Source organism: Capricornis sumatraensis, chromosome 1 (genome assembly GCF_032405125.1).
Source record: "Capricornis sumatraensis isolate serow.1 chromosome 1, serow.2, whole genome shotgun sequence".
Lineage (NCBI taxonomy): Eukaryota > Metazoa > Chordata > Mammalia > Artiodactyla > Bovidae > Capricornis > Capricornis sumatraensis.
Window position 1 is genome coordinate 68,304,008 of NC_091069.1, and position 124,023 is coordinate 68,428,030.

Below are 124,023 nucleotides of genomic sequence, written 5' to 3' on the forward strand. Positions count from 1 at the left end.
ATAGCATCTCTGAATAGGTAACTTTTGAGCAGAGACCTAAATGAAGTGGAGGAAGATATACAGCAATTTTGGAAAGAAGATTCCGAATAAAGGGACTAAAACTTTATTAGTATGGTATGTGTAGAATATACAGCAGCCTTTCTATTCTAGGAACCAATTTCACATAGTCCTTTTACTCCTTAGTAGTGTGCCTGTTGTTCACCAAAATTAGAAAACAGATTTTATAAAAGAATATAAAATAAGAGGAGATATAATCAATGCAAGGTGATAATTTTCAAAGCATTTAATCTGGAAAGAATAATGTTTGCTTACTTGTAAGAAGAGGAAAGATATGAAGGTCGTGTAAGTTTAAGTGGCTTTTATAAAATTCCAGGCTCATGACAGACTAGGGTGGTAGGCAGCGAAAATGGAAAAGAGAATGTATCTTGGTATCAAGGGTCAGAAACGAATCTAAATTAAGTTAAAGCTAAGAGGGAATTTTATCATAGGACCCTGAATTTATTTTACAGAAAATTAGTCACAATCCCTATGGTGGAATGGAACTAGGACTGTCAGGTACTTATTAGGAACTAAGACAGTTCTCCCTGCCTATGGAGTCTCATGACCTCTCATTTGAGCTTCTTTCCATATAACAGCTTTTTTCTTCTAAGTCAATATATTTTCATAGCATGGGGCAAAAGATGGCTGTCCACAGGAAGTTACTTGTCTCTGAGTTCAACTTCTTGAGGAGAAAAGGACAGGCTTAACTTGAGAAAGGTGTCAAACCTGATCAGGATTGCCAGATAAAATAACAGAATGCCAAGTGAAATTGAAATTACAGGTAAACAAATGTTCAGTATAGTATGGCCTCTATAATATTTGGGATATACTTATATTTTTAAAAAGTTATTCCTCATTTATTTGAAATTCACATTTAACTGGGTTTCATGTATTTTTGTTTGCTAAATCTGATAACCCTAAACCTGGTGCAAGGAGGAATTCTTAAGGGCTCATTCCTGGGCGAGGAGAATGTACAGAAAAAATGGACTGAGCCTATACCCAAGATACTGCAGAACAAACATAAAAAGAAAATGGATAGACTTAGATTAACTCAGATAGTAGAGGATGCAGGTGAGAGAAGAAAAGGCAGATTTCAGCCTGAGGGTTGTGAAGACAGGCAGATCTATGACATGAATAGTAAACCTGGAGGGGTAAATAGTTTTAAAGAAAAAAGTGTTTGATTTATTAAATATGAGCATGAAATCACCAACCAACATATTGGTTGGATATTCACCTGAATATCTGAAAAAGCAACTGAGGCATAAATGACTTTTGCAGAGATAATATTTTACAACAATCTTAGTTTTACCATCTCAAGCATATCTCAAATCACTGCAACAGGTTTCAAAGTAACTCTGAAATTTACAAAATTAAAAGTAATTAAAACTACCTATTATGAGCACAGTACTAAGTTATGGAATAGTTTGTTTCCTTCTGAGATTTACATAGAGAGTAGTTTATGAAAAGCTGATTGATAAGCAGTCTAGTAAAGGTTTTTAAAAGTCATAAAAAGATAGGGGAAAGAATAGGTTAATTCTAATTGGAAGAAAAAATGAAAGTTTCTAAGAAGTGGAATTTGAATAGGACATCATTAGGGAAAGGTGATATTTGAGTTGGGCTTTTAAGAATGATTACAAAGGGAAAGGCTGCCTGTGGAATGGAACAGTTTTAGCAGTGGATGAAGAAGGCAGTAAGTAGAGGCCAGATTGTAGAGGGGTTTAGGATACTAGACTTAGGACTCTGAACTTTATTCTGCATATACTGAGAAACACTAAAAAATACCCATTGTTTCATGAAAACCAAAATTGCATAGCCGGCTATAGTTTTGATATTGTGGCCATAAAATTTAATGCAGTTGCCAAGGACTCCGAAGAGATGATATTTTTTAAAACACTAAAATGTGTAGGCCATTATCATTTGTGAAAACAGATAAATTATTTTAATAAAATATTGGCAATAGCTATTAGGACCAAATAGTCTACAGGAATGCAAGGATGGGTAGGCATATAATCTCTATAATGAATTATAGAGAAAAACCATATGATAACCAGATGCAAGAGAGGCTATTTATAGGATTCAATGTACATTTCCTAGAGAATTTTGAATATTAGTATTTGTCCTCAACTTGGTAAGTGGCATCTATCAGCAATGAAGAACATGTATATAATACTGAAGATGTTGCCATTAAAGTCAGGAACAAAACCAGAATCACCACTATTTCATTCATCAGTGTTGAATGATGAACATAATACACCATCAGTGTTCTGAGGTCCTAACCAGTGTGATGAGATTTAAAAACAGGTGGAAAAGAAAAAACATTTGCAGATGATTATCTAAAACACACTTTAAATTGTTTTAAAACAGGCCACGTGTATCTACCAAAATAAATAGCAGTCAGCTGCTGTTATGGTATAAGCTCATTTCCACTTATCTCACTTTTTCCAGGTTTCAAAGAGCTACACCAGCAGTGAGTTTGCCCCATCCTCTAGGGTACTGATAAGAATTAAATCTTCTGTCCCAAAGTCAATGAAATCTTAATTATCCAGTCTTAGCCTCCAGTCCTCTTGATCAAGAACCCTCAAAATTCAAGCCCAAGTGTACTCTGGTTCCTGCTAGTACATGCTAGTTTATTTTTTCAGTTCCTTGGGTGTGTAATCTCCTCCCTTATCAGGCAAAGCAGTCCCCAGACATATTACAACTAGATTTAACCCTAGTTACCATGGCCTCTCAGCCAGAAGAAATGGAAGCATATGGAAGAGAACTTTCTACAAGGGGGCAAGTGTTATCTCTTTCTAGGAGTTATAAGCCACTTCTGCAATCCCCAAGGATCCAGGGATGTTTACAAAGCCAAAATCCTCAGGGGCACCCACCCCATGTTTCAAAGCTTTAGGCTTTCTCAAGCAGGGCCCTAGCTGTATAGTAAACCTCCCTAGGCTGAAGATCCAAGTATCTTCAGAGCTCTTGTAACTGTCTAATCCCATGTCAGTTTTTTCACTGTAGGAAATAAGGGCCTCTTTATGAAGCCCAAAGAGCCCCCTCTGGCTCACACTTAAGTTTTTGTTTTTCCAAACTTAGTTTTTAACTGTGCATTAAGCATTAAGTGCCCTCAACTCACTGTCCCTCTTCAAGGAAGTAGTATAACTTAATTGGCCAGCTCTGCTCTCATAAGCATTGTTTCCCCCCATATCTTTCAAATCCTGAATTGTTGTCTAGGTGACAGCATCCACCCCTTCTAGGATGTTTTACTAGGTCACTACTAGTGAAATCAATAGTCAGGTGGCCACGTTGTTCCAGGGACTGAGTAAACATTTCCCAAACCACATCTTACTGTCTGATCTCTGACACCACTCCCTGTATCACCTATTGTCAGTCCTGATCCTCAGAAAAGCAGATGCCAAGAAGGGCATCACATGCAAGATAGTGATCGGGAGAAATGTCTGTGAAGGATAAAACAGGTGGGCTCAGGATTGATAGAGAGAGCCTACAAACTATGGTGCCAAGTCTGACCCCTGTAAAAGGAGGAAGGGAAGAAAATACAGAGTGGAACTTCAGACTAGTCTAATTCCAAGAAAGTCTCATCCTGGCTAAGTTCCCCAAGCCAAAGCTGTCCATTAGAGGAGTTCTGTGGACAAGAAAGGACAAGTCACCCAAAGGGGTGACTTGCTGTCAAATAACTGTTCTCCAGAGTATAGTATCTTTAAGGAAATCAGAATGGTACATGTATATGGCCACCACACCAATCAAAAATCAAAACAACTAAAGCTACAGCAATTAACTGTCATACTAGAGTTGGCCAAATAAAACAATGGATAGAGTGAATTCAGACTCAAATCTAGATATATGTCTGTGAATTTAATAAAGAATATAAGTAGCATTTCAAATAATTTCATCTGTAAATGATGTTGACAGTTGACTCTCCCATTTGAAAGGAAAATTTTAAACTGACATCCTATTTCACATATACAAAAGGTTTCAAGTGAATTAGAAAACTAAGCATTAAAAAACCATAAAAACATGACAGAATACCTTGGTGAAACATGGAAAATGAATAACACAGTTATTTAATTTTTTTAAAAGTAGAGTCCAAAGGGCAAACGAAAGACAACAGCAGAGATGAGATTTTAACAAATGTTGGTTGCATGACAAGCAAATAGAAAAGCAGTGGTAAATTCAGCAGAACCGAGAAAGTCACAATCTATATGACCCACAGAGGTGATGAGGCAAAACAGCACAAATCATCTTCACCAAAAAAAGGATCAAGGCTGACAACTTGAGGGTGGGTTAGAAGTCTATACAGAGACTTACATGCCTGACTCCCTTCCCAATTTCACATAACCAAAGGACTACCATCACCCTACACACACACACACCCATACATGCATGCTCTTGTAGAACTGCCACGACCATCTCAGAAGAATGAGATCCTAGCTACCGGAGATGAAATGGTGAGAAAAACATAGCTCCTCAGACTCATGAAAATTTTTTATCTACATGTGGAGACAAATTATTAATCAAAACCCATACAAATAAAAGTAAGGATTTAGCCTGAGGATAGATGAGGCAGAGCAGAAAGTAGAATCGAGGAAGGAAATAAAATTCTCATTGATAATCAAATCAACACTGAGGTTCATCTTATCTTCAGACTTTGTGTTCACATGAGCCAATGAGTTCTCTTATCATTTAAACTAAAGTGAATTAGGTTTTTTGGTACATTCCAAGGGGATATGGAAGGAAGTCAAGGAAGGCTCCTCTACATAAATAATTGTAGTGACATCTGAAGGATAAAGCAGGAATCATCATGAGATGATTGGAAAGAAGGAAGTTCAGACAAAAACGTCAATTTTAACTTAGATCAAGTAAAACAGGTTGAAAGATGTTTGTGGGCATTATCTACATAGAGGTCTTTAGTTGAGTTTAACAAGAGCTTTTTGGTAAGGGCTGAGTGATGGAAACCAGAATATGCGTGTGTGTGTGTGCACGCGTGCATGCTCAGTTGTTTCAGTTGTGTCAGACTTTTTGTGACCCTATGGATGTAGCCCACCAGGCTCCTCTGTCCGTGGGATTTTTCAGGCAAAAATATTGGAGTAGGATACTGTGCCCTCCTCCAGGGAATCTTCCCAACCCAGGGATCAAATCCAAGTCTCCTGCATTGCAGGCAGATTCTCTACTGCTGAGCCACTGGTGAAGCCCAGAAATCAGAATAGATGGGTTCAATTAAGGAGTGAATGGTGAGGTGAGGAAATATGAAATGAGTATAAAACAACTTCAACCCTTGAAGAGTTTGGCTGAAAAGAGGCAAAGAAATAGGAATATCAGTTAAGATACAGGTTATCAGTTTTGATGACTTTTTAAATGGGGATGGCCTTAAAGATTAGTCACCTCAAGGAAAAACTAATTATACAGCAAAAAACCTCTCATAAAAGTGTTTTCATAAAAATATCCGGAGAAGGCAATGGCAACCCACTCGAGTACTCTTGCCTGGAAATCCCATGGACGGAGGAGCCTTGTAGGCTGCAGTCCATGGGGTCGCAAAGGGTCAGACACAACTGAAGCGACTTAGCAGCAGCATAGAAATATCAAATAATTAGGAAGGGTGAAAACAGAAAGCCTCACATTTCAAGGACATGACTTTCACTTTTCACTTTCATGCATTGGAGAAGGAAATGGCAACCCACTCCAGTGTTCTTGCCTGGAGAATCCCAGGGACGGCAGAGCCTGGTGAGCTGCCGTCTATGGGGTCGCAGAGAGTCGGACACGACTGAAGTGACTTAGCAGCAGCAGCAGCATAAAATTATCAAACAGGAAGGGTGAAAACAGAAAGCCTCACATTTCAAGGACATGAGGCAATAAGATTGAGAACCCAGTTTACTCTGTAGAGAGAACTATTTTTAATCCTTAAGAATTAAAAAGTGTAATGTACTCTCAAGAGACATTTGGCAAGGATGAGAGAGACTTCCGATGATCACAACAGGAGGATGAGGTACAATACTACTAGCATCTGGTGGGTAAAAGCAAAGAATGCTGCTAAACATCCTGTGATGCACAGGACAGCCTCTCACAACATAGAATCATCCAGCCCAAAATTTCAGTGGTGCCAAAGTTGTTAAGCCCTGCTCTAGGAATTTAACCCACACATGTACTGACACACATAAAACTACTTCTGTACAACCATTTATTGTTTGAAATTACAAAGTACTGGAAATGACATACGTATATATAGAAGGTTTAAACAAACCAAGGTACACTAGAACACCAGTACGTATGATGTTCCATTATTTGTGTTTTAAAAAGAGTGGCAGAAGTAAATGTTACATATATAGATACAGATACCTATCTATCTTAGCCTTTGGGGTTGAACCTTCCTGAAAAAACTTTTTGCTGGGAAAAACACAGTGTTGCAGTGCATTACTGCCCTCAGTGTATTTTAGAGAATCTTGCTCTGGCCCTCTATCTGTGCTTCTCTCCATGGGAAGAGAAGTCAGTGACACCAATGGAATGTGTCCAGCTGGAATCCACTCTTTCCCTTCCAGATCATGCTCTGGCCACCCTGGAATTCCTTGTCCCAAAGGCCAAGCCTGCTCCCAGGGTCTGCACAGTCCTCTTCCCAAATTCTGTCCTCTTGAGGAACACCCAAGGGTGACTACATTCAGGGAGTGCAAACATAGAATTTGGACAAAAGGTTAGAGTATCCTATTTGTGCACATGAGAGCTGTCAAAGTGCAGGACAGAGCTGAAGTGTGAGAGAGAAGGCCGGCTAAGGACTTCAAGGGCCAAAGGGAGAAGGTGGAACTCTGAAGAGTTCAAGAATTCTAGATTTGAATCTAGCTTCCAGACCATATGAATATATATTTCTCAAGGTATGCCAAAGGTAGGAAAAGAAAATATATTTTCATTTAATAGATTGATTTAAAAAATTAAAATCTTCAGACACACAGTATATGTTCTTCCATTTGTATGCCTGTCCTGGATCTTACCAACGTTAGAGGTCAGCCCGTTGCAGGAGAGAGAGAGAACCCCTGTGACCTAGAACAAGAAAGAAACAGAACCTGGGCCAGAGGATCCAGCAAGGGTCAGAGATGAGTCCCAAGGGTTTAACTCTGTTCCCTAATTTCAGATCTTGGGGAGTATAGCAGAAAAGGGATACTATAGGGAAGATGGAAGCGATGCTTTGAAACACTGCTGAGGTCATTTCATTCCTTAGTTCAAAACTCCCCAGTGAATTTGCAACTCATTCAAAGTAAATCCGAGGCCCCAAAACGGCCTCTCTCCCACTCCCAAATTTACTTCCCACCATCTTCCCCTTCTCACTCCACTCCAATCACACTGGTTTCCTTGCTAGCTCTCTCACTCAGCATGCTACAGCCTCAAGGCTTTGTACATGCAGTTGCTGTTTTCTGGCTCTCTATGCCCCCAGGGAAATGCATAGCACACTGCCTCCCCTCAGAAGCCTCCCTCAGTGAACATTATTACCCTTCCCAAACTCACTCTCTGTCTGCTAATCTATTTTTTTTTCCTTTGGTCATAACATTTACCAGTATCTAGCATACATTTGTTTATTGTCTTCCTACACTAGAATGTGGGCTTCCCTTGTAGCTCAGTGGTGAAGAATCCACCTGAAATGCAGGAGTCACAGGTTTGATCCCTGGTTCCGTAAGATCTCCTGGTGAAGGAAATGGCATCCTACTCCAGTATTCTTGCCTGGGAAGTCCCATGGTCAGAGGAACCTGGAGGGCTACAGTTGATGGAGTTGCAAAGAGTTGAACACAACTGACGTACTAAACAACACTAGAATGGAAGCGCCATGAAAAGAGGAATTTTTTCCTATTTATCCATTGAAGAGAACAGTGTCTAGCACTTAATATAGTCAATGAGTGTTGAATGACTGAATAAGTACAGGAAATGACTCCTGTGATTTCAATTAAGAGTGGGACACTTACTAAGCGACTTCACTTTCACTTTTCACTTTCATGTATTGGAGAAGGAAATGGCAACCCACTCCAGTGTTCTTGTCTGGAGAATCCCAGGGATGGCAGAGCCTGGTGGGATGCCGTCTGTGGGGTCGCACAGAGTCGGACACGACTGAAGCAACTTAGCAGCAGTAGCAGCATAGGATATTAAGCTTTTAACGTATGGTGTCAAAGTGACTTCTATATAATTTTCATTTTCAGTATTAATACATAACTTGCTCATAAATTCTTTTAGGCAGTAACACATTATGACTTTGTTCACCTGGTCCCCACAGCCTTAAACACCTTTCAAGCCAAACCTCCACTCAGGGATCCTCTAACATCAGGTCCCAAAGTTACCAGTGTGAAGCCTTCTCTGACCAGAGATAGAGATGTTATTTTCTCTGGGTTCAAAATGCATTTTGTGCACATTAGTCACAGCAATTAATGTGCTCTTTTGCTACATATATTGCACGCATCTGTGCTCAGTCACTAAGTCATTTCAGACTCTTCTGTGACCCCATGGACTGTAGCCGACCAGGCTTCTCTGTTCCTGGGGTTTTCCCGGGCAAGAATAGTAGAGTGGGTTGCCATTTCCTTCTCCACAGGATCTTCCCCACCCAGGAATCGAACCTGCTTCTCGTCTCCTGCAATTCTTTACCCCTGCAGTTCAGTTCAGTCGCTCAGTCGTGTCCGACTCTTTGCGACCTCCTGCACCACCTAGGAAATCCCCAACATATATAATTACTTAAATTCAAGTGTATTTTCTTAGGTTCTCTTTAGATTAAAAGAAAACCCTATGTAGCCAGATTTTGAAATGAGAATTTATTTTTCATCAGGAGCCTACTCTGTGTAAGCATGTCACGTGTCAGTTCGTGTGCTAGGTTTACGCACAAGATTTGGTCAAAAGAGAAGCACGCTTTGACAACACCATTGGTAAGGAATGACTACAACTCCCAAGATGCGCCGCAGGGTAAAACCTGTCGATCTCGCTTGATTTTCACCCTTCAGACTAAAGGGTTGTCAAGAGCTGGCGGCAGAACAAACTGAAACTGTCTTAAAAACGAACAAAAAGAATCTACCAAGAACGAACAGCGACTGACAAACAATACCGCGCAGTGTCTGAGAATTAATGTGATGTGTGACAACCGACGTGAACGTCCAGAGGACTGCTCCCTCGCTTATTCAGTGCGGAAGACCTCCCGAGAGAGAACGCTAGAAATGCCAGCAGGAGACACTCAAAGATATGGAAACAGTGCTCTTAGATGTGTTAGGAAGGTAGTTCCCCGCCACTTGCCTAAACTTATCTGAAGACTTACGTTCCGAGGTTACCAACGCAGGAAGGACACTGTTTTCAAGAAGCGGAAAGTATGCCAGCCACCAAAAGCCTGACAAGAAATAACGCCTGAACGAGAAATAAACTGCCAATGCACTTTTGTACGATGTTATAATCTCCTGGATATCCACAGAACATCCTGAGGAGATGCTTAACTGTAGCAGACTGCTTAGCGAGTTTTAGTGGGTTTCGAGTCGCAGTAAAGGGCTAACGTCTTCACAGAAAGAGGTTTAAACTATTTTTCTCTCACAGGCTGAAAGGGCGAGCTTCCATTATGGAGTGCGAGCACATTTCCTTCCCTTCTGCTCAGGGTGAGTCCCGTCCAAGGATGCGTACCTCCTAGACTTGCTTCGTTTTTTCCACAGAGCCGGAGTCCACGGCTCCTCACACGCCGGGCGCAGCCCCAACAAACCGCACGAAGCCGAAACCACAACTCCGCTCTCGCCGCCAGTGCAGAGAAGAGTCTCGCGGCACCAGCGAAGACCCGGAGCTCGCGAGAAGCGCCCACCTGGCGAGAGCCCACGCCTGCAGGCGGGGCCGAGAGAGGAGGAAGTCGCCCTTAGACCCACCCACCTCACTCCACTACCCCTCCTCGCGAGAATACTGAGCTCGGCCGACCTGGGTAGCGCGTGCAGAAACGGAGGCGTCACACGTTGGACTCGTCGGCCGCCGTAGCCCCTGCTAGGACAGCCCGTGCGAACCTGCTGGAGGAGGAAGAGAAAGGCAGAGAGAATCGGGTTACAAGATGGCGGGTCTTTAGTAGTTACCGCGGCGGCGGCGCGGCGGCGGCGGGAGAGCGAGCGAGCTCTGGGGGGTAAAGGGTGGGGAGGGTGGGTGCGTTCGGGGGTGAAGTGAGAGGTAACTGGGAATCTGGGCGGCAAGGTCTCAGTGGCTCCTGTTGCCCTTTCCCGCGGCTGAACCTGGGAGCCATGGTGAACTCGGGCCTCTCCGGAGCCGCCGCCGCCGCTGCCGCCACCGCCGCTACCGTCTCTCAAGAGTGAGGGGCGTAAAGGAGGTGAGCAAGGAGGCGGCGGCTGGAACAGTGGGGACAGCAGTCACCATGTCGGATACGCGGCGGCGAGTGAAGGTCTATACCCTGAACGAAGACCGGCAATGGGACGACCGAGGCACCGGGCACGTCTCCTCTACCTATGTGGAGGAGCTGAAGGGAATGTCGCTGCTGGTTCGGGCAGAGTCCGACGGTAAGGTTATTGGAACCGTAGCATAGGGGACAATGCCTCCGGTTTGGGCACAGCCTGGGGTTTAGGCCCTGAGCCGAGTACTGTTACTGCCAGCCACTTGGAACAGCGCATTGGTTTTGTGTCTTCACTTCAGTAAGGTAAAAACAAACTACTTTGTCGGGATTGACCCTCAATCGTACGCCGAGTCTCTGCTCCTCCTTTTGCTAGCCTTATTAAAACACTTGAGCCCTTTCTTTGCAGTCTGGCCTCTTAAAGAAGCGGGGAGAGTGTGGGAGGGAAGGGAGGAAGTAATGAAAAACAATTTAGTGCTCTCCTTCTGACCCTTCCCGTCCCCCTTTATTTTCTTACACATTATATCTCTGATACAAAAAATTTAGTGAAACGTTACTCTTTTTTTAAAAAATTGATTTTATTAACAAGCTCCAGTTGCCACAGTAGACAGGTGCTGGGAAAAACCAAAAGACGCCTTTTTCCTGGGGTTATTGCAGATTGTTGCCACGATACATGCACTCACAAGCACATACATCTTCAGACTGGGATCCCTCCAGGCTATCTTTGTAGAGGGTGCTGTGAATAAGTGAATACTTTACAACTTAAACAAGTTAGGACAGCAGACCAGACTGTAAACTTGTATTCCTTGATTGATTGTACGAGTCGAATGTGAAATATTTTTAAATGATAAAATGTATAGCCTTAATGAAGACACCTTCCTCACTGTAATCTGACCGCTGGATTTGAGCAGCTGATAACGTGCAGATAACAGAATAATAGTCTTCGGTTTATTTTCGACACATCTTGTACTCTTGCACCTTTTTTTTAAAGTAATCATAGACATTTATTTTTACATGAGGTGGCCTTTGTTCTTAGAAAAGGATAAATGCAGTTCTGTAATTTGTGTGCAAAGTATTTAGATCCCTGTTGTGGTACTTTGTAATTTGTTTTATTTGTTAAACTGGAAATGCAATAAAAATAACTTTGTTAAAAAGAATTTGGTTTCAGGTGGTCATTTAGACCTTAAAAAGTTTCCTTTCAATAAAACTATAAGTCATCTAGTCTCTGTATATTCTTGGTCTGAATGTTGGTCTTAGATGGATTTTTTTCCCTTAAGAGTATTATGGGGATAGAATGGTATGTTCTAATGCAAAGTCCAGATCTTGAGAGAAAAATGTAAACTGGAGTATATTTGATGACTTCAGATGTCTTGCCGGGGAAAGAAAAAAGTTGTTTTTTTAATGTGTATTCTGATGTTTTACTCAGGGTTTTGTAAGTTGAAACTTATAAATATTATTTTTTTAACTTTCAGGATCACTACTCTTGGAATCAAAGATAAATCCAAACACTGCATATCAAAAACAGCAGGCAAGTAGTTGTTTATCTTTAATTTGAAAGACTTCATCTGTGATCAAGGAAGTATTAATCAGACAAAGAATGGGAAAGCTTTCCTGACAAGAAAAAAAACATTTGGTAAACAAAGTTACATACTGTATGTATTTTCCTTGCAGATTAAAAGTTTTCATACTGAAAAGTGCAAGCTTTTGTACTGGCAGTAATTTATTATCTTTGAATTGAGCCACTGTTAGTTTTTAGTAGAATACAATGTATTCATTAGTCTTACTTAACTGCAGCTAGTCAGGTATCTTTTATACACTGTACACTAAGCCTTTTATTCTCAATCACAGTTAAAGGAAATGGCATAAAAGAAAATTCATAGGAGTACTCTTTAAAGCAAGGAAAGCCTGTTTGTGGTGTGAAAGTAGATTCTTTGACTCATACAGAGGTAAAACTTTGAAGTAGAAGCACTTAACATCCAGTTCTTTAATTGTATATTTTTAATATAATAACCAATTGATATTTTATGAAAGTGTACACTGCTTATTATGTAATGTTTTCTGTTAATATTTATTGTCTTATCTGGGAAAAGAAAATCTGTGTTGTGTATTAGTGTGCCTAATTATCTAATCTGGAAATGGCAGCAGTGATTCAACCTTTCCTTTATTCTGTGAATGTTTTCTTTTTTATTATGAAAAATTTCAAAATTGAAAAGTACAGAGAATAATATAATGAGCGTCTGTGTAACACCTCCAAATTTAACAATGTTAACATTTTACCGTATCTGTTTCAAATCTTTTTGTAGTGTTGAACATTGTGGATAGAATTAAAACTCTCTTTGTACCCATTTCATTCTATCCATTCTCCATCCTCCCTATAGGTAACCACTATTCTGAAATTGATGTGTATTATTTCTGTACATGCTTTTATACCTTTTCTGCATATGTATGTATCCATGAAGAATATGTAGTCTTTTGTTTGTTTTAAACTTTGCACAATTGATCTCGTACTCTTACATGTACTCTGCAGCTTTCATTTTTCACTCAGTACTATTTTGAAGATTTGTTCATGTTAACAATGCAGATCTAGTTGGGCTTTTTTTAAAAACACTGTATGATATATTATATACACCTGTTGTTAGAAATTTGGATTATTACTAATTTTTAGTGTGTTTGATGTGTAAAGTGAATATGGCAGAGATTTTTGGAGGAAAAGATAATTTTCCAGTGTATTTTGTGTGTGTGTGCAGTGTGTAAAGTGAATATGGTAGAGGTTTTTAAAGGAAAAAATAAATAATTTGAAGGAAAAGATCATTATATTTATATCATCAGTGCCTACTCTCGTCAAGATCAGTGAAAATTTTGATGCTTAGAAACAAATACTTAACAGTTGGAGAAATGAAATTATATGTCTATTGCACGGTGCATTGTTACAATTATTTTGTGTATACAATACATTCATAATCAGTAATTTGAAATATTTTTGAATTTTTAATATTCAAGTAATAGTGTTTTTTTCTGCTTATAAAATACTATGTGTTTTTTTGAGAGAGAATCAAACATTTATTCTGTGTTGAACCCTGAAGATATTTCTTTTAAGTCAGCTAGTCAGATGGTTATTCTCTGTCTTTATACTGACTTATACCAGATAGCCACTTTGAGTTTGTTTTTTTGTTTGTTTGCTTGCTTGCTTCGTGACTAATATTTTGTAATCATTTTGTTTTCCACCTGCATAAATATAAAATTCTCAGGAACTGTTTTCTTAAGTACGACTCCCTACAAATTAGTTATATTATGGAGTCTTTTCAAATTGTATATGAAATCCTTTAGTTGTTTTAACTGGAAAGATCCCCTTATGGTGGAGGTTTGTGTATAAAATAATCCATCATCATTAGTTCAGAATTACACAGTGGTTCTGTGAATATTTTTAGAAACTTTGGGACATAATTTTGTGTATCCTGTTACTCTGCTAGAAAATTTAAATAATATAGGAGAGAGATCTTTACTTAAAAAAAAATTTTTTAATGCCATTAGGGGAGTAGTTTTTGTAATTAATCACACTTAAATAATATACCATTAGGACTTTTAAAAAAATATTTCCCTCATTGAAAATTTAATAATTGTACTAAATAACATTAAAGTACTAATGATTTAGTACTTTTACTAATAAAGTTTAAGAGCTCTTCAGCAGTAAGAATACTCTGGAAAAGCTTTGTTTATAAGAATGAAAAACCTATGTAGATGGGGTCAGTTGTTTAATTATCTTTATATTTGTTTAAATTATACTTTTCTAATAGAAATCAAAGAACTATATAAGGGTTATGTTACGTTTGTTTGTTTCACCAGATCTTGTTTCATTTGCCTTTTTACCAAGTTACACAAATTGGGATTTCCAAGCACATTAATATTTTTCTATGTTCATTAGAATTATCTTTTTTTTTAAATGTTATCATTTGAGTATTCAATAAATTAGCCTAGAAAATTGTGTGCTTGCTTAGTTACTTCAGTCGTGTCTGACTCTTTGCAACCCTGTGGACTAGCCTGCCCGGCTTCTCTGTCCATTGGATTCTCCAGGCAAGAATACTGCAGTGGGTTGCTGTGCCCTCCTCCAAGGAATCTTCCTGACCCAAGGATCAAACCCATGTGTCTTAATATCTCCTGCATTGGCAGGCGGGTTCTTTACCTCTAGTGCCACGTGGGAAGCCCCTTATTTCCAAAATATATATGAAATATATTGATCATTAGTGGGAATTTTTTTTTTTTTTTTATGTTTTGGGCTATGCTTTGTAGCATGTGGGATCTTAGTTCTCTGACCAGGGATCAAACCCATGCTCCCTGTGTTAGAAGTGTAGAATTTTAACCACGAGACCACCAGGGAAGTCCTCCATTAGTGGATTTTTAATTAAAAAAGAAATACCTTCAGTGATTTAATGAGATATTCATAGTTACAGGATATTTTGCTACATTAAAGTACATTGATTAAATATAGAGAGGAATATTTACCATTCTTCTTTTAACATTACAGTTCTAAAATGAGCTAAGTACTGAATTATGGGCTCAAGAATGAGTTGAGTTTAATGTCAAATGACTCAATAAGAAATCACTGATTGATGTCACTTCCTTTGCTTACTATGGGCAGTATTGAAGTAGTTAATGGGAAGAAGATACACTTAACCTTAAGTAGCACATAAACTTGTAAAGTGTTTAAATAAACATTAGAAGGAAAAGACAATGATTATACGGCCTGACACAAAATACAGTGCCTGATACCTGTGTCAAAATTACAAGTTATTTAGAATCAGTTTCAGTTGATCTTGACTAAATCAGAAGCAGACTTATAGGGTGTATACTTTGTATATTGAACATAATTTTGTGTTAATCGGGTTTGGGAGAGAGGTATAAAGAAGTCTTCGTCCTGGTTGTTATTGGGAGACAAGACACAACAAGTGAAACAATTAAAGAATTATAATACAATAGCTAATAAAATACTTTAACCCAGTCCTTCTTGAGAGCCCATGAAAGCATTTCACAGAAAGTTTAAGTTTTTTAACTGAGGTTATACAGCAGGTATGCACCAACACAAAATACTGTGTAAAGTAACTTTATTCCAGAGACTTGAGCGGTAGAAAATAAGAGGAAAGACTGATTTGAGCCAGAATCATTGAGAAAATCTTCACTTCTTGGTGGTATCTGCTGAAGGATCTATGATAGGGAAGGAAATAGTACACCTGACACAAAAGGTATTTATTAAGCTTCTTTGCAGCGGAGGTTTCTTATTTGAGAGCTTGGTTTGCTAAACAAAAGGGAGCCAGTATAGTTTCTTGAGTAAGAGTCTAACGTGAAAGTAATACCCTGTTTAGGAACCCAGTGTGGCAATGTTATGAATATTAAATTGAGGGTAAGGAGGGAAACAGAAGAGCTTTAGGTAGCAAGACCTTTGCAGTAATTAAGATCAAGAAAATGAAAGTCTGTTCAAGTGTAGTAAGTGGAATTGGAAAAGAAGAAACAGAACTTCAGTATATTTTCCGAAAGTGCTGGAAAATTTGAGTAATGATTAAATATGAAAGAGAACTGACTGATTCACATTTTTGTACAGCAGAAATCAACACAACATTATAAAGTAATTAATTTAAAAACTTTTTACCACACAAAAAATTTTTAAGGGAATCAAAGGTTACTAGTAGTGTTGAGTTTTGGGGCCATGAAAATGATGGTTCTCTCCAGAAACTGCGGAGTTGAGAAGAAAGCAGGTTTACATTTATCATATGGTTATGTGCTGCTTTTTTTTAAATGTTTTTATTTTGAGTAGGTAATACATTCATGTTTTTTAAAACAAGAAAGTATCTTTGAAGTCTCTCGTACTCTGGATTCTGTCCATACAGTTTCCTTTACTAGAGGCCACCAGTGTTACCAGTTTCTTGTATACCCTGCTAGAGGTTTTATGCGTATGTAACAAATTTGCATGCAGTCAACTACATAATATTCTCCCTTTTATTGGCATAAGTGGTAGCAAACTGCATTTTGTTCTGTGCCTTATTTTCATTTCGTCTTTGACATGAGTAAAATGAATAGGTCTGAAAATTGAACATTCTGGGACTAGAATTAGAGTAAGAGTTTGGTTTAGGAGATTCTGATTTGAGAATCATTGAATGTTATTTTTAGCGACAAGAGGAGATTACCTTTGAGAGAGAAGGTATAGAGAAAAGAACAGAGCTTAAGGCTGAGTCTGGTTAAACTCTACATTTACTCATTCATCCAGTAATACTTGTTTGAGAGCTATTTGTGGTTTGGTTACTATCAGTAATTTGGATTTTTAAAGTGCAGTTGAAGGCCCTTGAAGAGTTTTCAGCATAGAAATGACATGATCCAAAATAGTAAATTAGTCTGTAGAATTGAAGACAAGCAATAAATGAGAGACTGGTTGAGAGAGTGCAGCAGAGTCTAGTAAGCTAGAGAGAATGTTGAATCCAGTCAGGGTAATGGCAGTAGAGATGGAAAGAGGAGGGGTGGTTAGATTTGAGATATATGTGAAGATAGAATTGATAGGGCATACTGCAGGATTAGATGTTTGGTAGTCAGGAATAAGGAAGATAGAGTGAAGAAGAAGGATAAGCAATTGGAAAGAATAGAGCATCAGGAAAATATGTTGTCTTCAAACCAAGGGAAAATATAATTGGTAAGGAAAGAAGGGCCAGTCAGGCAGCAAATGCTGTTTCATATCCTTTCAAGAGAAAGACTGAGAATATTCTACATTTTGGTTAGAAGAATGTCCACTGAAATGAAGGTAGAAATAAAAATAATCTTACTGTATCTATCTCTGAATTGGCAAAATAATCCAATAAAATTGAGGATGTTGAGGTTTAGCCTAAGAACCATTATGAGGAATGAACTAATGAGTATGTGAGAGGTAAAGAAGTTTATAAAATTTTGAATGTTGCATTAAAATAGCTGCATGAATTTGTAATGAGTAGAATCCAGTCTGCACTTTGAACTGTAAATCAAGTGCATAAGTAGAGGACATGAATGATTAAGTACAAAACATGAGGCAGAGTGATTGGGTAGTGGTCTGGAATGGAACCAAGAAGGAATCTGGATATCATATGGAGAGGTCTTTCTTATTTAGGGTCCTTTTTATTTATTTCCTTTCTTCACTAGTGGCTCAAAGAAACTGCTGGCAATGCCAGATATGCAGGTTCAGTCCCTGCTTTGGGAAGATCCTCTGGAGAAGGAAATGGCAACCCACTCCAGTATTCTTCCCTGGAGAGTTCGTGGACAGAGGAGCCTGGCAAGCCCGAGTCCCTGGGGTTGCAGAGAGTCAGACACAACTGAGCAACTAACACTTTCACTTCACTTGTTTCTTACAATGCAGCAGGAGAGATGCTTGGGAAGCAAGTGTATTTTGCCATCTTTTAGAATTTGTTCACATTTCTTATGGGGCATAGTGATAGAAACATGGGTTTTAGAGTTTCATGGATACTCTTTAACAGTTTTTAATTCCATTATTTCTATCTTTATGATTTTGAGCAAATTTTCTCTGAACCTCCCTTTTTAAATGGAGATACTACCTGACTCATGTAATAGTTTTGAATTAATATATGAAAATTGCTTTAGCACAGTACCTGACACATAAGCACAGTAAGATAACTGTATTCATGGTCATCTTACAATAATCCTTATGTAGGCAGCATTTTCCTCTTTTCCAGAAAGGAAAGACAATCAAAGAAGTAAAATATTCAGCTGAAAGTCATGGAAATAGTGGACAGTGAAACTGTGGGTGGTGCCACCAGGTCCTCGATCTAGTTCAGAGTTACTCCCATTGCACCAAATATATCAGATTTTGAGATGATAAGACACTACTACTGTAAGTGGTGTCATCATGTCTGTCTTGGACTATATGTTATACCATACTGTATGTAATACTATGCATAGATTTAAAAATCTATCTCAGAAAGCATTTAGGCCAACTGTTGTTATAAACTGCAGGGGCTTCCTGGATAACTCAGTGATAAAGAATCCACCAGCCATTGCAAGGATGCAGATTCAATCCCTGGGTCAGGAAGATCCCCTGGAGAAGGAAATGGCAACCCACTCCAGTATTTTTGCCTGGAAATCCTGCACAGAGGAGCCAGGCTACAGTCCACAGGGTCACAAAAGAGTCGGACAGGAATTAGCGACTAAACAACAGAGAGTTACATGCTGCATTTTCTGGTTAATCTCACTGATTTCAGGCATCACATTGATTTTGAACCTGTAAATTGAATACTGTAAATCTAATAATCTTTTCCTATTTTATAAAAAATTAGTATTCCTTTTGAAAAACTTTAGCTCTTCCTCTATCGATTTTGTCAAAAGTCATTGGGAGCAAAGATAGGGTTAGTCTGGCAAGCAGTAGGATCTCACGTATTTTATGAGTAGATTTTATTCATGTTAATAAAGTGGATCAGTACTAAGGAAGAGAACTGAAACATAATTCATTGGTTTGTTAGACCCTTTAAAAATGTGTCATGGATTTCTTCGCGAATATATAAAAATTGGAGCCCCTTTCCCCAAAAAAGATGGTATGAATCAGGTTTTAGATAAAATTTTAAGGCGTCTGTAGACTCTGGATTAAGAACGTCTGGTTTAAACAGTATTTGGCTCAAGGATGTGTTTTTAATATATAAAATTGAAAATAACTATTTCTCATAATAAAACTGCATTGTGAAAACCTGTTAGTGGAGGCTAAATTGTCAGGTTTCTCTAGCTCATGTCTTACTCCCATGCTGGGCTTGAACATAATCACCTTTATTTTTTCTTCTTCTTTCTTTTTACACAATCAGACCAAATAAAATTTTAAAGCTCATTTTAAATCTGACTTCCATAGGGATATAGTGGTGATTAACTGTTTTAGTTAATAGAGGAAAACTATGCTTTCCTTGGTTTAAACTGAGACATTAATAACATCCCAAAGATAGGTGTGCCACACACTGATTAGGAAAAAAATGAAAGATCACAACGTACAGTGATTGAAAACAATTTAGTATGAAAAATTGGGCTTGACTCAATTTAGACTTTTTGGTATGTAAGAAATTGTGCCATTTGACACTTCATTTCTGGTATAAATATTCTTATGCCAGCTCTCTATATATGTTCCCTTACCCAGCAATTTGACCCTTGGAATAAGCAGTTCTAAACAGTCCTTTTTAACGGGTACTTTTTTACCCAGACAGTAAGGTACGGAGGAGAGAGAAAAGGAAAGATGGATTTTGTCATCATTTGACTGAATAACAACAACATAGAGATGGAAGGTGTCTCTGACAGCATTTCCCTTTTCTCTGTTAACCAGCTGGTGGTGTACTTAGGTCATGTTCTCAAATTTGACTTATCCAAAGAATTACCTGAGATCCTTGTTAAAAATAAGGATTCTTAGACTTACTCCAGACCTGTATCCAGGGGAGAAGCATGGGAATCTATATTTTTTACCATCTCCTGAGGTCAGTCCCCTTTGCATTGAAAACAATTCTGAATATAAATCCTATTTAGTTTCTGGGATTTTGATTGGCTTATGGATAAAGAGTTTACTGTTAAGGATGGGAAAGAAAGAACAAAAGAAAATGGTTAAGAAGAAAGATACTGCATCATTTTAATTCAGACTTTGTTGCTTGGACTTTTCTCGGAAGATAGATTGGAACCAAAATAGAAGGGGCATTTAATACCTGGATAAAGAAAGGGTTTTGAATTTCATTCATTCTGCTATACTAGTGATCTCCAAAATGGAATGCACAGTATGAATCATTGGAGAAGAAACCTGTTCATCAAAAATTGAATTTTGCTAATATTTAATGAAGTCACATGGTGAAGAATCAAAAATAAGCATGGTATTCTAAGAGAAGGGGATTCCTTTTAAAGAATCTACCTGCAATGCAGGAGACCTCGGTTCAATTCCTGGGTCAGGAAGATCCACTGAAGAAGGGATGGGCTACCCACTCCAGTATTTTTGGGCTTCCCTGGTGGCTCAGCTGGTAGAGAATCTGCCTGCGATGCAGGAGACCTGGGTTTGATCCCTGGGCTGAGAAGATCTCCTGGAGAAGAGAAAGGCTACCCTCTCCAGGATTCTGGCCTGGAGAATGGGGTCGCAGAGTCAGACATGATTGAGCAATTTTCACTTTTCTGAGAGAAGAGTAACATTTCCATGAAGACTGTTCTCCACCTATTATGAGTTGTTATAGACTGTATATGCAGATAAATATTTACAGATATTTTCCAACTAAAATAACATAACCCTAACAAAAATGTGCATGTGCCTTAAAATGGGTTGAAGACAGTAACGAAAGTGCAAGTCAACAAGATAGTTGTCAAACTGATTTACACTTAGTGTAGTCTGTCTGTCGGCCAAGTGACAAAGCCAAAACGATTAAAATAGATAGTATAAAAAGTTGTCCCTCCCCCCCAAATTCAGAATTGCTAAAAGGATGGCATTAAATATGGATTTGTATCTCCCGTCAATTATGGATATACTATGCCCTAACTATATTGGGCCTTAAAATTCTTAGTAATAATAATATGGAGCCATTACAGTTTAAACATTTTAAAAATATGGCTTATCTTTTTAAGCTTTATATAAGCCTTTTAATTTGTTTTAGTATGAAATTAATGTTTTATAAAGTACATATGGCTCTACTAATAATATATTCCTTAAATAATACGTAAGTAATTTGAGGCACACAGTTTTTAGAAGTTTGGAGATCACTATTTCTGCAGCTGCTTTTCTGTTGAGCTCTAAGAAACTCGGGAACTAAGGAAAGAACATGGACCCTCTGCAGGTGCCCTAGTGCTTTAACCAGAATAGCTTTGTTTTTATCTTCTTTTTTTTAATGGAGATTCTTAGTAAAATTTTGATGATAAAAAGAGCTCTCTTGATTTTTAAAAAAGATTTCAAAACCTCTTCTGTACATGACGGGAGCAACTAAAGGTTTTTAAATCAAAGAGTGGCCTACTCAAATAAAGGGGCTTTCCAGGTGGTGCTAACAGTAAAGAACTCTTGTGCCAGTGCAGGAGACAAAAGAGAGGGGTTCAGTCTTGGATCAGGAAGATCCTTTGGAGGAGGCATGGCAACCCACTCCAGTGTTCTTGCCTGGAGAATCCCATGGACAGAGGAGCTTGGTGGGGCTATAGATCCCATAGACAGAGGAGCCTGGTGGGCAAAGAGTTGGACATGGCTGAAGCGACTTAGCACACAAGCACGATGGCAAACAATCCTTTCTAAGAAGCATGGCCAATAAGAAGCAAGAATACAGATTTTCAGTGTTCTTTTTACCTGGTTATACAACAAATAAGTGTTAATCTGAGTCCTAGATTAATTAAAAGATAATTTTTACTTTCTTGTTAGAGCTACCAAAGTACTGAAATGTTTTCATTTTGAAAATTTTGTCTTTATTGGGGTTCACTTTTAGTTTTCTATTTTTTAATAGGCTATAATATTTATAAATTACCAGTTAACTGAACAATTAATATGTTTTCATAAATTACAGTTTTGATAATTGAAATAACCTCAGATTGCGTTTTTTTGAAATTCAAAGTTTTAGCCATATTAAACTTCCATTATTATGTATCCTTCAAAAGTCCTTTTCATTTAGGTTCTCATAATGATTTTAGTGTTTATACTTGTGTTTTAATTTAAAACCAAACTTTAGTTTTTAATAAGGGAGTTGACAGTTTTTCCCCAAAAGCATAACCTTTGGGAGAGACATAATTAAAGACATCTGAATGTGTATACTCTACTTTAGCCAAGTGCTAGACTTTTGATTAGTTATCTCGGTAACATGAGCCTGCTAACATATCTTGATATTTTTTGTGTCAGAAGATTGCTTACTGACACAGTGTCAAAGCTATGATTTCTTTGCCAGTATGATACTAAAGTTACAAAGGATAACAAAATGCAATTACATGGTGTCAGTTGAGTGCACATTAATTGCACTTATCTGAGGGCATTGCTTTGCTGTTTCTTGTCCACTTGATTTTTATTTATACTTTGTAGTTATTTCTTCTGGTGTGATGATACAAATCTTTATTTTTAAACAGGATACATTAATTGTTTGGTCAGAAGCTGAAAACTATGATCTGGCACTAAGTTTCCAGGAAAAAGCTGGCTGTGATGAGATCTGGGAAAAAATTTGTCAGGTAAGGTTATTTTAATAATATTTAACTTGCATGCATTCTTGATTTTATTTTCCATTTTATCTAAAAGAGGTATGTTAACATGTGGAGAGAGAAAACAGAAAACAAACATATAGGAAGGCTGACTGCCAATGGGGCTGACTCTAGTTTCCAGCACTCCCAGATGTTGAGCTGATACTGTGTGGCCCAAGATCTCCACCATAAACCATACAGTTAGCCATACATGTATGTGCATGATATATCTGGCATAGCACAAGGCCCCCAGGTAAACAAAACCATTCCTAATAGACCGTATATTCAGAATGCTTAGGGATTACCTCTCACGAATTAGACAAGGTCCAAACCTTTCTTGAGGCAAGAGTAGTCCTTTACTGCAAAGATCACCATTTGGCCCCTTGGCTGAGACTGTTACACCAAAATGATCATATTTGCCTTAGCATGTACGTTTAGTGTAGCATATATTCGACAAAGCAGTAGTATCAGTATCAACATGCCTAACATTTGGAGGAGCCAATCTGGGCTAGGGATAGATTTAAAGAAAAAACTATTCTGTCCTATAAAGCCATGATTTACTTTTTTGCACTATTTTGACTGATCATTTCCCTCCTTAATACCTTACGGTCAACTCTTAAGAAAACTCTTTAGTATAGAAATTAGCTGATGGTTAATAGCTAGTAAGTCCATTTATTCTTCATGTCAGTCATTTTCTATTGACATTACATGCTAAGGAGCTTTACTTCAATTTTCCAGAACATTTGATCTTGAATATCAATATTATCATAAAGCTTATGTACGTAAGGTAGTTGGATCAACAGTAGTAATGTTATACCATGTGTGGTGGTAGATATAATCTGAAAAGTAAGAATCCAAGTGGATACTGGCACATTACTGTTGGGTTGGCCAAGTTGTTTGTGGCTTTTCCAGAAGATGTTACAAAGCTTCTTTGTAGAAAGGACAAGCTTCTTTGGCCAAACCAGTAGAATCCCACTCAGTCATTAATAATTAGTCCATGAGTTCATCATATTGTATGGCAGTGTCTCCCAGAGTGGTGTCAGTTCTGTCTGGTTGACCTATAGACTTCCATTCAACTTTTTTGAGTCCCAGGAGCAGTGGTAGACTTAGTAAATATATAGCTTCAGCCTCCAGGCATCTGTTATAATTGAGCTAAGAGAATACCATCTCTTACCCTGAGCTTTTTTAAGGCACCCATGTTAATACTTGATTTCTCTCATTACATTACCTACTTATTCATTACTTTGCCCTCTGTTATCATTTCTCCTCCCTATTTGTCATTGATTTTTACCCAGACTTTTCCACCTTTGAAAGGAATGTTATGTTTGGCCACTCTGCTGGTCTCCCAAGGTTAATTTTTTACTACACAACTCAGTACTACACTTTAAGATCTATCCGTGTTTCTGAGTATACATTTAGTTTATTGCTCCCAGCTACTGTGTGGTATTCTATAGAACCATACATTATGTTTTAGTTCTGGGAGGTCATTCCTGACTTTGAAAGAACAATTTCAATAAAAAACACATTTCTTGGTCATTTCTTAACTCCTTATAATGAGAAAATAGAATTCCTCTCTGAAAAAGATTGATAGCTCAAGGAGTACTAAGTATCTTAAGGGTAATGGTGAATGATAGAATCATTGGGAAGATAGAAATTACAGAAACCTGGAGCTCAGATAATTGATAATATATGGAGCTGTTAGAGAGCATAGTCAAAAATACATATGGAACTTTTAACCTTAGAAAATGGTAGGGACATTTTCTTTGAAACAGATGAAGCAAGTGAGTAAAGATATAAGTTGTGAGATGGAAAAGAAGAATATTGGAGGAAGTTGAATACTCGTGGCCTCTTGGAGAAAAAGATCTCTTTTGTGAGACTTAAAGGAGAAATAGTGTTTGACAGTTGAAAAGGAAAACAATTTAAAGCAGTAACTATAAGGCACTGATGACTGTGATTGGTGTGTGGGAAATACAAATTTTCATTGAGAATCCTATTGATAGTGGACTTGCCATGAACGTTTTCATCATAAAGTTGACTGACTAAGAATGTTAAGGACAGTTTATGTTGTAATAACAAAATCTTGAAATTTCAGTGGCTTATCACAACAAAAGCTTGGTTTTTTTCCCTTAATGCTGTTTGACCAATATTGGAGAGGAAGGAACTTTGCTTAGCAGAGTCACTCGGGGGCCCAAGTTGATAAGAGAATTCATTTTAATATTTCCAAGGTTATTGCAAAGTGGGAAAGAAAAGTGATGAATCAGGAGCACTGGTTTTTAAAATCTCTTTCCAGAAGTTACACATGGCACTTTTGTTCACATTTGATTGGCCAAAGCAAGTCACACAGCTCCGTGTAACTTCACTGAATCAATGAACTCACATGCCACAAGAGACAGAACCAGAAGTACCTGGTGGACAGCACTGTTGTGTGTTAGTCGCTCAGTCATGTCTGACTCTGCAACCCCATGGATTGTAGCCCACCAGGCTCTTCTGTGCATGGGATTCTCCAGGCAAGGATACTGGAGTGGGTTGCCATTTCCTTCTCCAGGGGATCTTCCTGACCCAGGGATCAAACCCAGGTCTCCTGCATTGCAAGCAGATGCTTTACCACCTGTGCTACTAGGGAAGCCCGGTGGACAACACTTTTGACATCCAAATAGATACTTGGGTTTGTGTGCAATTGACAGATCAGAGTTACATTTAGGAGAGAATTGAGGAAGCTTGTAAGGGTTAATACTAGATAACAAATAAAACATGCTATACCCAAATTAATGGTTCCAGAGCTGTGCTTTTATTCTTAAACTTATGCAAACCGTGTTCATTTGAAGGGTAAGTTAACTCCTCTGGTTTCCTCTTTTTTGTTCTTTGTAACCTCTGATTCTTCTTCCTTCCCTCAGGCTTCCATTCCTCTCTTCTCTGGTTTCTGTTGGAGTCTTCTGGGCTTAACTGCCACCCTAATACCAAATATCTATCTTCTGTCTTATCTTTCCAGAGTAATAGGCCCATGGGCTTCCCGTGTGGTTCAGTTATTAAGAATCCACTTGCCAAACAGGAGACACAGGTTCAGTCCCTGGGTCGGGAAGATCCCCTGAAGAAGGAAATAGCAACCCAGTCCAATATCGTTGCCTGGAAAATCCCATGGACAGAGGAGCCTAGCGGACTACAGTCCATAGGGTCACAAAAGAGACAGACGTGACTTAGTAACTAAACAACAGTAGCCCCAGAGGTTTAGTTGTCAGCTGGATATTCAGACACCTCAAACTCAACATCAGTTGGTTAAAGAAGCCATGATCTTCCTAATGACAAGTTTAAAGCTGTGGGGTCATTGCGATTCCTTTTCTCTTTTATAGCTATTCCTCATCTGCTCCAACATCACAATCCAAATTCAGTTGTTCATTTAGCCTTTGGAATAACAACCTATCTTACCTCTATTTTCAAATTTATCTCATGCAGCTGATGCTAGGTCAACTTTCTAAAGTGCTACACATTCACTTCCCTGAACAATCCAGATATTTTAGCTTGACTTTCCATGATCTGGTTTCATTCACTCTGCATTTCCAGTTTTGCTGTTTGCCATGTGTATGTCCTATACTTTCATTTCTCTGGCTCTGTGCTCTTTCCCCTTGGACTTTGAGTGCCTTTTTCTCCCTCTGAATCTTACCTTTTTTTCTCTCTTAAGATTTCTTAAAATCTCAAATGCCATGGCTTTTATGATCCCTTCCTTGTATTCTTTGCTCACTCCCACCCCAAGAGCTGGAAGGAATTTTCCTTCCTCTGAGTTTCCAAGATATTTTATCTGAAATGTTCTTATGACCTTGCTTATAGTGTACCTTAAATTTATGTGTCATCCTCCTTAGGCCCAGATATTCTGTTGAAAACTCAGAAGTAAAAAAAATACTGTCACTCCTCTAGAGAAAAAAAATACAGATGCATTAGTATATCCATCTACTTTTTTCTCTTAAGTTCTTAGATCTTTTTTCATGTGTTGCTTTGGTGAATTTGGAAATTTGTGAAACTTTGTCTATTTAGGATATTCAGGATGTTTTAAGGTGGAGAACAGAAGATTATTACACGATTGGATTAGGAATTAGAAAAATTTATGAAAAGTCAAATTCTAAACTTTTTCTTTTAGAATAATTCACTAGAAAATTTGTTAGCCTTGCTTTTCTTCAATCATAAAGCAGTCAACCTGAATCATACAGCAGTTCTTTATTCATTATGGTATAATTTTTATCTAGATGTTAGAACCTTTGGAGGCTTTATCACAGATGTTAAATCAATGCCAGTTTTTGAAATAATAGATTTTTTTTTATTAGTCTGTTTATCAGTTTCAGACTCAGAGCAAAAGCAAATATTTTTTCAAAAATATTTTGAGGAAATCTTATTTTCTTATTCTCGAATAGACAAGGAGTTGGGTTTTAATTTGGTTTGAACTTAATAGTGTCCTTGTTAAGCCAGTGTGGTGGTGCTTTGTTATACATAATAATTTTGAGGACTGAGAGAAGAGTTAATTTCTGCAAAGTTCACTCCACATTATCAAATATTGAAGTTATTAGGTATCAGAATTAACCTCAAGTTATAAGTTGGGAAATTTAGAAGTGAAATCATCTGCAGTCAGCAACTGAAGACTCAAATAACTGACTGTAAGCTAGTAGTATTTCCTCCTCTACACTTCACTTTTAATTAACAATGTATTAGGATTAATTCTTTAAAAGGTATGTTTACTTAAATTTAGTGGTGAGTGATTTGGTTTCCAAAATTTTGAATTCTTTTGTATTTTAAGGTAACCAGCTGTATATTTTTAGGTTCAAGGTAAGGATCCATCAGTGGAAGTCACACAGGACCTTATTGATGAATCAGAAGAAGAACGATTTGAAGAAATGCCTGAAACCAGTCATCTGATTGACCTACCCACGTGTGAACTCAATAAACTTGAAGAGATTGCTGACTTAGTTACCTCAGTTCTCTCCTCACCTATCCGTAGAGAAAAGCTGGCTCTGGCCTTGGAAAATGAAGGCTATATTAAAAAACTACTGCAGTTATTCCAAGCTTGTGAGAACCTGGAAAACACTGAAGGCTTACACCATTTGTATGAAATTATTAGAGGAATCTTATTCCTAAATAAGGCAACTCTGTTTGAGGTTATGTTTTCTGATGAGTGTATCATGGATGTCGTGGGATGTCTTGAATATGACCCTGCTTTGGCTCAGCCAAAAAGGCACCGAGAATTCTTGACCAAAACTGCAAAGTTTAAGGAAGTTATACCAATAACAGACTCTGAACTAAGGCAAAAAATACATCAGACTTACAGGGTACAGTACATTCAGGACATCATTTTGCCTACACCATCTGTTTTTGAAGAGAATTTTCTTTCTACTCTTACATCTTTTATTTTCTTCAACAAAGTTGAAATAGTCAGCATGTTGCAGGTAAGTAAACTGAGGTGTTCTTCACAATTCTGTTTTCAAATACGTAGTCACCCTAATAGTTAAGCTGGTGTTTGTTCCTTCTTTTTGAAATATTTATTTTGTTTACTTTAAATGTACTATCAAACACAGAAAACAGGGCTTTATCTCATAGTTTTCTGTAGAGTCATTAGTGTAATCTTTTATATTTCTAAATCTCCTGTCATGCAGCTGGAGTTTGTTTTTTTTTTTTTACTTTTTTTGCATTTAAAACATTGTGGTACAGTATATGTGACATAAAATTCAGAATTTTAATAATTTTTAAGTGTACAGTTCATAGTGTGTACATTGACAGTGCTATGCAGTCATCACTACTATCCATCTCCCGAACTTTTCCATCTTAAACAGAGCCAGCTGATTTTTAAAAATACCTTTTATGCCATTTTGTGAGACCTAATTATTATTGTGGGTATGTGTGACTGTGTGTGCTTAAAGATTCCCAGATAATTCAGATATGCAGCCAGGACTGAGACTAACTGATTTTATTCTGTTTCCTTGAACTGTATAAAGGAAGTTTTATACCTCTCATGGTGAATGAGTCCTGGGTTTGGCATTTTGGTTTTGTGCGTGTGCCCATTTTTACATTGTTGCAGAGAAAAAAGTTTTGATTTCAGACTTTATAGGAGCAGCTCCTCTTTTCCCCTGAAGGTTTTGTTACCTAAAGTAGTTCAGTTCAGTTTAGTCGCTCAGTCGTGTCCGACTGTTTGCGACCCCATGAATCGCAGCACGCCAGGCCTCCCTGTCCATCACCATCTCCCGGAGTTCACTCAGACTCAACTTCCATCGAGTCGGTGATGCCATCCAGCCATCTCATCCTCGGTTGTCCCCTTTTCCTCCTGCCCCCAATCCCTCCCAGCGTCAGAGTCTTTTCCAATGAGTCAGCTCTTCGCATGAGGTGGCCAAAGTATTGGAGTTTCTATTTTAGCATCATTCCTTCCAAAGAACACCCAGGGCTGATCTCCTTCAGAATGGACTGGTTGGATCTCCTTGCAGTCCAAGGGACTCTGAAGAGTCTTCTCCAACACATGCACAACTTGACTTAGAATAATTATGATTTATTAAAAGCTTTTAAAGTGAAATGGTAAAGAAAAACTGAAATGATCTAAGGAAACTAGTTTAATTATTAATACTTAGAGAAGCAGGGATTTAGGGGGAGATTTCCCAGCTGTATTTATGATAGGCTTTAAGCTGTCATTCAGTAGCTCCCTTAATACATATATCAGAACAGAGTGCTTTTGTAGAATATTATCAAGAATAATAGGGGCTTCCCTGGTGGTCCAGTGGGTAAAACTCTGTATTCCCAAATTAGGGGACCCAGATTCGATCCCTGGTTGGGGAGCTAGATCCCACAAGTCACAATTAAGAGTGCTCATGCCACAGCTAAGACCCAGCACAGCCAAATTAAAAAAGAAAAAAATTTTTTTAATAATAGAGATCAGGGAAAGAAAATACTAGGAATCAGAAAGCATTCTCCTAGCAGACTGTAGTACCTGAAATTGCTTCTCTAATCCTTTATGGAGTTTTAGCTGTCAGCACACAAATAATGAATCCTATAAGAAGAATTTAAATGGGAAATAGCATTTTAACTATTTTCCAATGAAAACATTCTGAAAATAGTTAAAAATCTTTAGGCAGGAAAGAAGGAGTTAATCTGGGAGCAATGCAGGAAAAGAATTTATAAAAGGTGTTAAGTTGAGATAAATGTGTACTTATTCACTAAAATCTAAAATATTGAGAAAGATAAATGATTTGAAGGATAAGTGATTTATACAGTTGCACTCTCTCAGAAGGTGAATGATTCAGACTTCCATACATAAAGTCCAAAGGGAATCAAATTAACGAAAGGAACACTTCTGAGTCAGTGAAAGGGGTTATTTGTCAGTGATGTGTCTTTGAGTAGCACCAAAGGATATTTATTGGGAGAGCATATTACATTTTCCATAGTCGTACCTAGTGCTTTTCATTCATTTTTTCGTATATGTTCTACCTTGTTTCAGAAAGGCTTTAAAGAATTGATAGCTCTTCATGGGGGATTCACAGTAAGAAAAGGGGCAGGTATATTAGCTAGCAGTAAAGAACCTGCCAGCAAGTGCAGGAGACATAAAAGACCCAGGTTCAATCCCTGAGTCTGAAGAGCCCCTGAAGGAGGGCATGCCACTTCAGTATTGTTGCGTGGAGAATTCGATGGACAGAGGAGTCTGGCAAGCCCCAGTTCATGCGGTCACAAAGAGTCAAACACAATTGAAGTGATTTGTACACAACATACTTACTAGCTATATCCTTACTATGTCATGGTTTGATTTTTATTATCAACCATGCGGTTACCATTATTATAAATATTGTTAGGTTATGTTCTTTTAATTAAATTATTTGAATTATATTTCATAAAAGTGAATTTTGAAGATTACTAAAGCTTAAAGCATCACTTTCAGCAGGTTTTGATGAAAATCTCTAAAGTGAACTTCAATATTCATGTCAGTTTTTTCCGTTGTAATTTAATTGTTCATACTTATTCTAGAAAATTGGAAAATACAGGTGAGCAAAGAAGAAAATCACTCAAATTCCATTACCAAAAGATAATCACTGTTAGCATTTATAATCTTACCACTATCAGATTTCAGTATTCTTTATTGCCGAATTTGTAACTCCCATTATTCTGATCCACTATGGACTAATAATGAAATCTTCAAATTTGTTTGAATTATGTTTAAATTAAGCATAAATAAATAGACCCTGAACAGGAACTAGAGAAGCACTCAGTTAAGGTAAATAAAGTTTTATGCATGCCCTTTAGAACATCAAATTTTTGTTTTTCAAATAGTTCTTTAGGGGTTTCTGATTAAATGTAAATGAGGTAATAATATATGTCTAGCTAATATTGAAAGGTATTGTCAAATTTTGAACCTTATAACATGAATATACTGGAATTTTAAGTTTGTAATGAAACTGCTACTAGGTTTTCATCTACTTTTATTACAATTTTTAAAATCAGATAAGTGAGTATAACTTTATACTTTTGTTAATATTTCATAGTAATATTTCTTCTCATGTAGGAAGATGAGAAATTTTTGTCTGAAGTTTTTGCACAATTAACAGATGAGGCCACGGATGATGATAAACGACGTGAATTGGTAAGTTACTGAAATTCACACTCTTAAAGAGCACTTACTCTTTTGGCATACATAGCTTTTAATATTGAGCTTGTTAATTTAAGAGGAAGATTTTTATAATTAGTATAAAAGGAACAGATGACCCTTGAGCAACATATGTTTGAACAATAGGAGTCCATCTAGACACAGATTTTTTTTTTTTCTTTTTCAGTAGTAAATACTACAGTACTGCATGGTCCAAGGTTGGATATGGAACAATAGATATGGAGGGCCTGCTATAAAGTTACATGCAGGTGTTTGACTTAGTGGAGGGTGGGTTCCCTAACCCCTTACTGTATTTAAATTATACTATAAAATGATTGTTCTCAATATTTCTAAAAATTATTATTTTTTATATCTTAAAAGTTTTTAGAGATATTTAATTTTCCCCCCAGTGAGGGAATATGTGCCTTATAAATTATAAAATCAGGCATGTGGATTATGTTAGGACAGAACTACGAACTCATATATTTTTGTGGTTGTGGAAACATTACTGAGATGCTGTTTTTTTTAAAACAGGTAAGGAGAATCCTGGCAGAAACCAACACAATATTGTAAAGCACTTATCCTTTAATTAAAAATAAATAAATTTTAATAAGGGAGAATCCTTCTTGAATAAATGATAAATAATTTGGCTCTTAGGGATGCTTTTATTTCGAATGTGTTGATAGTTAGGTTTTTGAGATATAAACCATCCATAGGGAAAAGAGAATGGTGACTACTGTTTACCAACAGTTTACGATTTTTTTTAACTTTATAGTCAGATGCTAAAGAAATACTGAAAAAGAATTAGAAGTTTCCTAGGAGAAGGCAGTGGCACCCCACTCCAGTACTCTTGCCTGGAAGATCCCATGGACGGAGGAGCCTGTTAGGCTGCAGTCCATGAGGTCGCTAAGAATCGGACACGACTGAGCGACTTCACTTTCACTTTTCACTTTCATGCATTGGAGAAGGAAGTGGCACCCCACTCCAGTGTTCTTGCCTGGAGAATCCCAAGGACGGGGGAGCCTGGTGGGCTTCCGTCTATGGGGTCTCGCAGAGTCGGACATGACTCAAGCATCTTAGCAGCAGCAGTGTAAAGGGGTAATTTTATAAATGAAAAAAGTAATATGCCATTAATAAATAACTGTACCAAAGATGAATTGGCTGATTTGAAGTCAGGGTATCCTGGCTCCTCATAACCTAAAGAACATAGAAACCATGCTATAATAAATGGTAGCTGGGTTTTCAGGTCCTTGAGGTTTAATTCCACACTGGTAGTTCACATTACAGTTTGCCCCAAGGTTTCTTTTAATGTGTGTAGGCTTCTCACTATACTTTCTAATATTACAGGTTAATTTTTTCAAGGAATTTTGTGCGTTTTCTCAGACATTACAACCTCAAAACAGAGACACATTTTTCAAAACTCTGGCAAAGTTGGGGATTCTTCCTGCTCTTGAAATCGTAATGGTAATTATATAGCTTCATTTCATGTTTTTGAAATTGAAAATTTGTAATAGTTTTATGTTGTGGATGGGAAATAATTTATTATAGTAATGCATGCTGAATGTTTTAAATTGTAATTCACTTGGTAGTGAGTCATCTTCAGATTTTTATTAACTTAAATTTATAATATTAATGTGTGATTCATATACTATGACTTCAAGTGAGTAAAAATTCCACATGTTTTTACAGGACTATTATCTCTCCTATAACAAAGTTAAGTCTGTTTCATAGAAACTAATAAAATTCCTTTCCTATTTAGACCAGTGAGTAGGGGGAGGGAAGATGACCAAGGGGGCCTGTGCTGCAATATGGGGTAGAGGGAGTGATTTTCACACTTCAGTTTATATGAACTATATACAATGGCATTTATTGTATGAAAAATAAACAGATTTTAAACTATTAACTCATTTATTAATAACACATAGTTAACATAAATAACTTTGATGAACAAATAATTTTTCCAAAACAAACAAAATTTGGTGAGACGTGGCATTGTTATCACTTTTTTTGCCAGTCTCTTTGATGTCTGGCTTAATAGAAGATAGCTAGATTCTCATAGCAGCTTCTGCATTTAATCTGTTATGATATCACATTTTATCGCCTCTGGAAAACCCCACTAGACTTCTGAGAGACTGGGAGTGAAAAAGGCCAGTAATGCGTTAATACTTATTTTCATAAGTACTATGAAAAATAGTTCTACTCTAGTGCACTTTTCAAAAAGGTGTTATAACCCCCTTTTGGAGTTGTTAGACCCCTCCCCAGGATTCCCTGGGCCACACTTTGAGAATTGCAAACTTAGGGAATGTTTTCAGAAAAACCTGGAGATTTTTAACTTACGAACCATATGTCCTTTCAGTTCAGTCACTCAGTCGTGTCTGACTCTTTGCGACCCCATGAGTTACAGCACACCAGGCCTCCCTGTCCATCACCAACTCCCGGAGTTCACTCAGACTCACGTCCGTCGAGTCAGTGATGCCATCCAACCATCTCATCCTCTGTTGTCCCCTTCTCCTCCTGCCCCCAATCCCTCCCAGTATCAAAGTCTTTTCCAGTGAGTCAGCTCTTCGCATGAGGTGGCCAAAGTACTGGAGTTTCAGCTTTTTAGCATCATTCCTTCCAAAGAAATCCCAGGGTTGATCTCCTTCAGAATGGACTGGTTGGATCTCCTTGCAGTCCAAGGGACTCTCAAGAGTCTTCTCCAACACCACAGTTCAAAAGCATCAATTCTTCGGCACTCAGCCTTCTTCACAGTCCAACTCTCACATCCATTCATGACTACTGGAAAAACCATAGCCTTGACTAGACGGACCTTAGTCAGCAAAGTAATGTCTCTGCTTTTGAATATGCTATCTAGGTTGGTCATAACTCTTCTTCCAAGGAGTAAGCGTCTTTTAATTTCATGGCTGCAGTGACCATCTGCAGTGATTTTGGAGCCCAAAAAAATAAAGTCTGACACTGTTTCCCCATCTATTTCCCATGAAGTGATGGGACCGGATGCCATGATCTTTGTTTTCTGAATGTTGAGCTTTAAGCGAGCTTTTTCACTCTCCTCTTTCACTTTCATCAAGAGGCTCTTTAGTTCCTCTTCACTTTCTGCCATAAGGGTGGTGTCATCTGCATTTCTGAGGTTATTGATATTTCTCCCAGCAATCTTGATTCCAGCTTGTGTTTCTTCCAGTCCAGCATTTCTCATGATGTACTCTGCATATAAGTTAAATAAGCAGGGTGACAATATACAGCCTTGACAGACTCCTTTTCCTATTTGGAACCAGTCAGTTGTTTCATGTCCAGTTCTTAACTGTTGCTTCCTGACCTGCATACAGATTTCTCAAGAGGCAGGTCAGGTGGTCTGGTATTCCCATCTCTTTCAGAATTTTCCACAGTTTATTATGATCCACACAGTCAAAGGCTTTGGCATAGTCAATCAAGCAGAAATAGATGTTTTTCTGAAACTTTCTTGCTTTTTCCATGATCCAGCGGATGTTGGCAGTTTGATCTCTGGTTCCTCTGCCTTTTCTAAAACCAGCTTGAACATCTGGAAGTTCACAGTTCACGTATTGCTGAAGCCTGGCTTGGAGAATTTTGAGCATTACTTTACTAGCTTGTGAGATGAGTGCAATTGTGCGGTAGTTTGAGCATTCTTTGGCATTGCCTTTCTTTGGGATTGGAATGAAAACTGACCTTTTCCAGTCCTGTGGCCACTGCTGAGTTTTCCACATTTGCTGGCATATTGAGTGCAGCACTTTCACAGCATCATCTTTCAGAATTTGAAATAGTTCAACTGGAATTCCATCACCTCCACTAGCTTTGTTTGTAGTGATGCTTTCTAAGGCCCACTTGACTTCACATTCCAGGATGTCTGGCTCTAGATGAGTGATCACACCATCGTGATTATCTGAGTTGTGCAGATCTTTTTTGTACCGTTCTTCTGTGTATTCTTGCCCCTTCTTAATATCTTCTGCTTCTGTTAGGTCCAGACCATTTCTGTCCTTTATCGAGCCCATCTTTGCATGAAATGTTCCCTTGGTATCTCTAATTTTCTTGAAGAGATCTCTAGTCTTTCCCATTCTGTTGTTTTCTCTATTTCTTTGCATTGATCGCTGAAAAAGGCGATCCTTTAGGTACTACTTAATGGGGAAAAATCATTCAGGATCACTACCTTAGAAAACTAAGTTATGGAAAGAAATGAAAATACCCAGACTGTTTTCAAAAGCATCCTCTATTAAAAGAGTAAAAGAGAGACTCAGTTATTCAGGTGTAAACTGGCAAATCCAGGGCTAAAGACAGATTCTAGAAAGTTTTGAAGCCTTATCTGAGAGACATCATTCACATTTTTGCGTTTGTTTAAATCAAGAATCTTCCTTCTTACCCCCCAAATTTTTTGCAGCATTTATAGAGCAGTGCTTTATAATCCTGTGCTCATTCTTTTATTTGAATTCTATGAATGTTTAGTTTTGTGGTGGTTAAAAAAAAAACACACCTGGCTGACACTAATCATTAAGCTGCCTAAAGTTTTTAGTATTTGTAAAAGAAAATGATGAGAGGTGTGTATTTTGATTCTAGTACCATGTCTAAATCCAAAATATGTTTGACATAGATCTGGGAGAAAAGAGGGGGTCAACATTCTCCAAGTAATCTGATTCTCCTTTTATCAGGGCATGGACGATTTGCAAGTCAGGTCAGCTGCAACAGATATATTTTCTTATCTAGTAGAGTTTAGTCCATCCATGGTCCGAGAATTTGTAATGCAAGAAGCCCAGCAGAGTGATGACGTAAGTGGTACTGTTTTGGTTCTGTGTGAATTACCTATAGAAAAATGTTTGCAGACTGTTGAGAGAAAAGGGATATAAACATAATTTTAATCTTTTATAAAGAATAATTGGATTTCTAATCAGTTGTGACTTTGGCAAGCCCAGAATATATAGCAGTTGATGTGTTTATTGTTTAAAAAAAAAAAAAATTCAAACTAGTATTGAGATAGATTTAGTGAATCTAATGAAATGTAACTCTAAACCCTTAGGTCAAGGACTTTTCTAGTATAACTTAGAAGTTGCTCTTGCTTGTTCAGATGTGTCTGTTATTTTAGTGAGGATGAACATTTAGTAATGAAACCAGTGTTATATTTTCCACTACAAAAATGCCAAACTTTCCCCTTAAACTGTTTCAAAGACAAAATGAACATATGTTCATAATGAAGTACCTTTATATTAAATATATGTTAGTGTTAAGTAGAAAATAACTAAAATTTAATAATGTTTCTTCTTAAGGTCTAGATTCCCAATGCTAATTTGATTCTTTTATGTTTTTGTTACTGTTAAATTAAACTATAGTTTTTTATGTGTTATTTTTAATTTCTTAATGTCTGTTTAGATTTTTGCATTCTATTTTTGTTAGATATTTCCAGTTTTTTTAAGGCAGTTTTTAGAATCAGGACTAATGCGGTTGTTCAGGTAGTAGGAAAGAAATAGAAGAAATATTTTGTATTAAGTATATTTTAAAGTTTAAACGATGCTAAAGCTGACTAAAGAAATAGTTAGTTTGTTAATCGATTTACCATGTCACTGTTGATACCATCTTAGTGTCATTTTTACAAAAGGTAACTTTGAAACAAACACATCTGTTACTTCATCCTCAGTGGTGCATGGGATTATGAGCATTCATCATAAAATCTCTAAAAACCTAGTAACTTAGAATTCTTAACTTAAATCTTTTATGTTTTCATTAGAGATATTTCCTTGTTTACATTTAACTGATGCATGAGGCATGGGGAAGCAGTTACTCATTTTTAACATTGAAAAATCCCTTTTTAATTTCTCTTTTTCTTGTAGTCACAGTCTTCAGTCTGATTTCCCTGAATTTTGTGAGGTCTAACAATTTTCCAATTTAAAATTTCTGTTTACATCAAAATAAGTTAGCCCACAAATGAAGCTAAATTATTTTTTCTTTAATTTCCAGAATTAAGGAATCTACATGGTGAATTCTATATTAAATTGGTGGTAACATTGAAGAAACAACTTACCTCTGTATTCAGTGTGCAGTTAATGTTTTAATGCTCTCTCAAAATAAACGTACAACATTCAAACTTTTCTTTCTAGTACTATAGAGAAGATTTGGTTTTAGCAACATGGATTACAGGATTAAAATGTGTTAAGATACAAGGAAATGTTAACGTTTTTACTATAGTCATTATACCTATACACAGATTCTGCACAGATTATAATATTTTCTTGATCTTATCAGAAAGTGTCAGTGCAAATCTGTCATATAAGTTTGTCATGGTTGCCACTTGACTAACAGTGACTGTATAAAGCTGTGGATGATAAAATATATCTTAGCATCTAGAAGTTAAAAAGTTTTTAAGAAACCTTGGAAGCAGTGGAATAAAGTATGTTCTTTGTTTCCCAATCAGAAAACAGGGAGGCCAGCCGATTATCTGGATAATACCTAATTCCATGTGTAGATACCCAGAACTTTCCTTCTGTTGCTAATTATTTTCCTCTGTGGCTAATTATTTAAGAATTGAAAAAATCTTAAACCCACTTAAATGTACTTTAAAAACAAAAGTATGTATTTCTAAGAATACTATGACGTTGGAATGTGATAAAACCAACAGAAATATTGTTTCTCTAAAACTTGATTTAGAAACTATTATACCAAGGCTTTGAAGCATCTCCCAGAAGCTGTAACTAATCTCACTCATGCTATTTAGATGAAGGGTGGCAGACTTTTCTTAAAGGGCCAAAAGGTAAATAAGACTTGGTGGGTCCTTTAGGCTCTGTCGCAGCTACTCAGCTCTTCCTTTTTAGTATGAACCATCTATAAATGGTTTGAAAATGAATAGGTGTGGCTGTGTTCCAGTAAATGTTTTATTGTAAAGCTATTTACAAAGTGAACAACCAGTCAGGTAGTTTGGTAGTTTAATGACCCCTGGCTTAGACTCCGGAATATTGCAAGTGAATAGTGGTGGCATTTGGAAGCTGGTTCTGAATTGAAGTTTCTAATGCAAAGCTTCTCTGATAATATAGAGAAGTAAAACTCAGAGACCATGGTAGTAAAGCAACATTAATGGGATAGGAGTTACTAGGCCTCTCCTAAGACTACAAATTTAAGAGAGTATTCTCAAGAGTAGATTTTGGTGACCTAGCACTGGAATAATGTCACTGTGGTTACTCTTTAATGGCCTATTTTCAGTTCAAGTCATAGTGTGACATCCAAAGAAGTGATTTTCCTGTTGTTTGTCTTAAATCTCCATTATTTTGCTATAAGTTGCTTGATCTTGAGTTTTCTAGTGTGATGAATGCCATTGTTGGAGAAGCAGATTAAGGAAAATTAGATTTGTTTTAACCAGAAAAGAACTTTACCATGCAGTTAGAAATGCTGGCTTGAATTTTGAGAGTGGTCTGACTTTAATGACTGCTGAATTTTAGTTCCATTGGAGAAAACAGCATGGAAGAGTTAAAATAAGGCCACTTACCTAGCTAGTTATTAGCTGTACTGCCGTTAGAGGCTTGGTCCTTTAATTTAGCTGTTCCTACTGTTCATCAAGTTTGCTAAGAAAATGAAGCCTGTTTTACAGACAGTGAAAGTGAAAAGTCACTCAGTTGTGTCCAACTCTTTGCAACCCCATGGACTGACTAACATAGTCCATGGAATTCTGTAGGCCAGAATACTGGAGTGGGTAGCCTTTCCCTTCTCCAAGATATCTTCCCAACCCAGGGATGGAACCCAGATCTTCCACATTGCAGGCAGATTCTTCACCCGCTGAGCCACAAGGGAAGCCCGTTTTACAGACAACTAACTTAAAACGCTGGTAATGCTTTTAGCTCATTGATGAATGTTAAATTGTTCATTATATTAGGAATTATTTGTTCATTGTCTCAGCACATTGTTACTTTGAAGTGGGTTTAGTCATGCATTATAGGTAGACTAATTTTAATTGTTTGCTGAGGTGAGTGTACTTCTGGGATAAGACCATTTTGCTATTCCATGCTACTCTCCACAACATAATCTCTAGCCACATGGTTAATGTCAGTTTTTTTAGAAGTTGATTTTTACTTAGTTTGCAGAATCCAGTAATTAATACAATAATAATACCTAACATATATCATAGGGCTCATCTCATTTGTTACCCATCTCTTAGTGTCTTTCATTGTCTGGTGTCTACTGTATTACCAGTTGTAGTTTCATATATTTTGTCAGTGTTTTTTTTGTTATCGAGATTGAGAATACATTAGCGAATAAGAATTGCTGGTAAATGATTTTGCTTTCTGTTGTCTATATTGATGATATCGTAAGCTATTGTGCGCTCTGATTTTTATTTGGTTTTGATGGGTTTCTTTTTACTCTAATATGTTTATAGAACTTTGAAGACAAGAGGATTAAAAAGTTTAAATAACTTCATCCATTCTTTTTTTTTTCCTTCCTATATGATTCTGATTTTGTCCTTTCAACTGGTGTGTTTGTCTTATATCTAAACCAGGTCTCATAGAACTCTGTTTTCGTTTCAGGATATCCTTCTTATTAATGTAGTAATTGAACAAATGATCTGTGACACTGATCCTGAGCTAGGAGGTGCTGTTCAGTTAATGGGACTTCTTCGTACTCTAATTGATCCAGAGAACATGCTGGCTACAACTAATGTAAGAAATTACTCTCATTTTGGTCTAGTCAGTTTTAGATGATTTTATATATACTATGTATAAATAGATAAATTATATGTAAATATTTAAATTTTGAAAATTTGTACCGTTTTGAAAAGCATTCAAGCATTTGTACACTCAGTATTCAAGTAGCGGTAATACTCCTCTAGCAGTTATTTTTGCTGCAAAATACAAGATTGTAATCTGCTAAAATCTTGGTAAAATGCTAGCACTTCTATTTTTGTTTCTTGGGCTCTGATGTTAGCATCTTAAAAATTAAAACAGCAATGTGAATATAATTAACACTACTGAACTATATATAAACTTAAAAATGGTTAAGATGGTAACTTCTATATGTTTTTTATCAAAATAAGAAACAGTATGTATCAGATTATGTTAATTGCATGGTGAAAGGAGTGATTACCAAAAAAGGACTTAAGGAAATATCACAAAATATTATTAGTGGTTATCTCAAAATGCTTGAATATTTCTCCTTTATAGAATTCCCTCAAATTTAGAGAAAAAGTATATTTTCAAATCATTACAAGTTTATAGAAACAATTATATAAAAAATAATGATCAAAAAACCAAAAGGCACTATTTTCCAAATTTCCAAGTAACAAATTCTTAAAACTATTTTTAAAATATCTAAAATCTATACCATTTCTAAATAAACTTGGTGTTTGTTCAAATTTGGATACGTTGTGAAATCAAATTTTAAGCAGTTAAGTTGTTCTTCCTGCCACTAAGTCGCTTCAGTCGTGTCCAACTCTGTGCGACACCATAGACGGCAGCCCACCAGGCTCTGCCATCCCTGGGATTCTCCAGGCAAGAACACTGGAGTGGGTTGCCATTTCCTTCTCCAGTGCATGAAACTGAAAAGTGAAAGTGAAGTCGCTCAGTCATGTCCGACTCTGTGACCCCATGGTCATGTCCGACTCTTTGTGACCCCGTGGACTGCAGCCTACCAGGCTTCTCTGTCCATGGGATTTTCCAGACAAGAGTACTGAAGTGGGTTGCCATTGCTTTCTCTGTTGATAGATTTTCGTTGCATTTCAAATCATACTCATGAAAAAAAATATTTTGAATAATTTTCCCTGGAGAAACCTTTTTTTCATTTAATAAGTAATATGAAATAGGTTTATCAGTTCTTCAGAAGTAAGATTAAGGTGAATATAATTTTGTTGAGTCTTTCACAGTATCCTAAAGTATCTCTTATTTGTATATGACTTGCACTGCTAATTCTTGAAGATGTTCTATTAATTATAAAGATAATAAAGTTTTTATTTTAATTCTGTATATTTCAGAAAACTGAAAAAAGTGAATTTCTAAATTTCTTCTACAACCATTGTATGCATGTCCTCACAGCACCACTTTTGACCAATACTTCAGAAGACAGATGTGAAAAGGGTAGGGCCTCTTACTTACCTGCTTATGATTTCTGTTTTAAAAGATCAAGATAAGAATTAAAGCTAACAGGCTCTTTACTTGATGCTTTTTATGACAGGGAAATTATTACTTAAAATTTTAAGCTGCAATACAAAATCATGGTTTCCCATGTTTTAGAGTGTCTGTGGTAGAGAAGTGTATACAAAATGTGGCAGAAAGTATTACACCTTGAGGAAGAGAAATGTAAACACTTAGCAAAAGAAGCTTGTTCCCAAAGTTCTTAAGAGTTAATATCAGAGTAAGTGTGGAGAGTATATTGCCTACATGAGAAAATCCAAGGGAACCATCATTTTAGAGTTGGCAATACAGTAAAAAATGCTTTAATTTCAGAACATAAGGATCAGAAGTTTAATTAAGTTGGTTAAAGCAGAGAATAATAATTTTTAAAAATAAACTAAACATTTACTTTACATGCTGACTCTTAGTGATAGTTCGAATAGGGTCAAGTCCTTTTTTGTTTTTGTTTTTTTCTTTCTGTGTGTGTGTGCATGTGCATGTATGTTAGTCATTCAGTCGTATCCAACTCTTTGCTACCCCACAGACTGTAGCCCACCAGGTTTCTCTGTCCATGGAATTCTCCAGGCAAGAATACTGGAGTGGATTGCCATTCCCTTCTCCAGAGGAACTTCCCAACCCAGGGATCAAACTCTGGGCTCCTATATTGCAGGCAGATTCTTTACCATTTGAGCTCCTGGGAAGTCTTTTTTTTTTGTACATGGGTTTTCTTTCATTGTGGTGGCTCAGACAGTAAAGAATCTGCCTGCAGTGCAGGAGAACTGGGTTCAGTCCCTAGGTTGGGAAGATACCCTGGAGAAAGGAGTGGCTACCTATTCCAGTATTCTTGCTTGGAGAATTCTGTGGACAGAGGAGACTGGCAGGCTACAGTCCAAGGGGTTGCAAAGAGTTGGACACAACTGAGTAACTAACATTGTCACTTTCACTTTCTTTTCTTCAATTGTATTTCCATATTGCATTCTTACATATAATTTATCAGCTCTGATTTCTGGTTTCAGTTTATTAAAGTGGAGTAAAAACTGAAACATTTTTTAAGCAATCTGATCGTAGAATTCTGCTGTGGTTTTAAGTACTTTCCCTTTAAGTGTTTTAAGTATTCATAATTTTGTGCATCTAAGTTGAGTTCTGCTGTATTTAACCTAGCCATAGATATTACAGTTCTGTGACATTTAATCAGTCTGCAGTGTTTAAATTATGTGATCATGTGCCAAATATAACTAGCTAAAGAACTGACTCTTTGAGAAGTATACAGCTCAACTGATGAAATGAGAAATGTTGGGGGGCGTAAGCTCAGAAAATAATGGTTTATCTGTTAAATCAGTTAAGAGGAAGTCAGTTAAAATGTTTGTTAAACTAATAAAAATTGTACACCCTAGATAATACTATCAGCTCCATTTTTGAATTTATATCTCAGGGGGCATTTATGCATATGCATGACAGATATAAGAATGTTGCATTGTTCACTGTAGGAAATGAAAATGTAGCATATTTGTATGGTGGAATACTAATTAGCAGTCAAAATAATTGAATTTTGATCTGTCAACTGATTAGTTCTCAAAAATATAAAATTGAATAGATAAAAAAAGCATATCACAATGTTTTCTTTCAGAAAGTTTCCATTTATATAAATTAAATGCATTTTTAGCTTTTATTTTAAAGTAAAACATTTCCAGCATACAGAAATATTTAGATAATAGCATCACAGATATATATTTCCCATTGGCTTTGTCAGTACTGACTTGTGCTTTTTCCATTTTAAAAAAATAAATTATACATAGTTTCTTATGCATTCTCATTTTACCCCATCCCCATCCCTCAAGAAATGCTGAATTTGGAGTTTTTCACCCCTGTTTTTTATATTACTGTGACATGTATAATGTGGTGTTATTTTTTCACAGTAACTTGTTTCTAGCTTTCTGCTGTTACAGACAATGCTCTGGTGTACATTATTATGTTTCCTTACATAAATATGCTCTAAGATGTGAGCCTAGGAATTGAAATTTTTAATATTCTTAATTTTTTTTAATTCAAAGCATAAGTGACTGTTAAAATTTGTGTTATCATATCAGAATATTTGATACCATCTTTTAATAATTGTTCATCCGCACCTAAGTCTCTAAAAAAATTGCAGATAGAGGTATAATATTTGACTGAAGCTCCTAATTCTTAATGGTTATTATGCTGGTAAAATGAGGTTATGATCAAAGATGTGCTTTGTATGTTGTAAAGTCCTAAGGAAGTGTGAGGTATTATTACTAAGGTCACTGATTTTAATTATTTTTATCAGATAATATAGTTGGATCTAACAAAAGCAGCACAATTTGTCCTGGTAAGTATACATTCTTATTTTATGAACTAATACAAATTATAAGTTTTTTCCTATTCAGAATATAATGTACTTACACAAAACTAGGAAAGGTTTATTTTCGCCCCAAAATCCAAAACTAGATTTTTTTAAAGAAAAAAATGCAACTCTAATATCAAAGATGGAAAATACATTTGAAACTTTGTTGTTTTTTTCTGTAAATTTAGACCTTATGTCCTGCTTTTTTTTTTTTAGAAGACCTCTAAAAGTTGAGGATTAGTTCCTTCCTATTTTTTAAATACAGTAAACTCAGGCAAATCAGTTAGGAAGTAGTCTTCATAACAGTCTTTGCATACATAGATGGCTCATGAATCTTGAGTATAAGCACTGTTATTTCTACTTGGAACATATGTATCAGGTATTGACCTGGTAATACGGAAAATATGCTGTGTGTACCTAAGCATCCTGTCTTTTCTACCAGGCTCATCAGAGTTCTAGGGAAGCCAGTTTCAAATAAGAAAGGAATTCAGGGATTGAATTATTAGATACATAGTGAGTGATTTCACATCCTAATTTGGGAAAGTGAAAACAAGACATTTAATTTTAACACTACAGATTGCTGTTGCAAAATCTTTTGTAAATAAAATTTGGGAATTGAGAAATTAAAGAGAATTGTTTTTAATGGTAATAATGTTTTCTTGCTTAAAATATTTACAGTAGGTATGGGTAATTACCTAATATTCAATCTTGATATTCATGAAGCAATTATAAATCATTCCATGAGTATGTAAACAAAAGCCTCTTGAGGAAGAAAAAGCTGGAATATTTTAGTAGGCTTTTCATCAATATCATGATTTGATGTTGAAGATTATTGTCTTAAAATCTTGATATAATATTTTTCACTTGATATTCAAACAGTCACAAATGTCCTTTTCTTAAAGATGTCTTTAAAGAAAGCATATTAATTTTTCTTGAGAAATTTGTGTTGCACCATTTTAGGCAAAAAGTTTAGGATATTTCCTCTTTACTATGGGGTAGATCCTTTTATAGACCCATTAATGTTAATAATGATAGCACATATTATAAAATCATTACTAAGAAAATCTCAGTGCAATGAGGGTCTTACTATCATGTTTGTAGACTTTTATTTAACATACTTAAATATTTTATATTAGAGCCTTAGAAAGTATTTAGTAGATAAAACTACTAATACTTCTGGAGAGTCTACCTAATGAAAAAATAAAAATCTGTAGCTTCTTTAATTGATACAAAAATTAGGAGAAAACAGTTTTACTTCTAAAATAAAGGATTTATACTTAGTATTCTCTTTGTCTAGATGTGTTGCAGTGTATATTTTCATACAATGATTTTCTTTGCAGATAATTATCAAACAGCACAGCTGCTTGCCTTAATTTTAGAACTACTCACATTTTGTGTGGAACATCACACATATCACATAAAAAACTATATTATGAACAAGGACTTGCTAAGAAGAGTCTTGGTCTTGATGAATTCAAAGCACACTTTCCTGGCCTTGTGTAAGTAACAGTTTTAATGAACATTCTTGTAAAATGTCTTATGGAACAACATTTTTAATTGTTTTAGTCTTTTATTTAAAGGACAAGAGGAACAGGTCATAGTGCTTCTCCCACCCACATATTGCTCACATTTAGATTCAGTTGTGATATAATACCATGTGCAGTGATATCACTAACAGAACCTCTCCTGCCATCTTTTACATCTGTTTCATCAAACTGTCATTTAGTAGTGACTCTTATTTTTGAGATATGGGCCTTGATATGTATTTCTGTAACTCAGGCTATTTAAACTTGTAAAATTAAGTTATGGTTAGCCCTTCAGTAGACTACTTGGACCAATAAAAATCAAACTTTAATGCTGATGTTTGCTCAAAAGTGGATTTTTGGCACACTCCTTTTCTTCCTCATAATTTCACCTGCAGATAGAGCAGCTCTCGAAATAAGAGCTTTGTGGATTTTTTTCTGAGCAATCTCCCTCAGTTCAGTTCAGTTTGGTCGCTCAGTCGTGTCCGACTCTTTGCGACCCCATGAATCGCAGCACGCCAGGCCTCCCTGTCCATCACCAACTCCCAGAGTTCACTCAGACTCACGTCCATCAAGTCCGTGATGCCATCCAGCCATCTCATCCTCTGTCATCCCCTTCTCCTCCTGCCCCCAATCCCTCCCAGCATCAGAGTCTTTTCCAATGAGTCAGCTCTTCGCATGAGGTGGCCAGAGTACTGGAGTTTCAGCTTTAGCATCATTCCCTCCAAAGAAATCCCAGGGTTGATCTCCTTCAGAATGGACTGGTTGGATCTCCTTGCAGTCCAAGGGACTCTCAAGAGTCTTCTCCAACACCACAGTTCAAAAGCATCAATTCTTCGGCGCACAGCCTTCTTCACAGTCCAACTCTCACATCCATACATGACCACAGGAAAAACCATAGCCTTGACTAGACGGACCTTAGTCAGCAAAGTAATGTCTCTGCTTTTGAATATGCTATCTAGGTTGGTCATAACTTTTCTTCCAAGGAGTAAGCGTCTTTTAATTTCATGGCTGCAGTCACTGTCTGCAGTGATCTTGGAGCCCCCCAAAACAAAGTCTGACACTGTTTCCATTGTTTCCCCATCTATTTCCCATGAACTGATGGGACTGGATGCCATGATCTTCGTTTTCTGAATGTTGAGCTTTAAGCCAACTTTTTCACTCTCCTCTTTCACTTTCATCAAGAGGCTTTTGAGTTCCTCTTTACTTTCTGCCATAAGGGTGGTGTCATCTGCATATCTGAGGTTATTGATATTTCTCCCGGCAATCTTGATTCCAGCATGTGTTTCTTCCAGTCCAGCGTTTCTCATGATGTACTCTGCATATAAGCTAAATAAGCAGGGTGACAATATACATTCTTGACGTACTCCTTTTCCTATTTGGAAACAGTCTGTTGTTCCATGTCCAGTTCTAACTGTTGCTTCCTGACCTGCATACACATTTCTCAAGAGGCAGGTCAGGTGGTCTGGTATTCCTGTCTCTTTCAGAATTTTCCACTGTTTATTGTAATCCACACAAAGGCTTTGGCATAGTCAATAAAGCAGAAATAGATGTTTTCCTGGAACTCTAGCTTTTTCCATGATCTCCCTACTACAACCTTAATTTTTAAGGCTTTAATAAAGCCAGTGTTAACTGCCTGCACTACTTCTTTTCCATTCCTTTTTCCATACCTGTGCAAATTTACATAAACATTCACACATGTATAGGTTTTCATGTTTTATTTTTATAGAAACATGATCATGCTAACACATATCTCAGCCCCTTCATGTTACTCTAGCTCATTGGATATGGCATGAACTAATACTTTTCCTAAACATAGCTGAGTAACACTTCATAAAGTGGCTCTTCCACAACTTATTCTACCATTCTCCACTATATGGATTACAAGATTGTTTGGGTGTTTTGCCATTCCAAATAATAATTGTAGTAATTAGCGTAGTACATAAATCTTTACTGGTTTATTTCCGTAAGGTAGATCCTCAGTATTGGTATTGCCGGGGCAAAATGTTACTATATTTTTAATATATCCTTTTTTCAATTTTAATTTAACATTATAGCCTCCAGACTACTATCTCTAAAGGCTGAGGCACCTGACATGAAAAATGCACTCATTGAACAGCACTCAGTGTGGCTGCTTTTTTAAATGTTATCCAGATGATGATGGAAAATGTATTCTGTTTGTGTTTTAATTTATATTTTCCTTGATACCATCTTTTCACATTTTAGTGCTTTTGTATTTTATCTGCTCTGAATTGCCTATTATCTTTTTCTTAGAGCTCTTATATATTAGAGATGTTGGCAATTTATCATATTTTGGGGAACAGAATATCCCGTCTCATTTGTCTTTACCTTGACTGTGGCATGTTTTCCATATAATTGCTATAAAATTCTTCATGGTGACAAATATGTCTTTATGGGTTTTTTTGTCTTGCTTAAAGTCTTCTATGTCCTAAGTTTATGCAAATATACTCCTTGATTTTCTTCTGATATGTTTTTTGTTGGGTGTTTTTTTTTTTTTTTTGGCCACGCCTTTTTAGTATGTGGGATCTTAGTTCCTTGGCCAGGGATAGTACCCTGCACTGGGAGTGTGGAGTTTTGTTTTGTTTTGTTTTTTAATAATTTGATTTTTTTTTTTTTTGGCTGTGCTGGGTCTTCATTGTTGCAGGGGCTTTTCTCTAATTGCAAGGAGTGGCAGCTACTCTCTAGTTGCCTTGTGCAGGCTTCTCATTGCAGTGGCTTCTCTTATTGGGAACATGGGCTCTAGGACCCGCAGACTTCAGTAGTTGTGACAGATGGCTCAGTAGCTTCAGTTCCAGGGCTCTGGAGCACAGGCTCCATAGTTGTGGCACACAGGCTTAGTTGCTCCAGGGCACATGGAATCTTCCCCATCAGGGATCAAATCAGAGTCTCCTGCTCACCTGCTCAGTTGTGTCCAACTCTTTGCAACCCCTGGATGGTAGTCCACCAGGCTTCTCTATTCATGGGATTTTCCAGGCAAAAATACTAGAAGGAGTTGCCATTTCCTTCTCCAGGAAATCTTTCCAACCCAGGGATTGAACCCATGTTTCCTGCCTTGCAGGCAGATCCTTTACCATCTGAGCCACCAGGGAAGTCCCCTAGCTTTTCTCTGGATGGATAACCAATTGTACTAATACCTTATTAAATAAATTATATTTTCCTTACTGAATTAAAATACTTTTGATACATAAGAAGTTACCGTATACATTTGTCTTATGTCTGAATCATCTGTCCTTTTATTTCACAAGATAAAATGAATGAGAATGTTTATTTTGTCATTATAGTATCTCTGGTATAAAGTTTAATATCTGCCTAGCACGTCTTGTGTTTTCTTTTTCATAATTTTCTTGGTTCTTAGACATTTGTTTTTCCACAGCAACGTAAAAATAACTTTATCCAGTTCATCCTGATTAGATTTAAATTAAACCTTTATATTTTGAAAGAATTGATGTTCTCATGCTAAATTTTCCTGTATGGCTTTCTATAAATAGTCCCTTCTGAAATGACTGCTTATTGGTCCTATTTAAATGGATAACCAGTCCATTCTAAAGATCACCCCTGGGTGTTCTTTGGAAGGAATGATGCTAAAGCTGAAACTCCAGTACTCTGGCCACCTCATGCGAAGAGTTGACTCATTGGAACAGACTCATGCTGGGAGAGATTGGGGGCAGGAGGAGAAGGGGACAACAGAGGATGAGATATCTGGATGGCATCACCGACTTGATGGACGTGAGTTTGAGTGAACTCCTGGAGTTGGTGATGGACAGGGAGGGTTGCAAAGAGTCGGACACGACTGAGCAACTGAGCTGAACTGAACTGATCATAACTGAATGAATATCCAGTATTGAAATGTTTATATTCCTTTAAGATTTCAATTATTATAAACATGCTGTTTTAACTATAGCTTTGTGTGCATGTTCATTCACCAGCAACATATGAAATTGCCTGTTTTCTTAGGTCTTTGCCAGTACTTCAGTCTTTTTAATCCTGAATAAACTAGTTCTTACCCTGCTATAAAAAAGAGGTGATGTTTTAAGTCTAACACTTTTGTCCACACCTGTTTTAAGTGTTACAGTGATCACACATTCATACCTTATATGTCCTATTTCTGTTTTATTTTCAGATAATATTTAGAACCTCTTTCGATAGACACAACTTCTTCTTTTAGTAACTTCCATCTGTGAACGAGGGTTTGTAATGAGACTAACTAAGAAAATCAGAAGCTTTGTGTTTTAAAGGATGTGGCTTAGTGGTATCTATAGAATAAATTAAGCTACCTAGGAGAGAGGTTATAAGTTAAAAGATAAACATTAAAAATAAGGGATTGAAATTAGTTTGTGTTTCATCGAAGTTTTAGTAATATTGCTAAATTTGTTTAGCTTTATTTAACCAGGGAAAAGACTAGTTAAAGGGAAATTTTCATTTCAGTATTCTAAAATGTGAAGAGCCAAATTATACTGCTTATTACTCTGTCACTCTTTTACAAATACAGTCTGATCTGCCATAGTACATGTTTACCAAAGGTTAAACAGCTTATTATAATCTGGAGGTAGTGTTGTTTCACAGATGATTTTCCCAAGGCAAAGAAAACTGGAATAGCCTTCACCAGAAAAGTAAAGCAACCCCTTAGCTCTCCTGTATACAGGTAACAGGAGCACTTTCGGCTGTATTTTCAGAAAATTTAAAAGAAGCACCTACTTCAAAAGCTTCCTCCACTCCCTTCTCCCCGCTGTCCCCCAAAGAGTTAAGGAAGTCTTGCCTCTTGGTAGGTTGCACCATTCTTGTCCCTTTCCTAATGACAGCCCCTGCTGATTCTAAGCTGTCTTCACTATATTGTCTCATGTCCACCAGTACTGCTCTAAGTAGTGCCAGCATTTGTATTGTGTGGGTTTTGTGTATTTTCTAATCTCTCTGCCTTGTAGCTCTCTGCCTACCAGTTGTTGGAATTTTGTTAGCTCCCTATGTAAGTTTTCCAAGTTCTGAGTGGTCTTTCCTTAATTCTGTTTTTCTCAAAACCCAGTTATTCTTAATGCAGTTTTGCTTTTTACTTTAGATGAACATATATGTTTCTTTATGTAGAAATTCCTGTACAATAATTAATAGTAGTAAGATTATCCACTTATTCCCTATATCTTTTTTTAATTAGGTGCTCTTCGTTTTATGAGGCGAATAATTGGCCTTAAAGATGAATTTTACAATCGTTACATCACCAAGGGAAATCTTTTTGAGCCAGTTGTAAATGCTCTTCTGGATAATGGAACTCGGTACAATCTGTTGAATTCAGCTGTTATTGAGTTATTTGAATTTATAAGAGTGGTAAGTTTATATTAAAAGATTCTTAGTAAAAATATATGTTTAGTGATGTTAATATTTTACATTGTGAAATTCATCATAGTATTTTAAATTATGTTTATATTCTCAGTTCCTTTTTTTTTTTGCTAAATGACTCGGGATGTTTAGCATATGTGGATGTTTCACTCTGACATGCCATTCATATGATCTCTGTGATCTGTTGTAAGGGTAGTGATAAAAATGAATAGAAAAGCTGAAAATAATTCCCTTGGTAGACATTGATACAAGATGCATAAAAGATAGGATGTTATGATGGAATTTAAAGTTGAAGAGACTGTTAGGTGAACTATTCCAACTGCCTTATTTTATTGATGAGGGCTTGAGACACCCAAAGTGATTAGCTGACCTATTCAAATGCATTCATTTGTTTAGGAACACAGTCAGGGCTTGAAGATACGGTGCAGCTCAGTCTCAGGCAACGAGATAATTGTCGTAAAAGATCTAGAGAAAGCTGTGTGTGAATACCAGGGATAAGATGAAAACTGAAGAACTGGTACAGTAAATTTACCCTGTCCCACACACTGAAATGATTCTACTAGCAGACATGGCCACATGATCAGAAAGAACTTGAAAAAAGAAAATCAAAGCTAGAAATTACTTTTATTTCTTTCAAGTCAAATTTGAACTGATGACACTATTCTCATGTCAACATTATTTGGCAGATTTTCTTAGAGTAGTCATTTGCTCTGAGTATAGTTTGCAAAAAGGATGAAGAAGATAGAAGTACTAGCCTTAGAAAAAAGGGAAAATAGTTAATTAGCTCACCTACTTTCTGAACCCAGGTTCACAGTGCACTGTTCTGTGAATTAGAGATTAATTTTTATATTTTTTCCCTTTAAAATTTTTGTTGAGATACAGATCAGATGAAGTGTAGGGTTCATAACGCCATCCCTATTCCTATGATTGATTTTGTTTTTCTGAAAATAATTTTGAGTGGTTGATAGATATACTTTGAATCCCAAGACTTAGCTTTTTTTTCCTTTCAATATATAATAACCATTTTACTTTGGGTTCTAATTTTTCTCCTTTGCATATTTTTTGATTCACATATTCAGGGGAACTAGTTTAAAGACTTAAAAATCCTAAAAGTCCAGATTACGGTTTATTTTTAAAGAAACAATATGTATACTTTAGTCCTAGATCACAACCTGTTTTTAATAATGAGCCTGCTTTTCACTATGGATCTGCATTGATCGCTTAAAATCATTCATTAAGAATTTAGAATTTATTACTGTTGGTCTAGAGAACTGGAAATACACAGGAGGAAGTCAAGTTGTTTTATCAGCTATGTGTATGTGATACAGTTGGAGGAATCTGTTTATTTTTTAGTAAGACTTATCTTGCTTTGATAGTTAAACAAGGAGTCATTAAATAATATCTTTCAGTGTTTTTTGAAAATATAATTTCAAAATCTGCTTTCTATCTAGGTGTGCACTCTTGATCAGGCCATCTAGTCTCTTATAGCCTCAATTTTCCCTGTCTGTAAAATCGGAATAATAAAGCCCGTTTCAAAGAATTGTTATGAGAGTCAAGTGAAATTATATGTGAAAGTGCTTATTTTAAGTTGTAAAGTACTATTATGTAAATAGAAAAAATAAATAGGTGATATAAAGTAAATACATTTATGTTTCAAATGTTCTGTATAATCTCCCAGAAGGGCTTCAGGGAATTGCTTGTTTTTTTTTTCCCAAGTTTTCTTTGGAGTTCTGGCTCATATATTTGGAAGGTGATTTGAAAAACCTTTTTTTCGATCAGCTTTGGAACTATAAAAAAAATTTTTTTAAGTTTTTCTTCTAGCAAGTATTGTATTTGAAATATAAATTTTGTGCTTATACAGGAAGATATCAAGTCTCTTACTGCACATATAGTTGAAAACTTTTATAAAGCACTTGAATCGATTGAATATGTTCAGACATTCAAAGGATTGAAGACTAAATATGAGCAAGAAAAAGACAGACAAAATCAGAAACTGAACAGGTATTTTTTAAGTATATTACGTTTATAATCTATAAAATTATGTCCAAAGCCATATGTAGTTTGATCTTACATACGAAATTTACCCAGGAATTTCCTTTCTATCATTAGAAAGTACAGGGTTGTATAGGAGGGTAGGCTGTTCTCCCTGTCTGAATCCTTTATGTAAAAAATTACTGTTCCATATCTTAACTCAAGATAAATTTTTAGGTTAGTGTACAAACATCCTTGGAGTGTTCTCTGGTTACATATTCTTTCACAACTGGTTATAAGTTATACTCAGTTAAAATTATTTCATCTCCTGTTGGTTATACGTATTTATTCTCATTTAAACTGGTCAGGAATTTTAAGTCGTTACTCAATACCTGTGATATATTTCTTACAGTGTACCATCTATATTACGTAGTAACAGATTTCGCAGAGATGCAAAGGCGTTGGAAGAGGATGAAGAAATGTGGTTTAATGAAGATGATGAGGAGGAAGGAAAAACAGTTGTTGCACCAGTGGAAAAATCGAAGGCAGAAGATGATTTTCCAGATAGTTATGAAAAATTTATGGAGACTAAAAAAGGTATTAAAGTGTTGAATTTTTGATTAGCTCATTCTCTTTTTCAATATAGAAATTATATAGTTGCTTGTGAGGTTGTGATCCCAGTTTATAAAGCATGAAAGACATGAATTTTATGCTAAATAAAAACCTTTTAAATAAAATTATCGCTTTTTTTAAATCTGATTTTTCAAAACATTTCTTATGTTTAAAATATTTTTCTTGAAACTTGCTCTTTTGTGATGCTCTTCATTTGCTATTTAGAAATTGCATTGTCTGTTCATACTTTGCCTTCTGTGAACAGTTATGGCGTTATGTTTATACTGAAGTCTCCAATAATGATAGAGATCATAGAGATCCAAAGAAACTTTCCAGTGCACTGTCATTTACAGCTGAGGAAACTTAAGCTTAAAGAGAGAAGTACTTTACTCTTTGAAATTTTTTAATTGTTAGTAAAACATTCATAAAGATAAAATGTCGAGAGGAAAAGTACTATTTCCTGTCTTTCAAATATGCTTAACTTGTCTGTAAAACTAAGATCTTACTAGTGTTTTTCAAAAGAAGCAATCACTTTTAATTCTATGACATGAGAAATTACCACTATTAGTACCTTACTGCATATATCATTTAAATGTTTCAAAAAATTTATATCTTGAAGGGCAAAAGCACTTCCTAGGCTTTATGTAAGTTTGTGATTTTAAACGTTAGATTTTTCTTAAGGCATTTCTCAGGAGTTAGTGTTTCATTAATTTCTTACTACATTTTCCTTGAAACTCTTCTTACTAGCCTCACTCATTTTCTACTTACTGCTAGGTTCTGTTTACTTCAGCCTAGGGGAGCAAATAACCTGTGAAAATGTCCTAAGAAACAGGTACCTTTTGGTAGCCAAATTTTTTTTACTCATTACACCCACTGCCCTGACTACTGTCAAGAGAGGCAGTGAGGCAATACCTGAAGTACTGCATAAGAATCATATATAAAAATAGTAGCAGCCAGATGTTAAAAGATAGTAGACACCCTTGTCATAAAGGAAACAGATAAAGGAACCTGAAATATTCAGAAAATAAATAAGCATGATCATAATCATTTTCTTTAGGCATTTTTGACTTGTGAGAGAGATTATTAGGTTTTCATGAGTATGAAAGTGTAGATTCAGTGAGTGGACACTTTAGAGAAACAATAAAAAAAGAGAGAGAGAGACAGCAAGTGAGACCTTGGAAGGGTCCTAGATAGAGCAGTGGAGAATTCTAGGGTAGGGTGGCTAATCAGTCACCTGATTGTTAAGGTCTTTTCTAACCCCGGGATTTCTAAGATGACAGCTAATGAAGACGTATCACTGTACTTACTCATCATGCTTTGCCCTCTTAGTTCTTACAAAAAAGCAAAAGAATTAAATTATTTGTTCTTTTCAGATGCTTTGACTTAGCAATATTTACCAACAAAGATTCAAATATTTATGTTTGCTTTAGCAAAGGAAAGTGAAGATAAGGAAAACCTTCCTAAAAGGACATCTTCTGGTGGCTTCAAATTTACTTTCTCCCACTCCACCAGTGCTGCTAATGGAACAAACAGTACAAACAGCAAATCTGTAGTGGCTCAGACACCACCAGCAAGTTCTAATGGATCCTCTTCCAAAACTACAAACTTGGCCACATCTGTAACAGCCACCAAGGTATGTGAAACTGCTCTACACACAAACAAACTTTGCTGTTTTCATCTGTAAAATTATTTTATGTTTCCTGAAGAAAAATTGGATAATAAAAATAATTTAAAAGAAGAAACAAAGTTGCACACAGTCACAAGAAAATGACTGCTAATGTCCGACTGCCTGCTCTTGTTGGGGGGTTTATCCGACACAGTTACTATCTTTGTATAAGCACAGTTTTGTATCCTGCTTTTATTTGTTACAAGAATTTTTCTGTTATTAAAACATTGTTGATGACTAGAATTTCATTTTATTTAGCTGTATCATAGTATTTGTAAGCATGCTCTCCCCCGACCAGTACTTTGGAGCACATAAGTCGATTCGGATATTTCACTGACTACTGCTGCTCTTACGTTTTAAATTATTTTCTTGGATAGATGAGTAAAAATGTTTTCGAACATATTGTCAAATTCCTCTCCAGAAAGACTATACCAGTTAGTTACCATAAGCATTGTATGAGTGTGCTTGGCTCACTGCCACTTTGGCAGTGTTATTATAATGATTTTTAATCTTTACTCATTCAGTATCGGAAACAGTATTAATATATATCTCATTCCCCAGTTGTGTCTTTTGTTACTAGTAAAGTTGAATATTAGCCTTTTTGATTTGCTCTTCTGTTAATTGTCTCTTCATAGTCTTGCCTTTTTAAAATTGGTTTGTTATTTTAGTTGAGTGAGTCTTTAAGAATATTATTAATAACCTTTTTATTATTCACAGAGCAAATGTATTTCCCAATGGTTACCTTTTTTATGTAAAATAGTTTAACTTGTATATAAAATGTTTTTATTTCCTTTACGTTATCATTATATGTAAAAATATCCTTTTCCCCAAAAAGGAGTGGCTTAAAAAGGCATAAATATAGGACAACTTCAGTATAAGGGTAGAAGGACAAGAGAAGGCCATAGTCAAAAACGTAACTGAAATCAAGCTCGTTTTAAACACAAAATACAAGTCTGAGTTTATTTATTAATTTTTTTTTTTACAAAATGTAGAATCTTTCTTGAGATTTGTAGTAAGGTGGGTTCTTGACTAAATATCACAGAAATAGCATTTTCAGTGGGATTCTTCTGTTTAGTAAAACACAGTTTATGTTATGGAACAAGAATTAAGTTTTCATTTTTTTGATAGGACAATTTAGTGTAATATTGTGACACTGTATTAAGAATATTATATTGTTTGGATTCAGATCTTGACTCTGCCTCTTTTTAGCTGGTTAATCTCTCCAGGCTTTAGTTTTCTCATTTTAAATAGGAATAAATCAGTACCTCCTTTATCAGTTTGTTGTGAAGATTAAATTATTTGATAAATGTAAAGAGTTTAGAACACTATTTGGCACAACTCAATATATACCAGCTTTTTTTTTTTTAAGTCTAATACATGTACTTGCTTTTAAAAAGCAAATAGTATTAAAATTATTGGGGAAAAAACAGTCCTCGTTTCCTCTCCACAGAGAAAGCTTGGATCTCTTCTGTTAATACCTGTTTCTTCTATTTCTAAACAGTGTGCTTATACTGCCGTAATTTTACCACTCCTTACCACATCCTCACCCTTACTATTCTCTGTATCACAATTTTTGGTTAAAATAATATTTGGTAATCTTAGAGCTATAACAATGTACATATTTTTATTCATTGATTTTTTTCCTGCTCTTTTTTTCTATAGTGTATTTTGCTTTGTAACTTCCTTTTTAAAATAATTTAATTGCCACCATTTTTTCATTCATTGCAACAGTTATGTGCCTCTTACTCATTCTTTCAGTACCTCTCAAGTTAGTTTCCACATAGTCTCTTCCTTGGAGATGTCTCTCTTGAAGACTCCCATCTCATCCCAGCCTGAATTGCTTGCTCTCTAGACTTGCTGCACAACTGTTATCTTAAGGCTGCTTCTGCCATCACCCTAATACTTCTTTTGCCTTTCTTTTTTTCTTACATTGACTGTTGCCTGGATGTCAAGTCTCTGTTCTCATTCTTGATTTTCCATTTCATTTTATTGGGGCGTACCCTCTCTGTTTCCTGAGAAAAGGATTCCATGAGAGATGAAGTATAAGACCTGGCATGTAGGAAGATGTCATTATTGTATCCCCATACTTGATTGACAGTTTAACTGAATGTAGAAGGAACCAAATTAGAAATAATTTTCTTCCAAAAATTTGAAGATATTGCTGCCAAGAAATCCAGAGACATTCTTATTCCTAATTCTTTGTGTGTGAATTTAATTTGTCTTTCTTGGAAGCATTTGGGGTTTTATCCCTGTATTCTGAAACTTAAAAATGAAATACTTTGGACTTTCTCAATTATGTCATGACCTTTAGTTTTGGGACACTTTATATTCTTTTACTATAGCTTTCTGTTTGGATATCGTGCCTTGTTAATTTATCTGATAATATTCATAATTTTTCTCTCCATTTACTCATTTTTTTAAATGGTTCTGTTCGCTGGGTTGTCTCCCTGAGTTTTCAGTTTATTATCCTTCCAGATAATTTTTTATTTATGAACAAGCAAAATCAAGTGCAAGCACAAATGCTTATTTCACCCTTATGACACTAACGGCAGATTGCCAAATACATTTGATCTACATTTTTAGGGGGAACAGGTAGAAAAATAGCAATTGTTCTTAGAAAAAAAATTAATTGTTCAGTCACTCAAGACTATCACAAAAATCTGATATTAAGCAAGATAGGAGCTCACAGAGTAAAGCACTAGCTATATTGGCTCTCAACCTTTTTTCAATAAACTGACCACATTTCTAAGTGAAGGCAAGTTCTTTATCACCAATGGTCCTTTAACCATTTTCACCATCATTGTTTTTCAAGTGTCCAGAAAATTGATTCAGAGATAGATAAGTTCTTTCTTAGATTGTTTCCATTATAGGTTATCACAAGATATTGAATATGCTCCCTGTGCTATACAGGAGGTCCTTGTTGGTTATGTTTCACATATAGTGTTGTGTATATGCTAATCCCAAACTCCTCTAATTTATCCTCTCCCTCCTCCCTTTCCCCTTTGGTAATCATAATTTTATTTTCTATGTCTGTGAGTCTGTCTCTGTTTTGTAAATAAGTTCATTTGTATCATTCTTTCTAGATTCCATGTATAAGCAATACCATGTTTGTTTTTCTCATTTCACTGCATATGATAATCTCTGCTACTGCTAAGTCACTTCAGTCGTGTCCGACTCTGTGCGACCCCATAGACGGCAGCCCACCAGGCTCCCCTGTCCCTGGGATTCTCCAGGCAAGAACACTGGAGTGGATTGCCATTTCCTTCTCCAATACATGAAAGTGAAAAGTGAAAGTGAAGTTGCTCAGTCATGTCCGACTCTTCGCGACCCCATGGACTGTAGCCTACCAGGCTCCTCTGTCCATGGGATTTTCCAGGCGAGAGTACTGGAGTGGGGTGGGTCTATCCATGTTGCTGCAAATGGCATTATTTCATTCTTTTTTATAGCTGATTAATATTCCACTGTGTATGTATACCACATCTTCTTTATCCAGTCATCCGTTGATGGATGCTTAGGTTGCTTCCATGTCTTGCCTATTGTAAACTGTGCTGAACATTGGGGTGCAGGGATCTTTTTGAATTATAGTTTTGTCAGAATATATGCCTAGGAGTGAGATTACTGTATCATATGGTAACTAGTTTTTTAAGGAACCCCTCCGTACAACATTGAGCATCTTTTCATGTGCTTGTTGGCCATTTGTATGTCTTCTTTGCAGAAGTGTCTATTTAAATCTTCTGCGCAATTTTTAATAGGGTTTTTTTTTATGTTGCCTTGAACAATTTATTAATTTTGGATTTTAACCCCTTACTGGTCATATATATCATTTACAAATATTTTCTCCCATTCATTAAGTTGTCTTTTCATCTTTGCTTTGCAAAAGCTTTTAAGTTTAATTAGGTCCCATTTGTCTATTTTTGCTTTGTTTTAGGAAACTGATCCACAAAAATAATGTCATAGAATATTCTGCCTTTGTTTTTATCTAGGAGTTTTATAGTATTTGGCCTTACATTTAAGTCTTTAATCCATTTCGAGTTTATTTTTGTATATAGTATTAGTAAACATTCTGATTTCGTTTAAAACATGTTTATGTAAAAAAAATTATTTGTCCCTTTTCACCCTGGCACCTTACCCTACCTGCCCTTCACTGTGTCCGAAGTCCTGAAATGCAGAACCTTTCTGGCTCCTCTTCCTTATGGTTGTTGTTGGTGGGCGAGCTGGAATCTCCTGGTGGGAGATCTCATGGTGGGGGTGGGCATGCAGTAGGGGAATGAATTATAGAATTGAGGACTCAGTTGTCTGTTTCACTGACTCGACCATTAACTATCTTCCTGCTTTCCCTAGTATTTTGGTACTCTGTCTACTCTTTTCTGGGATTGCTTCCTTCTCATTTCTGTGTTCTCCTGAAATACTTCTTTCTTGACTTTGTTCTCTATTAAAAATGAGTTGTTTTGCCTCTCTGATGTCTTTTTCCAAAAATGCCTTGACATTTTTCATCTGCTGTTTTCTCAATTCCTTTTTGGTCTTTGTTGATATATTGTCAGAAACAAAAAATTTTCAAGAGAGTATAATCCTGGGAAAGCAATCCAACAAGGAATTTAACTTTGGTGATGTATCCGTACCATGGAATACTAGAGTTTAAAAGAATGATATAGAACTTTGTGAACTAACATTGAAAGCTGATATTTATTTAAAAACAACATTTATAGTTGTATATGAAAAGTGGAACCTATCAAATTCTTCACAGTATGCATCTGTGGATTTATAGTTCCTTTTACTTCCAATATTTCTTATTTTGTATTTTTATTCTTTCTGTATGCTAAATATGATTTTTAAATGTATAATGAGTTTATGGTGTGTATATGTATAGATAAGAGATAAAATTGAAAAATTGTGTAGCTGAGTGTTTTAGACAGAATATTGATCTTACGCCAAAAATCATTGTTAACCTTTTGGAACTGAAATGTGTGTACCTTGTGATACATAGGATTAAAAGCAGAATTAAAACTTTCATTTGCTGTCATTCCTGTGACTATCAGACTGGTGCCTTTTGTACTGTAATTAGGTCTTCTCCCTCTTACCTCCACTCCTCCAACTAGAAACCAAATAACAAATAATGATGTAGCTGATATCAATTAGCAAATAGTAACTACATACCAAGCACTGTACCAAGGGCTTTATAAGTTAAATTTAGCCATACTGCTTCTTGCTTCTCCTGTGTTATCAAGCTGAGAAAGCAGCAGAAAGATGCTCACTTATGTAAGTTTTATCTTGTTCACAGACTTTCTGATAACTGTTTCTAGCTGCTCAGAGCCCTTTGTTGATTAATGTTGCAGTGCTTCAGTTATATTCTGGTATAGTGTTAATGCCAGATGCCTGGATAAGGTACTTAAGTTTGAAATATGACTTTATTTCTGTTGTATTTGCTTATCCAATAGAAATCTTAAGGGTTTAAACTAGATGTAGTGTATAAATTTCATGGGGTTGGCTCATACTAATGCATACCTGAGGACATATAATTTTCTGGGTAAAGTATCCAGAGCTTTAATAGAATTTTCAAAGGGGTCCATTACTCATGAAAGGTCCAACGCCTGAAATACCGCATCCTTTTCTTTTGGCTAGAGAGAGCTAGCCCTCAATTTTTTAGTCATTAGTTTTTAGAAACCATTTCATGTGTTTATTATGTCAGCCATTTTAAAGTATTTTTCAAAAGCAGAACAAAAACAATGATGTATGTACTGATGAAATACATGCATGCGGAACAGAGACTAAAAGGAGACTCCTTGTCACTGGCTGCCTGTCCTAAGTTGAGGCTAATTTAAGACTGCCACCAGTTGTACTAAGTAGTCATAATATCAAGCAGTTCCTTTATCAAACTCAGAAATAATGTTTCAGATATGTGATTAGTTTAGAAAAATGATTTTTTAGTTACATATGTTAAAATTTTTTTTTATTCTTCACTAGGGAAGTTTGGTTGGTTTAGTGGATTATCCAGATGATGAAGAGGAAGAGGAAGAGGAAGAAACATCTCCCAGGAAAAGACCTCGTCTTGGCTCATAAAATATTTACTGGGGCCCCTCAACATGTGGTTGAACAAAAATGCTGCAACTGTTCAATGAGCTGAAAATCTGAATCAGAAAGCTTTCTCACTTGAACTTATAAGTATACAAGAAATAGCAAAAGACACTCAGTATCAGCTAGGAGAGTTTAGTTCTGTTAAAAAAAAAAAAAAAAAAAAACACAAAAACAGGCTTCCCAGGAACTTGATCGCTTGCTAGTAATTAAGAGGTTTGCTCTTCAGGATGTCAAAAAAAAAAAGTAACCTGGGAGGTAGCTTCTCAGCAAGAAAACTCTCTGGTTTGGGGATGGTTTAGGGAAGGGATAAACTTGGTAAGGTGGTATTAATGCAGGGTTGCTCCAGGGGGGTTTCTGATCTAGAAACAATTCTAAAACTTCAGTTGCAAACCCAATAACATTACTTGTATAATGGTGCTGGCCATGTTGTTCTTTTAATCAGTTGCCTCTAACTTTTATGGAAAACATTCAACTATCATTAAAAAATGAAGTTAAGCTGTTGGGACCATTTCTTTGAAGATCTAACAGAAATTCAGCCCTGTTGGTAGTTGGAGGGAAATACACCCTGTCTTACAGCACATGTTGAGTTTTCTCCATCAGGAAATTTGTGTGTATTTTGATGGAAACAAGCTGGATTAAAATGGACAGTTTTGTTACTATAACTTTAAAATCAGCACTTCTAGAGATAACAGATGCCAAGAATCAGTACAGTAGTATTCCAAAGTGATTTTCTCTAGAAACGGGAGTATACTGAACAGAACGTTTTCAACTACCTACCAGTACAATCTTTTGTGGAAGATACTTTAAAGTCACTTTCTACTTCATTAGTAAAGTTTTCTCTGCAGACCTGCAGGCAAGTTTTAAGGTGTAATTTATAAAGACTAACATACAAAGAATAGTGCTGAATTAAGTGGCATTTAATATCTACAGGCCATTTTGGTCCAAGAAGTTACTTCAGTGTCAGTCAGTATGCAGCACCTGAAGCTTTTCCATAGACAAGGGTGTAATATGAAAGCTGCTTTTTTTTTTTAAAGAATAAAAGCACATTCCATGTACGAAAATGAATTTAAAATAATAAACTGAGGCAAACAGTTAAGAGGTTTTATTTTTAGAACAGCGAGTTAACTAAATATTTTAATGTTAGTTTGCTCATCTGTGATCTGAGATCATGCTGAAGTGAGAAAAACATCCCCCAAACTATTAATACATTGGGGAAAAAAAAAAGACTAAAATTAGTCATTCCAGCTACAGTCTTCAGATCACCCTTGTAATGTGTTATGGGTCCATTTTTCCTGGAATAGCTTAAACTGAAGCAGTTTCCCCTGTTTTGGAGATTTTGTAGTTAATTTTAATTTTGGCTATTGTTTGGAGGATGGGCTGTTGTGTAGATATGAAGTATAGTTTTTCCATAAAACAGATGTTTATTTTGTATTAAAAATACCACTGTACTTGTTTTACACCATTTGTATACATGTGGTGATATTAATGCTGACCTGTAAAATTCAGGAATTAAAATGTGACCCTGTAATTCTATGGTTGTTGCTTTTGTTTGGTTTGTTGTAAGTATAAGTAAACTCCATTTTGAGTTATGTTCATTTTACAGTATTTTTTAAAAGCCAGTATGTTTTCCATAGATATTTATTATAGACCACTGTGTCATAACACCAATCTGAATGAAAGAATTCTAAACAAACAAAGGCCAACCTCACATTAAATATCGCTGATACTAAGAGAAGGTATGCCTTGAGTCCTAAAGTCCTAGCACCGAAGGATCACAGCATGGGGGCAGTAGCTCCTCTTTGATTAAAGGTGCAAATAATGGAAACTCCACCTCATATCAGTCAAGTGACTCAGGATAAATCAGTAAAATTACTACAGGAAAACATTTTCTTTCAAGCAAGTTTTATCAAGCCCCTTCCCTCTTAGTTCTTGTTAAATTTCCTCTTAGAATCTAAGAAGCCCAGCCTTAAAACATTTCCCTTTCTACTCTTGACTCTTCCTGGTAAAGTAACTTTGAGTTCCAGCAGTAAGTTTTATCTTTATCTTAGGAAGTTTTTCTTTCTGAAGAACTGCCACAGGTGAAACATGTGAAGCATTATTATCATAGGAACCTTTTCTTATAGCATAATTGTGAATATTTTCTTGAATTACAGGAAAACACTTTCCATGGTACAGATGCTCAGCCACAGTGAAATGAGAGCAAGACTTAAAAATATCGCTTGAAAGAATAACTTAAGATGACATATGTTAGCTGCTGTCCTAAATGACTACCCTCAGGCAGATCGAGATTTTTTATCTTCACTCAGTGAAGCAAGCCAGAGCCCACATTTGTATGCCTGAGGTTCTCTTAAAATAGTTATCTGTAAACATGTATGCAATATAAAACCTATTTTTAATAAAAAGCTTCATGAAATAAATTTCTGTGTTTCAATCACTAGTTTTCCACTTGTCCATGTAAGCGATGAAAATGTGACAAATATAAAGTAAGGCTGGGTTTTCTCTGCATACTGAAGGTTGGAACTAAGGTAATTTTGGTATCCCGTTTGGGGTGGGTTTTGGGGGGAGGGGGCATGCCTTTGGGCATGTGGGATCTTACTTAGTTCCCTGACTGGGGATGGGACCCACACCCCCTGTATTGGAAGCGTGGAGTCTTTCCAGTGGACCACCAGGGAAGTGTTAGAATCCTTTTTTAAAAGCTTAAAACTATAGACATAAGGAGATTAAATGGAATTATAAATTAAACCTTGGGAATGGCCTGTAACCAGAAAAGAAGGTGCTTATGGATGACACAAAATACACTTTCTGAAAGGAAGGTTTCTCCTACTGTTTTGTGTTACCTTTTAGCAAATGGACTACACACCACCCCAGGATCACTTCAAACACAGAAGACTCTACACCCATGGCAGAATTCCCCCTCAAGAAGGCTCAAGCGATTGTTCCTTTATCTGTTTTAATGTTGCTTTTCTAAAAAGGGTAACTGAATATTTTGAACATCTCCCACATCTATTTTTGAAGTCCCATTTGCTCCTGCCTCAATGCAGGGTGCTAAATTCTGCCAGAGAACCACTATTGCATTACATTGACTACCCTATACCTGTTCACCCACACCTACTCTTAACTCACCCAATCACCACACTGCAACTACACACCTTTTTAAAATGGACATTTTGATCATGAAACTTCCCTGCTTTAAAATTTCTGTGACTTCCCACTACCATTATAAAATGTTTAAAACTCACATTCCCTACAGGCCTTGCAAATCAGTACCTCACCTATCTCCAATTCATATGCTAACCTTCTCTTCTCATTGACTGCAGGATCCTGTTTATAACACTGCACTCTTCCCATCTAACACTGGCCACATGAAAGCAGGGACCCTGTCAATTTACTTGATCACTGTATCCCTAGCATGCAGCACAATGCTTATTATTAGCACAAACAAATAATGAACGAATGAATGCACTATCACTTAGCTTTCTATACCTTCTCTCCACAAGAGAATATTATTCAGAAATTTGTATTCAACTGGTCCACATAAGTAACCCACTGCCCTATACCTGAAGAGTTTAATAAAAGTAATCAGTTTATATACAGGTTCAGTTTAAGGATTAAATAATTTATTTTTAAGAAACTTTAAACTGCTTGCTAAATTGTTCTTAAATTTACTTATTAATAACTTCTTCTTTAAGTTTCTCTGCAAGCAATCTCCTCTTTAGTAATGTTTGCTTCTCCTCTGCTGTCATTTCTGGTTTCTCTGTCATTTCCTTAAAAAAAAAAAAGAAAAATATTGGCTACAGCAGAAGATGGGTTCATTTGTCTAAAATTCCTAGCATACTGCCTTGAACAAATAGAGCATTCAGTGAACTAAAGGAAAAAAAGCCACACATGGGCTGAGTTCCCTAAATTTCTTCTTTGTAAAAATCTCTTAGGGAAGCCTTTTAGAGGTAGTGGCTAGGGTACTGATGCTGTTCTATGATAAAGTATTTCAAAAGGCTTAGGTAAAACTTTAGCTGACCCTTCAGTGTTCAAAGCAGGGCAAGTAAATCATAAAGTTGCTATAATTTCTACCTCACAAAACCCTATCAACCCTTTCACTGCTGAGAAAAGACTTTTCTCAGTGTAGCAGTGCTACACTGTCAGGGAGACTTATGAATGCATCTACAAGAGCACACACTCTGAGAATCCCACCCACAGATGTGCAAATTTTCATATACTAGAGCTGGCCATACCTCCACCTCCCCAGCAGGTTTTCCTTTCTGCTCCGAAGTTTGATTCTGCTTAGTTTTCATGTCCTTCCTCATGGATATCAACTTATCTCTCTTCTGTTTTAGATAGCGTTCCCGCTGGCGGAGCTCTTCTGTTCGAAGTGTTGATAAAGTCTGGGTCAAATGAGAGCAGGAACTGTTTAAATTCAAGATTGCATAATAAGTGGCACAGATACCCACTGACTGATCAAATTAGAAGCTTGAGTCCAAGACCATAACAAAAGCTGGGTGTCTATGGCCATTTACAATGTTTCTAGTACTTGGTCATTTGCTCATAGTTCTTAAAAAATAATGTTTTCACTTACTGCTATTGGTCCCTCCATGCTTGCATGTTCGAAGCCAGGAATCTTCAGGCCTTTTTGTGGGAGGGAAGAAGTTTCAGGCAACATTTCCAGCTTTCTTGTCAAAGGTTGGACTGATTGATTAGCAAAATGCACTTTAACTTCTGGCAGTAATTAGAGAGACCAATTAGAATATTACAAGAAATATTAAGTTATGCTAGATTTACCAAAATGAGCTAATGTTAATAATACTTGGGTTTTTCTCTCATTCACTCACAAGCATTGGTTCAGTGCTTCTGTTGTGCTAGGCACTGGGTGAAAACAAATAAACATGGTCTCGGGCCTCAAGGAGCTTTAACTATGGTTTCTTGTTGGCATTTTGACAAATACCAAGCTCCTGCTGTTTGGTACTATAGCTACAAAAAGATATAATTCTTGTCTAAAGATCAGAACTATTGTAATACAAGGTTGCCAGACAAGCCAGGTAAAGAATCCACCTGCCAATACAGGAGATGCGGGGTTTGATCCCTGGTTCAGGAAGATTCCCTGGAGAAAGAAATGGCAACCCATTCCAGTATTCCTGCCTGGGAAATATTACGAACAGAGGAGCCTGGCGAGCTACAGTCCATGGGATTGCAAAGAGTCAGAAATAACCTGCCGAATAAAGTGCACTAAAATCCCTTACTAACAGTGTAACTGTCTTTCAAACTTTGGCCTGCAGGCAAAAACTGTTAAAGTGACCTTATATTTGCAGAACAATTAATATAAAGCTACAAGTAGTATCAATAAGGTGTAAGTACATCCTAAAGATAACTATAAACCTAATAACATTAAGAAAATATAAAGATTTTAAAGTAGAATTTGGAAGCAGATATAATATGAGCACTCAACACCTTCCAATTATCTGGTAACTGTGCCAAGAGACTGGATTAACATGCTAATTGCTTTTCTGAGCCATTTTTTATTATAAGGTGGAGATTTTAAAAACAAAACATTTTCACTATAATACATGGACTATGAAAGACAGCAAGTGAGAGCAAAGACTCACATAAAAATGATGCCAAGAACTAAAGGCATGACGGGAGAACATGATATACATGTCTCTAAACGATTAAAAATCTTGCCAGCACAGTAAAACCAGAAATAGAACTTTGCATGAGCAAGAAATTTGCCCAAGGACCACTGTTTAGCATGGGGTGAGCAGACTGACTGTAGGGCCAAGGAGGTTAGAGGCAAAGTTCTTCAGGCTCTTGGACTGAAAGGGAAGTTTCCATGAAAGAGATGAGGCTGCCGTTAACACTCCAACCAACCTATACAGGAAACTACAGGACTGACTATAACAGAAATGAAGATAAGCTTTATTCAACAACTTGGTCAAAATATGCAAAGTTAAAATGCCATTCATATGATGGTGACTTTAAGCAGAGATGGACTTGAACCGCAGAGCTGGGTGCGTGGGGTGGGATGGGGTAGATTCCAGGCACATAAGCATTTATATTCATGTACTTGTTCTGGACAGTTCCTGCCTTCAGTTTGTTGTCATGAACATATTTTATATTCTAACTTGAACCTAGAGGAAAAAATGCCTGAGACCAAAATACTCAGCTTGTCTAATTTCTATGCATGGAGACTCGAAAAGCCAGCTAGCTTAAAGGAAGATCAACTGATCACTGGCAACCCTGAATCTACCGAAAAACAGAAGTCACCCATTTCTAGCAGGAGAAGGAAATGGCAACCCACTCCAGTGTTCTTGCCTGGAGTATCCCAGGGACAGCAGAGCCTGGTGGGCTGCTGTCTATGGGGTCGCACAGAGTCGGACACGAATGAAGCGACTTAGCAGCAACAGCAGTAGCAGCAGCAGGAACCAAGGAAAGATGTGGGCAATGGGATAAGCAGGAAGCCAAACACCTGTATGATTCCTCCCACGTTAGGCCTTTCTCTTGGGCTCCTATCAATCACTTTGTATGAAGTGATTGCCTGGAATATCAGATATACTCATTTTTAAAAATAGAACAGTTTTTATAACTTAAAGTCATTACTTTTAAAATTACCTTCCATTGTTTCTCTGTTAATAACTGAGATACAAATGGTCTGAAATTAAGTTTTCTATAGCTTAATAGTCTGATAAGCAAATATATTCAAATTATGTCAGACATGAGATTTGAACAGTACATGTACTTGTGTGTATCAGTCGCTCAGTCATGTGTGACTCTGCGACCCCATGGACTGTAGCTCGCCAGTCCTCTGTCTATGGAATTCTCCAGGCAAGTGTACTGCAATGGGTTGCCATTCCCTTCTCCAAGGGATCTTCCTGACCCAGGGATCAAACCCAGGTCTCCCACATTGTAGAAGATTCTTTACCATCTGAGCCACCAAGGAAGCCCCTACGTGTGCTTAGGTCCATACAAAACAAAAAGTTAAATTTGGACCAGCAAATCTTAAAAGCACTCAAATCTAAAGCAGGTACTTTTACAGACATAATTCAAATGAGGTTATTCTACTCAGGGTGTGCAAACAAAAAAGTATTAGATTTGCTAAGAATCAAAAAGCAAGATAACTTTATGAACCTGCTTCTGTTTCACATGCCCATGCCCATGTTTCTGTTTCACATGCCCATCAACTAAGAATACAGTTCCTTAAAATAGTTGATAAACATCAAACCTATCTATCTCAATTATAAAACTTCTGCAAAGTGCAGAAAAATACAAGACTTGAAGTCAGAAGACCAAAGGAAGTCACAGTCTCACTATTTAAGAGTTCAGTTGCTTTGGACATCACTAAACTTGGGAGTTGGTGATGGTCAGGGAGGCCTGGCGTGCTGCAATTCATGGGGTCTCAAAGAGTCGGACACGACTGAGCGACTGAACTGAACTAAATTGAAACTTCCTTGAATTTCTTGTTTAAAAAAATAAAAGTAAGGATCATAATATCTACCTCATGGAGTTACAGGGTTTTTAAATTGGGAAAAGGACATGTATCTAAAAAATGTAGAAATCCAAAATAAAAATGAGCTAAATGCATCATCATATTCAAGTTCTGCTTCAGAATTACCTGTCTTCTTATACAACAAATCAGGATACATATATTGGAAATGGTTTCCCACATACTGAACAAGATCATCCACTAACATTTCCCACAAGGAGTCTCCTCAATTTTAGTTTCAATGACAGTTTAAGACTAAATTTCTGAACAAACTGGGTAACTTTTATTTACTGTTAATTCACTAGGAAAATAAGTTAATATTATCTTTCCATGTTCAGCTGCTAACTCCCACACATCATCTGATTGTGATAAAGGAAGAAAGTACCGAATGTTACATGACCATACCTTGAACGCTGTAGTCATGGCCTACAGGCTAGGGGCTCCCCCAAGGAATTTTGCTCACTGCTCTGGGTTCCAAGCTCCACTTAGAAATTTAGGGGCTACGCCCTCTCTGTCAGCTGACTATCTCCTACAGGCAAACTCTTTAGCTAAATTCACAAAGAGCATTAAACACCAATGGCCACTGAACACTCCCTCACAGGGTTTTTGAAGCTGAAGCATGTATGAGAAAAAAACACACTCTTTACAGTGTTTAAGTATTCATATTATTCAGAAATTTCAGTACACTTCAACCTTACCTGATGCTGGGTGTGCAAAATGTTCACCATCCCCTTGGGAATTATTCATTTTTGCCGTTTCATTGGCCTGCGTCGGAGGCTCTTCTGTTTTGGCCTCTGATAACTTCAGGAATCAAGAACACAATTTAGAAAATATTTTAGATTAATTTTGAATAATTCACTACTTAACAGATTCAAACATATTAGTTTCAAAAATTACTGTCTACTAAAAAGAAGACTGAGCACCACAGAACTGATGCTTTAACTTAAAATTATCTAAAAAATACAATAATAATACTACCAGTATTATGATATGCCTGAAGCAGCCAAAAACTGATTTACAGCATACCTAATTTTAATGCACTTCAACTTACTGTCTTTACTAGATACTGTGTTTCTTTGTTTTTTCTCTTTTACAAACTGAAGGTTTGTGGCAATTCTGCATTAAGCAAGTCTATAGGTACCATTTTTCTAACAGCATTTGCTCGCTGTGTCTGTCACATTTTGGTAATTCTTGCAATATTTTCAACTTTTTCATTATCATATTTATTATCATATCACCAGGGATCAGTGACCTTTGATGTTACTATTGTGCCTGTTTGGGGGCACCACAAATCACATCCTTATATATGAGACAGTGAACTTAACAGATGAAAGTTGTGTGTGTTCTGACTGCTCCATTAACTGGTTGTTCCTTCTCTCCCTCTCCTCAGACCTTCCTATTCCTTGAGACACAAAAATGCTGAAATTAGGCCAATTAATAACCCTACAGCGGCCTCCAAGTGTTCAAGTGAAAAGAAAAGTCACAGGTCTCTCACTTTAAATCAAAAGCTAGAAATGATTACGTCTAGGGAGGAGGTGTGTTGAAAGCTAAAACAGATCAAAGGCTAGGCCTCTTGCACCAGTTAACCAACTTGTTAATGCAAAGGGAAAGCTCTTGAGGAAATTAAAACTGCTACTCCAATGGACAAGATAGATAAGAAAGTGAAACAGCCTTACTGCTGATATGGAGAAAGTCTTAGTGGTCTGGACAGAAGAACAAGCCAGCCACAACAGTCCTTTAAGCCAAAGCTTAATCCAAAGCAAGGTTCTATAAAGGCTGAGAGGGGTGAGGAAGTTGCAGAAGAAAAGTGTGAAGCTAGCAGAGGGTGGTTCATGAGATTGAAGAAAAGAAGCTGCCTCTGTAACACACAAGCGCAGGGTGAGGCAGCAAGTGCTAATGTAGAAGCTGCAGCAAGCTATCCAGAAGATCTCACCAGCAAAATTAATGAAGGTGGCTCAGTGGTAAAGAATCTGTCGGCCAATGCAAGAGACACAGGTTCAATCTCTGGATCAGGAAGATCCTCTGGAGAAGGAAATGGCAAACCACTCTAGTATTCTTGCCTGGGAAATCCCATGGACAGAGAAAACTGGTGGGCTATAGTCCAAGCAGTTGCAAAAGAGTCGGACACAACTTAGTGATTAAAACAACAACACTATCAGCAGATTTTTAATGTAGATGAAACTGCCTACCACTGGAAGAAGATGCTAGGACTTTCATAGCAAGTGAGGATAGGTCAATGCCCAGCTTAAAAGCTTCGCTTCAAAGGACACACTGTCTTATTAGAGGCTAATGCATAATAAGGCCCTTAAGTTCAGTTCAGTCACTCAGTCTTGTCTGACTCTTTGCGACCCCATGGACTGCAGCATGCCAGGCCTCTCTGTCCATCACCAACTCCGAGTTTATCCATACTCATGTCCATTGAGTCAGTGATGCCATCCAGCCATCTCATCCTCTGTCGTCCCCTTCTCCTCCTGCCTTCAATCTTCCCAGCATCAGGGTCTTTTCAAATGAGTCAGCCCTTCACATCAGGTAGCCAAAGTATTGGAGTTTCAGCTTCAACATCAGTCCTTCCAATGAACATTCAAGACTGATCTCCTTTAGGATGGACTGGTTGGATCTCCTTGCAGTCCAAGGGACTCTCAAGAGTCTTCTCCAACACCACAGTTCAAAAGCATCAATTCTTCAGCACTCAGCTTTCTTTATAGTCCAATTCTCACATCCATACATGACTACTGGAAAAACCATAGCCTTGACTAGACGGACCTTTGTTGGCAAAGTAATGTCTCTGCTTTTTAATACGCTGTCTAGGTTGGTCATAACTTTCCTTTCAAGGTGACTTCATGGCTACATTCACCATCTGCAGTGATTTTGGAGCCCCAAAAAATAAGTCTGTCACTGTTTCCACTGTTTCCTCATCTATTTGCCATGAAGAGATGAGACCTGATGCCATGATCTTCATTTTCTGAATGTTGAGCTTTAAGCCAACTTTTTCACTCTCCTCTTTCACTTTCATCAAGAGGCTTTTGAGTTCCTCTTCACTTTCTGCCATAAGGGTGGTGTCATCTGCATATCTGAGGTGATTGATACTTCTCCCGGCAATCCTGATTCCAGCTTGTACTTCATCCAGCCTAGCATTTCTCATGATGTACTCTGCATTTCTCAAGATGTACTCTGCATATAAGTTAAATAAGCAGGGTGACAATATACAGCCTTGACGTACTCCTTTTCCTATTTGGAAGCAGTTTGTTGTTCCATGTCCAGTTCTAACTGTTGCTTCCTGTCCTGCATACAGATTTCTCAAGGCCCTTAAAAACTATGGTAAATCTATTCTCCCTGTGCTTTATCAGTGGAAGAACAAAAGCCTGGATGATAACATATCTGTTAACAACATGGTTTACTGAATATCTGAAGTCCACTGTTGAGACCTACTTCTCCAAAAAAGGAAAAAAGATTCTATACAAAATATTACTACTCGTTGACAGTGCACCTGCACATCCAAGAACTCTGATGGAGAGGTACAAGATTCAAGTTGTCTTCATGTCTGCTACACAGCTCATGACGCCAAAGCTGAAGCTCCAATACTTTGGCCACCTGAAGCAAAGAGCCGACTCACTGGAAAAAACCCTGATGCTGGGAAAGACTGGAGACAGGAGGAGAAGGGGATGACAGAGGATGAGATGGTTGGATGGCATCACCAACTCAAAGGATGTGAGTTTGAGCAAGCTCTGGGAGATGGTGAAGGACAGGAAGACCTGGTGTGCTGCAGTCCATGGAGTCGCAAAGAGTCAGACATGACTGAGCAACTGAGCAACAACAACACACAGCTCATGGATCAAGGAGTAATTTCAACTTTCAAGCCTTATTCTTTAAGAAATGTATTTCAGAAGGCTACAGAGGCCATAGATAGTGATTCCTCTCATGGATCTGAGCAAAGGCAATTGCAAACCTTCTGGAGAAAATTTACCAGTTTAGATGCCATTAACAACCTCTGTGACTCATTGGGAAGAGGTAGAAATAACAACATTAACAGGAGTTTGGAAGAAGTTGATTCTACCCCTCTTGGATGACTTTAAGAGGGGTTCAAGACTTCAGTGCAGGAAGTAACTGCAGATGTGGAGGAAACAGCAGAACCAGAATTAGAATTGGAGTCTGAAGATGTGCCTGAATAGCTGTAATTTCATGACAAAATTTTAATGGGTCAGGGAGTTGCTTCTTAGGTATAAGCAAAGAAAATGGTTGCTTGAGGCAATCTGCTCCCAGGGAAGATGCTATTGAAATGACAACAAAGGATTTAAAACATTACACAAATTTAGTTGATAAAGTAGCAGCCAGGTTTGAGAAGACTGACTCCAATACTGAAAGAAGTTCTACTGTGGGTAAAATACAATCAAACAGCACTTCATGCTACAGTGAGACTGTTCATGAAAGGAAGAGTTAAATACTGCAGCAAACTTCACAGTTGTCTTATTTTAAGAAACCGCCACAGCCATCGCAACCTTCAGCAGCCACCACCCTGGTCAGTCAGCAGCCATCAACATAGAGGCAGGACCTTCCACCAGCAAAAAAATTATAACTTACCAAAGGCTCAGATGATGGTCAGCATTTTTTAGTAATAAAATAATTTTTAATAAAAATATGTACATAATTTTCAGACATAATGCCATTGTACAATTAAAAGACTACAGTTTAGTCTAAACTAAATTTTATATGTCCTCAGAAACCAAAATAATTTGTGATTTATTGTATTATTATCTTCACTTTATTGTAGTAGTCTAGAACCAAACTCACAACATCTCTCAGGTATGCCTGTATTTCCATTTCTAAAATAAGATGCTGCATTTAAACCAAAGAAATCATTTAAATCTTGGAAAGAACTAAGTAAAATAATTCATTTTCCCATAAAAACAGGAAAATCCAATCGCATGTAACTTTTTAGGTAATTCATGGATACCTACGTCTTAAGTCTCTATATATGCTGAGTGATGGAAACACGAGGACTGAAATTATTATCAGCTCTACTTCTGTGTGTTTGAAAATTCCCATTGAAAAAAAGTCTAAGAAAAATTCACATGCCCCTAAAACATATTATATTCAAGAATCCTGATATAGTTTATTTATAAATCAGAAAGTTAAGATGGTCTTTTTTTTTTTTTTTTTTTTTTGCCACATCATGCAGCTTGCAGGATCTTAGTTCCCTGACCAGGGATCAAACCTAGGCCCACAGCAGTCAAAGCATGAAGTTCAAATCACTGGACCACCAGGGAATTCCCAATACTACTGTCTACTGATACCAGTTTTGAATAGTTTCTGTTCTATATTCTTATATTAAAAAATTGTATTATCTATGAATTTCACCTCCACTTACTGAAAGGATAGTTAGTCAAAGAGAAATAAATCCCCTGTAAATCCTAAAAATCTCTCTTCTGCTCTTCATTGGGTACCTTGGAGTAAAATAGGTTTTTTCAAAGACAGTAAATGATATAAGCATGAATCACAGTGATTGAGGAAAAAAAAGGAAAATGACTATCAAGTGACTGAGAATTAGTTTATATTAGGTTTCCCTCTCCCTTTGGGGAGATTTGGGAAAATGTGGAAAGAGAGGCAGCTAAAAAAAGGGGGGAGGAAAAAATAAATATTAGCTTCCCTCACCTCAACCAGATACATGTTTAATTTTTCCTTAGGAAGAATTAGGCACTTTAGGGAAGAAGTTTTTAATGAAAGAACAGTACATCAGGAAATGTGAAACGGAGTCATTCTGCTTCAAGCTGGCAATGTTAAAGTCTATGGGGACCCTCAATAGTAACTGCAGCTGCTGTTTCAAAACAGTAAAGGAATCAAGGCAAGTGGGGAAGTCAAACATTTTCTTAATCTTCTTTTATTGATAAAATTAAGGGGCATTTCTATTAAGAATTCCCCCAAATATGAATAGTATTAAGTTTTTTTGGAGTGAATAATCTCATTCTTCACTGAGAATTTAAAAGGCTGGTCATTGGATGAATTATAAAGTGAATAAAAAAGTATAAATGCTCAGAACTGCCAAGAAAATATGAATACTCTGAGGAACTGTGTCATTTCACCTAAGCTTAAACTTGAACAGAAATCCTAGGTGTGAACTTAACGGATAACAGCAATGAAATACTTCTTTATATTAGTATGTTTTATAGGCACCTGCTTTTTTCTCTTCCTTTCTTCCTCCTGGTCATACTCCTCTTTTGATTTTCTGAAATACACAAAAATAAAGCAGAAAAGTAAACTTTCTCTTTTGGTCAAAGAACAAATATTCAACAAGCAACATGCTAACCAAAGCGTACAATATGTGAAAGGAATTTTGCAAACAAAGATGGAAATAATCAGGCTTCACTTAAAGCAGCTTACAATCGAGAAAGATTTACACAGACATAAACAGCATAATATGGTTAGCTACAGGTTTACTCATATCCTGTGTGAAGGATCCTAGATGAACAAAATTTAGCAGGTTTGAAATTCTAAACCCAAATCTGAATGGCAAATTCCATGAATATGGACTCTGATCTCTTACTTTATAGACAGATCAGTTACATGTCCCCTGATAAGATCCATTTCTCTCCTCATTTTAGTTTTTCCAAGGCAGATGAGCTATCACAAAGCTCTCCTGATGCCCTTACACCAAAGCCTTATCACCTTTGTAAACTGCTCACAAAGACCATCTGATTTAGGAAATTAGTCAACTGTCTTACATGTCCATAACTAAGTTCCACTGTTTATACAGTAGCACACCCCCACCAAAAGCTTACAGAAAATAAAATCTAAAAGTACAATACTGATCATGTTTCAAACCACCAATCAACCAACAGAAGCAACCAGTATAAGTCAAAACTAAGTGTCTTCTAAACCAATTACCAAATATCCTGAACTCTTCCAATCTAAACTCAAAGCTCTCTGTGTTGTCTCAGGCTCCTATACACCCTTACGTGGCACATAGGAAAGGAGGACATGGCAGCAAAGGCCTAGGTTCACCCACACATTTGCCTCCCTCCCCACCCTCACTCAAATCCCCTGAAATGAAGGACTAAATCCTAGAGCTCCTGCCACAAACTCCCACTAGGCCCATCCTTTTAACCACCTCCCCTCCTGCTTTGGAACTGCGGACAAGTTGGGAAGGTGGGATGCTATAAGATGCTATAGGATGCTATAAGATTGTCACGTATGTGGTTAGAATGGAGAGCCAGGGCCCCTAAAGGCCAAGGTTCCACTCTGCAGGGGACACAGCAGCTGTAGGAATCTTTTTGCCTTAAACCTATACATCCCCATAGACTTAAATATTATATGTTGCAATTGCCCCTCCCTTCTCAAACTCCCATAGAGGTCAGGGGACAACAGGCTTTAGGGGGAAAAAAATCCCCTTTACTGGACTGCACATTTCATGCCAGGCATTGGTCTGACAATCACATAATAGATAAGAAAGTGAAAGTCACTCAGTCATGTCCAACTCTTTGCAGCCCTATGAACTATACAGTCCATGAAGTTCTCCAGGCCAGAATAATGGAGTGGGTAGCCTTTCCCTTCTCCAGGGGATCTTCCAAACCCAGGGATCGAACCCAGGTCTCCCACACTGCAGGCAGATTCTTTACCAGCTGAGCCACAAGGGAAGCCCATAGATAAGTCAGCAAATAGTCAGCTATTTGGTCTGTGGAGCCTGGATGTCCAGCCTCCTACCATGAGACACCTGGCATGAGCCTCCTCCAATGCCAAGATCCAGAAGCCATGCAGTCTCCTGCTCAGCTCAGGCCACACAGCCCTTCCAAGCATCAGGCTGCATCCACCACACCTTATTTCCATTGATGCTAGTTTCCTAGGCCCATGATGGGAGTGGAGGAAGACCCTCCTATTTGGGCTGATATGTCCATTAAGAAATGTAATACATACATAGTCATAACAAATAAAACGATAAATCATGTTCATGGTCTTTAGGAAAGAATTTAGATATTTTACTAGTACACAGTATTTTTTGGGTAAAAAGTTTATGTACAGATCATATGGCAATGTTATTAATGATCCATTCAAATAATTAAAGAGGATACCTAAGAACTTCTTTCAGGATTTTCATCTCTTCCTGTTCAAGGTCACTGACCACATCAGAACCATCTGTTAAGCAGTCAGGTAATACACCTGTTCAAAACCAGAGATCACACAGGAGAACATCAACTCAACTGAAAACATTTTATTTCTCACTATTCTAGTTCATCAAGAAGTACCAAGTAGTTTATTAAGATCTATCACTTAAAAAAGATGTTTTATGCTATTATGTTTTATTATCTTTTTAACTATGGTCTTTTCAACCTTTTCTTCTTTTAAGGAATCAGCTCCACAAACAAAACAAAACAAAACAAAAAACCTCACAACTGTACCTAGAAATGACTCTTGGTAACCATGTATTGTCTGTTTCAAATAATAATAATAATATATGATAATAGAAATTAATTAATATAATCTATTGTCTTCCATAATCATATACTACACAGGACATACCAATGAAATTAACAAGCTCCTAATAATGAACCTATGCTCTCAGAAGTATAATTTAAAAAGGGAAAAGAGTTTACAAAGCAAAATATAAAATACTTTGTTAATTGAAACAGCATGTTAACACTCTTCATTCATACTACAACATATGCTACCAAAACAGCCCAGCTTACTACATGCATAAAAGCATGGTGCTAAGCACTTAAGGGGAATATAAATATGAATAGAACAGTCTCTGCTCTCAGACCTTCTATTCAGATAGTGGGCTAATAACCATAAACTAGGGCAGTACCAACTTTAGCCCAAGGCAGAGCAATTCACAGCAAGTAATTTTAAGTATTGGTTTAATTTACTTTATTACCTATATCTTCCTGATAAGCAGGTAGATGGTAATAAGTGTTCTGCTTTTATCTATAATTAGTATATTCCCAAAACGTAAACAGTATATCCCCTAATTTTTACCTTTCATTTCTTTATCCATATATGATGATGGGATTTTGGATCTGTTCTAAATTAAAGTAGCTTTATTATTCTAATGCCCTTGATGTTTAAGTACATTTAAAATTAAACTTTTCATTTTGAGATAATTGCAGATTCACATGCAGTTGTAAGAAATAATACAGAGATGCTATGCACTCTTTACCGTTTCCCTCAATGAAACATCTTTCAAAACTGTAGTATAGTATCACAACCAGAAAACGGACTTCTATATAACCCACTGATCTTAAGTGCATTTTTGCTTAGTCAAAAGCTATATAATTAGTATTCTCCTATTGATTTTCTAAGGAAAATTTTAAAAACTAAGGAAAGAATAAAACAACAGTGTGCAATACTTCAAAACCATCAAAATATTGCTCTGATTTGCACTTGCCCCAAATTCTTTGATAAGATACAACCAGAACTCTGAGAGCCTTTGAATTTTTCTCACACAAACAGTCTGCAGTTTTGAGTACAATCCTGGATTTATGTTAAGTGAGATACTTAAATACAAGTATTAAAAGTTCTGTGGCAAAAACTAAGCATTAGTTTTTGTTTAAATGTAAGCAAACTGTCCCACCCTGCAGTTTGACTGCAGCAGCATTCCACATCATTCCCCTGGTCCTCTCTTGCTAATAGAAGCCATCTGTGTGCAGCTGCTGCTGCTGCTGCTGCTGCTAAGTCGCTTCAGTCGTGTTCGACTATGTGCGACCCCATGAACAGCAGCCCACCAGGCTCCCCTGTCCCTGGGATTCTCCAGGCAAGAACACTGGAGTGGGTTGCCATTTCCTTCTCCAATGCATGAAAGTGAAAAGTGAAAGTGAAGTCGCTCAGTTGTGTCCTACTCCCAGCGACCCCATGGACTGCAGCCTACCAGGCTCCTCCATACATGGGATTTTCCAGGCAAGAGTCCTGGAGTGGGGTGCCACCAGGCAGCCAAGTACTTAAAGGCAGGGCCCAACCCCACCCCATAAGAGTGACTCATGATTTAAGCCAATCACCATGGTCTCATTCCCCCTGCCACAGGTTTATAAAGCCATGTGAATCCAATCCTAACCAATAGGACCTGAGAGGAAAATTCCTAAGGGGCTTCTATGAAAGTGTTGTCTTGCTTATAAAAGGAGACGTACAGGAAGAAGCATCGCTTTTCTTCCTGAGCTATTGTTGAGTGTGCACTCGATGATGCTCGAGTGCGATCACGAGAGAAGATCCTGAGAATGGCAGAGTAAAAGTGGGAAAGTGTCAGGGTCCTTGAAAACATCGCTGAGCCACCAAATGAACCAAGCCTGGACCTGTCTTCCTTCCCTTCCTCTACTTCTGGTTCTGTGAGATGATTGCTTAGGCCATTTTCCCTGAGGTATTCTGTTAATGGCAACTTGAGGTACCCAGCTGATACAAGCTATGGTTACCTGTTCTCTTTTAATTAAAATCTCCTTGTTTCCAGTTAAATTCTAAAGACTGCAGAGTGCCATTATCAAGCTTCCTATTTCTTTTATCAAAAGGTCCCCTAAAGCAATGTGAAATAGCATAAAGTAATTATTCAGATTCTCTATCCTATAGGTCAGAATAAAAAGCATAGTTGCAGGAAAACACAAGAGAAAAGGATCTTATGAAGCAAACCATGGTAGAGAAACAAAGAGAAAGAGACTGTTTTCCAAACTTTACACAAAAGCTGCAGTTCAGTGTCGAGCATTGTTAAGGGTTAGGGTGGTATTATCTCCACATCAGGGACAACAGTCTTTCCTGCTGTGAAATGCATTTTAGAGAATAGATATGATGGTGGTTGGCTCTAGGGGTGTGGTCTTTACTCACTTCAGACAAATGAGAGGAGAACCCACAACAGACCCTCCAACAGTCTAATGTTTGCCGCGTAACAACAAAAGCCCTATTGCTGCATATTCCAGACCCTTAAAAGCAAATAGTACAACTAAACTATAGCTCTAATATGCTCAAGAAATAAACAAAGAAAAGGCCTCACTGCCAAACCATTAGAGAGTATATAGGCATGATAAGGAATATCTGTGGCAATCTATTAAGCAAAGGAACACACAGGTATTAAGGTCACTAGAGTCCAAAATCGGAAACTTAGATATGCATCTGGGTTGAAAAAGAGATAGTACAGTAACAAGAAGTATGGTTAGAAACTCTGACGTTTTGAATCAAGATGTCAAGTAGAGTTCAAGTACACAGGAAGGGAAGAAAAGCAGAAAGAGCTAGGAAAAAACTGAGTTCAGATGGAGAATTAAGTCCTGGTCACCAGGACTGTGAGCTGTTTTCTCTTCCACCTTATGGTGTCATAATGCTATCGGCCCACTGTCCTAGTTCTCAGTGCTACCTCAAGACCAGCAGCTTCAGCATCAGTTAGGAACTTGTTAAAAATACAAAGTACTAGGCCCCATTCCAGACCTACTGAGTCAGAAACTGGGACACAGGCATGTGTTTCAACAAGCCCTCAACTGCTCCTAATTGCTCACTAAAGCTTTAGAACCACTGTCTTCTATAAGCCAGGAGGGAAAAAGTAACTGTACACTCAACAGTAACTGTAACTGTGACCACTCAAAAATACTGACTTTCATAAACATGATGGCTGAGCAGAAAAACCGAGCTCTCTGAAACCTAAAACATCAACTCAAATTCTGCTCTGCTTTCTTCGAGATGTCAACCAATTGGTTATCAGGAAGTTTACACTCTAATAGTTCTTAAGTCAGTCTTAGATTTTCAAACTTGAAATAAATTTATACAAAGCAGCAACATTAAGATCATATTAGTTAAAACTAACACCAAAACAAAATTCATTTAGCACTTAGATTTCTAAATTCAACCTTTTACCATTTCTTTCTTGAATTATTCGAATGGCTTGCAGCTGCATTTCAGTATTTTTCTCGACCATCATTGCTTTAAAGATAGTAAAATCTTCTGCTGCCAATACAGGTTGCAAAATGGCCTGTGGAAAGAAGTCAGGAAGTTACAGAACTATTTCCCACACACTCAAATCACTTCCACTGCAAAAGGTGCATTAATTCAAGAATGCTGCATTATTATTTATGACTAGATGACTCAAAAGGACAATTTTATGATTTTTTTCTAAAAGCCTTTCAAGTAGGGTTCTCAAGAGGCTGGTCTTCCAACCCCTCCCACACAGTGACACATTTTCCAAATGAGCCAGTGCTGTGCAACTCTGATAAACAACACGGGAATGAGTCTTACTCTTTTAAAGTTACCACTTCAGTATATAAATCTGTTTTTCAGTCAAAATAATGATAACTATTTGGTTTAGATTCTGTCAGTCTGAAATTTGGGGCTTCCCTGGTGGCTCAGTGGTAAAGAATCCTCCTGCCAATCCAGGAAACGTGGGTTCAGTCCCTGGGTCAGGAAGATCTCCTGGAGGAGGAAATGGCAACCCACTCCAGGTATTCTTACCTGGAAAACCCCATGGACAGAAGAGCCTGGTGGCTACAATCCATGGGGTCACAAAAGAATCAGACACAACTTAGTGACTAAACAACAACCACCTGAAATTTACTGTTTAGTGATAAAGCAGTAACTACAAATAATCCTTAAATTAATAAAACTGCCAAACTGAATAAGAATAAATGCCAAAATTCACTTCATGGCAAATAGACAGGGAAACAATGGAAATAGTAAAAGACTTTATTTTCTTGGGCTCCAAAATCACTGAAGATGGTGACTGCAACCATGAAATTAAAGGACATTTGCTCCTTGGAAGAAAAGCTGACCAACTGAGACAGCAAATATTAAAAAGCAGAAACATTACTTTACCAACAAAGGTCCATCTAATCAAAGCTATGGTTTTGCCAGTAGTCATATATGGATGTGAGAGTTGGACTACGAAGAAAGCTGAGTGCTGAAGAAAAGATGCTTTTGAACTGTGGTGTTGGAGAAGACTCTTGAGAGTCCCTTGGACTGCAAGGAGATCAAACCAATCAATCCTAAAAGAAATCAGTCCTGAATATTCATTGGAAGGACTGATGCTGAAGCTGAAGCTCCAATACTTTGGCCACCTGATGTGAACAGCTGACAGTGGAAAAGACCCTGATGCTGGGAAAGATTGAAGCCACAAGGAGAAGGGGATGACAGAGGATGAGATGGTCGGACGTCATCACCGACTCAACAGACATGAGTTTGAGCAAGCTCTGGGAGTTGGTAATGGACAGGGAAGCCTGGCATGCTGCAGTTCATGGGGTTGCAAAGAGTCGGACACGACTGAGAGACTGAACTGAGTGAAATGCCAAAAAAAATGGAGTCTGAAAAATAAGTGTAACATGGTAGGAATAATGTGAGAACACAACAGGAGTAGTCCTATAGGCAAAAAGTTTCATGAAAGAGACAGAAATTATGTGAAATCTTTTTCTAGATGAAACTGAAGTGTAATAAGTTAAGAAACAATAACAGTATCTACCCTGCACTGTGCTGTGCTTAGTCACTCAGTCGTGTCCAACTGTTTGCAACCCCATAGGCTGTAGCCTGCCAGGCTCCTCTGTCCAAGAGGATTCTCCAGGCAAGAATATTGGAGTGGGTTGTCATGTCCTCCTCATCTACCCTAGAGCACCCAAATTAACACTCCTTAGCTACAGAGAACTATTATTATGTAAAAAAGCAAACAAATTCCCAAGCTAATCAGTAAGAAGAATAAGCTCTGAAATGTAGGAAAACCCAAAAGAAAACACTCAGACCTTATTCACCTTACTAAACCTTATTTCAAGCTTTACATGACATTCATGAAAAAGCTGACCACAGGAATCATACAGAGGCAACCAAGGGTGTGCTACTGTTCACCAGGTAGGCAGCAGTGATGTCACAGACACACCGCAACAAATGTTCCATCAAAGAGTGCTAAGCAAAGAGGAAGGAGTCCCTCCAGCAGCAGCCAGCTCACATGCTAGACAAAAGCAATACAGTCAAACAAAATAAAGTGCAAAAGTAGTGACATTTACAAGGAGTCAACTGTAGGAAAAAAAGAAAGTTTCTTGTCCTTTAAATTCACATATACTGTTCAAAAGGCCAAGGGCAGGGGATGGCAAATAGGCTTCATCGGTGTTTACCGGAAAGTTACAGCCCATTGAGCAGTATTAAAGACAAGTGGAGTATAAAATAGACCACTAATGAGAAACTACTGTGTAGCACAGGGAACTCTGGGGTGCTCTGTGGTGACCTAAATGGGAAGGAAATCCAGAAAAAGAGGGGATACAGGTATGTATTCATTATGGTTGATTCACTTCACTGTATAGCAGAAACTGACACAGCCGTGTAAAGTAACTAAACCCCAATTTTTTTTTTTATTTTAAATTTCCTTTAAAAATAAAAAATATATAAATAAAGACAACTGTAGCCAGCCTCTGTAATAGCATAGTATATCTGATCTGCCAGGGCACCTTTGTGGGATTACACAACCACATAACATTATTCTTGGTCTTCTTAGACTTATTAGTAATATCAAGTTCTCTGTCCTCATCACTGACAAACACTTGAAGGGCACTGCTACTGATGGCATTTGTCAGCTAGAGCTATCAGCAAGTCTGCATTTGAGCTGATCCTTAAACATATAATGCAGGCCTTCTCAAAGGGTATGTTTAACCCTTATAAGAAATGCAGGAAAGAAGGACTGTTAAATGCATGTTCCTGAGCCCTACCCTAGACGTAATTAATCTAAATTTCTGGACAAGGGGTACCCATGTATCTCCCCAGATAATTCTTATAACATTTAAGTTTGAGAACTATTGATACAATGGGGGGAAAAAATAAGCCCCTGATATGAAAGGCTACTTTGAGCCTAACCATAGTTAGTTGTTTGATTCCGTATACATCATTTAGACTTCTGGGCACTAGTTTCTTCACCTGAAAATTAGCATAATAATAACAATAATAATAGAGTATTTTGTCAATTCTAAGACTCAATAGATTAGGAAAATAAACCATTATTTCATGTACCAATAAGAAAAGAAAAAAACCCTATCCATTAAATTATAACATGCCATCAATTACAAAATGCATTCTCATTGATGAGATATTTATGATAGAAAATTTTCATTTGAGAATGAAGGAAATATAGTAACTTTCTGGCTAGGTGTTAGAATTGAGCAGTGTAAGAAAGCATTTTTTTTAAACTAAGAAGTCCTATAAAAGTAATTTTCTGGGCCTTTTGATTAAATATCAAACTGGTGTGCTAAACCTAACAACTGTACAGCAATTGGGCTACACTGGTCCAAGGAAATGGAACACCCTTTGCCTAAGAGCTTCCAATAAGGGTAGTTAGAGAAACTAAATACAAGAGTTACTCCAAAAAGCTAGCAAGTGGTTTAAAAACAACAACAATCTTAAGTATCCTTTAAATTAATTGAAATGTCAAACTACTTTGAAAGAAGACTATGAAATAAATGGTATAAATAAATAAATGTGGTGTCATATATGTTTGAATAAAGCACATTGACAAAAATATGAACATTGAGTCTTTCAGAATCTGACTTAAATGAGTTTTAAAAACCTCCAAACATGTTCATACTTAGCCTGAAGTTACAAGTGATTTCATGCATTTCTGCTGCTCTATTAATAGAACCACAAGGAGAAACAGATGAATTCACTACTATAGTTGGAAACTTCAATAATGGACAGAATCAGCTGGCAGAAAATCAACAAAGAAATAACTGAACTGAACAGCACCTTCAGTCAACTAGATCAAATTGACATTTTTCCAACAACAGAAAAATACATTCTTTTCAAGCTCACAGGGAACATTCACCAAAATAGACAACATTCTAGGCCATAAAACACACCTTAATAAACTTAAAAAGAACAGGAGTCATATAGAGGAGACTCTCAGACCCAACAGAATTAAACTAGAAAACAGTAACAGAACAACAGCTAGAAAAACCTAAAATACTTGGGAGATTAAGAAACACACTTTAAAACAGCACATGGGTCAAAGAAATAGTCTTAAGAAAATCTCTAAAATTATTTCTAACTAAATGAAAATACAACTTACCAAAATGTGTGGGGTGCAGCAAAAGTTAGTGCTTAGAAGGAAATTTAAAGCACTGAAGCATATATTAGGAAAGAAAAAATAACAAACATCAACAATCAAAGCTTCCACCTTAGGAACTAAAAAAAGAGCAAATTAAATCCAAAGAAAGGAAATAATAGAAATTGGAGAAGAAATAATGAAATTGGAAAACAGAAAATCAATAGAGAAAATCAACAAAACTAAAAGCTAATTATTTAAAAAATAAATAAAACTGAGAAACCTCTGGCCAGGTTAAGTTAAAAAAAAAAAAAGTGGGTGGGTGTGTGGAATTCCCTGGTTGTCCAGTAGTTCAGACTTTGTGCTTCCATTTCAGGAGGCATTGGTTCAATCCCTGGTCAGGCAGGTTCCACATGCCAGGACATGAGACACACAAAAAAAGACATAAATTTAAAAATATCAGAAATGCAAAAGGGGACACTACTACAGATCCCATGGATACTAAAAAGGTAATAAAGGAATTTTATGAACATCCCTATGACCACAAATTTGATAATCCAGATGAAATGGACCAATTTCTTAAAAAACACAACCTGCTAAAACTCACACAAGAAACAGACAATCTGAATAAGTCTATATCTATTAAAGAAATGGGATCAATAATTAGTAATCTTCCAAAACAAAAAGCACCAGGCCCAGCCTGGGTCAATGATGAATTCTATCAAACACTTAAAGAATTGTATACAATTCTATACAAATAAAGATAGAACTTTAAAGAAAAGATATAGATTCCTTTTACTTCTCAAAAGAATAATGATTATTTATTTGCAGAAATTCAATAGCATAGCCTATAGAAATGATGTGTGAAAGCCTTTCTATTGATTCAAAGGACTAAGGGGGAAAAAAGTGTAACTATGAAATCTGGTCCCATCACTTCATGGTATATAGATGGGGAAACAACGGAAACAGTGAAAGACTTTATTTTCTTGGGCTCCAAAATCACTGCAGATGGTGACTACAGCCAGGAAATTAAAAGATGCTTCTTCCTTGGAAGAAAAGCTATGATGAACCAAGACAACATATATTAAAAAGCAGAGACATTACTTTGCCAACAAAGATCTGTCTAGTCAAAGCTATGGTTTTTCCAGTAGTCATATATGGATGTGAGAGTGGACCATAAAGAAGGCTGAGCGCTGAAGTATTGATGCTTTCAAACACTGATGTTGAAGAAGACACTTGACAGTCCCTTGGATAGCAAAAGAGATCAAACCAGTCAATTCTAAAGGAAATCAACCCTGAATATTCACTGGAAGGACTGATACTGAAGCTGAAGCTCCAATACTTTGGCCACCTGATGCTGACAAAGATCGAAGCCATGAGAAGGGAGTGACAAGAGGACGAGATGATTGGATGGCATCACTGACTCAATGGACATGAGTTTGAGCAAGCTCCGGGATATGGTGATGGACAAGGAAGCCTGGCGTGCTGCAGTCCATTGGGTTGCAAAGAGTCAGACACAACTGAGTGACTAAACAACGACAACAAAGCTATCAACAATTGGAATTTGAAATAAAAAACACAATACAATTTACATTTGCACTACAAAACAGTACTTAGGGATAAATGTAACAAAATATGCACAAGATCTACACGAGGAAAACTAAAAAATTCTTATGAAAGAAATCAAAGATGATCTAAATAAATGGAGATCTATTCCATGTTAATAAATAAGAAGACTCAACATTGTTAACATGTCATTTCTCCCAGATTTGATCTGTAGATTCATGCAACCCCAATCAGAATCCCAGCAATTGTGGACATCAACAAACTGATATTTGAATGTACATGGAAAGTTAAAAGACCCAGAACAGTCACACAAAATTGATAAATATCAAAGTCAGAGGACTGACACTAAATGACTTCAAGATTTACTATAAACTACAATAATCAAGACAGTATGATATTGGTGAAAGAACAAAGGATTAATGAAAGTGAATAGAACCTGAAAATTGACCAACAAAAACACAGTCAACTGATTTTTGACAAAGGAACAAAGGCAATCCAATGAAGAAAGGATCATCTTTCTAGAAAATGCTGCTAGAACAACTGACATCTACATGGAAAAAAAGAAGGAATCTAAACACTGACTTTACATCTTTCACAAAAATTAACTTAAAATGGATCACAGATTTAAACGTAAAAACAAAACTTTGAAAGATAGCATAGAAAAAATCTAGCTAACCTTGGCTTTTGGCAATGACTTCTTAAGGTAAAATATCATAACCATAAACAATGAAAGAATCAATACATCAGACTTCACTAAAATAAAAAAGACTTCTAATTTGTGAAAGACACTGTTAACAGAATGAAGAGAAAAGCCACAGGAGAATATTTTGTGAAATATTTGCAAAACATATCTGATAAAGAAGATCTGTATCAAAAATATACAAAAAACTCTTACAACCCAACAACTAGAAAATAAATAACTCAGTTTAAAAATGGGCAGAAGAAAACAATCATATCACTACATATCTATTAGAATGGCTAAAATCCAAAAACCTGACAATATCATGTGTTACTGAAGACATGGAGTAACAAGAGCTTCCATTCATTGCTGGTAAAAATGTAAAATGATATAGCTACTTTAGAAGAGTCTGGCAGTTTCTTACAAAGTTAAGAGTGAATCTTAACATATGATCTAGCAGTCTTGCTTCTAGGTATTTACCCAAATGAGATGAAAAATTTACATCCACATAAAACCCTGAATATAAATAGCTATAGTGACTTTATTCAAAATTGCCAAAGACTGGAATGCACCAAAATATCCTTCAGGAGATTATATACCACCTTCAAAATGTGGTACATCCATAAAATGGAATATTATTTAGCAATAAAAAGGAAACTATCAAACAATGAAAAAACTTCTTCATATTGCTTAATGAAAGAAGTCAGTCTGAAAAAGCTATATACTTTATGATTTCAATTACATAATATCCTGGAAAAAGCCAAACTATACAGACAGTAAAATGAACAGCAGTTGCCAGAGGTTTGGTGCAAAGACGGAAAAGATGAATATGTGGAATACATGAGATTTTTAAGACAGCGAAACTATTTTGTATGATACTGTAATGATGGATATATGACATTATGTATTTGTCAAAATCAACTGTACAACACAAAGAGTGAACCTTAATATAAACTATGGACTTTACTTAATAATCATACATCAATACTGGCTCATCAACAAATATACTACACTAATGAAAGACTTTAATAAAAAGAGACGACACTACATTAACTGCTCAACTTTCTGTAAACATAAAACTGCTCTAAAAAAGAGTCTATTAATTTTTAAAAATCTTATGAGCAATCAGACAAAATATTATTAATTAATAAGTGTGTGTTTTTAGAAAATGAAAGTTATACCATACATGTAATCATTTTAGTGATACAAGTTATTGGGGAAAAAAAGAATAATTTTCCCAAATTAATATTAGAAGACAAATGTTTCTGAAAGCGTTAAGTTCTAATTTACAAAAGCCAAAGTAAATCACGTGAAAAGCAAAAACAAAAAATACTTTGTCTCTTGCCATATAGTCATCCCTGGCTCCTGCTATACATGGAAATCAGTGATGAGCTCTATCCTCCCCCCAAAAATTACAAGCAATGAAAAAAGCCACTTTTGCCTATTTCAGTTGAAAACACCATAAAATTACAAAATCAACTGAACACAACTGAAATAATATCTCAATATGCATTCTATTATCATATCTTTCTGAATTTTTTAGAAAGGTATCTTAATTTACGAGCATTTTTTGAGAAGCTACACACGTAAGACAGGAAAACATGCTCTTAAAAAGTCTGTTGTTGAGACTTCCCTGGGAGGCCAATGGTGAAGACTCTGTGTTTCCACCAGAGAGGGCCCAGGTTTGATCCCTAGTGGGAGAACTAAAATCCCACAAGCTGTATGGAGAAGAAAGAGAAAGAGAAGAGAGTTGGAAGGATGGGAGAGGAAGGATGGAAAGGGTGGAAAGAGGAGGGGAGGAGAAGAGAGGAGAGAAGAGGACAAGAAGAGAAAGGAAGGAAGGAAGGAAGGAAAAAAACAAGGTTGTTGTTTTTTTCAAACAGACATCTTCACCCGATGCACTCCTTACAACTCCTGCTGATTTTAATACACAAGAATGCCAGGACCAGTGGTCTAGGACTAATGGTGACCAAACCAGGTGAAAAGAATTTTGCAAGTCATCTTTAGCAGTACAGTTCAATGAGAGGGGAGTGAGCAACTGTTTATAAAAATAAAAATCAAACCAAACAGACCAAAACAAAAGAAAAAATACCTCCTAAACCACCCTGGGCAAACAATTGGTTTCTTGAATTCCTTATAGGCACTCGAAATTAGCATAATGGAATCAGCATTCTGATCTTCATTTACAAAGATTAGATTATTGCTGCAAAGCAGTAACTAGCAGGCTTTGGGCTATTTTTCTGGTTATTGGAGATGGCCATGTGCTGATTCAGTCATACTGCCCTTAGTATCTGGGGCTAAGTTTGCTTGCGAAGAGAATAAAGCTAACTAGTCCACATGGGGATTGAATACATGACCCTGGCCTAATTAGCACCCCGCTAATCAACCACCAAAATAGCTACCATTAATTACAAGATGCTTCCATTTATAGAGCACTTTATATGTGTCAGGTATTGTGCTAAATGTTTTATGAACATTTTTGCTCAAATTTCACAAAAACCTTTCAAAGTAGATACTGTCCCTGTTTTACAGATGTTCAAACTGAGAATCAGAATAGACAAGACAGGAAAACTGTAAAACAACTCTGTCCATGATAAATGAAAGTAATCAAAAGGTCTAAGCTCAAATCCAAGTCTGTCTGTGTCAGAAGGTTTCCATGCTTGCACATAACCAGACTGTACTATGAACCAACTCCAAAACAAAAGGTGTTATGTAACAGAACAAAGCAGAAAGATATGTTACTTTTGATCTGAAAACAGTATTTTAAAATTCTGAATGTCTTCATTCACAAGTTATCCTGATGATGAAAACAAAAGATGGATGTGACTACTATTACTATGAACATCTTTTTTCACAAAGTATTTCGATTCATTCATAATAGCTTAATGAAGAGGTTGACAAATATTAACCAAAGAAGAAAATATTCTGGAAATACAAGAAAAATAAAAACAAACACCAATGCCTTAAAAGAACCCTAAATACTAATTAATAATTTTCAATAAATTCCTCAAGGTAAACAGACTTGTAAAAAACTTCAATTCAAGGCAATTAAACTGAATTGAAAATGTAAAAGTGCTCAGCGGGGCAGAATGAGTACTGGTCTGACTAGAGATATCAGGAAAGTTGCACTGCAGCAGGCCATGATGATGGGATGGGTTTCTCTGGATAAGGAAAGGATGGAGTAGTGAGAAGGTGGGGGCTGAGGATTCCTGGTTAAGGAACGACCATGAGCAAAGCCAGGTGCACCAATGCTTACAAAAACAAGTAGCCAGAATTACTATAGTATGTAATGTACTATAGAATGACAGCAGGAGGTTGAAAATGATAATTTGAGATCACATCCTAGATAATCCTATCATCTCACTAAGGAATTATAGTTAATTTGGTAGAAGATGAAAAGCTAAAATAACTATTTGAGAAGGCTATTGGGTAGTAATAACATATCTCTATACTCAATCTCGGAGCCTGAGCTGATATTCTGGCTTTGTTACTTTACTTGTAGACTGTGCACCAGTTCCTTAACATATATGTGCAATAGTTTTCTCAATTCTAAAACAAAGTAAAATAAATAGTACCAATTTCTTAAGGACTGTTAGGAAGATTCAATGAAATAATACATGTCAAGTGCTTAAAACAGCAGCTAGCATGAACCCCCAGTAAATATTAGTTACAAATACACCTAAAACCTACTTCAATTCAGCACTGCAGAACAAATGAGACAATAAAATTAGTTCTAACAGAAGAAAGCCCCAGGAACCATGTACTATATATCTGCTAAGATTAAAAAAGGGGCAACTGCAAAACCATTAGAGACTTATATAAATAATTTTTTTCGCATAAAGCCTGTGATCTATTATAGTTCTGATAGGAAGTTCTTTTTTAATAGCATCAGTTTATCAATGCTTCAAATTATCTTTTCACAAGGTACTTATAAAGAAAGAATCCATATGTGTTAAATTGGCTTTTCACTCTCACAGTCTCTAGAATATTATATTTTGACAATCAAACACAGCAAATCTAAGTGGAATCCTGGGCGTTTTTGTTAAAATTATATATTAGCAGAAAAACACAAAAACCTGTGATGTACGGGTCTTTGCAAGAGGAGAAGTACATGCTTCTTGAAATTGATCTTCATTAATTCCAATTTCTTTAAGGTAAGTTTCTAACAGCTTTTCAACCTAAAAAAAAAAGTTTAACTTTTACAATTTACATTGAAAGATTCCAAATGAGTTTTTATATTAAGTTTAGAAAAGTATAATCAAATGCTTGCTTGCAATTATTAATCTACATAAAATTATATTATATGGCAGTGACAATCTTTTTCACCAAAAAAAACCCAAACAACTAAAAGTGAAAATCTTTGCAGAGAATCAAATGAAAGTTTATTTCCTCTACCGAAATAACTGAAGTCAGGATTATGAAGTTTGATGTGGTATAATCCTTGTGCTACCCAGAGGCATTTCTTAAAATCTCAAGACAACATGGCTAAATTAATAATGAACACTCCCCTGGATATACCAGCAGAAGAACAGGAATAAAATTTAAAGATCAGATGAAAGATCCCTTAAAATAGTTGTCCTAAATCTATTCCTTACATTCCAGAGTCTTATGGAGGAAATGCCCAGAGAACTCCTGGAGTCTGATGCAATTGATAGCACTACTAAGGTAGAATTTTGGAATACTACTGGAATTTTGGAATTTAAATGGACAAGTCTATTTTTTAAATTCGGAACAGACTGAATTAATAATATTCAAATTATATTTAAAATCAGTTTAAAAATACTCACTAGTTCTTTATATTCCTGATGAATCTCTGTATAAGTCAATTTGCTCTCTTCTTCATCATCGAAAACTAAATTTAAAAGAAAAATATTGCATAGTGTAAAAAAATTTCATTAAATATGAAGGTCAGCTCCACAAATAGAACTTACAAATAGAACACTCATTCTTGTAAACTGGCTCTTCCACTTTAAAATTCTTGGGATTAAAAATAATAATAATTAATTGTAAACAAGTTTTTGTCTGTACCTAAGAGCTACTTCATATGGGAGAGGAGCATTAATTTGCCACTTTTCAATCAATAATACAAGGCAACAATTTACTTACAAACTTTAAATGGGACATTATTGGTAAGTTTCTAAATAATTCCTTTCACAACAGGTTCCAGATTATTTTACCATATTGGAATTTTGCTGATCCAAATTTTACTGAAACTGACTCTTTCTTTATTACATATAAATCAATAATGAAACAAAAATGAATAAAAACAAATGTTTACTCAATGATCATATGTGTGAAACAATGTAGATTAGAAAGATATATATTTCTTCAAAAAGCTACAATGTGATCAAGGAAAAGACAAATTCATGAACTGTAAACCATAAGCCACCTTTAAAAAAAATTCCCCCATTCTTTCTAAAATACAAAAATAACATTGGTAATTTTCTATTTAAAACTCTTCAGTTCTTTGCCTAGAGAATAAGTATAGAATATTTAGAATTCCAGACCAAATTCTTCAAGATTGGATCCCAAGTCTCATCTCCCACCACTCCAAAACCCAAACTTTGCCCTCATAACAGGACACAATTACTTGGAATGTGGACAAATGTAAAAACATAGAAGGTGCTTCAAAGCCCCACGTCTTTGCTCAAGCCCTTCTTGGATCTATTGCCTTTACCCAATACCTCTTCTCCCAACCATTCTTCAAAATACTGTAAGAGGCACATTCTCCATGATCTGCTGCTGCTGCTGCTAAGTCACTTCAGTCGTATCCAACTCTGTGCGACCCCATAGACGGCAGCCCACCAGGCTCCCCTGTCCCTGGGATTCTCCAGGCAAGAACACTAGAGTGAGGTGTCATTGCTTTCTCCGCCATGATCTGCTACCCACTCCCAACTCCCTTGGCTATTCAGATTCCTTCCTCAGAACTATTTGAATACACAGCACCATATGTCCACCTTTATAATAACATCTGGTCACTTTATATTTAAAGTCCATTTACCTGCTTGTCTTCCCCACCAAATTATAAACTTCTCAAGGACAAAGATTTGTTTTATTAACTTTTCTAACCTCAACTTCTGGCTCAAAGACACTCAATAAATGTTGAAATAAATGCTGATATTTACGAAGTTATATAAAACTAATTTTTAAATTACCTAAGGTGAAGAATACCTCATTAACAAACCAAAGTCAGTGAAATATAAACACTATTATTTCAAGTGCCACTGAAATGTTCCTTTCATTTCTCTTGGCATCTAGTCTACATAGCACTGGGCATACATGCAATATAGCAGCTAATAAACCTGTTTTCAGATAATTTTGAAGCCAAATTACTACATTACATGTTTACAAGTCTGAAGATTACTATTTCCCTATAAAATTACACAATCAGGTGTGTTATAGCTGAGATGCAGCCACTTTTAAAGTGTGGGGATAAAAATTTTTTTTTTTTTTTTTTTTGCCATTTCAGCATTTAGGTTCAGTGGGATAAGTGGAATCTAACGGTGACATAATTTCTTTTTTCTCCTAAAGGAGATCAGAACACCACATGCTTCCTCAGTCTCAGAATAGCATTTTAAATTCTTTAATAGAGCAGAAATAAAAGTTATTTTGAACTTCTTTTAAAAATTACCTGCGAGAACAATACCTAGTAAATACTATTTGAATGTTGCTCATGGCAATGAGAATGTAATGAAAAGATTCAGTGGTCAAAGTAAATTTCATCTTTACCAGATTCATGGAAACTTAAGGTTGAAAGGACTCTTAATAGATCATTCATGATAACCAACCATTTGACATTTGAATTCCCCTCTGTAATAACTCCATTAAGGTGCTATCAGATTCATTCAAACACTGCTAAGGCCTAGGGAACTCATTACCTTCCGAGACGGGCGATTTATCCAGGATACTATCTGTTATGAAGCACTTCCTTCACAGAAATTTGTTTACCTCTAGCTTGTACCCACGGACGCTAGCTATAGCCAATTGAACCTTAAAAAAAAACAAGTCTAACCCCTCCAACATACGACAGACGTTCGAACGATTAATGGATATTACTACCCTTAAGGTCTTGGCCAGCTAAACAACCAGGACAACAGCCTGAAATTACTCTTATGACATCGCTTCTGGTTCCTTTTCCATAAATGGGCTCCAAACTATCTCTAAGAACTGAATGCAAAGCTCCAGAATCTGGAGGTACTCTTTCCTCACAGGGAACGTTATGCCACGTCTTCATATCTCATTTGTTGGAAGATACCCTCCATTTTTGGTATAACCGAGACAGAGAGCTCAAAAAGGGCAATACAGGCCACCGAGATTACCTGCTCTAGGCCTACCGGAGTAACCACATACCCCTCGCCCACCCACTTTTTGGCCAACAGTTGGAATCAGAAGGAACTCTGAAGCAAACTGACATCTCTCCTCCCAAGTCACTGGGGAAGCTGATGAAGAAAGAAACCCACAGTCACCTGGCCAAGGCAGAAAGGTGCAGGATGGAGTGGGAGGCCCAACACAGCATTAAAGTCTACTGTTTTTCGAATGCGTGCTTGGGCCCAGCGGGGAGAGGTATGTCGTCCCCCTTTTCATTACCGTGGAAAAGACAGGCGCGGTGACAGCAACACATTCTAAAAATCCAGCTCTAAACCTGGTCGACAGGAGGGGAGATCGAGGAGATGAGAGGCGGTGTGTGGAGAGGTTGTTGGTGTGAGAGAGGTGAGCAAGGACTGACGATTCGAGATTCGTATTTTACCTTCACATTTCTGCTCCACGAAGTCCAAGATGGGGATGGACCAGTCCGGGCCCCGCAGGAACCCCGCGATGCTCTCCACCACCCATTCTACCTCATCCTCTTCTTCCGCGGCCATTCCGCCCCCGCGGGGCGCCGCGGAAGCCTAGGCCAGATCCCCGGATCCTAGAAGGCCTTTCGGCCTCAAGGAACCGAGAGGACAGGGAAACGACGTGCCCCAGCAGTCTCCGCAGTCACCTGGCTAAAATCTACAAACCACTTAACGTAAAACGGTCGCTAGGGCAACAAGAGGAGCCGCCTCCGGCTGCCGCCCGGAAGTGAAGCCAGCTTCCTCAGAGCCTGCGCAGCTTAGAAAGTGGCATTTGAAGAATGTTTCCGATTGGCTTGGAAGGAGTAGAAGCCAGTCGAAAGATAGCCTTCATCTCATTGGCCCGGAGCTGTTGTAGCCATTGGCTGGAAATCCTGGAAAGAATCTCAATGTTCTCACGGGAGAAGACTGTGGGACCAAGGATAAGAAATGGCGCCACGAAGGCCCGCCTCACCTGGTCTCTCACTGAAGGTTTTAAAGGCTTCAATTCACGGTTGTATCCCCACCGCTCACTCCCGACCATTTTCCGACCCGCTGAGCCAGACACGTTTGTAATTGAAAGGTTGATTTTTGAAAATACAAACCCGAGGAAAGCAGTTCTGAAAGATTTGCTGATTGTCCCAGCGCCAGTTTGCATCCCGTAGCTGCCAGCGAGTCTTTACGGCGTCAGTCAGTTCAGTTCAGTCGCTCAGTCGTGTCCGACTCTGCGACTTCATGAATCGCAGCACGCCAGGCCTCCCTGTTCATCACCAACTCCCGGAGTTCACTCAGACTCGTGTCCAGCGAGTCAGTGATGCCATCCAGCCATCTCATCCTCTGTCGTCCCCTTCTCCTCCTGCCCCCAATCCCTCCCAACATCAGTCTTTTCCAGTGAGTCAACTCTTCGCATGAGGTGGCCAAGGTACTGGAGTTTCAGCCTCAGCATCATTCCTTCCAAAGAACACCCAGGGCTTCTCTCCTTTAGAATGGACTGGTTGGATCTCCTTGCAGTCCAAGGGACTCTCAAGAGTCTTCTCCAACACCACAGTTCAAAAGCATTAATTCTTCGGCACTCAGCTTTCTTCACAGTTCAACTCTCGCATCCATACATGACCACTGGAAAAACCATAACCTTGACTAGACGGACCTTTGTTGGCAAAGTAATGTCTCTGCTTTTGAATATGCTATCTAGGTTGGTCATAACTTTCCTTCCAAGGAGTAAGCGTCTTTTAATTTCATGGCTGCAGTCACCATCTGCAGTGATTTTGGAGCCCCCCGAAATAAAGTCTGACACTGTTTCCACTGTTTCCCCCATCTATTTCCCATGAAGTGATGGGACCAGGTGCCATGATCTTCATTTTCTGAATGTTGAGCTTTAAGCCAACTTTTTCACTCTCTTCCTTCACTTTCATCAAGAGGCTTTTGAGTTCCTCTTCACTTTCTGCCATAAAGGTGATGTCATCTGCATATCTGAGGTTCTTGATATTTCTCCCAGCAATCTTGATTCCAGCTTGTGCTTCTTCCAGTCCAGCATTTCTCATGATGTACTCTGCATAGAAGTTAAATAAGCAGGGTGACAACATACATCCTTGACGTACTCCTTTTCCTATTTGGAACCAGTCTGTTGTTCCATGTCCAGTTCTAACTGTTGCTTCCTGACCCGCATATAGGTTTCTCAAGAGGCAGGTCAGGTGGTCTGGTATTCCCATCTCTTTCAGAATTTTCCACAGTTTATTGTGATCCACACAGTCAAAGGCTTTGGCATAGTCAGTAAAGCAGAAACAGATGTTTTTCTGGATCTCTCTTGCTTTTTCCATGATCCAGCGGATGTTGGCAATTTGATCTCTGGTTCCTCTGCCTTTTCTAAAACCAGCTTGAACATCTGGAAGTTCACGGTTCCCGAATTGCTGAAGCCTAGCTTGGAGAATTTTGAGCATTACTTTACTAGTGTGTGAGATGAGTGCAATTGTGTGGTAGTTTGAGCATTCTTTGGCATTGCCTTTCTTTGGGATTGGAATGAAAACTGACCTTTTCCAGTCCTGTGGCCACTGCTGAGTTTTTTAGAAATAACTAGAATTAGGAATTTTTCAGGAGTAAAATCAAAGTCAGTATTCCTTTAAATAAATGTCTAAGTAATCAACCCTTAATGTTAAATAACACTACTTTTGGCTTGGAGTCCTTTGTGGAATGGGTCTTCAAAGGTCTCTGCCAGGGTATTTGGCACCCCAAAATATTTTCAAACAACTTTGTATGTATTTACATACATGGGATCATATGTACAGTTAGGAAGTTTTGTTCACTTAGTATAATCATCTGTCCATGTAAACATTAAATTGTCATTTCTTTACAGCTACAAGATATTCTATAAACTAGCATTTTTAAATTCATATTTCATGTATGGTTCAGTGGTTAAGAATCCACCTGCCAGTGCAGAAGACGTGGGTTCAATCCCTGGAAAGGGAAGATCCCCTGGAAATGGCAATCCACTCCAGTATTCTTACCTGGGAAAACCCATAGACAGAGGATCCTGGAGGACTACAAGGTCGCATAAGAGTCAGACACAATTTAGATTAAACAATAACAAATATACACACAGTACCTTTGGATGCATAGATGTGATTAGTGTGCCGTTTTTCTCTCCCTCCATGGTGTGGATGTATGTACCATGCCATTTTTCCCTTCTGTAAACAGCTGAAATGAACATCTTTGTGTCTCTAAGAACTGTTGGTTTTATTGACTATTCCAAGGAATACAGTCTAGCAGAACTGCTAAGTGAGAGAGTATATATACCTTGATTTATGTGACCAATCCTCAATTGCTAGATTAAATTTCATCAGTTTCTTAAACAACAATTCTGTAATGAACACACATGCAAATATTTTTCACCTCTAGTATCATTATTTACTTTGGATAAATTCCCAAAGGAAAGATTTCTGAACCTATTTTTAAAAGCCTTTTTGAAAAATACCTTTACCAATCTACTAGGTTAAAGATGACACATAATTTTAACTTGAATTTTTAAATTTGAATGTGAGCTTTATTTCATGTTGATTAGTCTTTGGTTTCTTTCTGTGTTATCTTTCATATCTTTTGACCATTTATTGGGATTTATTTTTCTTATTGATTTGAAAGAGCTTTTTATACATTATTACAAGAATTTTAACTCTTCATCATAAGTTGCAGTGACACATTTGTCTTTTGTCTTTTAGTTCACTCTGTCTTCTGCCATATAGAAGTTTTATATTTTTTTATGTAGACTTTAAATGGTAGCCAGTAAGTTATTAATAGTTGTTTTCTTAATGGATATCCATGTTCCAAATATCACTTACTAGAAATGAGTGCGGTAAATTGTGGTGATTTTTTAATACTGAGAAGAGGTAAAAGGAAAGAAGGACGTTATTTTTGGGGAGCCAATATATTGTGACACCAGCGGTGGATCGCTATGGTTTATTGCTCTCCTTTTCTGTCTTCTAAAGCAGCTTAAAAGAGAAAGCCCACTTCTATTTTGCCAATTTCCTCTTTTCATGAAGAAGTTACTTTAAGATTGCTAATGAGCCTGAAGGCCACAAAATTCTGTCCAACTGCGCTCAGCATTACCTGGCATTAGGGTCTTTATCTTTAGTCTCAAGTGCTTTCAAGTTCCACCCAAAGCAGATAATAACTGGAATGTACAAACTCTCCTTTCACTTATTTTCTCAGCATCATTCTTATTTTTTTTTAATATTTATTCACTTGTTTTATTTGGCTGTGTCAGGTCCCAGTTGGGACACGCAGGATCCTCTGTCCTGGCTGGCTGGCTTTTCTCTAGTTGGTGGCAGGCAGGCTTAGCTGCCCCAAACCATGTAGGATCTTAGTTCCCTAATCAGGGGTAGAACCCCAGTCGCCTGCACTGGAGGGTGGATCCTTAGCCACCGAGCCACCAGGGAAGTTTCTTAGTGTCTTTCTTGAATGTGGCCAACGTGAATTCCCTCAAGCCTGCAAGCTTTATCATTTATTTCAAAACATTGTGTTAATGCAATTTTCTCCTCAAAGTGTAAGGATTTTCTTTTTATTCAGTCCTTGGGGCTTTTATAAGCAGGATGCTTATACAGATTTAATGTAATATATTCAATATGCTTACCATGAAATAAACACAAACTCAAAAGAACAGTGCCGATACTCTTAGGGCAATGCAGGTGGATGCCCTGAAGTAAGAATGTAAAGGAAAGGTGGTGTGTGTTTTGTATTTTACCATATATCACTTTGTCCAGCCAAGTAGTGTTTTTCATGTTGTGCAGTTCTGCACGGCATAGTCTCTCTTGATAAAAATCACAGCTTCTTATTTTGGCAATTTTGTCTGCTACATATGAACAAATTTTCATATTGAAGTTGTGTTTTGTAATGGAAAAGACTGAAATAGGTAATAAGCATACCCTTCTGGGTATACACACATACATATTTACAGTACTTTTACATGAAGTTGCTAAGAGGATTAATTAGAGAACACTTGGGACCATGTGTTGGTAAGTTAGTAAATGCTCAATATATGTTAGCTATTATTGTTATGTATAAGTTACATCTTCTTTAACAACTTGCATTCTGTTTGTCTCCACTGACGAGTCAGTTGTGATCTTTACTGCTGTCTTACTGAACTCTCTCGCTTCTCTCCATCCCTCTGTGGGAACTGAACCTCTACCTTACTAAAGCGTTATAAAGTTTAGTCTTACGGAGAAGGAGAAATATCATATGACATCCCTTATAAGTGGAATCTAAAAAGAAATGATACAAATGAACTTAAAAACAAAAAGAGACTCCCAGACTTCAAGAAGGAGATTACCAGTGCCTAAGGGAAGGGATAGTTAGGGAGTTTGGGATGGACATGTGTACACTGCTATATTTAAAACAGATAACCAACAAGGAGCTACTGTATAGTACACGAAGTTCTGTTCAATGTTATGTTGCAACACGGACGGGAGGGGAGTTTGGGGTAGAATAGATACATGTATATGTATGACTGAGTCCCTTTGAGTTCACCTGAAACTACCGTAACATTGTTAATTGGCTATATAACTCAATACCAAATAAAAAGTTTAAAATTTGAAAATAGGAATTCTGATGAAAGGAAAAATAGCAGATAAACCAAAGCACAGCATTTATGTTCTCATTTTTATCACTAATTAATTGATTATCATTATTAAATAACTTTCTTTAAAAATTTTTTACAAAAGATCAAAACTCCCCCCAAAAGTTCAATCTTAACAAGATAATTTTTTAAAGATTGTTGTTTAGTTGCTAAGTTGTGTCTAACTCTTTTTTTTAATTTTTTTTTGATTGAGGGATAATTGCTTTACATAATTTTGTTGTGTTCTGTTAAACATCAGCATGAATCAGCGGCTTTTATATTTATTTTGTTTTTGGCTGTGCTGGCTCTTGGTTGCTGTGCAGGCTTTTTCTGGAGTTGTGGAGAGCGGAGGCTGCTCTCTAGGTGTGGTACTTGGGCTTCTCACTATGGTGGCTTCCTCTGTTGCACAGCATGGGCTTTAGGGTGAGCAGGCTCCAGTAGCTGCAGCACGAGGGCTCAGTAGTTGCGGTTCCCAGGGCCCTAGAGCACAGGCTCGATAGTTGTGGCACATGGGCTTAGTTGCTCAGAGGCATGTGGGATCTTCCCAGACCAGGGATTGAACCTGTATCTCCTGCATTGGCAGGCAGGTTCTTTACCACTGAGCCACCATTCCTCCAGGTTTCTCAGGGACCCTGTGAATAACAACTACTTATACTTGTATAGGACCTCATCGTCTACAAAGGAATTTATATCTGTTTGACTCAGGGCACCCTTAAGAGCTAAGTGAAGATGGTATTAAGATATGCCCATCTTACGGACGATGTGTATTAGTGTGCTTGGATAGCTGTAGCAAAGTACCACACTCTGGGTGGCTTTGTCAAAGGTTAAGAAATACCCAAAATAAAACTAGTCAATCACAGAAGTAGTAATTAGTTAAAGTTTTTTGTGCACACATGAAAAAGACAGTTTGCTAAGGAGGAGCTCTTCAGCTAAAACATGGACTGAGGCCCAGGGGTATATTGTCATAAAGCAGCTTATGTAGTGAGAAAGCAGTGACTGTTTATTCTTTACAGTGATTGATTATAATGTTAGAATTTTCTTAAATGATAGCGAATTTGTCAGTAATTATCTCATATCAACGTTGGGGAACAGTTCCAGTTTTGCTTATGATTTCCAGAGATGTAAACAAGAAATGACCCAGGTCAAGTAGGTCTCACACAGCAAGCTAAATTAAGCCTTGTTTATATGAGTAAACTGGTTTTATCTGCTGAGGGAATTTTCAAAGCCAGTCTCCCTTTGTTTCTGATTTTAACAGCTTAAACAACAGAGTTTTATTCCCTCATAGATCTGTAGACTGGAAAGCTGACTTGGAGGTGTCAGCAGGGTTGGTTTCTTCTAAGGCCTCTCTCCTTGGTGTCCGGATGCCGCCTTCTCACCATGTCCACTTGGTCTTCCCTCTGTACTCATTTGTGTCCAAATCTCCTCCTCTCATAAGGACGTCAGTTGAAGGGGTTCAGAATGTGGTACTCTGAAATATGCCACTTTGGCATGTTGATTATTTTGAGCTAAAGTCAGCTGAGAAACAGCAGATGCAGAAACAGCTCTCTACTCTTCTCCATCTGTGTAAAATGGGGCATAAATTTCCCATGAGAAACCTATTAGGCAGAGACAAGGAGAGCACTCTCATCACTAGGGATGAGGAGTCAATGCTGGAATGTGCCTACATAACAGACTCTATTAAAATGACCCTTGTCTTCCATTAGAAGATTTCTTAACCACCTCCTCTCCATATATTCCAAGTCACTTCTGCACAGTTTGTCAACCATAGAAGCCCAAGCCCTGTTTTCTTTGTGTAGTCCCTTCTCCAGTTTATCACCCTTTGTTGAAATGGTATGTAAGCCTCCAAATCTGTCTGCCCTTTGATTTTTTTCACTTCTTTTTTGGTGAGGCCCCCATGCATATAAAATTTTAAATATTAATAAAATTGTAGCCTCTTCTGTCAGTCTGTCTTTTGTCAGTTTAATACACCAGCCCCAATAACTAAACCTAAAAGAGTAGAGGAAAATTTTCTCTTTCCCTACTTAATCATATTGCACTAGCCACCCTCCCACCCCTGCCCATGCATGACCTCATTTTAACTTGAGGTTAATAACCCCTTGAAAGGCCCTCCAAATGCAGTCAAAGTTTTAGGTACTGTGGGTTAGAAATTCAATGTATGAATCTGGGGGACATGATCCAGCCCATAACAGGTAGAACTGAAACTATGTGGTCAAGTTTCTTGCCCAGTGTCAGCACAAAGTCAGGGCCTGAATTTCCCTGTACGTGATACTTAAGCAACAATGTAACTTCCAATATTCCTTTTATAATATATCACAGAAGTTTTTCCCTGACCACATGATCCCTTTGAAGGAAACCTATTGTCTTAGTTTGGGCTGCTGATAGAATACAACAGACTGGGGGGCTTATAAACAGAAATTTCTTTTTCACAGTTCTGAAGGCTGGGCAGTAATAGCATCAGCAGATTTGGTGAGAGCCCAATTCCTGGTTTACAAACCACCATTCTCTTGCTGTGTCCTCACAAGTGGTAGGAGTCAGGGAGCCCAACAGGGTCTCTTTATAAGGGCACTAATTCTGTTAATGAAGGCTCTACCCTCATGACCTAATCACCTACCAAAGGCCACCACTTCCTAATATCACTTTTGGGGTTAGGGTTTCAACATATGAATTTTAGGGGTACATAAACAATTCAGCCTATACCAACAACCTACTTTTCCATTGTGTGGCTGTAATACAATTTATTTAAACAATTTCATATTTACCTAGGCTGTTTCTTGCACTATTTTTAAAACAAATACACCCTTGGAACTAAATCTTGGCACCTAATCTTTATCATTTTGTGAAAATGTGTTCCTAAAAGTGGAATTGAAAAATCATACAGCAAGCAGTTTTTAAAGACCTGTGTATCAAGGGTTTTGGTTTTAAGAAGAAACATTGTGCATTCTGCAATAATCATGGTCATGCACAGACATATCTCAGATACTTGGAAGATTGCTAATTTAATTAGGGGAGAACTAGAGAAATGATTGTAAATTCCAAAGGAAGTAAACTATTTAGTTATTTATTTGACTGCACCAGGTCCCAGTTGCTGCACACAGGATTGTCACTGCGTCATGCCGAATCTTCCATTGCAGCTCACAGACTCTCTAGGTGTTGCACACCGACTCAGTAGTTGTGGTTTGTGGGCCTAGTTGCTCCAAGCCACGTGGGATCTTAGTCCCCAACCAGGAATCAAACCTATGTCCTTTGCATTGCAAGCAGAATCTTAACCTCTGGCCCAGCAGAGAAGTCCAGAGAATTAAACTCTTTAATTTCACAAATATATCTCCAATTCCAATACAATGCTTCACCCTAAGAGATCCACCATGAATATTTGATGGATATATGAATGGTGACTGGAGTACATAGTACCTCATATTTGCCTAAAAAGAATCCATTTCGCTTTTCTGCTTCTGGGGAAGAAAGTAAAGGTGTAACTGCTAGCAGAACAGGGTTTATTTCTTTAACAAAATATGGTTGCATTCTAGATCAGATGGCTTAAAGTTATTATTAGCAATAGGCTTAAAAATACCAATGCAACATAAGTGTCATTTTCATATATAATTTACAGAACATATAAAACATCACTAATGAACTACCTAATTGCTATTCCAAATGGTATGAATTCAGCTTTCAAGAAAAGAAAGAAAAAAGGTCACTGCTTTAATCCTCCAAATCGCTTTTTTTCCTGGCTATAGAAAGACTTTTTAGAAGTTCTAAATTATAGGTTCTTACCAAATATTCACTATTATTTGGTTTATATAGCAACAAAGGGATGGAGGAGGTTTCCATGGGTTGGCAAATAAATAATTACCTGCCATATCTTCAAATTCTCCAGCAAACCCTTAGATTTTTATGGCATTTGCAGATGTAGCATCACAGAATTTCCATTGTCGTTTCATTGTCTTTTGTTTTGTGTTCCTCATAATATATAAAGTATTCAACAACTTGATAAAACAACAACAAGGAAATAAAAATGCAATGACTTCTCAAATTGGACTTAACACATTGATTTGGTATAAAAATGGCATAGTTTAGAATCCTTACTTTACTGACTGAGTGCACACTATGTGCCAAGCATCATGCTAGACACTAAGAATAAAGAGCTCCAAATATGGTACGTTCTCAATTCCAACTGTATGATGGTTTGCTTATTTTCATTTATCTCTAAATGTTCAGGATCCTTGTGTGAATTATTCTTTCTCTTTTACCTCCCTTTCTTTTGTCATAAGAGTTTTTTTTCCTTGTTTTATTTGTGGATGTGTAGATAATTTTCATGTTTTACTTTCTTCTCTTCCCTTGTACCTTTTATTGCCTACGAAGTTTACTCTTGCATTTGTCCTCTATTGTGTTTTCTTATCTATTTTCTATTTTTCTTTTAACTATTCATTATATTAGCGACTTTGGGGACAATGACTAATTTATAGAACATGTTTTATGTACCTTAGATCTGTCTTTAGTTCTTTGAAAAGCAGCTATAGCCTGAATTAATGGTTTCTGAATTTTTTGACGAGCTACTCCATCAGTAAAATAAAATGTCCAAATGCCACTTAATATTTGAATATATATTTATTAATGACTTACAGACATGTACACATACACACATGAATATAAACAACTGTGGAATATAATTTAAAAGACAAAGTTGAAAATTGAAATTGACAAAAGATGAGATTAAAAATATATAAGTTGAAATTCTAATACTTTTTCCCTGAGTGCCAATGCATAATCTTGTGGACCCATTGTGGAGGCCACTACTTTGGGCTTGATAAACTTGATAGTTTGGACTTCTGGCATAGTAAGCAAACCACTGAGTGTCCTATTTGCTTTAGTCCCATTTTGAATATCTGGAAAAAATGATAAAGTTTCAAGATTCACATTTGGAGCCCAGAACATTGAGATCAAGACTCTCAAACAAAGGGATGACAGAAGCCTCTTCCACCTTTACAAGTGGTAGAACTGGATTTACTGACAGGGAACCATCCTTATATAGGAAGCAGTAGGAAATTGAGCTTAATAATGGAGCATTTTTTAAGGATGGGTAGGAAACTTTCTTTTATTTATTCATTTAAAAATTTATCTTTATTACTGGACTTCCCTGGTGGTTCATTGGTACAGAACTCACCTGCCAATGCAGGAGATGTAGGTTCAATTTCTGGGTGAGGAAGATTCCCCTGGAGAAGGCAATGGCAATCCACTCCAGTATTCTTGCCTGGAAAATCCCACTGACAGAGGAGCCTGGTGGGCTACAGTCCATAGGGTCGCAGAAAAGTTGAACATGACTTAGCGACTAAACAGCAACAACAATCTTTATTACTTCTTCTGTTGGAGAAGTCATGCAGTCATCCCTTCATATCCATGGGTTCTGCATCCTCAAATTCAATTGAACATGGATCGAAAGTACTTGAAAAAAGATTTCAGAAATTTCCAAAGAGCAAAACTTGAATTTGCCACACAATGGCAACTATTTTCATAGCATTTACATTGTATTAGGTATTATGAGTGTTCTGGAGATTATTTAAATAGAAGGATATATATATGTTATATACAGATACTATGCAATTTTACATAATGGGATTTGAGCATCCATTTTGATATCCACAGGGGTCCAGAACCAATCCCCCATGGATAACAAAGAATGATTGTCTATGTATGTTGAAAAAAACTCAAATGGTATAGAACTACACAATGAAGAAAGTGAAAGTCTTCTATTTTTCCCACCACCTAAAATAAAAAACCCACTGTAATTGTGTGCTTATTGGGCTCCCAATTTTTTTTAATGTACCTGTTGACATATGTTATTTCCTTATTTAACCAAAATGAGGCCAGTCTCATTTTTCTAACTTGCTTTCACTTTATTTCCTGAAGATCTTTCAATATTAATACAAAGAAACTGTTCTTTCAAATGAATGCATAGTATTCTATTATGTAGAGGTATCTTTTTAAAATGAATATTGTATCATGCTCATTTGTAATATGTTGCTCTTATAAACACTGATACGTTAAACACCAGCATACATGTATTTTTGCATTCTTGCCAAATCATTTCATAAAATAATTAGAATTCTGGGTATAAGGATATGAAATGTTTTGGGAACGAAATTTTCCATCAGTATTAACAAATTGCCTTCTAAAAGGCAGTACAAGCTGATACCAAGAGATTGTGTTTACATTTCCACACCTTTTCAGCACCAGAGAGTGTTAGTGTCTTAATGATTTTTTTCATTTGAAAGGTAAAAAAAATTTTCTTGTTTTAATTTACCTATAAAAATAATAAAAGAGCCTCTTGATGAAAATGAAAGAGGAGAGTGAAAAAGCTGATTCAAAACTCAACGTTCAAAAAACATGGATTGCGGTAACCGGTTCCATCACTTCATGGCAAATAGGTGGGGAAAAAAGTGGAAACAGTGACAGACTTTATTTTCTTGGGCTCCAAAATCACTGCAGATGATAACCACAGCCACGAAATTAGGAGATGTTTGCTCCTGGGAAGAAAAGCTATGACCAACCTAGACAGCATATTAAAAAGCAGAGACATTACTTTGCCGACAAAGGTCAATCTAGTCAAAGTTTTTCCAGTAGTCATGTATGGATGTGAGAGTTGGACCATAAAGAAAGCCGAATGCCGAAGAATTGATGCTTTTCAACTGTGGTGTTGGAGAAGACTATTGAGAGTCCCTTGGACTGCAAGGAGATCCAACCAGTCAGTTCTAAAGGAAATCAGTCCTAAATATTCATTGGAAAGACTGATGCTGAAGCTGAAACTCCAACACTTTGACCACTTGTGAAGAACTGACTCATTGGAAAAGATCCTGATGCTGGGAAAGATTGAAGGCAGGAGGAGAAGGGGATAACAGAGGATGAGATGGTTGGATGGCATCACCAACTCAAAAGACATGAGTTTGAGCATGCTCTGGGAGATGAAGGACAGGGAAGCCTGGCAGGCTGCAGTCCATGGGGTTGCAAAGAGTCGGACACGACTGAGCGACTGAACTGAGTGAAAGTGAAGTGTTAGTCGCTCAGTTGTGTCCAACTCTTTGCGACCCGTGGACTGTAGCCCACCAGGCTCCTCTGTCCATGGAATTCTCCAGGCAAGAATATTGGAGTGGGTAGCCATTCCCTTCTCCAGAGGATCTCCCCAACCTGGGGATTAAACCCAAGTCTCCCCCATTGCAGGCAGATTCTTTACTGTCTGAGTCACCAGGGAAGCCTAATTCACCTATGTTTAATTGTTAATGAGATTGAGGATATTTTCATATATTAATTGGCCATTTATATTTGTGAGAGCAATAATTTTTGTTTCTTTTTTAACTATTGGATAAATTTGCACATGTACCCAAAAGAAACACCATGCTTCAGCAGTTACCAACATTTTTGCCAAACCCATCATGTCATTTTATATGGGAGTTCTTTTACCAAAGATTGGAAGATGTCATTTAGGGCCCTTTGACCCAGGCACTCAGCTCTAATTCTTTGGTTAGCTAGATGGAATGTAAACTAAAGGGTACCAGCCAATCCTAGATATGTTGCAGCACTGAAAATGTAGTTGCAGATTGAGGTCACCAGATGGCAGACCACAGGGCAAAAGAAAAAGAGGAAATCCATACCTACCAAGACCCAGCTTCAGGGTAGTTCAGAGGGTTTAGGGAACTTTGTTTCCTATTAGTAGTAGGAGGAAGGGGAGATTAGTCAAACACATTGTTTTAAACCATAATAATGTATTTAATTATTTGATAGTAATGTCATTTATTATCTGATGTATTTTATATTTTTTTCAGTTTTTTTCCTAGCAACCCCATGGACTGCAGCCTACCAGGCTCCTCTGTCCATGGGATTTGCCAGGCAAGAGTACTGGAGTGGGTTGCCATTGCCTTCTCCTATGAATATTTAGGCCTCCAAAAATAACTTATTTATTTATTTATTTGGATGCATCAGGTTTTAGCTGCTTCTTAAGGAATCTCCCATCTTGGTTGTGGCCTGCTGGCACTTTAGTTGTGGCCTGCAAGATATTTTCCTTGTGGCATGCAGAATTTTAGCTGCAGCTCTCAAACTCTTGGTTGCGGTATGTGGGATCTAGTTCCCTAACCAGGGATCGAACCTGGGTCCCTTGCATTGACAGCACGGAGTCTTAACCACTGGATCACCAGTGAAATCCCCCCAAGTAATGTTTTAATTGGAATTGCATCAGAACTACAAGTTAATTTGAAAAAATTAATATCCTTACACTATTGATATCTTTGAATAAGGATTGCAATTTCCCTTCTAAAGATCATGCACATCACTCATTAAAAATATTACTTGGGAACAGATTTATTTTGCATATATTGTAACTGGATTTTGATGATTTCTTGGACATATATTGATTTTTGTAAGGTTAGTGTTTATTCTCTGTATTCTTTTATCAAGAAATAGCCCTGAGTTAGTTCTTTCTAATTTTCCTACTGTGGAATAACTTAATCTGAAAAACATCATAAAATTCTTTTGCTTGCCTTTCTAGTATTTATTTCTCTTATTTCTGTTTTATCTGTCATTGCATTAGCTAAAAATGTCATAAAACTATGAAATATTTAATAATTATAAGTAGCATATCTTTAGTATGTGTGTGCTCAGTCATGTCTGACTCTTTGGTACCCAATGGACTATAGCCCCCAGGCTCCTCTCTCCATGGGGATTCTCCAGGCAAGAATACTAGAGTTGCTTGCCATTTCATTCCTCCAGGGGATCTTCCCAACCCAGGGACTGAACCCAGGTCTGCTGTGATTCCTGCATTGGCAGGCGATTCTTTACAACTGAGCCACCTGGGAAGCCCTTTAGTATGTATAATTGAATTTTTATTTGGAATAGACACTCATCATGTTTATTTAATTTTATATAGTAATGTATTTTATAAGAATATATATGGGCATTGAATTTCAGTGGTGGCCTTTTAGCATCTACTGAGATGATCATATAATTTTTTTAGTTAATCAATTGATATGGTTATTTTATTAACGCTTCCTCACATTGTCAGCTTTCCAGTCTAAGGCAAATTCTTCTTGATTTCGTGAGTTAAAGTTTTGGTGTATTTTGAACTAGAATTGCTATCATTTCATTTATTTTGTGTCTAATCTTCATAAGTTAGATTTGTCTAAAATTTTTTGGCATGTGACATCTTTATTATGTTATAGTGTTGGAACTATGTTTAGCTTATAAAAGAATTGGATAACATCCAATCATTTTCTCTGTTTTATGTTCCAGAATAAATATATAATGATTTTTATCTATTGTATTATTATTATATTTCTAAGGCTGTTCTGAAAGAAGTGCTATTTTTAAATTTTAAATGAAAGTAAACAAAGGCTTGTATTAGAGATGCTTTATAATTCAAACCTTAAAGAACTGTAATAAAAGTTATTTCCCCACTCCAAAATGTTAAAGACATGCCTCCCAAACCCATTATAAAAGATTATCTCTGTCTGGGTGTGCTCTGGGTTATACATTACATAAAGCAGACAGAATCCTTTTTTTTCTCAGCTGTTCTTCTCAATCACGGAGAGAAAATTATGCCTAGTAATTCAGCATCTGAAATGGTATACCAAGTCAAAAGTAAGTTGCTGCCTATATATTTTTCGCAATAAGCTATTGCATTGCTTAGATGCTGTCTGTGAGTGTAGTCGCTCAGTCATGTCCAACTCTTTGTGGCCCCATGGACTGTTAGCTTGCCAAGTTCCTCTGTCCATGGAATTTTCCAGGCAAAAATACTAGAGTGGGTTGCCTTTTCCTACTCCAGGGGATCTTCGCAACCCAAGGATCAAATCCGCCTCTCTTACGTTTCCTGCCTTGGCAGGCAGGTTCTTTACCACTAGTGCCAGGTGCTGGTAGATAATACTGTTCCAAGGAAGTGCATTTCTTAGGGGGCAAAAATGGCAATAAAGAATTTTGGTTCTTGTTTTATCTAGTTGTACATCTTGCCTGTTGAAGTCGCTCGTGGCAGGTAGCTATGGTAAACTTCCAGATGAATAATATTGATAAACTTCTGAAAGATCACAGCTTTGTTAAACAGAACTTTCTGCTATGTTGGAAATGTTCTATTTCTCTGTCTAGTCTCTGCTGTGACTTTAAGGACTTGAAATGTGGCTAGTGCAAATAAGGAAATAAATTTTTATTTTTACTTATTTTTAATTAAATTTAAATAGCCACTTGTGGCTAATGACTACCAGGTTGAACAGCTCAACTTTTAAGGTACAAAATTTAATTGGTAGGGTTACATCAAAAAACCCAGGATGTTTTCACCACTAAACAGTTCCTTATTATGCATAAGTAAATTTCACTTGCCAGTGTTTTGACAACTGAGAATCAAAATTAGTCTCTGCTCACTTCTCTAAAATTATTTATATTTTCATTTTAAAAACTTGATTTAATACTTATCTCCTCCTATCTGATCCACCTTCTTTTGCCATTCTGAGACATGTTCTGTTTTTCCTGTCATTAAGCATTTGCTGTTGTTGTGGTTCCCCTTTGTTTACATGCTTTTAGCTCTGCCATTAGGTATTTTGTAATTTGTATCCAAACCAACTGAGTTTTTGTCACGTTCTTAAAAAAAGTGATTTGGTTTAAAAATTGAACATGAACATTCTGCCGTGTATTATGATGGATAATAATATCAGAATTATATCAGTAAAATGGTCATGGGTAAAAAATAATCAAGAATTTGCAAAAAAAATTTTAATGAGAATTTATAAGAATAGAATTGGCACTTCATTAAGGAAATTGCAGCTATATCGCTGAACTGCTTTTCAAAAATGAAGTCATTTTGCTTAATCCTTTACTATAATTATACTTTAAACTTTCTGAGACTATACACTCCAGTATATACCAGTTTTATATGTAGTCTCTGCATCTAACTCCAGTATTATTAAAATTTTAAGATTTGGTGGTTATGTTCTTGTAACAATACTACATATGCTGCTGCTTGTATTTCTGTAGCAGCAATCTGAATGTATACTTGGAAGGTTTTATGATTTCAAATGATCTAATAAGATGCAGGAATTATTTCTGTTAATTATCTTTTGATTAACAGATTGCAGAGTACTATTTTAGAGAGATCAGAATAAGTATTCATTTGAAGCTAAACCTGCATCATTTAGTAGCTGAGAATATGATCACTACCTATTTTTTTTTAAAAAAGCCAATTTTAAATGAAATTATCTGTGACTGGAATTCACATATTGAAAACATTGAAATATTGGGCTGGCTGGATACTAAAAGAACTCAAGTTTCTATTAAGATGCTGAGTCTGGTGGTTGAGGTCATTCTAATAGGGATGAGGGAGGTAACTCACAAACTCTTCAGAAAAGAGATGCTGTACCTCACTCAGATCAGTAACAGAAGATTAGTCTAGCTTCTTGATAAAACATAATCTTATTACCTTGGTCCCCACTAGCTCACAATTTATGATATAAAATGGAAGTTTGCACTGCTTCTTAGGAGAACATTTTGCTATCAGAATAATAATGTGAACAAGGTAAATAACATAAGAACATGAGATTGTCCTTTATATTAATCTATTTTTCTGTGATTACCTCATTAGAGTTATATAATGTAAGATCGTTTTTTATATTGGCTCAGGATATTAACTTTTTTTACCTGTTTTTATTTTTGGCTTTCTTAGCCACTCTGTGTGGTTTGTGAAATCTTAGTCCCCCGACCAGGGATCAAACCTGGGTTCCCTGCAGTGCAAGCGCAGAATCCTAACCACTACACCTCCAGGGGATTCCCTACCTGTTATTTTTTCAGGTAAATTTCAGAATTATTTTATCAAGTTCTTTGAAAGTATATCAAATCGGGATTTTGCCACATTGCTTTAAGTGTATTAATGAATTGGTAGGAGAGTGGCATTATTAAAATATTAGTCTTAAATAATAGTACTTCTTTTCTTGCCATTAGTATCTTTCAAGAAAATCTTCTGATTTTCTTCATATTAATGATCTATATGATCTATATGCACTCAATATGCCAGCAAATTTGGAAAACTCAGCAGTGGCCACAGGACTGGAAAAGGTCAATTTTCTTTCCAATCCTAAAGAAAGCCAATGCCAAAGAATGCTCAAACTACCGCACAATTGCACTCATCTCACAAGCTAGTAAAGTAATGCTCAAAATTCTCCAAGCTGGGCTTCAGCAGTACGTGAACCGTGAACTTCCTGATGTTCAAGCTGGTTTTAGAAAAGGCAGAGGAACCAGAGATCAACTTGCCAACATCCACTGGATCATGGAAACAGCAAGAGACTTCCAGAAAAACGTCTATTTCTGCTTTATTGACTATGCCAAAGCCTTTGACTGTGTGGATCACAGTAAACTGTGGAAAATTCTGAAAGAGATGGGAATCCCAGACCACCTGACCTGACTCTTGAGAAATCTGTATGCAGGTCAGGAAGCAACAGTTAGAACTGGACATGGAACAACAGACTGGTTCCAAATAGGAAAAGGAGTACGTCAAGGCTGTATATTGTCACCCTGCTTATTTAACTTATATGCAGAGTACATCATGAGAAACGCTGGACTGGAAGAAGCACAAGCTGGAATCAAGATTGCTGGGAGAAATATCAATAACCTCAGGTATGCAGATGACACCACCCTTATGGCAGAAAGTGAAGAGGAACTAAAAGCCTCTTGATGAAAGTAAAAGAGGAGAGTGAAAAAGTTGGCTTAAAGCTCAACATTCAGAAAACGAAGATCATGGCATCCAGTCCCATCAGTTCATGGGAAATAGATGGGGGAAACAGTGGAAACAGTGTCAGACTTTATTTTGGGGGGCTCCAAAATCACTGCAGACGGTGACTGCAGCCATGAAATTAAAAGACACTTACTCCTTGGAAGGAAAGTTATGACCAAGCTAGATAGCATATTCAAAAGCAGAGACATTACTTTGCCAACAAAGGTCCATCTAGTCAAGGCTATGGTTTTTCCAGTAGTCATGTATGGATGTGAGAGTTGGACTGTGAAGAAGGCTGAGTGCCAAAGAATTGATGCTTTTGAATTGTGGTGTTGGAGAAGACTCTTGAGAGTCCCTTGGACTGCAAGGAGATCGAACTAGTCTATTCTGAAGGAGGTCAACCCTGGGATTTCTGTGGAAGGAATGATGCTAACGCTGAAACTCCAGTACTTTGGCCACCTCATGTGAAGAGTTGACTCATTGGAAAAGACTCTGATGCTGGGAGGGATTGGGGGCAGGAGAAGAAGGGGACGACAGAGGATGAGATGGCTGGATGGCATCACTGACTCCATGGACGCGAGTCTGAGTGAACTCTGGGAGTTGGTGATGGACAGGGAGGCCTGGCGTGCTGCGATTCATGGGGTCGCAAAGAGTCAGACACGACTGAGCGACTGAACTGAACTGAAATGAACTGAATGATCTATTTCCCATTGAGAGTCATTAACATATCTGCTGGTATTACAAATTAGGATTCCTATTTAACTAAGTATATCAAACAGTATGATTGGTATATATTAATGTTATTTCAATTTTATATATTTACCTTATTTCCAAGCATTTTTCTGAACTCTTTATTCTATATTCTTCCCCCAAAATAGAAATTTCTTTTGTTATCTATTTTCTTAATCAAAAATAACATCTATTCATTTCATGCATATAATGTTCATTAAAGTTCAAGACTCAGTAGGGTTGATAGCACTGATCTATCATATAGGGAAAGGGCTCTTGCCTGCAGAGTAGAATAACATAGGCAAATTATACTCCAGAATACCTACAAATCAATTTAGAAATAGCAGTTTCTGCTTAGACATTCGAGGGTGCATGGGGAAGATTTTGTTAGAGGAAAGATCACTTTCAGGGTATTTGAAACTTCTTGCCATAAACTTCTGAAGCTTTGAAGAGGTTATTGTTATGTTGGTGTGTTGGCAATCAATACAAAAGGCATTTATTTCATATTAATAAAGTGAATGAATACATGTAGCACCTCCTGTGCTCTGAAGGTTTACTGATGAGAAAAAGAGACCTCAAGGGTAGATGGGCATTAAAGACTCACTCTGATAAATACGTCATCTGTTCCTGGAGTGGAGAATTTGAGGAGCCCAGAAATCATGGCAGCCACAGAACCCTCTCCAGTGTGACCTTAACTACCCACAGGAACTCCAACCCTAATTGACACCATTCCCTTTGGAGTTGCCCATCCCAAATCCCTGATTTTTGAAACAAGGATTCAAAATAGACTGAGAGGGTCCTACTGGACACATTTGTCAAACAGATGAAAAACTGGGTAGAACAGACTTTACCTACCACTCCACCTTCAGTTAGGTGCCTAAACCTTTTATTGCCTGACCAATTTCCTTTCCCACTTGCAAATTACTAAATATTCTCAATGAATTTTCAAGGAACTACCAGAGCTGAGACCTCAATGTGGAGTATCTGAAGAGCAGATAAACCTAGCTGTTTGTATTCCCCACAGGCCAAGGACTTTCAATGATACTTATAGCCAATGTTCAGGGTACTGAAACTGCATACTAGGTATCTCATTTGTACCCCCAAAACAGGACTCAGTCAGACTCCACAATCCATTTCACTTGGGCGGACTCTCATGTGTCCTTAGGACTAAGAACTTTGTAAACTTGCCTACTATGAGTTTTTGGGGAGCAATGGCTTCCAGAGAAATGTTCCACTATTTTGACTTATGAACATTGCAGTTTCCCAAAGCTCTGGTAGTTTAGGAAATAATTTGGTCTGTAATCAGTTCAATCAGTTGAGTCAAGATAGAAACCACTGTATGTAGTTGAAACAGAAAGGGACTTAATTCTAGGAAATGGATACAAAGGTGGTGAGAGGCCTAGAGGAAAAAGGAGGAGAAAAGGAGTGCTACCCAGAAGTGCGAAAGCTGCTATCACAAGGCTTCCCGGGTGGCCAGTACAGGAACCCTGCCTCCACAAAAGGGGCCCCCTGGGGCCAGTGCTGAATCTGCTGTTGTTCAGTTCAGTTGCTCAGTCATGTCTGACTCTTTGCGACCCCATGGACTGCACCACGCCAGGCTTCCCTGTCCATCACTAACTCCCAGAGCCTACTCAAACTCATGTCCATTGCATTGTTGATACCATGAAACCATCTTGTCCTCTGTTGTCTCCTTCACCTCCTGCCATCAATCTATCCCAGCATCAGGGTCTTTTCTAATGAGTCAGTTCTTCACATCAGGTGGCCAAAGTATTGGAGTTTCAGCTTCAGCATCAGTCCTTCCAATGAATATTCAGGACTGATTTCTTTTAGGATGAACTGGTTGGATCTCTGTACAGTCCAAGGGACTCTCAAGAGTCTTCTCCAACACCACAGTTCAAAAGCATCAATTCTTTGGTGCTCAGCTTTCTTTACCATCCAACTCTCACATCCATACATGACTATTGGAAAAACCATAGCTTTGACTAGATGGACATTTGTTGGCAAAGTAATGTCTCTGCTTTTTAATATGCTGTCTAGGTTGGCCATAGCTTTTCTTCCAAGGAGCAAGTGTCTTAATTTCTTGGCTGCATTCACTGTCTGCAGTGATTATGGAACCCCAAAAAGTTCAAGCTGGATTTAGAAAAGGCGGAGGAACCAGAGATCAAATTGCCAACATTCACTGGATCATTGAAAAAGCAAGAGAGTTCCAGAAAAACATCTACTTTTGCTTTATTGACTATGCCAAAGCCTTTGACTGTGTGGTGCACAACAAACTGTGGAAAATTCCGAAAGAGTTGGGAATACCAGACCACCTGACCTGCCTCCTGAAAAAAATCTGTATGCAGGTCAAGAAGCAACAGTTAGAACTGGACATGGAACAACAGACTGGTTCCAAATAGGAAAAGGAGTACGTCAAGGCTGTATATTGTCACCCTGCTTATTTAACTTATATGCAGAGTACATCATGAGAAACGCTGGACTGGAAGAAGCACAAGCTGGAATCAAGATTGCTGGGAGAAATATCAATAACCTCAGGTATGCAGATGACACCACCCTTATGGCAGAAAGTGAAGAGGAACTAAAGAGCCTCTTGATGAAAGTGAAAGAGGAGAGTGAAAAAGTTGGCTTAAAACTCAACATTCAGAAAACTAAGGTCATGTCATCCAGTCCCATCACTCCATGCCAAATAGATGGGGAAACAATGGAAACAGTGTCAGATTTTATTTTGGGGGGCTCCAAAATAAGCTGTTGATACTCCTCTATCACTGGTACAAGGCTTAAAATGGCTTCCTCTTTCTTGCACCAGTGTCTCCCATTGACCAAGCCTGACTGAAAATCAGTTGATAAAGGATTCTGGAGAACAGAGTTACAGGCTTACAGCCCCTACAGTTATGGGATACGGAAGGGAGAGTGTGCCATTGGGCCAACAGAGAAATAATTGGCACAGTAATGTTCTCAGGTAGATCTTTAATCATTTTGATCAATTAGATAGAAAATTACCTCTGAATGAATTAGATAAGTGTATAATAATAATCACTTTCTTTCCCTTGATTTCTTGGGAAATCTTGCTTTTGAGACTTATTAAGAAGGTAGTAGCATGAGACAGAGATAGAGGGTCAAGGATGGTTGAAAAGATGAAGAATGGACAGGGCAGACGTGGATAATTAACTTGATAAAACATGGGTTTTGAAAAAAATTTCATCTTTCTAATTAAAAAATATTTTGTCTCTAAAATTGTGGAGGTAGGGCAATAACAATAAAAAACATTTCTTTTTTATTTTTTAAATTTATTTTTTATTGAAGGATAATTGCATTACAGAATTTTGTTTTTTTCTGTCAAACCTCAGCAAGAATCAGTAATAAGTATACATATATCCCCTCCCTCTTGCACCTCCCTCCTTTCCCACCCCTCTAGATTGACACAGAGCCCCTGTCTGAGTTTCCTGAGACATACAGCAAATTCCTGTTGGCTATCCATTTTACATATGGTAACATAAGTTTCCATGTTACTCTCCCCACACATTTTACACTCTCCTCCCCTGTTCCCATGTCCATAAGTCTGTTTATGTCTGGCTCTCCATTGCTGCCCTTCAAATAGATTCTTTGGTAACATCTTTCTAGGAGGAGAAGGGGATGACAGAAGATGAGTTGGTTGGATGGCTGCACTGACTTGATGGACATAGTTTGAGCAAGCTCCGGGAGTTGGTGATAGACAGGGAAGCCTGGTGTGCTGCAGTACATGGGGTCGCAAAGAGCTGGACACAACTGATTGGCTCAACCGAACTGAACAATATTTATCTTTCTCTTTCTGACTTACTTCACTCAATATAATAGGCTCTAGGTTCATCCACCTTAATAGAAATGACTCCAATGCATTCCTTTTTATAGCTGAGTAATACTCCATTGTGCATATGTACCACAACTTCTTTATCCATTCATCTGTTGATGGACATCTAGGTTGCTTCCATGTTCTAGCTATTATAAATAGTGCTACAATGAACATTGGGGTACATGTGTCTTTTTAAATTCTGAAAACCTTTCTTTTTGTCTGAGTACCAAGAGCCAGAGATCAAATTGCCAACATCCATTGGATCATTGAAAAAGCAAGACAGTTTCAGAAAATCATCTACTTCTGCTTTATTGACTATGCCAAAGCCTTTGACTGTGTAGATCACAACAAACTGTGGAAAATTCTTAAAGAGATGGGAATACCAGACCACCTGACCTGCCTCCTGAGAAATCTGCAGGTCAGGAAGCAACAGTTAGAACTACACATGGAACAACAGACTGGTTCCAAATAGGGAAAGGAGTATGTCAAGGCTATATATTGGCACCCTGATTATTTAACTTATATGCAGAGTACATCATGAGAAACGCTGGGCTGGATGAAGCACAAGCTGGAATCAAGATCGCCGGGAGAAATATCAATAGCCTCAGATATGCAGATGACACCACCCTTATGGCAGAAAGTGAAGAGGAACTAAAAAGCCTCTTGATGAAAGTGAAAGAGGAGAGTGAAAAAGTTGGCTTAAAGCTCAACATTCAGAAAACGAACATCATGGCATCTGGTCCCATCACTTCATGGAAAATAGATGGGAAACCAATGGAAACAGTAACAGACTTTATATTTTGGGCTCTGAAATCACTGCAGATGGTGACTGAAGCCATGAAATTAAAAAGTACCTGCTCCTTGGAAGAAAAATATGACCAACCTAGACAGCATATTAAAAATCAAAGACATTACTTTGCCAACAAATGTCTGTCTAATCAAAGCTATGGTTTTTCCAATAGTCATGTATGGATGTGAGAGTTGGACGGTAAAGAAAGCTGAGCACCAAAGAATTGATGCTTTTGAACTGTGGTGTTGGAGAAGACTCTTGAGAGTCCCTTGGACTGTACAGAGATCCAACCAGTTCATCCTAAAAGAAATCAGTCCTGAATATTCATTGGAAGGACTGACGCTGAAGCTGAAACTCCAATACTTTGGCCACCTGATGTGAAGAACTGACTCATTAGAAAAGACCCTGATGCTGGGAAAGATTGACGGCAGGAGGAGAAGGCGATGACAGAGGATGAGATGGTTGGATGGTATCACCGACTCAATGGACATGAGTTTGAGTGGACTCCAGGAGTTGGCGATGGACAGGGAGGCCTGGTATGCTGCAGTCCATGGGGTTGCAAAGAGTCAGACATGACTATGCGACTGAACTGAGCAAGAGCCATTGAGTTTTATTAGAGGAGCGTGGTGGAATCTACATCACTAATTATATGACCTTACAAATTCTCCTTTGTAATGAAAGAGAAATGAATCAACAAATTTTTTTTTAATGCATAAATTAGCACCTTCACTCTCTTTAGAGAGAGTGAAACAGCAGATAGAGTTGTCCCCAAATTACCTTCCTTTCATCTTCCACCCAGGCATATCCACTAGCATTTGTAAAAGGCTCACATCACCATCAGTTGATACCTGATGTGGAATTTTTTTAACTTCTTTATATTTCTTAGACTTTCACTCTGCTTCACAAAATGCTTTATTAGAGTTCACGGGGGCTTTGTGGCCTATATGACTAGGTGGCATAAAAACATCCAGTGAGCAATGCTGAGGAGGATGATTACTCTATGGATAAACATGCATCAGTTCAGTTCAGTTCAGTCGCTCAGTTGTGTCTGACTCTTTGTGACCCCATGAATTGCAGCACGCCAGGCCTCCCTGTCCATCACCAACTCCCGGAGTTCACTCAGACTCACGTCCATCGAGTCAGTGATGCCATCCAGCCATCTCATCCTCTGTCGTCCCCTTCTCCTCCTGCCCCCAATCCCTCCCAGCACCAGAGTCTTTTCCAATGAGTCAACACTTTGCATGAGGTGGCCAAAGTACTGGAGTTTCAGCTTTAGCATCAGTCCTTCCAAAGAACACCCAGGACTGATCTCCTTCAGAATGGACTGATTGGATCTCCTTGCAGTCCAAGAGACTCTCAAGAGTCTTCTCCAACACCACAGTTCAAAAGCATCAATTCTTCGGTGCTCAGCTTTCTTTACAGTCCAACTCTCACATCTATACATGACCACTGGAAAAACCATAGCCTTGACTAGATGGACCTTTGTTGACAAAGTAATGTCTCTGCTTTTGAATATGCTATCTAGGTTGGTCATAACTTTCCTTCCAAGGAAGATCATTTCAAAGATTGTTTTGAAAATTCTACTCTGTAGTAAAGCACATTTAATTTTTTAAATATTGTGAGTGTAAAACATTAGCTTTTATTTATTTTTTTAATTTTAATTTTTACTTTATTTTACTTTACAATACTGTATTGGTTTTGCCATACATTGACATGAATCCACCACGGGTGTACATGCGTTCCCAAACATGAACCCCCCTCCCACCTCCCTCCCCATAACATCTCTCTGGGTCATCCCAGTGCACCAGCCCCAAGCATCCTGTATCCTGCATCGGACATAGACTGGCAATTCATTTCTTACATGATAGTATACATATTTCAATGCCATTCTCCCAAATCATCCCACCCTCTCCCTCTCCCTCTGAATCCAAAAGTCTGCTCTACACATCTGTGTCTCTTTTGCTGTCTTGCATACAGGGTCATCATTGCCATCTTTCTAAGTTCCATATATATGTGTTAGTATACTTTATTGGTGTTTTTCTTTCTGGCTTACTTCACTCTGTATAATCGGCTCCAGTTTCATCCATCTCATTAGAACTGATTCAAATGTATTCTTTTTAATGGCTGAGTAATACTCCATTGTGTATATGTACCACTGCTTTCTTATCCATTCATCTGCTGATGGACATCTAGTTTGCTTCCATGTCCTGGCTATTATAAACAGTGCTGTGATGAACATTGGGGTACATGTGTCTCTTTCAATTCTGGTTTCCTCGGTGTGTATGCCCAGCAGTGGGATTGCTGGGTCATAAGGCAGTTCTATTTGCAATTTTTAAAGGAATCTCCACACTGTTCTCCATAGTGGCTGTACTAGTTTGCATTCCCACCAACAGTGTAAGAGGGTTCCCTTTTCTCCACACTCTCTCCAGCATTTATTGCTTGCAGACTTTTGGATCGCAGACATTCTGACTGGTGTGAAGTGGTACCTCATTGTGGTTTTGATTTGCATTTCTCTAATAATGAGTGATGTTGAGCATCTTTTCATGTGTTTGTTAGCCATCCGTATGTCTTCTTTGGAGAAATGTCTATTTAGTTCTTTGGCCCGTTTTTTGATTGGGTCGTTTATTTTTCTGGAATTGAGCTGCATAAGTTGCTTGTATATTTTTGAGATTAGTTGTTTGTCAGTTGCTTCATTTGCTATTATTTTCTCCCATTCAGAATGCTGTCTTTTCACCTTGCTTATATTTTCCTTTGTTGTGCAGAAGCTTTTAATTTTAATTAGATCCCTTTTTTTTTATTTTTGCCTTTATTTCCAGAATTCTGGGGGGTGGATCATAGAGGATCCTGCTGTGATTTATGTTGGAGAGTGTTTTGCCTATGTTCTCCTCTAGGAGTTTTATAGTTTCTGGTCTGACGTTTAGATCTTTAATCCATTTTGAGTTTATTTTTGTTGTGGTGTTAGAAAGTGATCTAGTTTCATTCTTTTACAAGTGGTTGACCAGTTTTCCCAGCACCACTTGTTAAAGAGATTGTCTTTAATCCATTGTATATTCTTGCCTCCTTTGTCAAAGATAAGGTGTCCATATGTGTGTGGATTTATCTCTGGGCTTTCTATTTTGTTCCGTTGATCCATATTTCTGTCTTTGTGCCAGTACCATACTGTCTTGATGACTGTGGCTTTGTAGTAGAGCCTGAAGTCAGGCAAGTTGATTCCTCCAGTTCCATTCTTCTTTCTCAAGATTTCTTTGGCTATTCGAGGTTTTTGTATTTCCATACAAATCTTGAAATTATTTGTTCTAGCTCTGTGAAAAATACTGTTGGTAGCTTGATAGGGATTGCATTGAATTTGTAGATTGCTTTGGGTAGTATACTCATTTTCACTATATTGATTCTTCTGATCCATGAACATGGTATATTTCTCCATCTATTAGTGTCCTCTTTGATTTCTTTCATCAGTAAAACATTAGCTTTTAAAATGAACTTTGTTCCTTGCCAGGATGTGTGAGTTAGTCTATATATTGTATATACATATATAATATATATGTATAATTTATGACTATATTTTGTGGGGTAACACTATCCAATTATGTTCCAGAGACTTCTTTCAGAATTATGAAATGTTTAAGAATTATAAAAATTGAAATATCCTTTTAGAACTTCATTTTTAAAGCTGCCACTTGCTGTCATCATGAAATGCATACTATATGTTCATTGTAAAGTAATATGGAAATAATAAATTCATATAAATATATTTATATTGTCACATGATGAAAAGGAGTATTTCTGTCAGATGCTTTTCTTAAGTTTGTGCACAGTTCTCTATCCAGTTCTCCTGTGTCTGAAGTAAGTCAATCCTTTTCAGAGTTAATCCTCCTAGGAAAATACTGGAAGGGTGAAAGCAGTGGATCAAGTTATATTGGTGTGTGTCACTTAACCTTTTCACCTCTTGGAGGTAATAGGGTGAACATTCAAGCCACAGCTATAGAGAACTGCATAGAGACCCCAGAGGGGTCATTTCACAGATGGCCTGTATTTAGTTGCATTTGGGCGGTCTGCACAGGTGTGGCTGTGCTCTTTCTTCAAATAACAAGACTTTTCCATACCTGTGGTGGTAGAAAAAACGATGGTCCCCAAGCTGTCCATTTCCCATAGATCCAGGACCTGGCATCTTACATGGCAAAAAAGGGATTTTTCAGATGTGATTAAGAATGTTGAAAAAGGAGATTATTCTGGATTATCCAGTGGGCTCAATCTAACCACATGGCTCTTTAAAAGTGGACTTTTTCTCAGCTGTGATTAGAGTGAGATGTGACCGTGTAAGAAGAACGAGGGGGAGGTGTAATATTGATGACTTTGAAGATAGAGAAAGAAGCCGAAAATCAAGGAATGTAAGCAGCCTCTGGAAGCTGAAAAAGGCAAGGAAACAGATTCTCTCGGAGCCTGCAGAAAGAAGGATAGCTGTGAAAACACCTTGATTTCAGGTCAGTGAGACCTGTGCCTAATTTCTGACCTACAGAACTGTAAGATAATAAGTTTGTGTTATTTTAACCCTAGGTTTATGGCAACTTGTTACTGCAAAAATAGAAAATGAATATACCTACAAAGCCACTGCCCCACACCCACTGCTTCCTCAGCCATCCTGAGCCTCCTTTTGGGACTCTCAATCCATAAACAAACGGGTAACCCATGGCCTGGCAAAGTTCCCTGGGGCTCTGTCCCAACACAGCACAGCTTTAGTTCTGCCTGGACTATACCCAAGTTAACCAGTTGTGAAATATTTTGAACATTACTTTCAATTTCAGGGACCTAAACCAGTGACTTTCAACCTTTTTTGACTCCACCCTACCTATACTAAGATACACATTTTAATTTCAAACTAGGACATAAGACATATTCCCACACATACAAATTATATAACTGAAACTAAGGTTTCATGAAACTGTATTTAGCTTTACTGCTTGTATTGCACTGTGATATTTTCAATTCTATTCTCTTCTATTTTGTTAGTGTAAATTTCAACCCACTAAACTGATTTCATGATTCAGTACCAAGATGTAGAGTTTTTGATGGAGAATATATTGTTTCTTTTTATTATTTCTTAATTAATTTATTGTTTTGGCCACACTTCACAGCATGTGGGATCTTAGTTCCTCCATGAAAGATCAAACCTGCAGTGGAGTTACCAGGTCTTAACCACTGGACTGCCAGGGAAGTACCAATTCTGTATTATTTTTAAAGAAAGTTGACTTTGTTCAGAATTTAAATAGTTTCTATATGTAACCTTAATTCATTGTTATTAAATGTCATTTGTGGATGTACTAAAAATGTATCCATTTTCTCAAAGTGAACATCAAACCCATGACAGTTTGTAAATTAAGCCTGACAATAGGAGAGAGGCACCACAACAGGGAGGGGGGTGCATTTTAGGAACAATTTTTAAATGAATAGATATAGTCATTGGGCACATGTATTTAGTGTTCTGCTTTCTGTTGCTCAATTTTTTCATTTCTGCTTTTATGTTGAATATTTCCCTTTTTGTACTTTTAAAATATTACCTATTTCCTTTTCTAGATTTGTTAAGTTAATTTATGGCATTTTTTTTTCTTATTACTATTTATAGCTGCAGTATCATTTCAGGCACTTAGACTTTGTTTAAGTAGCCTCTTAATTTGAGGTCCTGGTGGAGTTTAAATGTGAGTTTCAAATTATGTTTATTATAACTCAGTTAGCTTTTCTAGGTATTGGTAGCAAAAAAAGTTTGACAATTATACTGTGTATGCTTTCACTAGTTTATTTTGTGGAACAAATCATCTCCCTAATCCTTGTGGCTTACAATGTTCATGCTTACTCAGTCACTTCAGTTGTGTCCAACTCTGCAACTGTATGGACTGTAGCCCACCAGGTTCCTCAGTCCATGGGATTCTCCAGGCAAGAATACTGGAGTGGGTTGCCATTTTCCTCCTCCAGGGGATCTTCCTGACCCAGGGATTGAACCTGGGTCTCCTGTATTATAGACGGATTCTTTGCCACTGAGCCACTGGGGAAGCCCCTGGCTTACAACAGCAATGGTTTAGTGCTCCTCTACTGCACCTGTTTGCTACAGCTCTGTTCCAGGACCTTTATTCCAGGATGTAAACTGAAGGAACAGCCCTGTGTGAGACATGCTGGTCCATGGCTGAATCACAAGATGTCTCTTAAAAGCATCTGCTCAGATGTGGAGCATACATCACTTCTGCGTGCATTCCTTAGGTTCATGCAAGTCATAAGGCTAAACCAGATGGCATAATCCTCTCATAGACAGGGCAGTAAATAATAGGGAAACAATAGTAGACTCTAACCTCATGTTATCCCCTGTAATGCTGCAATGCAAAAGGTTTATCCTTGCATCTCTGTCAGTTCAAAACTCTATTTAATTGTTGGATTAGATCTGAGATTTACCATTATAGCATTTACATTTCCATTTTCAAATGTATCTTTAATCATGATAAAATACTGTTTGTCTCCCTTAATGCTTTTGCTGTAAAATTAGCTATGCTGATCATGTTTTTACAGGCCATGCCAAGCTGTGGCTACTATGAGTTACAATAACATTAGGAAAGCAGTATTTTTCTAC

General features: G+C 37.2%; 2 protein-coding genes across 4 annotated transcripts; one reads left to right on the forward strand and one right to left on the reverse strand.

The window, feature by feature from the left end:
• The first annotated feature begins 10,199 nt into the window (after positions 1–10,199).
• PPP4R3B (protein phosphatase 4 regulatory subunit 3B) lies at positions 10,200–63,079 on the forward strand. 3 transcript variants are annotated; one of them, XM_068979943.1, is made up of 16 exons: positions 10,200–10,523; positions 11,827–11,882; positions 22,412–22,510; positions 27,322–27,945; positions 31,035–31,112; positions 32,463–32,579; positions 35,771–35,887; positions 39,623–39,754; positions 41,062–41,164; positions 43,506–43,547; positions 44,903–45,061; positions 50,250–50,419; positions 52,293–52,432; positions 52,815–52,999; positions 54,445–54,647; positions 60,642–63,079. In XM_068979943.1, exons 1-16 carry the CDS (start codon positions 10,382–10,384, stop codon positions 60,735–60,737), a joined length of 2,463 nt encoding a protein of 820 aa, XP_068836044.1. In that variant the 5' UTR covers positions 10,200–10,381; the 3' UTR covers positions 60,738–63,079. The 3 variants fall into 3 exon arrangements, with proteins under 3 accessions (XP_068836044.1, XP_068836049.1, XP_068836057.1); XM_068979948.1 differs by having other exon boundaries at positions 52,836–52,999; XM_068979956.1 differs by lacking the exon at positions 44,903–45,061.
• A 1,290-nt stretch (positions 63,080–64,369) lies between these two features.
• Positions 64,370–94,467, reverse strand: CFAP36 (cilia and flagella associated protein 36). Its single transcript, XM_068977407.1, has 10 exons — positions 94,168–94,467; positions 91,208–91,272; positions 90,497–90,598; positions 80,029–80,143; positions 76,281–76,368; positions 74,389–74,440; positions 68,919–69,021; positions 65,323–65,462; positions 64,982–65,131; positions 64,370–64,516 (listed from the first exon to the last, which is right to left on the reverse strand). The coding sequence occupies exons 1-10, from the start codon at positions 94,280–94,282 to the stop codon at positions 64,415–64,417; spliced, it is 1,032 nt and encodes a 343-aa protein (XP_068833508.1). The 5' UTR covers positions 94,283–94,467; the 3' UTR covers positions 64,370–64,414.
• Positions 94,468–124,023: the final 29,556 nt, after the last annotated feature.

Excerpts from the sequence above, each read along its gene's own strand:
- PPP4R3B (XM_068979943.1), top strand. The coding sequence starts at position 10,382 with ATGTCGGATACGCGGCGGCGAGTGAAGGTCTATACCCTGAACGAAGAC. Across the intron at positions 35,888-39,622 it reads AAGCCCAGCAGAGTGATGAC|GATATCCTTCTTATTAATGT; the intron begins GTAAGTGGTACT and ends TTTTCGTTTCAG. Across the intron at positions 41,165-43,505 it reads AGAAGACAGATGTGAAAAGG|ATAATATAGTTGGATCTAAC; the intron begins GTAGGGCCTCTT and ends TATTTTTATCAG.
- CFAP36 (XM_068977407.1), bottom strand. The coding sequence starts at position 94,282 with ATGGCCGCGGAAGAAGAGGATGAGGTAGAATGGGTGGTGGAGAGCATC. Across the intron at positions 80,144-90,496 it reads CAAAGACCCGTACATCACAG|GCCATTTTGCAACCTGTATT; the intron begins GTTTTTGTGTTT and ends TTCTTTCCACAG. Across the intron at positions 65,132-65,322 it reads GCATGGAGGGACCAATAGCA|ACTTTATCAACACTTCGAAC; the intron begins GTAAGTGAAAAC and ends CATTTGACCCAG.